The sequence below is a fragment of the Girardinichthys multiradiatus genome, chromosome 19 (genome assembly GCF_021462225.1).
Source record: "Girardinichthys multiradiatus isolate DD_20200921_A chromosome 19, DD_fGirMul_XY1, whole genome shotgun sequence".
NCBI lineage: Eukaryota > Metazoa > Chordata > Actinopteri > Cyprinodontiformes > Goodeidae > Girardinichthys > Girardinichthys multiradiatus.
This window is the reverse complement of record NC_061811.1, coordinates 32,595,636-32,739,814: the sequence shown is the minus strand read 5'-3', so window position 1 is coordinate 32,739,814 and position 144,179 is coordinate 32,595,636. Positions and strand designations below refer to the sequence as shown.

Below are 144,179 nucleotides of genomic sequence, written 5' to 3'. Positions count from 1 at the left end.
GAGTATGCGGGGTCCACCATCATATCCACAGTCTGAGTGGGTTAAGGGTTGTCATCCGTGAAGATGACATTAGGCCTGTGTTGTTCATGCACGGCCACAATGACTGGATTAATGATGTTATTCAGGTAGTTTGGGCTTCTCTCTGTACCATTCACAAAGTGTAGGGCAGTTCTGTATTCACTAGACACACCTGCCCTTACTGTAACACCACCACCACCAAAGGCTCGTCTGGTGACAACAGTGGTTGATGCAAAGCATTCTCCACATTGTTGGCAGCCATCATTTCTGCTCAACGTTAATCGACTTTCATCAGAGAACTGCACTAATGCCCACTGGTCCCTCATCCAGCATAATCGCTTCCTGGTCCAAGCAAGACGATGATGCCTGTGCCTGGTGGTGTGGTCAGGTACCCTTGCAGGTCATCTAGATTACGCTGATGTAAATGATTTTCAAAAGGTGTGACATGACACTTGGGTGCCTCTCACCTCTTAAATGTGCCTGGAGTTGAGTAACATTCATTCTCTGGTTCCACAAGACGCTGTTCACAATGAAGCAGTCATCAGTGTGGGATGTGGCCAAAGGACATCCACTTCTATGCCTTTCTGTCACTCTTCCAGTCTCTTTGTATCTCTGTTGCAACCTGCTGATGACTCTCTGTGACTCTCTAAGCTCAGTGGCCACTGCTGTCTGAGAACATCCTGCTAGAAGGCATTGAATGACGAGCTACTGTTGATCAACTGTTAAGTGTCGTCTGGATCTCATGATGTCAAAATGTGAACAGCATGATGAGGACTGTTTAAATACCAATTAAACCTGGAAAGACTCACATAAAGGAGAAACAACAAGAAGACGGTTAAAAAATGTATTAATGAAAGATTATTTCTTTGGCGCTCGGAACCCTGAGGGAGACGTAAACACTGAGGATGAAGTAGGTTTGAATAAACATCTTAGGATTATGATTAGGTATGTCTTCCCCCCCTGGGATCCGATCCTGGTGGTGTTGTAGCCCTTGGTATGGAAGGAGTTGGGAGCCCATGGTGGAGAAGGGGTGGAGGAGGGTTGAAGCACAGCAGAAGAGCGGTGTTTTCCATGCAGAGGGTCTTTAAAAGTGATGCCCTGGGAGATGATTGGATGAGGAGGAGTGTGGACCTGTTGTTGATTGGAGCAGCCAGTGAGGAGTGATTGGACGTGGCGGGGGTGGTGAGTTTTCCATGTTGAATTTTCATTTAAACTCCATTTCTGATTAAACTCAGAAATCTATATGGATTAAACACCTGTTGTTAATGTACCCATTAAGCTCCTTGTTAGAGAACAGCAATTTGTGAAAAAAGTACTGAAACATTGAACAGTTGGACATGTGCATTCAAAGGTTTAGAATTAGGTTCACCTTTAAAGGTTTAGTGCATTTTAGGTTCATCCTGAAATTTCATCCGAAAGCTGAATATCTCCAACTTTTTGTGAGTAATGTGTGTTATAAAGTTTAACTGCTGTGACACAATCATCAGTTAAAGTTGAACAGTTTTTGATAATCATAACTTTCATTTCCATGATGGGAGCTACTCCCTCACAGTCAGTTTCTGAGTGTGACCTTGATCCACACTGCTGCAGCAGGAGTTACAACTCAGCACCATTGGCCCTATTTTGGAGCCCACATTGGAATGTTTCAAAGAAACACAATGTGGGTAAGTAAACGTTTTAGGAAAATACGTTCATGGCTGAAATTGGTATGTGAGTAGTGCTTTTCAAAATATATAATCTGCAAGTGAAGTAAGGTTCAAGTATATTTATTATCCCCAACAGGCAATTGATTACACAGCCAGTAGTAAAGCACAAAGTCAGAATGTAACAACAGGACATAGGCACTGAAATCACAGAGAAAAATGCAAGCAAACCACGCACACACACTGCTACTGCTGCTTGTCGCCATAACCGGCGCCATCTGCCTTAAAGCTCATTTGAGGGCCATCTTCTGGCCTGGGATAACCAAATCAGCAGCTTAGTTCACTTAGGCTTTGGGCCGGCTTTGCCAATCTATTATAAATAATAGCAGCAGTGAAGGATTTTATCAAAGCAAGAAATGCCACTTGCCTGTATGCTCTAAATTAGGCTACAGTAAACTGCTGTCAGGCTCTGGCTTCAACAAGTAGATGCGTTTTCCCACCCTGTCCCCCTCCCTCTCCCTCTGTGTGTAGTGGGTAGACCTGAATGGCATTAATTGCCCCCTAAGATGACGGGCAGATGAAAGCGAGGTGGTGGTTTGCTGTGGGACATGGGAGCCGCTTACAAAGAGAGGCTGGCAGGTCTCACTGACTTCAAAAGCAGATAAAGAACCTTCTTACACAAAAGATTCCCTCCACTTTCATCTTTTTCACCCAGAATCTTAAGATTCTAGGTTTATTCATGCCAACCTCCTAGCCTTTTGTCAGTTTTTAACACCAGAGGATTAAAGTGCTGTTTGTCCACCCCCCCCCCCCCCCACCCCCCGACCTGCTGCCACCCTGTTGTCCCATGACATAATTGACCAGTCTTTAACAATAGCAGAGGTTCATCTTTTTTCTTTAAAAAGAAATCAAAAGAAGGAGGGCGTACTCTCCATGTTTATCAGAGAAAACAGTGACAACTTGTTTGCATAGGTAGAGTGCTGTTGACCTTTTAAGCACTTTAAAAAAATATGAGAACAAGGAGGCCTTACTTTGAGGAGCCATGGAGAAGAAAAGCACTGAGCTGCTAATAAATGTAACAATGTGACCTTGTTTTCCTCTTTCACTGTAAAGGTTGTCTTAAAGGGATAGTTCGGTATTTCTGAAGTGGGATTCCTTTAAAAGGTCAGGAGAAGGTAATAAGGCATGGACATCTATGATCACCCTGAGTGAAAATACCATTGTTTAAAGTGTTTATGCAATGAATTTTAAAAGTATTTGTTTAAAAAAATATAACTGCCTTTAAACCAAAAAGCACCAATTATTCCTACTGCTGCTACATTAACATAACATTACTATTACAGGTATAATATTACATCTACATTTATTTATATAGCTTTTGATTTTGCAAAAATGCTAATGCTAGTCGTTTGCTAGTGCTTACTGAGGCAAACAATCAGATTTAAAAAGATTAACACAAGTATAACAATCTAATTCTGACATATTTCCATACCACCAACATTAGGTTTCAACTATAAATAATGTTTGAAACCAATTATTTAAACTGTTGCTGGATCTAATTAGACTTTGTCACTGAAAATTATAGTATATTTTAGAGAGCTTCCTAGCATATGCAGATACAAGTGAAGGAGGGGCAGCATTACTGTGCACCCAGAAATTTGTCCAAGCACTCAAATCAGTCCATTTTGTACATAAGGGAAAAATGTAGCTGCCTTCATTCAGCCAGCTAACCAGCAGTGTGCAGCCCAGTGGGGGAAATGTGACACTATTTTACTTTATGCTTCAAATATCTTAGAAGATCTACAGTTAGTACAGTAACTTCGTCGATTTCTCTGGTATCTCATTAAAGGGACATCCTATACCATAGGGACATCATTTGTGGTTTTGTAATCATAACTTTTTGAAACCTTAGTATACCTGGATATTTCAGGCCCAAACCTACAGTCAATATCTTACCTTCAGTAGATAACTCTCTTGGTATAAATCCAGATTAGTTGGTTCTGGAGGATGAAGCCAGTGGCTAGTCCGAGAGGGGCTCAGACCAAGACAGACTTCTCTCAACCAGTCTCACAAACGTCGTAGTAGGTTATGCGAACGCTATTTTTTATGTACTTTTAAACTCTCATCAAGTTTATAATCCGTGTTTATAAAACTCAATGATTATTTACACAGGAGATGGATGTAGAAGGCAGTGTTGCACAAATAATCTGCCTGTGAGAAACACAATCTAAGAATATTGCATGTGTTTCCCATCAATTTACTGCCTAACAGAAAAGTAAATCATGTCGAAATCAAAATGCATGCAATCAGTGATTGCATGCATTTAAAACACTAGAATATTTGTACTGTTTACATCACTTTTGTACCGGACTGTTAATCTGATAAGAGATGCTTTGCATGTTCTGTTCTCAGGATGTGTTTCACACAAGAAGATCATTGATGGCACACCACCTCCTAGGTTCATTTTCTTTGTAACTAATTATTGACTTTTGTAAATAACTGGCTAATGCAAATGTGATGACAGGTTAAAGATTTTCAGAGGAGCTGGTGCCTGTCTCAAGCAGTCATTGGGCGAGTGGCAGGGTAAACACTGGACAGTGCAAGACAGAGACACGAGGACAAACATACATGCACACATAGTCACACCTAAGGGCAATTGAGAGAGACAAAATAACCTTGCAGTCATGTTTTTGGACTGTGTGAGGAAGCCAGAGTACCTGGGGAGAATCCACGCAGGCAGGGGAGAACATTAAAATTCCAAGCAGAAAGACCCCAGGCTGGGACTTGAACCCAGGATCTTCTTGCTGCAAGGCAACAGTGCTACCAACTGCACCAACCTGCAGCCCACTTTAAGGATTCTCTCTTTAAAAAGAGAAATAAGAGCAAAAAAATATTTGTCAAAGACATTTGTTATGTTGTAACATCCCCTTTTTCACATATATGAAGGAAATGAAAAGCAAATAATTGATGCAGCTTTTGTTTATTTATCCCCCCTCTATCAGGTCCTGCGCCTTCACCTACAACCTGGATTCCTGTCATTCTCCAGCCAAGGTATTGGTCTCCAGTCACACAGCCAAATCCTCCATCACTGGATGAATAGGACCAGTCACATTTCTGATAGCGTTTAATGAAAAATCCACCCAGGCTTTGGAAAGGAGTGAGAAGAGGAGATGGAAAAGGGCAAATGGGGGGGGGGGGCTGGTTCAGAGAGGAGTGTTCGACAAAGAGAGCCTTTCACAGGAGTGGGAAGGCTAGATTGCTCCCTTTGCTCCCCACTCCCCCCACATTCTCTCATTTAGTCTTTTTTGATTCAACATCAAAAATGTGCCAAATTACTGAACAGAAACCTCTGGGGGTTTTTATGTCCAGTTTGTGTGTGTGTGGGTGTGTGTGTGTGTGTGTGTGTGTTTGCGCCCTGTGTGGCCAAAGTGTACCACAAAGGAACAGGTGTGTAGTATTTAGAGGGGAAGGAGGCTACAAAGGTACAAGGACCCAGTTGGAGTGGAAAAATGCCTTCTCAAGTTTCTTTTTATGATGCCTCTAGTGATAGCCATTAAATAATTATAAATCAAAATAACATTTACAATTTTAACCAATAAAGCTGGTGTTATTATTAAATTTTTGTATTAAAAAAATCTAATGAAAAAAATCTAAACAATATGTACTAATTTCCTTTTCCAGTTGCTTTCAGCCACCGACTACATACATTTATAAGTCTTAAATCCTGTATCATGTTTAAAAACATGACATGTGTCCGAAAATCATTAAAGACTATTATTGTTGGATATTATCAGAGTTTGTCGCTGACTGTGTGTACAGGTCCTTCTCAAAATATTAGCATATTATGATAAAGTTAATTATTTTCCATAATGTCATGATGAAAATTTAACATTCATACATTTTAGATTCATTGAACACTAATTGAAATATTTCAGGTGTTTTATTGTCTTAATACGAATGATTGTGGCATACAGCTCATGAAAATCCAAAATTCCTATCTCACAAAATTAGCATATCATTAAAAGGGTCTCTAAACGAGCTATGAACCTAATCATCTGAATCAACGAGTTAACTCTAAACACCTGCAAAAGATTCCTGAGGCCTTTAAAACTCCCAGCCTGGTTCATCACTCAAAACCCCAATCATGGGTAAGACTGCCGACCTGACTGCTGTCCAGAAGGCCACTATTGACACCCTCAAGCAAGAGGGTAAGACACAGAAAGAAATTTCTGAACGAAGAGGCTGTTCCCAGAGTGCTGTATCAAGGCACCTCAGTGGGAAGTCTGTGGGAAGGAAAAAGTGTGGCAGAAAACGCTGCACAACGAGAAGAGGTGACCGGACCCTGAGGAAGATTGTGGAGAAGGGCGGATTCCAGACCTTGGGGGACCTGCGGAAGCAGTGGACTGAGTCTGGAGTAGAAACATCCAGAGCCACCGTGCACAGTAAATGGGCTACAGGTGCCGCATTCCCCAGGTCAAGCCACTTTTGAACCAGAAACAGCGGCAGAAGCGCCTGACCCGGGCTACATAGAAGCAGCACTGGACTGTTGCTCAGTGGTCCAAAGTACTTTTTTCGGATGAAAGCAAATTCTGCATGTCATTTGGAAATCAAGGTGCCAGAGTCTGGAGGAAGACTGGGGAGAAGGAAATGCCAAAATGCCAGAAGTCCAGTGTCAAGTACCCACAGTCAGTGATGGTCTGGGGTGCCGTGTCAGCTGCTGGTGTTGGTCCACTGTGTTTTATCAAGGGCAGGGTCAATGCAGCTAGCTATCAGGAGATTTTGGAGCACTTCATGCTTCCATCTGCTGAAAAGCTTTATGGAGATGAAGATTTCATTTTTCAGCACGACCTGGCACCTGCTCACAGTGCCAAAACCACTGGTAAATGGTTTACTGACCATGGTATCACTGTGCTCAATTGGCCTGCCAACTCTCCTGACCTGAACCCCATAGAGAATCTGTGGGATATTGTGAAGAGAACGTTGAGAGACTCAAGACCCAACACTCTGGATGAGCTAAAGGCCGCTATCGAAGCATCCTGGGCCTCCATAAGACCTCAGCAGTGCCACAGGCTGATTGCCTCCATGCCACGCCGCATTGAAGCAGTCATTTCTGCCAAAGGATTCCCGACCAAGTATTGAGTGCATAACTGTACATGATTATTTGAAGGTTGACGTTTTTTGTATTAAAACACTTTTCTTTTATTGGTCGGATGAAATATGCTAATTTTGTGAGATAGGAATTTTGGGTTTTCATGAGCTGTATGCCACAATCATCCGTATTAAGACAATAAAAGACCTGAAATATTTCAGTTAGTGTGCAATGAATCTAAAATATGCGAATGTTAAATTTTCATCATGACATTATGGAAAATAATGAACTTTATCACAATATGCTAATATTTTGAGAAGGACCTGTAGATGTGTGTGAGTGGCTGTGTGCTGAAGAACCTTTAGGTGTTTCTGACAGGTTTGAGAAAACAGCTCAGCTCCAGGGCACAGACGCACAACACTTGTCTGGGTTTAGCTTCTACAATGATGCCCATTAAAATGATAATTTCATGATTAATTTTGTTTTTATCTAATTTGTATTCAAAATGTCTAGTTTTGAATTTGTAAAACCGCAATGCCTGAATATAATTTAGGTCTTCAAATAATGCCAAAAAAATGAACCTTGCACCAGTTCAGAAGTAACAGAAATAAATATGTCTGTGCTTTGAGGTTACAAAACACACAATTGAAAGACTCTGTAACAGTAATCCCACAGTGCCCTTAGGCATAGATAATACCGGCTAACAGTGCCTTGTAGAGGGATCCACATCCCTTGAACGTTTTCACGTTTTGTTGCATTAGAACCACAAACTTTAAAAGGTTTTATAGAATTGATCAACACAACATAATGTGTAAGAGTAAAGTGGAAAATCATAAGGATTTATTTTTTTTTATTAATGGCATGTATTTGTATTGTTGCAACAGGCCATAAATTGGATTTATGTTTGGACTTTGACTGGCCTTTCTGACCCATGGAAATGTTTTGATCTAAACATTCAATTGTAGCTCTGGCTGTATGTTTAAGGTACTTGTCCTGCTGGTAGGTCCACCTCCATCCCACTGTAAAGTATTCTGCAGCCTCTACCAGGTTGTCCTCCTGAACAGCAATGTAATTAACTGCATCCATCTTTATATCAACAACATTGTCTGTCCCCGCTAAAGAAAGGCATCTCCACAGCATGATGCTGCCATCACGTTTTACAGTGTTTAGGGTGTGTTCAGCGTAGTATGCAGTGTTGGTTTTCCACCATACATAGTATTTTGCATGTAGGCATGTCATTTTTACCTCTAATGACCAGAGCCACCGTTATATGTTTCCTGTGCCCCCTTCATCACTTCTGGCAAACTTTAAACAGGACCTTTTATTTCCTTCTTTTAGCAATTTATGTGGAGTAAACAACTAAAGATTCTACAATCCGAGCAGTGAATATCTGCAGCTCCTCCAGATTTATCATAGCCCTTTTTCCTTCTTCTATGGTTAATGCTCTCCTTGCTCAGCCTCTCAGGTGAGGTGGACAGAGTTTTACAGCTGTGCTATACTAGTTTTTAATTTTTGGAATTCGGATTAAACAGTTCCCCGAGATGAGATGTTCCAAACGGGGGATTTTGTAGTATTGTAACGGCTTTAAACTTGGTCCTTGGTTTTTATGATGCTGTTTGTTCATTAATGTTATCTGACAAACCTCTGAGGCCTTCACGGAACAGTTGGATTTAAACTGAGATTAAACTACACACAGGTTGAATCTATTTAGTAATGACGTCTTGTTAAAGCAGTTGCTTGCATTGCGTTTTATATATGGGTATAATAATAACAGGGGATGAATACAATGACAATACTGGAAGAAAACCTGTTAGAGATGTGGTGAAGGTTGACCTTCCACCAGGACAATTAACATACTGTACAGCCAGACCTATAATGCAATACTTTCACACCATATTTATGTGTTAGAATGGCCCAGTCGAAGTATAGAACTAAATTAAATTGATAACCTGTGACAGGAATACAAACCTTCACCCCACTTTTCAGGGAGATTGTATATAACTGCAGATCACATTTTTCAGATTTTTTTTGAAGAAAAAACAAAAAACATATGAGGGCTGCACGGTGGTGCAGTTGGTAGCACTGTTGCCTTGCAGCAAGAAGGTCCTGGGTTCGATTCCCGACCAGGGGTCTTTCTGCATGGAGTTTGCATGTTCTCCTCGTGCATGCGTGGGTTCTCACCGGGTACTCTGGCTTCCTCCCACAGTCCAAAGACATGCCTGTTAGGTTAATTGGTCACTCTAAATTGCCCTTAGGTGTATGAATGAGTGTGTGCATGGTTGTGTGTGTGTTGCCCTGCGATGGAATGGCGACGTGTCCAGGGTGTACCCTGCCTCTCGCCCATAGACTGCTGGAGATAGGCACCAGCTCCCCTGCGACCCACTATGGAATAAGTGGTAGAAAATGACTGACTGACTGACAAAAAACATATCACTTTCCTTCTTCTTCAGGATTACACACTGCATTGTGCTGGTCTATCACATAAAATCTTAATAAAAAACAATGAAGTATGTGGCTATGACATGGCAAGATGTTGAAAAGTTCAGCAAGTATGAAGATTTTTACAATGCACTGTGTCTTTTTAGGATCACGTTCTCTAATGTAGTTATTTTGCTGTTTACGATCTACATATATGCATATCTTTCTGCATGGGGTTTGAATGTACTCCCAGTACATGTCAGTTCTCCATAGGTACTCCAGCTTCCCTCCACAGTCCAAAAACATAACTGTTAGGTTAAATGGTCCCTTTAAATTACCCTTAGGTGAGTGTGTATGTTTGTGGTTGTTTGTCCTGTGTGTCTCTGTGTTGCCCTGTGATGGACTGGCGACCTGTCCTGGATGTACCCTGCCTCTCAGCTAATGACCTTTGAGGCACCATCGCCCCCAACGACCCTGCAGGGATAAGAAGGTATAGACATCGATTCTGGATGAATGAACAATAAAAACCACATCACGAGTAAATGTGCAAGCCAAAAGGTGTGAAACAAACATGAGAAAGGTTTTTAAAGCCCATTCATGATGGAATGGCCAAACACTTCCCTCACAATGTCAGGTCTCTTCAGTGTACTTTGCAACAGCATGGTTCAGTTTGACTTAGTGTAAGCTTCCTTTTTTCTCCTTGAAGGAGGCCAGCCAGACTGGAACTCCCCATTTTGCTGCTGTAGCCTTATAAGCACCATGTTTACCTTCATTTAAATTTCAAACAGCAGCCCACACGGGGCCTATTTGCTAACAGAACAGCACAAACTGATTTAAGTCTGGGCTCAAAAATAAAATGGTAATCAGTACCCTGAGAACCCATGGCTGCTCTGTAGAGAAATATGCAATAGTAAGCTGATCAGGAATCTTCCCAGTTTTATATATATATATATTTTTTTTAAATGGATGGCTAACTGGGTGTTCTTTGGGGAGAGTGCACAGTTGAGAGGGTTTTGCTGTAAAATTGAGAAAAACACAACCCTTTTCTGACAGCTGACAGCTACTCCCATGTTAAATAGAAGGAAAAGGAATATTTGGCGGCAAAATTATATCTTTCCTCAGTGAGAATAACGATGTAGGAGAGTAAGCTGCCATTCTACAGCTGTAATTGTGTTTATTGTGTTCATTATTTCAATTCAGTTCAGTTGATTTATGTGGAGCCAATTCACAACCAATGTAATTGCAATGCAATATATGAAAGAGACAGCTAAACACAGAAGAATTGGACCAGGAGGGCTTTTTATATAAAAGAAAAACAAAGAATATGCAGAGTTTATGGCATTAATGGCTTTTGAATGGCTGCTTCCAAGAGACACAGCTAAATACAAACCACTTTCATAAAACATTTCCACCATAACCTCACAGATGCAGTGATGTCCCACCTCTGAGCTGCCTTTTGCCATTTATAAATCACAAGTGGAGGCAGTGGTATCCCACTCAGCAGTGAGCTTGATGCCGGGACAACAGGAGGTTTTGCCCAGGGTTAGCGTCGATAGTGTGCATGAAATCTAAGTTGGAAGTCTCCCCATACCATTGTTTTCAAAACAATAATGACAGATGAACTCAGTGTGGCGCCTCTGTTGTAGGCCAAACAAATGGTTTAAATTTATAGTACAGGTCCTTCTCAAAAAATTAGCATATTGTGATAAAGTTAATTATTTTCTATAATGTCATGATGAAAATTTAACATTCATATATTTTAGAGTCATTGCACACTAACTGAAATATTTCAGGTCTTTTATTGTCTTAATACGGATGATTTTGGCATACAGCTCATGAAAACCCAAAATTCCTATCTCACAAAATTAGCATATTTCATCCGACCAATAAAAGAAAAGTGTTTTTAATACAAAAAACGTCAACCTTCAAATAATCATGTACAGTTATGCACTCAATACTTGGTCGGGAATCCTTTGGCAGAAATGACTGCTTCAATGCGGCGTGGCATGGAGGCAATCAGCCTGTGGCACTGCTGAGGTCTTATGGAGGCCCAGGATGCTTCGATAGCGGCCTTTAGCTCATCCAGAGTGTTGGGTCTTGAGTCTCTCAACGTTCTCTTCACAATATCCCACAGATTCTCTATGGGGTTCAGGTCAGGAGAGTTGGCAGGCCAATTGAGCACAGTGATACCATGGTCAGTAAACCATTTACCAGTGGTTTTGGCACTGTGAGCAGGTGCCAGGTCGTGCTGAAAAATGAAATCTTCATCTCCATAAAGCTTTTCAGCAGATGGAAGCATGAAGTGCTCCAAAATCTCCTGATAGCTAGCTGCATTGACCCTGCCCTTGATAAAACACAGTGGACCAACACCAGCAGCTGACACAGGCACCCCAGACCATCACTGACTGTGGGTACTTGACACTGGACTTCTGGCATTTTGGCATTTCCTTCTCCCCAGTCTTCCTCCAGACTCTGGCACCTTGATTTCCGAATGACATGCAGAATTTGCTTTCATCCAAAAAAAGTACTTTGGACCACTGAGCAACAGTCCAGTGCTGCTTCTCTGTAGCCCAGGTCTGGTGAATGCGGCACCTGTAGCCCATTTCCTGCACACGCCTGTGCACGGTGGCTCTGGATGTTTCTACTCCAGACTCAGTCCACTGCTTCCGCAGGTCCCCCAAGGTCTGGAATCGGCCCTTCTCCACAATCTTCCTCAGGGTCCGGTCACCTCTTCTCGTTGTGCAGCGTTTTCTGCCACACTTTTTCCTTCCCACAGACTTCCCACTGAGGTGCCTTGATACAGCACTCTGGGAACAGCCTATTCGTTCAGAAATTTCTTTCTGTGTCTTACCCTCTTGCTTGAGGGTGTCAATAGTGGCCTTCTGGACAGCAGTCAGGTCGGCAGTCTTACCCATGATTGGGGTTTTGAGTGATGAACCAGGCTGGGAGTTTTAAAAGCCTCAGGAATCTTTTGCAGGTGTTTAGAGTTAACTCGTTGATTCAGATGATTAGGTTCATAGCTCGTTTAGAGACCCTTTTAATGATACTAATTTTGTGAGATAGGAATTTTGGGTTTTCATGAGCTGTATGCCAAAATCATCCGTATTAAGACAATAAAAGACCTGAAATATTTCAGTTAGTGTGCAATGAATCTAAAATATATGAATGTTAAATTTTCATCATGACATTATGGAAAATAATGAACTTTATCACAATATGCTAATTTTTTGAGAAGGACCTGTATATATTACACCTTCTTATTCTTCTCGTCAGAAATAAGGCTTGTTTACCAGCTGCAGCTGGCTGGTTGCACAAATCATATGTCATCGCTACATCGCCCTGTCAACCCACAAAGCCAACTTGCCCTTACACAAGTCAGCTAATGCTGCGCTCTGACTACCCCGTTTGGCGAGTCAAGAGTTAAAAGGTGGGTTGACGTCAACCCTCCACGACGCATCAATCCTTTTACAAAACATATGCAGAAGGCGCTTATGTTTTGTGAAAGAGGCTAAAACAGCAGAGGATCAGGAGTACATTCTATGGAAAAGGAAAACACAGAGAACATAGAACAAAAAACAAAAACGCAGAGCACACATGACAGCTCCTTCAAGGCTCCATCTAGAAAAGGGACAAAGGGACACAGCTAACTGGCCAAACTGGGCCAGATGTGCTTTCTATGAGCAAAAAAAGCAAATACAGTTTATATAGTTGAACAATATCATATTAATAACACTATATTAATGCTGATCACATGTAATTTGGTGCTCATGGGAAATCTTTTTACTATTTGTTTAGTGCACAAAAGTTGTCTTTGTTTCTCTATAGAATAACACAGATGTCCCTGTTTATGATGACTAGCTCTCTATCAATACCAAAATCCTGACATATGGCAGATCAGGTGTTATAAACAAACCATTAAACTTTAAGTACGGTATATAAGAACATCTGGCAAATGTACGTCTTGTAAAAAAATGCCTACATTTTTTATTATTTTGCTGACGATTTGCACCTTAAAAATAGACAGAAAATAACAACAACAATCCTTGTGTGCCAATAAGTCAATTTCTCATCTATCAGATTTGCCATCAAATGAGTATGTTACAAACAGAGGAGGAAATTTAAGGGTTAAATATTGGACATGGCTCAAAATCAAGCCTATGCCAGAGGATTAGTTGTGGCCTTCAGATATTACACTGTGTCAGACAAAGTAATGCTGCACTGCACACATCACAACAAGAGAGGGAGAATACCCTAAGAGAGAAAACTCAAAGACAAACCTTTAATTTAGACGCAAAGATTTACAGCACAGCAGTCATGATTTTGTTAGGCTGTTTCTTACACCTCCTTCACTTCTGCACTTGTACAATGTTGTCCTTGCTGATTGGTGCTGATGGTCGAGCTAATGTAGCTGAACAAATTAAACAACAAAGGGGATCTGGACTTTTTCAGGGGTCTCCTTAGGAGGAAGGAAATGTCCATCAGAAATCATTTTTAGTATAAATCCAAATTAATTGGTCCGGGAGGGTGAAGTTAATGGCTAGTCCAAGAGAAGCCAAGGACGAAGCAATTGTGTACTATTTTAAAAATACCTCCTCGTTCTAAAAACATCCCAGTAGATGAGGTGAACTCTATTTTAATAAATTGTAACAACTGTCATGTTTGCATTTAGCTGTTTTATATAGAGAGGCTGATGGTTATTTACACAGGAAGTGGAGGTCTGTGTGGCACCAATGATTTTCCTCTGTGAAACACGTACCGACAACAGTACATGTAAAATGCTTCCAGTTAGCGTAACTGTTTAATAGAAATGTAAGGCAGTTTTAACCACAATATTTTTGATTTTTACTCTGCTGTAGTTTATATCAAATAGTTATTGAAAGAAAAATGTTTTACATGTTCCTTTCTCAAAAGAAGTTTCACACAGGATGATTATTGGCGGCGCACCGTCTCCAATCTCAATTCCATGTAAATAACCTCCCAATCCAAACCCGACAATGGTTTAAATGAAAGGTGTACAAACTTTTTGTCATATATGCCAAAATAGAAAGATTATACTTAAAAAGAAACTAAAATTAAAAAAAATACATTGTGATTTCTTCATCACCTGCTCAATAATACATTTAGCATGTAGTATTTATAAAAAGAAAAAGTCAGATTCTTTGTAGGAAGTGATTCCTAAGTCATTCTTTTGGATTTGATTGAAAAAAAGGACCAAGTCAGTCTGTTCTCAGCAATAACTACAGGATTTGGGTCACTCCTTCTTTGAATTGCTTACTGTATTTGACCAAGTTAAAAGCACATTTGGGTGCAGCAAAATGTGCTTTTGAGTAAAAGTCACTGAGTAGATGTTGTCCTATTTTCTTTGAAATTCAAGAGAATGCAAAAAGGCTGATTATTAAAAGACAAATGGTTAGTGTTTCCAACACTTTCCATTGTAAGCAGATTTTAATTTATCGGTAATAATCTTTCCCTAATTAAAATTAAAAAGTCTCCATCCGCATAAACCACCTGTGCTGGTGAGCCTAATATGTGTCATTGCTGAAATGCAGTAGGGGGTCACTTAAAATCAGTCCAGGGTCCACAAATGGCCTCTGCACTACCCTTTGGAAACCCCTGGTGTCATTAATTAGCATTCACATAAACCGCTACGACAACTTTGAGACTGGACTTGTAGTAATAATGCAGTGCAAGTTTGTTCTGTTCATCACATTATCATTAACTGAGCTTTTCCTAATAGACTCACATCCCCACAGGATTGTAGATACCAGTTTTTACTGTTTTACAGAGCCTTCCAAAAGATGAGCTGGATTTTGTTTTTTTGGGGCGACGGGGGTGACAGAGGTGGAGGTTGGTCCTGTACCCAATGGGTTGCTGGTCCAAACCCCCACTCTGTCTGTCTCAGTTGTTGTGTCCTTGGGCAAGAAATTTCTCCCTCCATGCCTGCTGATGGTGATCAGAGGGCCTGGTGGCACCGATTGTATGGCAGCCTCACTTCTGTCAGTCTTCCCCAGGGCAGAGCAGTGTTTGTATGGGTGAATGACTGATTGTAGTGCAAAGTGCTTTGGGGTCTCCGGGGACTTAATAAAGCGCTATACAGGTTCAGGCCTGTTTAGAGGTATCAAAGTAAAGGGGCCTGAAAACAGATGATGAAATGTTGAAAATCATGCATCATTTCAAATGTTTTTGCAAAGTACTGAGAATCGAACTGCTGAACAATCTAAAGTGTAAATCCCAATAACCAATTGATAAAGCTGATCAGAGCTGATAAATTATTTGCCATCAGTTGGTTGGATTTGCATAGACTGTGGTGATAACGGGTGATGGTATCATCTGTACTTGCTTGTCTCTGAGCGTAGAGACAGATGGCGTTTTTCTGCTTGTTGCTTTTAAAAAAAAAACACTTCTTATAATCATTCCATTAATCACAATCATAAATGGCAGGTCAATGGTAGGCTCCAGGAACTGAGCAACAGTGGCAGCTGGATAGGCTAAATGTATTGAAGGAGCTGGTAGGAAGCAGCTGGTTTGTTCAGGAGAGGCCGGTGCACAACTAGGGCCTAATCTTGGTGGACGCACCTGCCAGAGCTCCTGCAATGTAATTATTGAAACAAAGCTTCTTTATAAGACAAGTGGGAGGCACCTTTTTTTTCATCAAAAAGTGGGAAAACAAGAGCATAAAATAGGTTGAGTTGGCCCTGCGTCAAAGCCACTGAGGAGCCAGGAGTCCATGTGCACGTCTGAATGATGATTAACTGTAATTACCTTAGCACTACCTGGTCTGCATGCCAGGAGGCAGCTCAAGATTAATGGAGCTCTGCTGAAAACGGAACAAAAGCTCACATTTCCGAGATAATGAATCGCTCTGGTACTACGGCGTCTTCACCATGGAGCGCCCAGGCCCCCCGAGGGAGGTTCATTACAACAGGAGGAATAGATGGATTCACTGCAGCACTCCTGAACAGGCAGAACAAGCAGGCAAGCATGAGGAAGTCTTAAATCGTCCCAGACATCCTGGTTACTACGCAGACCTCATAACCAGAAGAGAGATAAACAGCCTCCTCAGTGCTTCTTAAATAGGGAGTAAATACCACACATCAGACTATCTTGTTTGTCTTGTCTTGTTCATACAAGGTTGTTTAAACTATTAAACCATGCTCAATGCAAACTCTTCAATCTTTGATTGAATTAAAGCCTTGGACATACAGTGCCAAAAAGTATTTGCCCCCTTAAAGTTTTTTTCAGATTTTTCTGTCCCCCCCCCCACCTTCAATTTCACTCACCAGAACAAAGCCTGATTAAAAGCTGACCTGTTGAATCAATAAATCAGTTGAACAGAACCTGTCTGACAACATGAAGTAGACTACAAGATCCTAAAAAAACTACACCTCATGCCCCTAAACTCAATAAACGTTGAAAGCCATAGACATCTACAATGCCGTTTCAAGGGATTCGGGGCACAGTAATCAGCAGTGACAGTCGTTATCTCACCTTCCTATGAGTGGCCAGCTTACCAAAAGTACTATGAGGGCATAAAAAACACAAACGGTAGTTAAATATTTGCCAATAAACATTCTGAAGATCTCTTAAGCTTTTCAGACAATGTTCTCTGTGGTGATGAAACAAAAGTGGAACCTTTCGGACTTGCGCCTTGTTACATCCAGCATAAAAGTAACACAGCATTTCAGACAAAAAAGATGCCACCGACCCTCAAACATGGTGGTGGCAGTGTGACGATCTGGGACTGGTTTACTTCTTCATGGCAGGAATTTCCTTCAGGAATTCTGGTCTCTACAGACAATCCTGAAGGAGAATGTTCAGCCATAAGTTAGTGACCTAAAGCTGAAGCATTTTTGGATTACACTTCAAGATGATGATCTGAAGCACACCAGCAAGTTCTCCACTGAATGGCTAAAAAAAACTAAATTAAGGTTTTGGAGTGGTCTAGTCAAAGCCTGAACTTAAATCCAACTGAGATGCTTTAGCATGATCACAACCAGGTTGTTCATGCTAAAATAAAATCCAATGCAGTTGAACAATTTAGCAACACAGAGATGTACAAGACTCATTACCTGTTTTTGGCACAACCAAATTTAGGGTTGATTTTTTTCAACAGGCTCAGATTGGTTCAGATATCTTTATTTCCCTCAATAAAAAAATCTTTTGAAAATTGCTTTTTGTATGTTCTCAGGTTATAAACAGAAGAAATCTGCAAGAAGGCAAAAATTTTATGAATTGTGCAAAAAATACCAGTTATTTTCTATAAACGAACTGATATTCTGCATTATCTCCATTAGAGGAAACATGCTTCTATTGCACAGGATGTGAGCAGTTTGAAGCCTGGAAGCTAAAGTTTTATTTCAAGTGTCTCCTGTTGTAAATCACAATTTTGTTCGGTGTTTGCACGGGGGGTAAACTGAGGCTTTCTGAGAAATGAACGACACAAAACGACAAACAGGCACTGGCCGGTGTGTGAAAGAGGTCAGTGTGGGAAGTGGCACTGCGAAGAATGAGAGTAGGTGATAAATGGAAGTGGGCATCAATTATTGGAAGTCAGGCTCCTTGAGGCAACAATGAGAGGATTTACAGTCTGTGACATTTTTCATGCCCTTGAGCGTGCTACCTTCACATATGCGGGTCGATAACAGGATGAATTACAGTCTGACCTGAGCTTTAAATATTTACACGCAGACCGCATATTTCTCTGCCGCTCCAAGACATGTAAATACTTGCAGGAAACATACGTCAAGGCATGCCCAGCTTCACATCACACCAAGCGGTGGCTCTCTTTGAAAAACTCATTGACCGGCTTCGTTTACAGGCTGATATTCATGCTATATTGCTTTCCTCATATACAGGACATTTTTCACATTGACAAAGACCAAACTGAAGTGACAACATTCAGGATTTGTGTCTCTGCATGTCTGAGGGAGATGAAAATGATGCGAGGTTTGGCTTTTAAAACAGTCATTTATTTCGAACAACAACCGCAGCCTTTATCCTCTGAGTGAGCTTAAACACTTAAATAATTTATTCAGAGAAATGAAGGAGGAACATACAGTGACAGTATAAATAAATTTAAAAAAAGCATGAGTGTGATGTTAAGCCATTACCGAAAACCATTCTCTAGGTCAAAGTTAACCATTGTTTAGAAATGATATTTGCATCAGGATCTTAGCATCAAGGCAAGCACAGGAATAAAATACACTTTTTACAGTGTTATGCTGACTTTGATTTGCATTAAAGCAGCATGCAAAAGTATTCACACCTCTTAAACGTTTCGTTGTTGGGTTACAACCACAAACATCAATGTGTTTGATTGGGATTTTATGCAATAGACTCTGTGGGCCTTCCACCAAACCTCTGGCTAAAAATGAACTAGTTTTTGCTGGTTTTAGCTTTTCTTTTGTTTTCCATTTTATTTCCACAACAGAATGATACTAGAATTAGCAGTAATATGTTTTGCAGATCTCTTTTTCTTTTTTCTTGCAAAAGGTTTTTTTTGTATAAAAATCAGAAAATTGAAATAAAACAGATTTCTGTAGTAGATATTTATCATATGAGGCGACTGTGGCTCAGTAGGAAGAGTAGTTGTCTTGCAATCAGAAGGTTGTGGGTTCAATTCCAGCTTCCATATGTCAATGTGCCCCTGGTCAAAGCACTTAACCTCAAGTTGCCTACCGATCTGCGTATTGGTGTATGAATGTGTGAGCGTTAGTGAGTGAGATTGGGTGAATGTGGCTCTAGTGTAAAGTGCTTTGAGCGGTCTGTAAGACTGGAAAAGCGCTATATAAGTTCAGTCAATTTACATGTTTTTTCTTAATGTAATATTTGTAACTCTAAACAAGTTTCATTTAACAACTCTAATGGGGTTCTGTTACACCGCCCCTTGTCTCTGAAACCCCCCTCCAATGTTCAGAAAGCATTTCAATGATTTTGAAATCATTGAAATCATTTAAATTTGAGCTTTTGTTCCGTAATCAAATCCCCTCTGAAAACACATTTGAGTCAAGCTTTTGGTACTTGATCTGCCTTGATTCATGGTGATGCTAACCTGTTGACCCGATTTATTGTTCTTATTTTGCTGAATTGTTTTAACAATCTTTTGCTTTTTACTACTGTTTTATAGTTGTTCTTGTAGTATATTTTATGTAAGGTGACCTTGAATGGTCCCTTCCTTGAACCGCCACCTTAACGTGATGGAGGGGTTTGAGTTCTCAGGAGGAGCAGTGTGGTTTTCGTCCCGGCCGTGGAACACTGGACCAGCTCTATACCCTCTACAGGGTACTCGAGGGTTCATGGGAGTTTGCCCAACCGGTTCACATGTGTTTTGTGGACCTGGAGAAGGCATTCGACTGTGTACCTCGTGATGCCCTGTGGGGGGTGCTCCAAGAGTATGGAATCGGGGGCCCTTTATTAGGGTCCCTGTACGAGCGGAGCAGGAGTTTGGTCCGCATTGCCGGCACTAAATCGGACCTGTTCCCAGTGCATGTTGGACTCCGGCAGGGCTTCCCTTTGTCACCAGTCCTGTTCATAACGTTTATGGACAGGATTTCTAGACGCAGCCAAGGGCCGGAGGGGGTCTGGTTTGGGGACCAGTGGATTTCGTCTCTTCTTTTTGCAGATGACGTGGTCCTGCTGGCCCCCTCTAGCCAAGACCTACAGCATGCGCTGTGGCGGTTCGCAGCCGAGTGTAAAGCGGCTGGGATGAGGATCAGCTCCTCCAAGTCCGAGGCCATGGTACTCGACCGGAAAAGGGTGGCTTGTCCTCTTCAGGTTGGAGGGGAGTTCCTGCCTCAAGTGGAGGAGTTTAAGTATCTCGGGGTCTTGTTCACGAATGAGGGAAGAATGGAGCGGGAGATCGACAGACGGATCGGTGCGGCTGCCACAGTAATGGGGGCACTGTGCCGGTCCGTTGTGGTGAAGAGAGAGCTGAGCCGAAAAGCAAAGCTCTCAATTTACCGGTCGGTCTACGTTCCTACCCTCACCTATGGCCATGAACTTTGGGTCATGACCGAAAGAACGAGATCCCGGATACAAGCGGCTGAAATGAGCTTCCTCCGTAGGGTGGCCAGGCACTCCCTTAGAGATAGGGTGAGGAGCTCGGCCATCCGGGAGGGGCTCGGAGTAGAGCCGCTGCTCCTCCACATCGAGAGGAGCCAGTTGAGGTGGCTCGGGCATCTATACCGGATGCCTCCTGGACGCCTTCCTCGGGAGGTGTTCCAGGCACATCCCACCAGAAGGAGGCCCAGGGGACGGCCCAGGACACGCTGGAGGGACTATGTCTCTCGGCTGGCCTGGGAACGCCGCAGGCTCCCCCTGGAGGAACTGGAGGAGGTGTCTGGAGAGAGGGACATCTGGGCGTTTCTGCTGAGTCTGCTGCCCCCGTGATCCGGTCCCGGATAAGCGGAAGACGACGAGTACGAGTACCTTGAATGGTAAATGGTAAATGGACTGAACTTATGTAGCGCTTTTCCAGTCATATAGACCGCTGAAAGCGCTTTACACTAGCGCCACATTCACCCAATCGCACTCACTAACACTCACACATTCATACACCAATACGCAGATCGGTAGGCAACTTGAGGTTAAGTGCCTTGCCCAGGGGCACATCAACATATGGCAGGAGGAAGCTGGAATCAAACCCACAACCTTCTGATTGCAAGACGACTACTCTTCCTACTGAGCGTATTGAAAGGCGCCCAAAAATAAAATATGTTTTTATTATTATTATTTAGCTGGACTTGAAATCAGTCAAGAGCCCCGTTATGCCTCTGGAGGAGCTGCAGAGATTCTCAGCTCAGGTGGGAGAATCTGTTGACAGGACAACTACCGGTCCTGCACTCTACACCTCTGGGTGTCATTAAAGAGAGGCACAAAGTTCATAATTGTGAAGTTGAGAGAAAATGACACATTTTGTTTATTTTAGTTCATTTCAGTTTTGTTTTTGCATGTAAAACTCTGAAAATCAGCCAAGAGCCTGATTATGCAAAACCAAGGAACACAGGCTTTAATATCTACATTGTCTTTTAAATGATTCATCAAATGACCACAGCCAAGTGAGGGCTTTTCAGTGTTTTTATTGGCGTTTCTTTGTGTAGCTGTTTAACATCACATTATCAGCAAAGGTTTTGTCAAGGAGGGACAAAGAAGTTTTTCCTGCCTATTCCATAGTTATAAATACTCCACAAGCATAAATGACAGCATGGACTAAAGGCTAGACGCTAATTTATCTTCTCTATATGGCCCTGATGCAAATGAGGAAAATGAAAGGAAGCAATCAATTCCCTAATTGGGTTTTGGGCTATGGCAACTTGTTAAGGGATCTAGATTAAACGGCAGGTCAATTTCTCATTGTGACAGATACTGTATTCATTTCACAGGGGCAACAAAGGAATCTGACAAGAGTTGCAAATGGAGCGCACTGCCTTTGAAGCCATCTTCTTGATGTCAGGTATTACACTGATATGAGCCACAAAAATGTGCAACAAGATCATCTTCATGCTTTGTTTTAGGTAAAAATATTTTTAAGTATTTTTAGGAGCACAAATACCCAAAAACAGAACACCAGCCAGCCCAAAGATCTAAAACAAAACCACCCAACATATGATCAGCTCTACATTTACATGTTTTCTTAAGTCATCTAAATTTAGTCTCTTTTATGCCTTGTTTTACATATAAAGCCATTACCTGCAAGATATTTCATCCAGCTGCTGTCAATCTCTGCTATGCTGTGATTTCCTGCCTAGAAGTTGGTTCATCAAGCACCATTCTTTGGGATTGAATAAAGAAATGAATCCACTTCTGTGTTAACCAGCAGTGGATATGGAGGAGTGGAGGTTCAAATGCTATTCTGTGAACATGTGTTTAATTTAAACGTGATCAGTAGTGAGCCTTTCATCTGAAAACTGTCAGGGCTTCAAACCACTTTACTAATGCATAAAACAGAGTCCTGCTTTTTAAAATCCATCTATCAACACAAGTTTAAAGCAGATCAGATTGAGTTTGGAGTTCGGTACATTTTCTGTACAACATACAGGGGTTGGACAATAAAACTGAAACACCTGGTTTTAGACCACAATAATTTATTAGTATGGTGTAGGGCCTCCTTTTGCAGCCAATACAGCGTCAATTCGTCTTGGGAATGACATATACAAGTCCTGCACAGTGGTTAGAGGGATTTTAAGCCATTCTTCTTGCAGGATAGTGGCCAGGTCACTACATGATACTGGTGGAGGAAAACGTTTCCTGACTCGCTCCTCCAAAACACCCCAAAGTGGCTCAATAATATTTAGATCTGGTGACTGTGCAGGCCATGGGAGATGTTCAACTTCACTTTCATGTTCATCAAACCAATCTTTCACCAGTCTTGCTATGTGTATTGGTGCATTGTCATCCTGATACAAGTATTGGGCCAAGGGAATGCCATGATATGGCAGCCCAAACCATCATTGATCCACCCCCAAACTTCACTCTGGGCATGCAACAGTCTGGGTGGTACGCTTCTTTGGGGCTTCTCCACACCGTAACTCTCCTGGATGTGGGGAAAACAGTAAAGGTGGACTCATCAGAGAACAATACATGTTTCACATTGTCCACAGCCCAAGATTTGCGCTTCTTGCACCATTGAAACCGACGTTTGGCATTGGCATGAGTGACCAAAGGTTTGGCTATAGCAGCCCAGCCGTGTATATTGACCCTGTGGAGCTCCCGACGGACAGTTCTGGTGGAAACAGGAGAGTTGAGGTGCACATTTAATTCTGCCGTGATTTGGGAAGCCGTGGTTTTATGTTTTTTGGATACAATCCGGGTTAGCACCCGAACATCCCTTGCAGACAGCTTCCTCTTGCGTCCACAGTTAATCCTGTTAGATGTGGTTCATCCTTCTTGGTGGTATGCTGACATTACCCTGGATACCGTGGCTCTTGATACATCACAAAGACTTGCTGTCTTGGTCACAGATGCGCCAGCAAGACGTGCACCTCTTTTGAACTCTTGTTTGTCACCCATAATGTTGTGTGCATTTCAATATTTTGAGCAAAACTGTGCTCTTACCCTGCTAATGGAACCTTCACACTCTTCTCTTACTGGTGCAATGTGCAATCAATGAAGACTGGCTACCAGGCTGGTCCAATTTAGCCATGAAACCTCCCACACTAAAATGACAGGTGTTTCAGTTTCATTGTCCAACCCCTGTAGATTTGGTGGTTTCTCCAGCTTTCTTTTGGATTTTTTTCCCTCTTCATGTTGGCTTTATAAAAAATTGTAAAGGTAAACTGCCTTGGACTCCCAAACTGTCAGGTTGGAAATGTGTGCTGTTAGAATGGCCCTTGGCAACTGATTAAGGCAAGAGGCTTGAGGCAGAAAAAAGGTGCAGGCCCACTGGGTGTTTATTCACCAACACTGAAGACATACAGGTACAAGACCCTGTTACACAAGTCACACATGGTCACAGCTACAGCCCCCGTCAGTTTAACCGGCAGCCTTTTATAGCTCCTCCCATTAACAGACCTACCATGACAGGCGAAACAAACATGTACATTAACATACATACAACATAGCTAAAACATCACTTTATTTAACAAACATTGTTACTAAACATCTCCAAAACAAGTCTCTACCTAGGCTTAAGTCGTTAACACTAAAGACTAACATGCACACTGTTAACTCTTCCCCTTCAATTTATAATGGTCTCTTCCGGAACCTTTAAAAGGTGCTCAGGCCCCCGGGGAATCTTTTAGCCCAAACACCCTACAGAGGAAGAGACAGAGGTGAGTCATTTGTTTAACAATACACTGGAAAACAATTAATTCCAAAGATTAGTCACAATACTGGTATTTTATCCATTGGTTATGTTTGTTTACCAGGACAGGTCATCATCAGTACCAGCTGAGAAGAAGCTGCCTAAAACAGCCACAAACTAAGAATAAAATACTCCAATGTCTTTCACAGTGTAATTTGTTCTTTCAACAATATTCAAAACAGCATTTTAAGTGTTCCAGCATACGTAATGAAGCTATTCATTACATTTCCTCCCCCCTCTTTTTAATAACACAGTACCTTAACCTTCAGGAATCCTAGACAAGCAGTCAGCTACAGTGTTGGTCTTTCCCGCCTTGTAGTGGACTGTGAAGTTATACGGTTGCAGGGCGAGGTACCATCCAGCAATCCGTGCGTTTGCGTCCTTCATCCGATGCAACCACTGGAGTGCCCGGTGGTCGGTTTCCAAAAAGAAATGCCTTCCCAGCAGGTAGTACCTCAATGATTCAATGGCCCACTTCATTGCTAGACATTCTTTCTCCACCGTCGAATATCTGGTCTCACGGTCCAGAAGCTTGCGGCTCAGAAACACTAGCGGTTTCATCTCTCCATGATCCTCCTGCAATAAAACTGCCCCCAGACCCACTCCAGAAGCATCTGTTTGCAGTGTAAAGGATTTCTCAAAATCTGGGGTGTGCAAAACAGACTCTATGCAGATGGCATTTTTAAGATCCTTAAATGCTCTGTCACATTCAGCAGTCCATTGAATCTTATTTGGTGACTTGCTCTTTGTGAGGTTGTTCAGCTCTGCAAACTTAGGAATAAACTTCCTGTACCATCCTACAAGGCCCAAGAAGCTTTTCACTCTCCTCTTGGTAGTAGGTACAAGAAAAGAACGAACAGCCTCCACCTTCCCCACCTGTGGTCTAATCTTGCCAAACCCAATGACATAGCCTAAATAGGCCACCTCTTTCTGGGCAATGGCACATTTCTGGGGATTAATGGTCAGGATTAATGGTTTTCTGATGCACCCCAACACTTGTCGTAAATGGAGCATGTGATCCTTCCAGGTTTGGCTAAACACAACCACATCATCCAAGTAGGCTGCTGAAAAATCTGACACCTCTCTCAAAACATGATCCATAAGTCTTTGGAAAGAGGCAGGTGCTCCCTGAAGACCAAATGGCATCACTTTGAAGTGATACATACCAAATGGTATCCTGAATGCCGTCAGCTTGCGTGCCTCTGGTGCTAGTGCCATCTGCCAGTATCCTTTACTCAAGTCCAGTGTAGTTATATACGTGGCTCCTCCCACTCTCTCCAACAGATCATCAACTCTGGGCATAGGATATGGATCAAACAGACAAAGAATTCAGATACCGAAAGTCAATGCAAAATCTCAGTGAACCATCTTTTTATGGTACAAGAACCACTGGACTACACCATTCACTTGATATTTCAATGATACCAAGTTCCAACATAAAGTTGATCTCTTTCTTCAGTTCTGGCATCAGCCGCTCCGGAATCCGGTAGCTCCTCTGCCGCGCTGGAGCATTCTTCTTGAGGTAGATTTCATGTTGCACCAGGTCTGTAAAACCTGGAGTCTCTGTAAACAGTTCTGGATCCAACAGAGATGAAACCTCCTCTTGCTGGGATGCTAAGAGATGAGACAGATCAACCCCACTGACCTGTGGGTCATTAGAGGGCAAAAACTTCTCATCCACCTCCTCATCATTGACATCACAAACCAAGAGGTGCTGCACTGGCCTCTGGTGCATCTGGAATTCTTTCAGCAAATTCACATGAAATGTCTGATGTTTTTTCACTATCAGGCATAAACAGTTCATATGTGACCTTACCCACTTGTCGAGTCACTTCATATGGGCCATGCCACTTAGCAAGCAGCTTGTTATCTGATGTTGGTAGCAGCAATAGGACTTGTTGGCCTGGTTTCAGGACCCTTTCTCTGGATTTCTGGTCATACCATCTTTTCTGGGTCTGTTGTGCTGTTCTCATACACTCCTGTGCTATCGCTGTCATCTCCTCCAACCTCTGCCGCATCTTGACCACATATGCCACAATGTTCTCTTCTGCAGATTCAGGATTTTCCCAGTAGTCTTTTAGGAGGTCTAATGGTCCTCTTACTTGCCGTCCATACAGCAGTTCAAAAGGTGAAAATCCTGTCGAAGCCTGCGGGACCTCTCTGTAGGCAAACAGCAAATAGGGTAACCACTGGTCCCAATCTGCTCCTGTAGTGGAAACAAACTTGCGCAGCATGTTCTTTAGAGTCTGATTGTATCTCTCAACAAGCCCATCCGTCTGGGGATGATATGGGGTGGTCTTAATTCCCTTCACTCCTAACAACTTATAGACTTGTTGCAAATATTTAGACATAAAGTTTGTTCCACAATCTGTCAAACTTCTTTTGGTATTCCTACTCTTGAGAACAGTTGAATCAAACAGTTTGCAACATTTCTGGCTTTTACGCACTTCAGGGGAAAAGCTTCAGGGTACCGAGTGGCATAATCGCATATCACCAAGATGTACTTGTTACCCGTTGAGCTTCTCTCTAGGGGACCCACTACATCCATCCCTATTCTCTCAAAAGGAGTACCAATAATTGGTAGGGGCAGAAGCTGTGCATGCGGAACCTTCCTTCCTGAAGTGAGCTGACATTTAACAAAAGACTTACAGAAGTGTGATATCTGACTATACATCCCTGGCCACACAAATCTTCTGGCAATTCGACACAGTGTTTTCTGAAATCCCATATGTTCAGCCCATGGAACTGTGTGTCCCAGATCCATTACTTTCTCTCTGAACTCTTGTGACAATGCTAAGGACTCCACATCTCCCTTGCACTGATACAAAATTCCCCCTTTTACTACATAAGTAGCCTCATCAAGAAATCCTGGACTGCCCTGTGTGTTTCCTTCAACTTCTGTCACCTTCTCAAACCAACATTTCAAAGTTGGCTCCTGCTTCTGAAGTTCACCTACATTTGCTGGAAGGTTAACATCTAGAAGCTGAGATGGTATAGGAACATTATCTGTTCGCCTGGCTAAACCCCTAATCTTTACTCTCCTTCTCTCAGCCTTGGATTTAGATGGTTTAACTGGCCCCATCTCCCATACTTCCTCAAAAAATGGTAGCTCCCTCAATGCGTTTTGTACACTTTGAGCCCTTGTGGTTACCATGCTGTACCCCGTAGATGTTGCTTTAAGCTGGGACTCTATAGGTTGTGCTAACGGGGCATCCCACACTTCCGGTAGGGCCACATTTCCTGGGCTTGCTACTGACTGTTCTCCGTGAGGGTGTAGTTCCGCTTGCTGGATGAGATCTGCAATAATGGGGACATCATTACCCAGAATAACTGCATATGGCAACTTTGAGGCAAGGGCTACTGACATGAAAAATGTATGCCCTCCTGCAGTCACATATACATCAGTCATTGGATATGCATGCTTATCTCCATGTATGCAACTTATGTGAGATTTCTCCTCAGTCCACTTTCCTCTAGGTACTAAGGAAGACAGAACCACGGTCTGAAATCACCCCCGTATCTAGCAAGGCCGTCTCACGCTGACCAGTAACCAAAACTGGTACAGTATGAGCAGCATCCCGAAAAGCATGTTTCGTCGGCCTGGGAACAGTGCAAAACAGGGATGGCTTAGAATGATTAGTAAGGGGGCAAGAGTACTGAGTATGACCCTGTCCATTACATAAATAGCATGTTATATCTCGCTTAACTGAACGAAAACGGGGATTCTTAGCAGCATCAAGCTGGTACTTACTAGAGGTAATCTGCCTACTACTAGAAAATCCCCTGTTCTCTGACTGACCACAACCCCGTCCATCCCCAGAGGACTTACTTTTGTGGGCAAAGTTGATGTCCCGGGCAAAAGTACTGTGTTTTGTCCCTTGTCTCGCTGCTGTGAAGACCTCTGCGAGTTGTGCCGCATTCTCTGCTGTCTTTGGGTCATGCTCACGAAGCCACACTTCCAGCTCAGGGTTGACCATCCGCAGAAACTGTTACAGGATCATTGTCTCTGAAATTTCTTTCACGGTTGCCTTGTCTGGTTTAACCCACTTGGAAAACATGTCCTTGAGGCGCACATAAAGCTCTTGCGGAGTCTCCCGAGGAAAGATGTCCAAAGAACGGAAATGTCGACGATAGGTTTCAGCTGTAATCTCATATTTTTGCAATATGGCTGCCTTCACCTTTTCATAATCATCTGAGTCTGCAATATCCATTAAGACATAAGCACTTCGTGCCTTACCAGTCAGTAGGGGAATAAGCCGGATAGCCCATTCATCTCTTGGCTATCGACAGACTTGAGCCATTCTTTCAAAAGTAGTCAAAAAATGTTCAATATCATTATTAGGTGAAAGAGGATGCAATTTAGGTTCTCTGTGCATGCTGATCCCTCTCTGGTATGATAGGATTGGTTGGTTGGCTTGTCCCCTCACCTGGATCACTGTCAGCTTGAGGCCGCCATGCTCCAGACTCTCACTGTTCACCTCTAGGGTCTTGCTGCATTTCATGAACTTGTAGCTGTATTTGCTGAAACTGGTGCTGCACACTTTTCCATTTTTGCTCTTGACGGGAGGCATCTTTTTCCATCTGCTGATCTCTTGCTGCCTGAGACCAAATGAGTGATTTAACCAAATCTGTAAGCTCCTCAATCTTCTCCTCAGGGTTGCTAGCTGCTGGTTCTTCATGGTTTTAAATCTTATTTACTATTACAACAATCAAATTCTATTTATTAATTTAGTGCTTTTGAAAAATCTAATTATAATTTGAATGTGCTTGCTACCTAAACTTCTTTGCAAAGTATCTCTCAAAATAAAATTTTCTTTAATACCTACAAATTCTCTCCTTAAAATTGTTCTTTCTTGTTCATATTTCTGACACTTCAGTATTACATGTTCTATTGTTTCCTCCTCTCCACAATGATCACATTTTCCTGTATTATGTTTCTTTATCTTGAACAATGTAGAATTAAGTCCTGTATGTCCTATTCTTAGTCTTGTAATTAATCTTTCCACTTTTCTGCTCCTTCTTCCTGTTCTTACTTCTCCTACTATCTTGTTGATTTCCAAAAAAATGTCTGGTCTACCCTCTGAATGATTATGTTTTACCCCCCCGTCAGTTTGTTAACCGGTAGCCTTTTATAGCTCCTCCCATTAATAGACCTACCATGACAGGCGAAACAAACATGTACATTAACATACATACAACATAGCTAAAACATCACTTTATTTAACAAACATTGTTACTAAACATCTCTAAAACAAGTCTCTACCTAGGCTTAAGTCATTAACACTAAAGACTAACATGCACAGTTAACTCTTCCCCTTCAATTTATAATGGTCTCTTCCGGAACCTTTAAAAGGTGCTCAGGCCCCCGGGGAATCTTTTAGCCCAAACACCCTACAGAGGAAGAGACAGAGGTAAGTCATTTGTTTAACAATACACTGGAAAACAATTAATTCCAAAGATTAGTCACAATACTGGTATTTTATCCATTTGTTATGTTTGTTTACCAGGACAGGTCATCATCAGTACCAGCTGAGAAGAAGCTGCCTAAAATAGCCACAAACTAAGAATAAAATACTCCAATGTCTTTCACAGTGTAATTTGTTCTTTCAACAATATTCAAAACAGCATTTTAAGTGTTCCAGCATACGTAATGAAGCTATTCATTACATGTGGAAAGAGATTTCCCTCCACCACGGTAGGGTCAAAATGTCGGGTTCTGCTACACCCGGGCAGGTCAGCCATTGACGAGTCAAACTGTAAGCATGGTTTTATCTAACTATGGTAAAATACAGGTAAATGTGATGTATTTTTGTTATCTTGCAAAAATATAATGTATGCTAGATACCAATAGGTTGTTATTATAGTTGCATTTCCACTAAATATTAAAGTGACAGTCTGCCTTTTCTTGACAAAAAAAAGCCCATTTTCAACAGAAATGTACTGAATGAAAGAGCAGCTGAATATCCGAAACAGAGTAAAACGATGGATTGAGCTCTTTTGCTGCAAATATCATCTAAGCAGGAAATGAGTGAGCTCAGCGCAAGTAACAGGGGTAAGAAGGACTTTTCCTCACCATCCAGAAACAGTCACTATACACAGAAAACGTTTTTTTGCCCCAGGATGATAAGGCAATTGGAATTTTGGATTTAAGAGGATGCAACACAGTTCTTGACATGGCTAGGACAGTTAGCTCAAGTAGGGAGTAAAACCCCAGTTAAACATGGACGCATCATGTGGAGAAAAGTGAGACTTGCATAGCCACTGCATGTCTTCTTGAAATAAAGGGTGCTCCTATTACATGGCTGTTGGGAGGAATGTACAGATACTTTCCGGTAACTATATAATATAGAACCAGAGAACAAATTCTATCAATCTAAATGCTGCCAGAATTTCAGAGTTTCAAATCAGTTTAGGTAGCAAGTGGTTATTCATCGGTGGTGAATTTTTAAATTCCCTGTGACAAGTGCCAGCTTCAAAGCTCTCAATGTTTGTCCTGACTTCTCCTTACTGGATAAATGGTCATTGAAATCTTCACTTATGAGCTCAAATTCATGCTGGAGACAAATTCAAGTATTATAAATAATACACGGAGAACAACTTTTCAGGTTTTGGTGTGTTTCTCCAAAATCCTAAGGCTGGTGTTCATATAATCATTCCTTCAGAGAGGACAAGCAAACAGCAGCAGCCCTGCTGGGAAGGTTATGAAGTTCGGGAGGCCAGGCTGCAGAGTGCAGAGCATTTATTCTATAGCTTCCTAAGCGACATAAATCAGCTTCTCATATCACACAGTGACTTTATTTACCAACAGAAGAAAATATTAGAATAAAAATCAGATCAAGTATCTCTGAACTAAAAGCTGCACATTGAATTACTGCAACTGAAATGTTCTCCTGAAGGGGAGTGTGGAGGATTTGGCTGCATAGCCATATATCACAAAGCGTGGGAGAGGAGGCTGTCATGTGTACTGGTTCAGCTCTTGTTACGAGGTTCCTCTTTGCTCTCGTTGGTAGGGAAATCAGTTAAAAGCTTTCCAAACCAAAGCTTTTTAACAAGATGCACTTAATTTTCTCTGTTTGCTTTAGTTCAGAGTGTTGGGCTTTGTCCAGGGCGCAGGCATGTTGATTCCAGCCGCTTCGTGAACTCTGACCTTTCTTGCATTTTAACAGCTAGCAAACAAGGCAAAGCTGAGTTCACAAATAAGATTGAATGCGGATACATTTTGCAACTTTTTAACTGTGTCAAATCCATATGAGCTCAGATCTCAAGCAGATCGAAAGGGCTTTAACGTATACCACCATCAGCCAATTAAAGCCCAGGAAAACAGCTGCTCTGCATGAAAGGTTGAGGCCATTTTTTCCACATCCAAACTCGACGTTTTTCTTTAGACTTTACCTATCCAGCCTTTAATTTGAAAATTATTAGAACATATGACCAGCACTAAAATGTTTTACATTATCGCATATTTATGTTAGGATGGCCTAGTCAAAGTTTCAGAGCTAAACAAAATTATGAATCTGTGGCAACCAAAACATTTAGGATGTGGATTTAAAATCTGGTTAAGTTTAAGCAATTTTGCAAATGGGCAAAATGTCTTTTTCTCAAACCACAAAGGCCAGAAGACATACCTGATACCATGTAGTGGTCTAATCCCAAAATTCCAATAAAAACTGTTTTTAGGGGGGTATGAATACTTTTTGCTAGGCACTGTACAAACCCAAATTTGTTTTTAATCTTCAACAACCCTTGTTTCAATGTTCCCACAAACGCTTGTTTTTATTTAAACATTTCCATATCAAATCAGAGGCTCCACCACTCAGGGAACTTTAATGGTTGTAAAACAAACCAATGAGAGTTCCACGCATAAAGCAGAACCACTACACCAACAGCATAAATAGGAGACAGAACAATTAAACAAGTATGCAGAAAAACTTCATGAATCCCTGCCTTAAAAATTAAAGCAAATTGATCCGAACCCCCTACAAGGGTTAAAATATAACACTGCCACCTAGTGGTGGCTTAAAAATCAACCGGAGTTATCTCTACGAGTTTTAAAACAAAAACAAAACTCTTCCACAAATATTCAGACTGCCAAGTAACCATTCAAAGCTAGAGGCACATTTTCAATAGAATTATAAAAGGCACATTCATTTGACAATACAGTAAATGTTATGTTGTTATACCTGTGTTCATACGCATGCAGAGGGGATGAACCCTGTTCATAAATCCCCAAAGTGTTTCCTACTGATAAACCCTAGAATCACAAGACCCTGTGTGAAATCTCTACATGTTCCTCAAGCAGCTTTTGATTTATTTCTGATTCCCTGCATGTGACCCAAATCCCAGTCTGCTGGTGAACTTGTCTCTGTCGATATTCTTGTGCTCTGGGACGTGTCTGAAAGTGCAGTCGTCCCTTGTACAGCCAGTCGTCCGCCAGAAAAAGCACTCCTTCTTATATGTACTGTAAAACAGGATAGGTTATCTTTCTCAACCTAAACGTATCTATTCATTAATAAGTGAGGCAGTGCTTTCGTTATTAATTCAAGAAAGAGTGTAATGTTCTCACCTGAGACGTTGGAAGGGCTCAGAGTCTCCGGTGTGGCTCTTAAAAGGATATCGCACAGTTAACGGAGCCCCTTCCACCACCATTCCCTGAAAAGAGAAACCAAACCAGATTTATCCTGAAGCTCGTCTAAATATCAGAATCTCCCTAATCTCAAGACATCCAAAGTTTTCATCCAAACCTAAAATGCCCTCAAGAATCACAGACTATACTGTACCCGTCAGGACCTGAGAAAATAGCTCAAGCTCAGTCAGATTGGATGCAGCAGGTCTGAACATCACTTTTGAAGTCTTGCCTCATAACGCCAACGTTTTGCTCTGAACACCAACTAGGCCATTATGACATGGTCATGTTTTGATCTAAACCATTCCATTTTAGCTCTAACTGCAGGTTTAGTCGTCCTGCTGGAACGTAAACCTCCCCTCAGTCAGGTCTTTTCAGCCTCCAACAAGTTTTTTTCCAGGATTGGCCTTTAATTAGTACCATTCCCCTTCCCATCAACTCTGACCAGCTGGCCTATACTACTAGAGAAAAGAGTTCCCCCAGCATGATGCAATCACCACCATGTCTCACAGTCTGTATGGTGTGTTCAGGGTCATGTGCAGTCAAATGTAGCATTTTGTCCTAAATTTAATTTCTGTTTCTCCTGACCAGAGCATTTCCTTTAATGTTTGCCGTTTCTCCAAGATGGCTTGTGGCAAACTGCACACGGTATGGTGCCTAAAATGATGAAAAAAAGTTTGATGCTAATGTAGTTTTCTCTCAAGCATTCTTCACACTTTTGGTTATAAAAGTGTGCAGGTTTGAGGTCACGTTTCATGACCTTTAGGTGATAAGTCATAAGAATTGACTCATCCTGTGTTTTTCTCTAAAGAACCAAACACAACTTACCTAAAGGTCTTGTTACCCTTTGCAACACAACATAATAAAAGGGGAGAAAAAAAGCAATTTTCTAAAATCATCAGATTGAACCTAGTGGAAAAGTTCTAGGAAATCTATCAGTGATTTTTCAGATTCATTTTTTAACCACTTTCAGAATTGTTACATTTTGGTTTAAAGGAAGTTCTTCCCATGAAGGCAAGAGGCAGCTGAGGGGGCTCGGGTTTTGGAACATCAGCCCAACATTTACCATGAAAACATCTAGTAATTACGTACGTTAAAGCACTGGATGGCTCGCTCACAGTCTTCCTTGCGGGTGTAGTTCACAAACGCACACTGCAGCTCCAGCAGCATCTTGATGCTGTACACCGTCCCGACTCTGAGAGAAAGAAACGCTAACAGCGTAAGTGACACGACCTGAACAAACCCATTTCTGACCTGCAAGTTTCAAGTAGGTTTAAAAATGTCTAGGATAACAATGAAATCTTTTATCATCTATTTTAATTGGATGAACAGTAATTAAGTTTTTCTTTGTTAGATTTCAGCTCCTGGACTTTAAGATTTGATTAAAGTTAACTCAGCATTTGGTTTAGGATTATTTTACAGCAGTTATTCTGCATCCACACTTAGTGCTGAATAAGATCCTGAAGTCAGAGAAAGGAGGAGACGGCATTACTTCACCTGCTGAAGAGCTCATGGAGTTTTGCATAAGTTATAGCAGGGCCTAATATTCCAACCCAAACGGAAAACAGTTCCCTTAAAAAAAAAAAAAACTGCATTTATTTATGATCCAAATGTGAAGATCGCTGCATGTTTCTGAAACACTAAATGAAACAAACTAAAAGAAAAGGAAAAACGAAATGTGAATGAATCCCTATCACATCCAGCTTAACGTGAATGATCACTTACGGTTTCACAGAGTTTCTGGAGCGAGGAGTCGGCGAATGAGATTTCGACCTAATTTGGAACAAAGAATCGAGATCTTTGATTTGCTGCGTTCGTGGACGGGTTGTTTGTAGGACAGTCCACGCTCCATCATCATCATCATCATCATCATCTTCCTCATCGTTATCTTCCTGAGCCAGTGGTTGGTCAGCTTTGTCCCAAAGGGCGCGAGCCCCTGAAGAGAAGAACAAATTGTGTGGAGCAGCTGTGACTCCAGGAAAGCCCTGCTGCGTTTTGGAACATTTACCTCCAGGATTATTGCTGCCGTCACTCGCAAACAGAGCTTCCACGGCTTCCTCTAGTGTTGCGTGAGTTTTCAGGGCCTCGGTGCTTTGCCCCCAGGAGAAACCCATTTCCTGAGATCGGAAAGCAGAGACAGTTTCCTTAATGTGACTTGTTACAGAGCCGTGCAGAATTTTTTATAGTCATTGAGCTTATCAAATACTTTGCAAAACCACCTTCGCTGCAATGACGGCAATAAAACATTTAGCTTATGTGTCTTTTTACACATCCAGAGACTGAAACTCAAGCTTCAACAATTTCCACGTCTCAGTTGAATTCAGGTCTCAGGTTTCCAACAGAGTTTCTAGGAAAAAGTCCCTACTTTTCCACCCTCAAAGGTCTACATTTTAGCCTGTATTTTTTATAATATTCTGGCCACGTGAGTACCAACTAGTATCAACCTTAAAACTGCTTGAGTAGTATTCAGGTGATTATCTGTAGGGTGCTAAAATTGACTTCCATTTTAGTAAATGTGGCACAGGACCATTTCCCTACCTTTGCAGCATCTGAACTCATTTAGCCCCTGTATTTAAAAATCTATTATTCTTGGACGTGTCAAAAAACAAAAAGAGCATCACAGATTAAATGGAGATTCCTTGAAGTACAGTTTGTGGGCTTTGTTCAGTTAAACCTGTATTAAAGTTGGTACAATAATAACATTTAATCAGCGTTTTAAAAATCCAAATACTGATGTGTAAAATGTCAAAAACAAGGTGAAAGAAACATTTCAAATATAAATGAATCCATGTGAAAACCACTGCATTTATTAAGAACTGTTGGGCTTTTTTCTTTGCTAAAACAAGAAAAATCTATACTGAGTTTATCTTTTCCTATACTTATACGCTCTTGGGAAATAAAAGGTAATTTCATACTGTGCAGGAACCCTGAGGTCTTTGACTAGGCCATTCTTATACGTGAATATGCTTTAATCTAAACCAAGGAAAGCCCAGATCAGGTCCTGAAGATCTACTTTTTTAAGTTTTTGGATGGTGAACCTCCACCCCTAGTCTCTACTCTTTCAGCATGATGCTTCCACTATCAAATGTTTCACTAGAATTCTCTAACAAACATCCAACGTCATCACAGAAAAACAGCTGCATTCACTCGTACTCGTCGTCTTCCGCTTTATCCGGGACCGGGTCGCGGGGGCAGCAGACTCAGCAGAGACGCCCAGACGTCCCTCTCCCCAGACACCTCCTCCAGCTCCTCCGGGGGGAGCCCAAGGCGTTCCCAGGCCAGCCGAGAGACATAGTCCCTCCAGCGTGTCCTGGGACGTCCCCTGGGCCTCCTTGGAGGGGTTTGAGTGCTCAAATGATCCTAGAGGCTATGTTGTCTGGGGCTTAAATGCCCCTAATAGGGTCTCCCATGGCAAACAGGCTCTAGAGCGGTTCAAGAACCCCTCATGACGACTACAAAATCGAGGCACGTGACGTCGCCCGGTACGGCGGAGCCGGGGTCCCACCCTGCAGCCAGGCCTGGGGTCGGGACTCGTCGGAGAGCGCCTGGTGGCCGGGTCGCTCCTCGCGGGACCCGGCCGGGCCAAGCCCAAACGAGAGACGCGAGGCCATCCCCCAGTGGGCCCACCACCTGCAGGGGGAACCGTGAGGGACCGGTGCAAAGAGGATTGGGTGGCGGACGAAGGTGGAGACCTCAGCGGCCCGATCCCCGGATGCTTAGGCTGGCTCTAGGGACGTGGAATGTCACCTCGCTGGGGGGGAAGGAGCCTGAGCTTGTGCGGGAGGTCGAGAGATATCGACTAGAAATAGTCGGGCTTGCCTCCACGCACAGCGTGGGCTCTGGAACCCATCTCCTTGAGAGGGGTTGGACTCTGTTCTACTCTGGAGTGGCCCACGGGGAGAGGCGGCGGGCTGGTGTGGGTTTGCTTGTCGCCCCCCAGTTCAGCCGTCTCGTGTTGGGGTTTACCCCAGTGGATGAGAGGGTCGTATCCCTGCGCTTTCAGGTTGGGGAGACGTCTCTGACTATCATTTCAGCCTACGGGCTGAGTGGTAGTGCAGAGTACCCGGCCTTCTTGGCGTCCCTGTCGGGGGTGCTGGATAGTGCCCCTCCGGGGGACTCCATTATTCTGCTGGGGGACTTCAACGCCCATGTGGGAAACGACAGTGACACCTGGAGAGGCGTGATCGGGAGGAATGGCCTCCCCGATCTGAATCCAAGCGGTGTTTTGTTATTGGACTTCTGTGCTAGTCACGGATTGTCCATAACGAACACCATGTTCAAACATAAGGGTGTCCATCAGTGCACTTGGCACCAGGACACCCTAGGCAGGAGGTCGATGATCGACTTTGTTGTCGTATCATCAGACCTTCGGCCGCATGTTTTGGACACTCGGGTGAAGAGAGGGGCTGAGCTGTCCACTGATCATCACCTGGTGGTGAGTTGGATCCGCTGGAGGAGGAGAAAGCCGGACAGACTTGGCAGGCCCAAGCACATAGTGAGGGTCTGCTGGGAACGCCTGGCGGAGCCCTCGGCCAGGGATGTATTCAACTCCCACCTCTGGGAGAGCTTCGACCAGATTCCGGGGGATGTTGGAGACATAGAGTCAGAGTGGACCATGTTCTCCGCATCTATTGTCGATGCTGCTGCCCGTAGCTGTGGCCGTAAGGTCTGCGGTACCTGTCGCGGCGGCAATCCCAGAACCCGGTGGTGGACACCGGCAGTAAGGGATGCTGTTAAGCTGAAGAAGGAGTCCTATCGGCTGTGGTTGGCTTGTGGGACTCCTGAGGCAGCTGACGGGTACCGTGGGGTCAAGCGTGCCGTGGCCCGGAACTGTGGCAGAGTCAAAAACTCGGACCTGGGAGGAGTTCGGTGAGGCCATGGAGAAGGACTACCGGTTGGCCTCGAAGCGATTCTGGCAAACCGTCCAGCGCCTCAGGAGGGGGAAGCAGTGCTTCACCAACACCGTTTACAGTGGGGGTGGGAGGCTGCTGACCTCGACTGAGGACATTATCGGGTGGTGGAAGGAGTACTTCGAGGATCTCCTCAATCCTGCCATCACGCATTCCCTGGTGGAAACAGAGGCTGGGGACTCGGGGTTGGACTCTTTCATCACCCAGGCTGAAGTCACCGAGGTGGTTAAAAAGCTCCGTGGTGGCAGGGCTTTGGGGGTGGATGAGATTCGCCCTGAGTACCTCAAATCTCTGGATGTTGTGGGGCTGTCATGGTTGACACGCCTCTTCAACATTGCGTGGCGGTCGGGGACAGTGCCTCTGGATTGGCAGACTGGGGTGGTGGTCCCCTTACATAAGAAGGGTGACCGGAGGGTGGGTTCCAACTACAGGGGTATCACACTCCTCAGCCTCCCTGGTAAGGCCTACGCCAGGGTATTGGAGAGGAGAGTCTGGCCGATAGTCGAACCTCGGCTTCAGGAGGAGCAGTGTGGTTTTCGTCCCGGCCGTGGAACACTGGACCAGCTCTATACCCTCTACAGGGTGCTTGAAGGTTCATGGGAGATTGCCCAACCGGTCCACACGTGTTTTGTGGACCTGGAGAAAGCATTCGACTGTGTCCCTCGTGATGCCCTGTGGGGGGTGCTCCAGGAGTATGGAGTCAGGGGCTCTTTACTAGGGGCCATCCGATCTCTGTACAAGCGGAGCAGGAGTTTGGTCCGCATTGCCGGCACTAAGTCGGACCTGTTCCCGGTGCATGTTGGACTCCGGCAGGGCTGCCCTTTGTCACCGGTCCTGTTCATAACTTTTATGGACAGGATTTCTAGACGCAACCAAGGGCCGGAGGGGGTCTGGTTTGGGGACCAGAGGATTTTGTCTCTTCTTTTTGCAGATGACGTGTTCCTGCTGGCCCCCTCTAGCCAGCTGCATTCAAACAGAGAATAATTTTGCACGGTTTTCATTTTGAAACCCATGTGACCCCTTCCTTCCTCTCCACAATGTGTTGATGATGTATCAAATATAATCCTCCTGATATATATAGAAGTCTGTTTGTAATGAAACAAATTGTTTAAGAGCTCAAGTCGTATGAATACTTTTGCAAGGCACTGTACAAATAATAGAAATCAAGTGATCCACCCACTATAAGATGCAGGGTCTGCGCTCGTTTCAGCTCCTGTGCAGCTTCAACACTCGTGCTTTCCAGCGTCAGCACGTCCTTGTAGATGAGTGAGGCTTCATAGTACCTCTGAGGGAGTCACAGGCAATAGGATTTACATTTTTAACATAACGCAATCAAGTTAGAAATTAATGTCTAGTAACAGAACTTCAAAGAATTATATATTATAGAATGAAATGAGAAATGCTAGTTTCATGCAACTCTGCATTAGTGTTTAAGAGAATATTAAGGAAACGTTTATGTTGATCCATTTACATTTAAATGAACCATGATAAAAAATGATCGACAATACAACTAACGAGGAAGAAGAGCTGTCACAAAGCTGCAGTTGCACCGTTTTACCTTGAGTCCACACAAGGCTTTTCCTTTCCGGAATAAACCCTTTATCCACTTTGGCTGCATGGAGAGCGCAAGGTCAGCATCCCTCAAAGCGTTTTCATGCTGCTGAAGTCTTTCATAACACAGAGACCGATTTCCAAATAACCTGAAACATGTAGCGGGCCATTTTAAGATCATTTAATATCCTATGATCCTTTTGATTTTGTTAAAAAGGAAAAAGCCAATGTAAGTTCATGTTCGTACTTGAATTCCTTTGGGTTGTATTTAATGGCGTCTGTAAAACACGACACTGCCATCTCATACTGTCCAGACGCAGCCAAACTATTTCCCATACCTGCAACAGAGCAGAGGCCAGGTCGGAGCTTTTATTTCGCATTTTATGGGAAAATTCCAAATGAAAAGATGCAACACGGAAAACCCACTTACTGGCAAGCTCTATGCTTCTTTTAGCGAACTCTTCAGTTACCGGGTCCTGCATTTTCTTTTAAAATAGGTGCTTATTTTAGCCTTGAGCGTCATTGTGATTAATGTCAAACCCATGTCACTTTTCAAATGATACTAAACACTAATATGTCAGTATTAGAAACAAAAGTGGCTTTTACCTGTTTACTGGTTTCACGTTCACTTTTCCTCTGAGCTTCAGGCTTCTCCACAACTTGGATGTTTTCTTTCTCAGGCTGCTGAACATCAGCAGCTTTGCTTTTTTCTTTTTTCTTCTCTTTTCTAGACTTCTGGTTACACTTCTCCTCAGGGACCAATTTAGTAGATGCAGCATTTATATGTTTCAAATTCAAATCCTGTAAAGAATAACACAGTGCAGTCATATTTAACAGGATGTAAGAAGTTTATTGTTGCAAATGTTTGCCTTTAAAAAAAAAAAGCTTTACAAACCTTTTGTTGCTTATCTTCTAGAGTATTTATTGTCACAATATCTTTTTCTTTATTGTTTTCGGCGGGCTCAGCACATCCGGCTTCCTCAGGAGCTGTTTGGGATTCGCCAAATTCAGGAGGCTTGTTTTCCTCCAAATTGTCATTAATTATACAAGTTTGTTTGTGATTCTCTGAGGAGTCCACCTTGTCCTCATCACCCACCTGAAATGAAATCACAAGGATTCAGAGGCATTTTTTTTGTTTTTCCCCAGAACATGGATGTCACAGCCACCCTCCAAAAACACATCTTAGTAAAATGTATTTTTATTTTAGTAATCCAAGCCAAAAAGAGAAACTCGTTTATTAAATAGTCATTACACACAGATTCATATATTTCAAGCTTTTATTTCAGCTCATTTTAATTATAATTTTATTTCTCAGGAAATTAAATAAGATCAATAAAAACAGTTTTTCAACACAGAAATGTTTTTTATAGCCATGTCATGGCCTAAATCATCATGGAGAAAATGTCTGACTTGACAGTTCTCCAGCAAGGTAAACAATCACTGACCCACTCCATGCGGGGGGGGGGATGCTAGTGACTTCTTATTTTGTGCAAATAAAAAAAACATAATATGATCATACCGTTTCTCTGAACATTTTGAATTGAATTACTAAAATTAATGAACTTCTAAATTAGTCTTATTCAATGAGATGAACCTGTAAACAAGACTATTTGTAACTCACTGGTAAATTTTCCTTAAGAGCGTTCTCCCTTTCAAGTCGTTTCTTTGCTTTTTTACGCTGAAAACAGAGGGGTGTGTCATGAGCAACTGTTAGATGACAACACATTTAGAGCAGGTGGTCCACAGGCTTACGTTTTTTTTACGTTTATTTCTTTGAGTTCTCTCTTTACGCCGTTCTTCCTCTTCTATTAACTCTTTAGCCTCCTGGGGAAAACATTTGGAGAAGACATTACAAGCGAAAACTTTGCTATATTTAAACTTTTTAGACCCAATATAGACCTGTATTAAATCTAAAACAATTTAAGTGTTCTCTAAAGTTTAACTGTACCAAAGCCATTCATAGATCCCATTCTGTCTCCAACAGAAGAGTCGGCTAAGTATTCATTTCACTTTCAGTGAAGTGAAACTAGGCGTGTTACCTCCTCAGTGAGTTGTTTTATTTGGGGATGTGGTTCCAAAGGTCTGTTAGCAGCATAAAGTGAATGATGATAATAATCATCGTCGACATCATCATCATCATCATCATAATAATCGTCGTCATCTGAATATATGAGATCATCTTCTAAGCACTGAGAAAAGTGTAAACCTGCAAAAAGTTAAACAAAAAATTAATGATAATACTGGAAGAACAAAAAGATTTAAATAAAATCTCAGGGTCCATAATGTCTCCGTCTGCGGTTTCATAGAAATGTCCGAAAAGTTTCATTTGAATTAAATCTTTCAAATAATTATTTTTTATTTAAAGAATGTTGCAGATTTGGGGGGGAACAACTAAAATTTAGGAATAATTGGCAGTTGTGTACATAATATTACTCTTTGTGAGAGATCCTCCATTGTCATATTAAAGGTCTTCCCAGAATGTAACTGTTTGAACTGAAATCTCAGAGTTCCCTGCACATTTTTCACTTCAAAACTTGTTTAGCAGTAGTAAATTACAATCGTCAATTTTTAAATATGGAACATGAAATAGCATAGAATGTTAGGAAGGCAGGAAGAAAAGAAAGGGAGGAAGGATGGATAAAGTCTGAAAATATTCTTATTCTTCCATAATCAATCTATTATTGTTCCATACTTGGAACCTGGAATATACTTAAACCAAAATCCATACGTATTTAGACTGTTTCGGAAACCTGCTCGACACTGCAAGTCCACCAACAACACGCTCCTTTCTATGGAAGCAAATCGTTACCATATTTCAAATGAAAAAGCATTTTCAGAAATGCTTTTTCATTTTAAGAATGTGGCTGCATTGTTTGACTCATAAATGAAATTAGTTATCAATAATCCTATTTGCATTTTAATTTTCTTCTTCAAGACTGCTCATTCTTTCATTAATTAAAATGAAAAAGAAAAAGACATTTGAGATTTATTTTTTAAAATATGCCCCAGCAAATAGATACCAAAATTCAATTTGAAATGTAAAATTTGAAAATGAAAAAGCATTTCCAGAAATGCTTTTTCATTTTAAGAATGTGGCTGCGTTATTTGACCCATAAATAAAATTAGTAATCAATCATCCTATTTGCATTTTCTTCTTAATGACTGCACATTTTATGCCATAATCAAAAAGAAAACAAAGCAGACAATGCTTTTTCGTTTTCGTGGTCTGCCCGCAAAGTACTGCCCAGAACTTGAAAACGAAAAAGCATTCCGAGCGGCGGGCGCAGAAGAGTGACGTCAGCAGCCGCTCTTCCTCAGCTCCCTGCTGACCGAGCTACCCATCTTGTTCGGTAGGGGGCGCTGTGCACGTCTGCATTGCATTACATTGCAAACGTGCCGAGAAACTGATTGAATTGCAGCAGGACCGAGCTCAATTTGTGGCAGTGGCAGAACTGGTAGTTCCGGTGGCAGGCTGTGGCGGAACTGCCACAGCTTGCCGCACGGTGACACGGGATTCCGCGAGGATGCCAGAAGGTGCCAGACCGGCCGTAAAACTTGCCAATGCGGTTGCCGCTGTTTTTGTGGAAGCTGATGCTGATTATCGGCAAATGGGTTGTCATTATTGTTATAGCCTGTTACCTTTAAATAATGATTTAATTATTGATTATTATTTAATAAACAGCTTTAGACCCATAACATAAGGTGATTGTATTTACTTGACATGGAAAATAAATAGCACTATGTGTATGTGTGACGTGTTGAAAGGATGACGATTTATTGCACAAACAGCCGGTTTATTATAGAGCACGAGCGGCTATTCTGAATCGTCACTCACAGAAAAATATAAATAAATACTTAAAAACACGCTGGATGTCCCAGGCCATGAGGCTGCCACCGGAACTACCAGTTCTGCCTGCCACTGCCACAAATTGAGCTCGACCCTGCTGCAATTCAATCAATTTCTCGGCACGTTTTCAATGTAATGCAATGTTCGTGCACAGCGCCCCCTACCGAACAAGATGGGTAGCTCGGTCAGCAGGGAGCTGAGGAAGAGCGGCTGCTGACGTCACTCTTCTGCGCCCGCCGCTCGGAATGCTTTTTCGTTTTCAAGTTCTGGGCAGTATTTTGCGGGCAGACCACGAAAACGAAAAAGCATTGTCTGCTTTGTTTTCTTTTTGATTATGGCATAAAATGTGCAGGCGTGAAGAAGAAAATGCAAATGCAAATAGGATTATTGATAACTAATTTCATTTATGAGTCAAACAATGCAGCCACATTCTTAAAATGAAAAAGCATTTCTGGAAATGCTTTTTCATTTGAAATATGGTAACGATTTGCTTCCATACCTTTCACTTAGAACCACTATAAAGTTTAAAACTTGGATAAATAAGTGAAAGCAAAAGACTTATGTGAAATACTCACATCAGAAAACAACTTACTGAAAAAAGCAGGAGCAATTGCATCGAGGAAAGAGCTTCTAGCCCTGCGCTCACTCAGGAAATCCACCATCGATTCCTTAAAAAGAAGAAATGATCAGCAAATTAGAAGACATCCTCCCATTTACAGCTACACTGGTTAAAGGCTAAATAACATGACATGGTGGAAGAAAAAGAATAAATAACTTAAAACAAAATACTGGTACTTTGGAACTAAGTTTATCTGAACATGTGCTGGACCACCTGTTTAATGCACAACTATCAAGGGTTGAAGTAATGCAGCCAAATATCCTGATGCATTCAAGGCAGCTAGGGAATTGTTCAGTCTAGAACAATCCAGTTTAGGTTTGACCTAGCTCAGTGTTTTTTGTCCTGTAGATGAGCAACAGACCAGCTCTAGTTAATGGTAATGTAGTCCTACTTTGTTTACAAATCCTTTGTTTCTGATCGTTCACGCTTTCACTATTTTATCTACCAGGTACCCAAATCACTGCCACACTAAGACTTTTTATGTTTTGAGTCTTCTTCGATGCGCATGCAATTACCAAAAGCACTGAGACATCTTCATTCGGCGACTGCAGCAGGACAAGTCAAGAAACCTTAGTTTTCTTACTTCAAAATAACAGCCTCAAACGCATACAGGGAACACAATTTCCTACCCAGAGGTCATAATGACAGCTTAAATTTCCTTCCCCAGGCAAAGTTCTACGCTGATGACATGATGCTTCACAAGGAAGGCTTAATTGAGAAATATTGTGGCATTTTAATATTGCAACATCTTGCGGCATAAAACCACATGCAAGACTGGATGCTGTTTTAAGAAACAGAACATAACAGGTTTTATAACAGAATTATCCACCCACTGAGCATGGAATTACATCACTTATCTCTTCCCTGAAATATAGTTTATAGCCTTAACCAAGACGTCAAATTTGCTACAACTTTTTTTTTACCTGAACCCGTTTATTAATGTGAGTGATGCATCTCCAAACAGTGAGAAAAAAGGAATCAATGATGAAATTCTTTATGCTTCATCCTCTAGGCCGTTTTACTTATTTTGACCTGTTGTAATGTTCAAATGTGTCAGCACATTTAAAGACTAGCAGGCTTATAAAAAAAAACCAAAAAAAAACAACAGTATCAGAAAGGCTTTACTCATACTCACGTGGGTGCGCAATAGTCTCGAGTCTTCCCTGATTCTGGGCATGGGAGGCCCACCTGGCAGGTAATAAACAAACAAAAACAGGATGACGTCAAAGTTGACATAAGGTAAAACTAACACATCTGACCGACACAGAAGTTTACATATATATGTATAAAAGCTTCGACTAAAGTCAAGGCCTCATAAAATAACATTCCCAGTGAAACTAGCTGGTAAGCTAACAAAATGACTCCGTTCCAGTTCCTAGTAAATGAAACTCAGAGATAAGAAGAACCGCTGCATTCTTACTTCGAACAATTTCTTTCTGTCTTGACATGGCTTTCGTTTATTTTTAGCTCTCACGGCCCAACGTTTGTCTTCATGAAGCTGTCGTTGTTGGCAGCTTTTGTCCTGCTGAGTTCTTCTGTGGAAGTTTTGGCTCATGTACTGTCGACGAGCCTCCAGCGTCTATGGCTTTTTCTTCTTCTTCTGTTTTTATGGCGGTTGGCAAACAACTTTTAGGTGTATTACCGCCACCCTCCATAAGGATCAGAAGATGTACCTTCGTTGAATTCTTTTAAAAATTCCTGTTTCTTTAAAAGAAAATTGTATATCAACAAAAACTATATCTCCTTATGTTCTTTGAAGTAATTCAAAGAACGTCAAGTTCAGGAATAAATTATTCTTATTCTTATGAAGATTTCTGACTAATACTTCTCTCTCAATGTGAAGATTTATTACACACTAAGAAAATATGCTCTACTATTTCCATTTGTCAGCAATAATCTCAAAATCCTGTAGCGTGTTTAATTATTTTATGCGTGCTCTTTTATGCTGTATGATCAAATCTCATCCTTGACATAAGAGCCTCTTCTTTCTTTATTCAATGACACTTTCTAAATTCACCCACTTTATTTTGAATATCTCTATCCCACTGCTCTTGCCATTGTCCTAACATATAATTTAACTATACCCTTAACCTAATTTTTGCTCATTTTCACATTAAAAAAAAAAAAATTTTTGTTCAGTTTGTTGTCTTTCATTCACTTTATAAATTATTTGGTTGTATGCTTAGGCTCATTGTCCATTTGGAAAACCATTTTGTACCCAAGCTTCAACTTCCTGCCTGATGTGATGAGATGTTGCTTCAGTATTCACCTTTTGGCCTCTGGAATTTTTACCCAAGGATGGACCAGGTTTGTAGAGGTCCAAATTTCTTTTTCTGTCCTGATTTCTTTGGACTTTTCCACAAGGGAGCCTCCAATAAATTTAAATGTTATAAAATAACATATCAGAAGCATAGCGGTCTTAGTGTGTGTAAACTTCTGAATTGAAACAATGAGTTTCAATTCATGAGTTTGACATTTAACGATTGAAAAAGGGTAATCTTAACTGAGCTAAAACAGGAAAAGTTTAGTCTGATCTAATGTCTGAAAGTGAGATAAGTCATGTTTTTTATACAGTATATATAAATATCTGGTTTCAACTGTATGTACAATGACATGAAATAAAGTACTAAAAATAGAAGAAAGAGGTCATTCAAAAGGCAAATTATTAATAAATATTATCTAGAAGCGTTACACAAGAACTGGAGAAGGTGCGGTTGCCAAATTTATAAAGACAAATATTGTGTTCACAAATGAATTAAAACTGGGAATCATTCATGGATTCAGGCATTCATGTATAAAGAATTTGGCCAGTAGAATCAAAGCATTATTTCATTTTTTTTTTATTGTCCACATCCAACTTTCCCTCTTAAATGCTAAGAACAGAATAGTTTCAATTTTTCCAACACTGCAGACCTCTGCAAACAATGCTTACTGGATGACAAGGACAATATGATTTAATTTTACAATATCAGAGTCAAAAAAGGTACAAATATGACAGTCAATGTTGAATCTTCTGGGTAAGAAAAGTATTGCATGAATAAAGGTCCTTTATGATCTTAGAAGTATTTTACTTTAGCAGCAACTGGAAAGGAGGGCTAGAAAGTGTTGTGGTTGGAACATTGGTGATGAGGAGAAATTCTAGCTTTGGCTGATTTGGAGAATTTAATAGAAAAAGAATAGGAAAGGAAGAAGAATAGAGAGGAGACGGACTACCGTGCTGTCAGCTGGGAGAAAGACAGAAGACTATGCTTTTCTTTAGCGCAGTTTGTTATTATCAGCTAACAAACAGTACAAATGTCATGTTGTCTTGTTTGTTCTATCAGTTGTTTTCTAGCCAAATGTATCTGACAACATATGCAGCAGTTCACAGAGTCAAAATGACCTAGATACAGTACCTTTAATAGCATGCCAGAGTAAAATCTTTTTTTATCTATTACATTCAGTTTTTAACTTAATTAGAAAATTATCCTTATAATAATAAGCAGTTCTGCCTGTCACTGCCACAAATTGAGCTCGACCCTGCTGCAATTCAATTAATTTCTCGGCACGTTTGCAATGTAATGCAATGCAGACGTGCACAGCGCCACCTACCGAACAAGATGGGTAGCTCGGTCAGCAGGGAGCTGAGGAAGAGCGGCTGCTGACGTCACTCTTCTGCGCCCGCAGCTCGGAATGCTTTTTCGTTTTCGAGTTCTGGGCAGTACTTTGCGGGCAGACCACGAAAACGAAAAAGCAATGTCTGCTTTGTTTTCATTTTGATTATGGCATAAAATGTGCAGTCATTAAGAAGAAAATGCAAATGCAAATAGGATGATTGATTACTAATTTTATTTATGGGTCAAATAACGCAGCCGCATTCTTAAAATGAAAAAGCATTTCTGGAAATGCTTTATCATTTTCAAATTTTACATTTCAAATTGAATTTTGGTATCTATTTGCTGGGGCATATTTTAAAAAATAAATCTCAAATGTCTTTTTCTTTTTCATTTTAATTTAGTGAAGGAATGAGCAGTCGTGAAGAAGAAAATGCAAATGCAAATAGGATGATTGATTACTAATTTCATTTATGAGTCAAACAATGCAGCCACATTCTTAAAATGAAAAAGCATTTCTGGAAATGCTTTATCATTTTCAAATTTTACATTTCAAATTGAATTTTGGTATCTAGTTCTGTAAGAATGAGCAGTCTTGAAGAAGAAAATTAAATGCAAATAGGATGATTGATTACTAATTTCATTTATGAGTCAAACAATGCAGCCACATTCTTAAAATGAAAAAGCATTTCTGGAAATGCTTTATCATTTTCAAATTTTACATTTCAAATTGAATTTTGGTATCTATTTGCTGGGGTACATTTTGAAAAATAAATCTCAAATGTCTTTTTCTTTTTCATTTTAATTAAGTGAAAGAATGAGCAGTCTTGAAGAAGAAAATTAAAATGCAAATAGGATTATTGATAACTAATTTCATTTATGAGTCAAACAATGCAGCCACATTCTTAAAATGAAAAAGCATTTCTGAAAATGCTTTTTCATTTGAAATATGGTAACGATTTGCTTCCATAACAACAGAGGTGTTTATATCCACTTTATAAGTTTGAAAATATTTTAAGTTATACAATCTATGAAAAATACACAAAAATATGTACATACGGTTCAATAAATTAAGTAAATAATGTCCTATGGTATCACATTCAGAGAAAAAATTAGAAAACGCTTTAGGGATCAGGATAGGGAGTTTATTTTTAGTAGTTTTAGTAGTAGCGGTTTTGGTAAAGGGATATTGATGTAGGAAGAAGTTTGTAATGATCACAACATTATTATTACATTTTGAATATTTGTCTTTTATAGGGTAACTCAGTTCTGCACTGGTAATTAAAGGGAAATGTACCTGTTTTAGAGAGCATCCGTCATTCAAATCTTCTATTTCCGGGGTGTTTTGACTTTATTTCCTAGCAACGCTCCTAGGTAACGACGTAGAGGAAGCGCGCCCAGCACGGCGGTCATTTTTAACGACAATAACAAACAACAACATGGAGCTGCAAGAGGTAATTTATGTAACTTCTGCTTAAATCACACTATATAAAATTATTTACTGTGCCTCAATTTGTTGTGTCTTCCTTTAACCCGCAACCCGGAAGTTCCAATGGTTACATAGCTAACTGCTGCTAGGCAGTGAGCTAACTGCTAAACTAATGTTAACGTTCCCGACCTGTCTACCCAGCTCCCCCTATTTTATTATAAGCGTACTTGGACAAGACAATGCGTGTTAATTAGTATTGAGAGAAGTCTAAATAATCAACAATTCCTAAATTCAGATTTTATACTTAGTCATCCCGAGTATTTGCTTATCGCTTTTCTTTAATGATTTCAGATACAGTGGCTGCAGTCTAACGCATCTTGTAGTTGTAATTAATGCGGTTAATTCTGAAATCAAGTCGCCTAGTTTTAAATAAGCTATCCAGTGGTGATTTTTGTGTTACTTATTTTTTCATACCAAATGCACATCGACTGTCTAAAACACAGCTTGGTAACAAAGTGTAGAGTTCTACTGCAGGATTGGAAGAGGTTTATGTTTGTTTTTTAGTGGACTCAAGGAAAGCCACAGCTTAAATCTCTCTTGTGTGTATGTGGGTTGATGACATCACAGGAGGCACAAGAAGCTGAGATGATCAATCAACATATTGCTTGCACAGCTTTTGACAGACAATATAAGTTCTAAGGTGCTCCAGTTGCATTCCAGTTGGAAAGAGTTCAACCTTACTTGTTTGAGGTACTCCCGCTTCCTCCCCCAGTCTAAAAATACAACTGTTAGGTTAATTTGTTACTCCAAATTGGTCTTAGGAGTGAGTGTGTATTTGTGTGTGTGTGTGTGTGTGTGTTTGTATGGTTTGTCCTGTGTGTCTCTGTGGTACCTTGTGAGGGTCTAGTGACCAGTCCAGGGTGTACACTACCCCTGATTAAATAAGTCAGTTCTGTATTCTGCTTTTATCACCTTAAACAGTTATGTGATTTACCAGCAGAGTGGCACTGTGTGCAGTCTGAATGTAGAACTTTTCTCTTTTTGACTGCTGCCTAATGGGATTTTTTTTTTCTTACAACTTGCCCCTGGTACTCATGGGAATGATGGCGATGGTAAAGCCGTTACTAAAGGCTCATGTATGGTGCGGCTAACTGATAGGATTGGGATTATTAAAAGTCTGTCTTTTAATGATGATTGTTGGGCAATCATTTTTGTAGGAAGTAGCGGGGACTTGAAAATCATCCTAATAAAATACATCGACCATACCAGATGGTTGTTTTATACCAATTGGGTGAAATTGGGACGTTTATGTCTAATCTTATTCTCTTCATGAACAGCCTGCATTTTTTTTTGTTTTTTTTTTTCCCCATACATTTTCTGAAACCATTCAATGTTCTCCCAGAAATAGGGTTGTAACTAACGATTCTTTTAATAATCGATTTGTTGTTGCAGCCCCACACAGAAACCTTAAATATTTTCTTCTGCATACAGAAAACAAGTAAAGACCCTTGAAGGAGAAATTTGCTAAAAAAAAATAACAACAAACAAACAAGCAAATAAAGAGGAAAAACAAGAAAAAAACAAATGGACGTGTTCAAATAAAACTCATGTGTAGCCTTACGCCTTATGTGATGTCGCTAGAGGCAAGCACTTATGAAAGGGTTTCTTTGGAGGGTAGATTTTTCTTAATTAAACAGTGATTTCCCACAAAATAGTAAAACTGCCCATGACATGTTCGAGACGTGACAAACTATATCTAACGTAGGTTTTACAAATGTTCCAGAAAAATGTGGCTAGTTGCTCCTTTGTGTTCAAATCACTATGGAGCATGTGAATATGCCATTTATGCATACAAATATAAACACGTGACTAAACAGCAGCCCTGTGGTTTAAAAGGGGAGACACACAGGACAAACAACTAGACACACACTCATACTGAAGGGTAATTTAGAAAGACCAATTAACCCTACAGTCACGTTTTTGGATTGTTGGAGGAAGCCGGAGTACCCAGAGAGAACCCACGCATACATAGGGAGAACATGCAAATTCCATGCCGAAAGATCCCAGGCTGGGATTCAAACCCAGGATCTTCTTGCTGCAAGGCAACAAATTTAAAAATCACTTTGTTTTGCATCTTTCTGACACAGCTGGTCCTTTTCTTGCTGAAGTTGTTGAACTGTTTGAGCCAATAAATTCCCTCCTGTCTTTATCTACATTTGATAAAACAACCAGCAGTTTCTCTCCTTTGATATCACAGCTAAGGTGTAGCGAGATAAAACCTACTTTGCTTCATGTCTCTGTTTACAGAGGGCGGCGGCACCTTCTTTTAGGCAAGAAGATGAAGATATGAACGGCCCTGATGTACAAACAGGCACACCAGAAGCCCGAAGTCAAAGTAGTGTCGTGCAGGATCAGAGACGGCCCAAAATGGAAACAGATGGTCGGGAGCTTCAGCGGTCACAACAAGAAGCTCTACAGCTAGGTATATTTCTTAGATATAATGAAACAACATAACTGAAAAAAAGAAATGATGATTAAGACAATTGATTAGTTAGTTGGATTCCTGCCTCTTGTTCCAGTGAGTAACTTTCAGAAACTTGCATTTCATCAGAATTCCAGGACAGTAATCTGTCCCCTGTGCTGTCACTGCTGCCGCTAACTTCAGCATTGGAGCACAGCATCACCAACTATTCTTTTTTCCATCAAGGTGATCCAGAATTTGCTCCCTTAAGGTAAGAAACATGGAGGTAATCGTAACAGTTGTTCTGTAGATACACTTTTCTGCAAGAAATTGCTTGAAAGATGCAGTGCCTTGACAAAGTATTCATACCCGTTTCCACATTTTGTCACAGTAAATCTACAAAACTCAGTGCATTTTATTGGTCTTTTATGTAAAAGAAGTGGATTATTTCCCCCTTACTTTAACACCCCTAAATAAAATCCACTCCAACAAAATGCCTACCAAAGCTCAACTAAACAATAAATAGTGTCAAGGCTGTTGAAAGTAAGACCTTTTTGCATTTAGTAGAAGTAGCTGCTGGGTTTGAATGAGACCAAAGATGAATTTGCTGACCTTCATGCAAAATGCTATTTGTGGTGCAAAATGAACACCCTGGATTTAATGAGCCCACAGTGAAACATGTTGGTGGCTGCATCAGGCTATGGGAATGCTTTTCTTCAGCAGGGTTGATGGGAAGAAATGAAGCCAAATAGAGGTTAATCCTGGAATAAAACCCCATTGACGCTGCAGAAGGATTCATGCCGGGCCAGAAGTTCACCTTCCAGCACGACCCTAAACATACAACCAGAGCTCTAATGGTTTAGATAAAATTATATGTATGTTGTAGGACAGCCCAGTATAAATCTAGATCTAAATCCAATTGAGTATTTGTGGCAAGACTTGAACATTTTTATTCAAAGATGCCTTAATTAATATTAATGCCAGCTTAATACATTAAGATTAGGTGGTAGGGGTTTGTCTTGTAACCAGTGGGTTGCCGGTTTGAACCCCCACTCCGTCCATCTAAGTCGTTGTGTCCTCGGGCAAGACGCTTTCACCTGCCTTGCCTGCTGATGGTGGTCAGATGGCCTGGTGGCCCCAATTGTATGGCAGCCCCACTTCTGTCAGTCTGCTACAAGGCAGTTGTGGCTACAATGTAGCTCACCACTGTGAGTGTGTGGATGACTGATTGTAGTGTGAAGTGCTTTGGGGACTTTGGGTTCTTGGACAAGATAACAACTGAAAATTGTGGTTGTAGCATGACAAAATTTATAAAAAGACTCAAGGTGTATAAAGACTTTAACAAGGCACTGTAACACTTGTACAGTTAGTGGAAGGATGATCATTTGTATTCTTCTCCTCAGGGCATTTCCTGATGTTTCTGTGGTATCAGAGAGGTTTCACTTTCCTATCCATGACAGCACCAGCCATTCCTATGAGCAGAGCTCACTATCTCAGCACCCTTTGGCTCAGGCAACTCTCCTTTCTGAAGAAGGAGCAAACGGCAACTGCTCTCCATCTCGGCACAATTTATCAAAAGAAAAGAAAGGCAAACAAGAGGATATGGCTCACCTATTTACACGTGACGCTGCAGTTAATACACAAGGGAAACTATCAAGAGATGGTAGCAAAAAGATGGAGTTGGAAACGCTATCCAACCTGACAGAGAAGAACAAACGGGAAATTCATGAAGATGAAACTTTCTTTCTGAGTAAAGATATTCCTGCACAGCAGCTCCTGGATCTGTTACAGAAAGAGGTTGGCATGCAAAGCAGCAGTAGCAGCGCTGTTTCCTCTCAATCCCAGCCCTCTATGAAAAGTACCGGCTTTTGTCCGGATCAGCCAAGACACACAGAAAACTGCAAAGGCATCATGTTTGAAAGACAAGGTCCACCAGGCGAAGCAAGTCCTTCCCAACATCAGAAACGGCACAAAGACATCAGTACCATTACCATTGGTTCCCGCAGGACTCAACCTGATGATAGTAGCGAAGAGTTGCACAGAAAGCTGCTCTCTGAGGTACGGAGACTCAACAGCTTGGAGGTAAACAAGAAACCAAAAGGTCTGACACCAACTCCTCATACCTTCACACCATCTCACAAAAGATCACAAGGCAAGTCGAGTGGAAAGCCACTTTCAGCTGGTTCTGAATGGGTTCACAGAAAACGAGACCTATGGTCCTCACAGAACCAAAGAGGGAGTGATGGCTCCTACCTTGGTTTCCTTCCTCAGTCCCAATCCACTCCAGGGATTTTCTTTGCTCCAATGAAATTCAATGTCAAGACTAAGCTAGGACATCTTTCAGCCATAGAATCTAATAAAGAGGTCTTGTATCAGTCAAGCACGGGCGCGCATTCAGCTGATGGCCGTCTCCCAGACACTGCTAACCAGTGTGCAGAAGAGGCTCAGCAGGCCTCTGACAAAGTACGTTCTCTCCCAAGTCTCAACTATCTGCAGAAAGTAGATGCCTGGAGGACAAAACAGAGCTCAGAGAGGGCCCCGCTGTTTGAAGACCTAGCACTGGACAGACGTGGAGTTTCTCCTGAGAAGAAAGGTGATGAAGCAGGATCCAACACCCTGAATCAGGGCCTTCCCCAGCAGGCTTTACAACAGCCTTCCACCAACCAGGATGCTACCCAGATCTCCTCGTCTGCTCCATCAGGAGCTTCTTCTCCAAGAAGGGGCGAAGCTGTCGGCGGAGCTCCCAGTGCCCTGGCGAATAAGGGATCTGCTGCGCCACCTTCCGCCTCTCCCTTCGGCAGGTCACAGTCCCTCTCGTCCCTCAGCCCAGTTGTCATGTCAGCTGACAAGCTCCAGCAGACCAATGTCGGCCCAGAAAATAGGACAACTCAGATTCAGACCGATGCTCATCCTCCCCCCAGCACTGCCATCCAACCCTCACCTCTTGACAGCCTCGGCCACTTCAGCGACGTCTCTGTTGATCAAGAGCTTTCTAGTTCCCAAGATAGTTGCACAGAAATCAAAGTAGGGCCTTCTGTCGGAACGTCTTCTGTTGTCAGCCTTGAGCTTGATAATTATGCCCCCTACTGGACTTTTAAACATTCAACAACATCACAATCTCTTCCTGGGTCTAAAGAGCTCAACATTGACGAACGAATTCCGGTAAGCAGAATAGTTGAGGATTTGTTTTTACCGACTAAATATAAAATATATATCAGTTTTTTTAGATAACAGATAACCCATTTTACTATTTATGTGAACATGATTATCTGATACGTTCTGTCTCTTTTTTTCTGGCAGTTATATCTTCAAAATCTGGGTATCGACCAGACTCCGTCAAAAATCCTGACTCCGTTTGCACCTAGAGGGCCCATTAGAGAACCAGAATTCTCTCCCACTGATCTCTGTACAATCAAAGGATCTTCTGGAACCCCTTCGAAGAGCACCCAACCCTCTGAGGGTAGCAAACTTTAAAACTGACCTAGGCCTGTATTAATGGCAACTCAGTGTAAATACTTGTCAGCAAATTGAATGTTTTAGATGTTAAAACTAATAGAGTGCTGAAGTCTGGACTAATATTATAATCCAGATTTTAAATTTAAGACTTAAGAGTCTTGAACTGTTTTTAGTTCTGTAAGTATGAAAGATTATCTGTCCACCAACCAGAAGGGTTTGGTTTAAAGGCAGTTCTCCTTTATAATGTGTGCAGATGTGCATATTTATGAAATTTGATTTAGGTGTTTTCCAAGTCTGGAAATATATGAAAAAATGATATTTGGTAAAGAAATATATTGGCATCTCACACTTTAACTTCTATTCCATTGTCTAAATAAATCATCCATCCATTCATCTCTTCATTGATCAGTCCATCCAGTCCTCTTTTCATCTCTACTTCCATTTGTTTCTACATCCAACAGCAAACTTTTCATTCATCCAACCATATATCTGTCAATTCTCTATCTCTCTGTTTCTCCATCCACCCATCATTCCAACTTTCCACTTCTTCCTGGGTTTTCCAACCGTCATATTTACAGCCTGCCATAAATTCATAAAGAAACTTTGTATTTATATGTTAAAATAGTCAGATGAAAATGGCTGAGAGCTCTGTGTTGGATAATTTTTCTTTATAAAGCACATCATTAATTAATAACTAACGAAAGAACATATTTTTGTTTTATGTTCAGGTGGCAGTCCTCATAAAGGTGACTTCTCCAGGTCCAGTGTTCTGTCAGTGGACTCCAGTATATCCATCCCGTTCAGCCTGGACAGTCTAGGTCCAGCTGCATCTATGTCAGAGCAGGTCAGAGCGAGGACTTCTCTTCCATCCAATTCAGAAGCGTCTCAGAGGGAAGGCCGACCAGTATCCTGCTCCCAGCCTGATGAACGCTCCACCATCCTGCACCCTGGCCAGCAGCAGCACGATGGCAGGCAGGATTTTATCCAAATAGAAGACAGGTTTCAGCCTAACTGGGTGGCTATGAAGATCACTGGGACAGAAAGAAACTTAGTTCTGCAGAGCAGCCATAGTCTGGGTCAAGAGTCAGAAAATTCTTTTGTTAGCACGAGGGCATTGTCAGAGATCCGTAAACTACTGTCTCAAGGCGAGAATATGATATCTACAGGATCTTCCACAGCCTCATCGGGACCTAACGCAGCCAGTCATTTCTCTGATATAGACATTTTCAGGCCACCAACAACAAAGGACAGCAGGCTCCAAAGCTCCTCGTTCTCCTCCTTCAGCTCCACAGGCAGTGACCTCAAATCTCAATCCTCTTTGCCATTGGCCAGGTCCTCTTCAGAGTCCATGCTTACATCTGAGAAACCAAAGCAAAGCTCTGCAGGTCAAGAGAGTTTGACCACATCTTGGCAACCTGACAATCTATCCACACAAACTGTCAGTATTGGGCCACAAGATGGCGCTGTCAGTAACAGTGCTGGGGCGTCTCTTGTCATGTCCAAGTCAGCCCGGCGGGCAGAGCCTGAGGGATGTAGTGCAGCACCCCCAGATAAAATCCCAACGCAGCCGTCGACAGCTGCAGTCACACAGCAGCTTAACGCAACTTCTACAGACGGAAAAGGGCTGCCAGAGGAAGAAGAAAAGGCAACACCTAGGGATCCTGGCGCAGAGAGTCGATCTTCCTCTCCCATTCCAGAGGATGCGGACCAGGGAGTGATAAGCGGTGGTAGCAGTGAGAGCTCACTGGCAGTCAGAGTGGCCAAATTACTGGTAAATGAATCTCCAGCCACCGTGGCATCGAGCACACCCAGTGTCACAGATCAGGAAGAGGGCAAAGCCAGAGGTAAAAGATTCACATCCTGTCATCTTTTTTGGTTTAGATCCAAGTTTAATTAAAACTATACTAAACTATGGAGAGGCATAATCAAAGTCCCACTGTAAGGCTGCTGGCTTTGTTTGCTGTTTAAGATATTTGCATTTGGTTGAGCTATTATTCACCAAAACCTAGCGGAGCACCAAGACGTCACTTGTTGACGGAAGTTGGCCTTTTCAACCTGACTGATTGCTTACTGGTCAGAAACTCAAAAATCTTTTTTGTTTTTTCTCTAATCAGTGAGCATACCTTAAGAAGCACTACCAGGCAGCTCTGACTACAACACTCTTTGATGTGGATGTTGTTACTGATTGAAAAAAAAGTCAGACGTTTTGAGTATCCTTAAGGTGTTCAATGAAGGAGAAGGAGACTTTCAACAGATAACAGGAAGGCTGATCAGAGCACAGCCAAGTTACTGTGTTTTATTACTGATTTTACATGTTGTTCTCATATCTTATGAATAATGGTTCTTTATGAGAAAACTGGAGATTGGAAATCAGCTACAAAATTCTGATTATTACATCACCAACCAAATTAAAGTGTACAGCTGCTCTCACTCTTTGGTTGGAACTGCTTGTTCACTGGCTATTTAAGAAGCTTCAGACCTTGCTAATCCCAGATGAAAATATGTTCCAATATTTTAGAGTGGCTCAAGTCGAAAGCTTCGGGACAGCATTGTGAGCCGCTGCGGTTGAACTTGGAAGACAGAAGGCGTATTGAAGAAATCAAGCAAGAGCTCCTGTTAAACCACCCCATGAAGGTAATCCTCATTGTTACATTTTAAGAGAAGAGAACCGTACCTTTGTTGTTCTGTTGCAAAGTGCTGTAAATAGTTGTTTTTTATATTTGTCACTTTGATGTCAGCCTTCCATCTCTGGACGGTGTATGTCTCATGCTCAAGGTAACTCATGTCTTGCAAAGTGTGCCAGTATCTGAAAAAGAAACTCTTCTGGGTTTGCTGTGTAAAACGTTTTGCGGGGTTCTTTGGGTTTAATGAATGAGTTTGCAAAGCGCCTTGCAAAAATGTTCGTGTTCCTTGAACTTTGTTTTTTGATTCGGTCATATTACAACATATAACTATGCAACGTTGGTGTGCTTTATTCAGATTCTTATGTTACAGGCTAAAGCAAAGTCGGGCCTAATTGTGAAGTAAAAAGATACATGGCTTTTCCTTTTTTTCAAATTAAAAATCGTCAAAGTTTGCTGTGCATAAATATTAATCCCCCTTTTCTGTTACACCCTGAGAATACAGTTGCAACTGAAAGGCCATTGTTGAAGGAAAGCTACAAGTAGCCCAGTTTACAATTTGCCACAAGCAGAGATGGGAACATAGGGAGAAAGGTGCTTTGCTCAGATGAGACCAAAATTTACCTTTTTTTTCCATACATGCAAAAGGCTATGATGGGCTGAACACAAACACTCCATATCATTCCGATAGCACCATTCATATCATTAAACATGGTGGTGACAGCATTATGCTGTGGGGCTGTTTCACTTCAGCAGGGAAAGTGCAGGTAGTCAGGTTGACCGGAAGATAAATCAAAAAGAAGGAAACCTTTTAGGACCTGCTGAACACTTATGACGGAGACAGATGTTCACCTTCCAGCAGGACATCAACCCTAAAAATACTGCCAGAGACCAAATAGAATGGTTTAGATCATCATATGCATCTCTTAAAATGGCCCAGTCAAAGTCCAGACCTAAATCCAATTGAGAATCTGTGGCAAAGCTTGAAAATTGATGTTCACAGATGCCCCAGTGTTCAGCTGGAATTAGCTTAAGCTATTATGCAAAGAGGACTGGTTCAAAAGTTTAGTCTCTACATGTGCAAAGCTGGTAGAGATGAATGTAAAAAGACTTTCATCTGCAACTGCACTGACGGGCGGTTCTATAGGAAGTGATTTGGGGGGCTGAATACTAATTCATGCCACATATTGAGAAAAATCCTGAATCCTTTTCCTCCCACTTCACAACTATGCACTACTTTGTGTACAATTCCAATAAAATTTAATTTGTGTTAGCAATGTGACAATATGTGAAATGTTCTGGGTGTTGAATACTTTTATAAGCCACTGTAAGTCCATGTTTGCTGTGTAAAAAATGTTTGGAGATCTTGTTCTGTGCAAATTAAAAACACGTTTTGTTTGTGTTGTTCTTTCCTTCTTCCAGAGCCAGGGGAGCACAGATACAGAGAGCAGTGCAGCATCCAGTGTTAGTGTCAATAAAAAGAACACTCCCCCTAAAGAAGCTGAAGCATTTTCTACCCTCATTGATGCCAACAAGAAGCTTGGCCTCAGCATGGACCACCCAGACCCCCAAACACAGCTACAGAGCATCCTTCACCTGAATCTAGAAGCCCAAGTTTGTGAGATTGCTGCCAGAGAAGGAGTAAAACTCCCTTCAAAAAGACCTCAGACCCTCACATCCATCATCATACCCACCCACAGCCACTCTGTGACCTCCTCACCATCCATGTCACCTGCACCTCCCCTCAGCCCAGCCTCAGACCCACTTCACCTGACAGAGCTTCCTGCAGGAACAGTCAAACCCACATCAACCAATAAGTCTCTTCCAACAAATCAGGAGGAGGCGGAGAGGGTTCCTTCAGCCCAGACCACGAGAGAACCACCATCTGTGTATGATGAAAGTACCAGTAACCACATCGCAACATCTCAGAAAGCTCCAGGGAATCAGAAGAGGCAAGACACTGTGGGAGGCCAGAGTGAGGAACCTCCTTTAGATAAACAGGATGTGATTGTTAGACATATTAACACAACCTTTCGCAATCAGCATGAAGAGATATACACCCAGACCAGTTCTTTTTCGGCTGTTGGTCATGAAGCAAAACAGGCTTTCAGGACGACTCATCTCCCACACGTCCATTTCACTCTGCCCCCTAAAGCATCAGATCACACTTCTTCCTCTGCTGTCCACCATCCTGGTGCCACTCTCAGAGACCCCTCTTCAGCTGTCAGCAGTCCAGACGAAGGCGTTGGGTCATCAAGTCCAGCAGAATGGTATGACAGCAGGAAGCCGGCGCTGGATAGATCAGACGCCTCTACCGTGTTTAAAGCTCCTCAGGGAAAGGGGATCACAGCATCATCACAGTCCTTCGCACAGCGACACAGATCTGCAGCCTCACCAAGACCTTTTACTGCTGAAACACCAGGTAGGCTGATATTAAAGAGTTTTCTTTTGAGTTCGATACTTTAACAGCACTTTTTGACAGAAAAAAATGTTTGAAAAAGGGAAGGAAAATAGTTTTTCTAAAAATGTGCCATCACTCTTTTTCCTCCACCAGTTCCTGTACTGCTACCTTACAAACCTCGCGGCAGTGAGGAGCTCTTCTACGTCCCTCACACAGAAGCTGATGCCTCCTCCACAAACCAGTCTGACACCACCATGGAGAGCTCTCACACAGGTGTGTTTGTATCACATTTCATTAGAGCAGCCATATACAGTTCCTTGCAGAAATGTTCATACCCTTACAGCGATTCCCATTTTGTAACGTACAAATTCAACGTATTTCATGGGAATTTTGCATGGTAGACCAACCCAAAGTAATGCAAACGTTTGGACAGGAAGCAAAATGGTAAATGATTTTTAAGATGTTTTATGAATAAAAACTGAAAAGTGTGGCATGCATTTGAATTCAGCAGACCCAGAGTCAATAAGCCCCTCTTGCTGCAGTGGCAACTGCAAGTCTTCAGGGGTACATCTTTATCAGATTTGCACATCTATAGACTGAAGGCTTTCCTCCTTTACAAAAGAACTCAGATGGACTTCTGATGGTTTTCTTTCAACAATGACTTCACTCTGCCTCTTTTCATAAAGAACTGATTTGGGGTGTGCACAACAACCTGCTGTCCTGTCCACAGATTTGCCCCAACTGAGCTGTGGATATCTGCAGCTCCTCCAGAGTTATAGTGGACAAATAACAGAAAAATTGAGCATTTTAACAATTTGACTCCTGGAGGTAGTTGGTACCACTGGACTTTATTTAGGGGTATCAGAGTAAAGGGGGTTGAATACAAACACGCATCTCTCTTTTTAAGATTTGTTTTTGTAAAACACAAACTGTAAGTTAGCTCATAATTAGTCATTTCACAGTACGATGCATTAAAATTATGGTTTGCTTGTATCTTTGTTAGGCTCTGTAGATGATATATAGATGTATTTATTTATATGCACATTTGTTGGTTATTGTTACAACAGTCTTTGTGAAGACTGTGGGTCAGTAGGAAGAGTAGTCGTCTTACAATCAGAAGGTTGTGGGTTCGATTCCAGCTTCCTCGTGCCATATGTCGATGTGCCCCTGGGCAAGGCACTTAACCTCAAGTTGCCTACCGATCTGCATATCGGTGTATGAATGTGTGAGCGTTAGTGAGTGCGATTTTGATGAATGTGGCTCTAGCGTAAAGTGCTTTGAGCGGTCTTTATGACTGGAAAAGCGCTATATAAGTTCAGTCCATTTACCGTTTAAGACAATGTGGGTTCAGTAACCTAAACTTGAGGGGCAGCAGGAGTTTTTCAGGAAACTGAAAAGCCTTTTAAAACTCTGGAGGAGGAAGAGGAGGCTCTTCTCATGTTCTACCTCTCCGTTAAAGGAAAGCAGGTGGTCTTTTGTAACACACCAGACAGCACATCCATTATTCATTTTTAGAGGCGGAGTTAAACAAAGGCAGAGCTGCAGCGTGAGTAGAAAGATGGAGGAGGCGCAGACTGGAGCCTCCATGGGTCTGAAAATGCTGCTTTGAATGCTAGCTGACTCCAGCAGCTTTTTTTCTTTGTCTTGGTTTCATTCGAATGGGTCTTGCGGCAATGTAACCAACCATCACTAAACTCCCACCAGGCTCAGACGACGCAGTGCCTCCCAGCTTTAGCAGCGAGGTCCTCGGGGATCAAGACCCAGGATTGGGCCGTGGAGTTGCAATCAGACACAAGGAGGGCATTTACAGCAAGAGGCTGAAAACAGCTTCCTTCAGAATGCAAGATCCGGCACACACAGGTGGGCTGAATACACTGAGAACATGCGTTCACACAGGTACCGTCTCTAACATTACACAGGAGACATATTTACTGCTTTCACGGAATGAGCATCTTATTGCTGTCGCTTTTTTCACATAATGACCCAATTCCAAAAGAGTTCAGCCATCATCAGTGAGTCCATCCATCATTCATCCATTAGTCCATCCAGCCATCCATCCATTTCCCTCCTCTGTTGTTTCCAGGGCTTTGTACAAAGCTCTGCTATAAATTATAGGTGAACGTTTTTGTTCGTCTATTTAAAAATATACTTTAAAAAGTCTGGAAATTCTTGGAATCTGACTCTGGAATTTTGACATAGAACATGTGCAGGAACCCTGTAGATAATATCTTTACGTCTTTTTTCTCAACAGATGCTTCCGCAGCAGCAGAGAAAGGGTCTCCAGCTTTGAGCCAAAGTCCAAAATCATCTTCCCAGGTGTCGGATACCTTTACCAGAGTGCCGTCAATTAACAACCCCAAAGCCTCTAAGAGGGATCAAGGTACCAGCCCGATCCAGTTCCTCCATTACCAACCAACTGAACTGGCTCATGAGAAGTTTCACCCAGCACAAGAGGAGGTTAGAGAGCGAGACCTGCCTCTATCGTCCCCCCAACAGAGCAGTAACACCCTGGACCACCTGTGGCAGAAGTTCTATGACCAGTGGAGCAAGGAGGAGTCACGCCCAGCCAGTGATAAAGAGGCTTCACTGTTGGAGCGATTAGAGCGTCTATCTCATGTGATTCATCACACACAGGCCGCTCATGGATCAGATGTTCAGGAAGGGCAGGGTTACTATCTTTCTGAACAGCTTGGAAGGAGACAGAGGAGGAAGGAAAGGTGGAAGGTAGGAGGAGGCAGAGAAGCAGAACATCCAGCCCAACTGAGGCTGCAGGCTGAGGAACCTGTGTTTCCGGCAGAGAACGACAGCATTGTCTCCCACAGTTCCTCCCAGAACCACCCGTTCTCCCCAGCAGACAGAGATCAGCCAGAGAGCCTGTCAACCCTATCAGGCTCCACATCCACTGTGGACACGGCCCGACTTATCCGAGCTTTCGGTGCTGACAAAGTGAAGCACCTGAATAGCAGCTCAAGCCTCAGTAAATTGTACAGCACCATCAACAAGCAGAGGGAGGTGAGGGAACACCGGAGAAGAACAAAGGTGGACTCCTCGGTTACCCTCACACCATTAGAAACAACCGGCACAGATGGATCAGTACATATATCTCCAACTTTCTGCCGCCGTCCCTGCTCTGTGAGTTATCTGCATGCTGCAGGGTTTTACACGGTCGGCGGGGACCATGTTTATTCCACAGTATCCAAATATCAGCTCAGTGTTTCCAAACTTGTCCTCAGGTTGTTCCCGATTCTGCATCAACACCCAGCACATGCACCGCCTCACCAGACCGTGGACCTTCCAGGGCTCTAACAGCCAAGAGGGCTGTAAGAGTCGTCAACAAAAGTATCCAGGCAGGTCAGTCATGATGAGCTTTTAATTGTAAAGATTAATGTAAGAAATGCAAGCTGAGGCTTTGGAATAAATTATGTTCATCTTGGTTTTTCGACTTTCTGTACATGTGTCTTGATGTATTTAGCCAATGCTGCAACCACTGTTGTTTTATATATTTTATAAAGTATAAAATAATAACAGAATGGTTGCTAAAGTCTGTGTTTCCACCTTTACCCTCTTTTTCAGGTGAGCTGGAGATTGTTCATAACGGGACTCGACGGCACACTAGAGATGTTGGGACTACGTTTCCTTCTCCTGGAGAAGCCAGAGCTCTTGAGCAGATTTCCCCCCCCTTGTCCAGCACGGTGGGAGGAAGAGGAGGAGGGTGGAGAGTTCTTCCTAAGTCTAACAACAGCCAGAAGCAGAAAAAGAGCAAGAGGAGCCCCCCAAAGCCTTACCCTAAAGGTAGGTCCACTCATACAGCACCTTGCTAAAGGATTATGTGATGGACCAACATGAAGTGTCCTCCATTTTGAAAATCATGGATCCTTTTCCTGCTGCTTTATATTTAGGTCCAACTTTGTGTTGGTCTATCACATTAAAATACCAGTAAAACACACTGAAGTTTGTGGTTTTAACATGTCAGAATGAAAAATACATGAAGTATGAATAATTATGCGAGGCATTGTATATCTCTATGTGTAAATATAATATAATATAATGTTAATCTTTTCCCTTTGTGTGTAGTTGGAGGTTTTAAATGCTGCAATTGTTGTTTGGAGCAAAATAAAAGGTTTTTTTTGGTTGTTTTTTGAAGGTGTTTCGTGGTTCATCTCTGCTGACAACCTGAGGTCTGAGACGAGGAAGGAGAACCGGCCAGAGGAGTCAGCTCGGAGGCCGAACACCGCATGGTTTGAGCCGTACAGCAGAGTCCATCCGTGGAGAGAGCCGCTCAGACAGAGACAAGTCCACGAGGACGGAAGCAACCGACATTTTAAAACTCCACCTGAGCTGGATCCAAATCCTAAAAGCAAAATATTGCCCTCTGGCCTAGCATGGGTCTCCCTGAAAGTTAGTTTATTTTTTTGTCTTCAGAAACATGCATTCAAACACGATACAAGTAATTCCGTTTTGCAGTGTTTGACATAAGCATTGCTCCAGTGTTTACAGATTTCAAATCTCCAGAAAGGCTGACTCATTTCTTTCTAACCTATTACACCATCCCCGCAGGAGGCTCTGGAGATGCGCCGGCCAGACTTTATCTCTCGATCCAAGCAGAGGGTGAGATGTCTGGCTCTGCAGGCCGAGGAGAGGAGGCTTCAGGCCGTGTTCAGGAGAGAGAGAAACCTGCCCTTCAACCAGCTGTGGGAGCCAGAGAGGCTGCTGAAGCCTGCAGGTATGTAGCACCAAAGAGGAAAAGATTACTTCTCCATACAGTCGCTTTAAGCTGCTGAAGTTAGTGACTGTAAATTTATTCACACCCCTTTTTCTTTCCACATTTTGTCACATTACAAATTAGAACAATTATGAAGTGGAAAGAAAAGGATTCATGATTTCAAATGAAGTTTTACATTTTCTACAATTAAATAAGTGCATTTGTATTCAGTCCTGCGGAGTCAGAACTTCGAAGAACAACCTATCGCTAAAATTACAGCTGCAAGTCTTGTGTCTCTACCAGCTTTGCACATCTCCAGACTGACATTTAAGCTAATTTGTTCTTTGTAAAACAGCTCAAGCTCACATAGGTTGGATTGAGAGTGTCTGGGAATATGAAAAATCAAGCATTGCAACAAATTTTCAGTTGGATTTAGGTCCAAACTTTTGACTGGGCCCCTCTAACTCACAAACAGCATTTGATCTAAATCATTGAAGCACTGGCTGTTTAGTGTATTAGTCCTGCTATAAAGTAAAAGAGCTTTGCTGTCCCTGCTGAAGAAAGCATTCCCACAGCATGATGCTGCCACCACCATGTTTATGATGGTGCATGTTGTGTTCAGGTTGTTAGTTTTCCACCACATAGAATTTAGCTGGTAGACCAAAACATTTAAAACATTCACTCGGGCATCTTTAGCTGTGTTTCTTGCATGGCATATAGCAAACAGGAAATGAGAGTCATATATTCTTTTTTTTTTTTTTTTTTGGCACTCTTCCATAAAGGTCAGAATTGTGGAGAGCACGACAAATAGTGATCCTGTGGGCAGATTCTCCACCTGAGCTAAGGATCTCAGCACCTCCTCCAGAATCACCATGGGCCTAACATACATTAAAGTTTGAAGTATGAATCCTTTTGCAAGACACTGTAGCAGCTGATGTTTTTTTTTTTTCTTTTTTCTGGGAAGGCACTGCCCTGTTGAGGAGAGCGGTACCCAGGAAGGAAATGATCCAGAGGTCCAAACAGTAAGCATTTAATATCTGCTTTTCACATTAGAGGTTTTACTCAGTTTACAGGTCATCGCTCTTTTATGACATAAGATGAAAAGCTGTAAAAGTGTCTCACTAGTCGGCATTTTTATTTTAAAAATAAATTCAGACCCAGCACATAAACACTTTGAAACACTATCCATTGTGTGCCTATATTTACCTATAAGGCAATAATGTCAGTTCTGAATCTCAAATTGTATTTAATTTACAAAACTGTTTCCCCGCAGGATTTATGAGAATCTTCCAGAGGTGCAGCGCAGGAGAGAGGAGGAGAAAAGGAAAGCAGAGTATCAGTCCTACAGACTGAACGCCCAGCTCTACAACAAGGTACCGCGACTGATTCAGATCCGTTTGTCAGGAACAAAACCAGCAGCAAAAACCTTTGACTTGAGCTGCTGTCTGCAGCATTTCTGTGACCATTTGTTCAGCATTAATTTGATGTAAGTTTTCCTAGTGGGTGAAATGACATCTTGCTGTTCTTTGGATCTTTCAGAGAATCACAAACCTTGTCCTGGGCAGGAGGGCAGCCTGGCACTGATCAAACACAGCTCAGCCATTTTACTCTTCATTTTATACATTGTGTGAAATTTTTTATTTTGAAAATAATGTAAAACAGAAACTTGAATTTTTTTCTATTAAAGCGATTTTAATGTTTTTTGTTTTTTTTTATGTAACTTGTTTTGTGTTGGTGCTTTGAAACCATGGAGGCAACTGGCTTTGATGGATTTATTGATCAGTTATTGGTTGTGCAGCAGCAGGAAACCACACAGGGACAAGGAGAGACGAGTTGGACAAGCTGCAGATTTACTACATCACTGTGAGCACAGCTGGACAATCTCATTATTACAGACATCATATCTCTATGTTTCATCTTAACGTACTTTTTATATTAATGCAATATGCCCATCAAATCAATAAATAATACTTCAAGTTAATGACAGTCCTGTGTAAACATAAGTAGCCATTAAATAAATGAGTATAAAGGTTAGTATGGATTCAGCCTTGGCAGATGTGGTGAAAAACAACATTCTTTGGCAGACATAATCATCGTTTTGCTTTAAGAACGTTCAACTGAATTAAAAGAAATTAAGGTAGGTAACTGATGGCTGCAGGTTTAAGGCTCGGACAAAGTTCCAGTTTTTAGAATGTGAGCAAAACAGGCAATTCTGAATTTTTATTTTTCAGCACTACTGATAGTGGTGGTGTTACTCACACAAGCTGAAGCCTAACCCAACCTAAGTGCAGCCAGGTTATGTCTTGAGGAAGAGTTTCCCTCCTGATGTTGCGCTGTGTGTCCGTCGGCTTCAGCTTCTTTTGTTCATTCAGCCTCAAAGTTTTCGTTCAACATTTGAACAATTACTAAAATTCTTCATCGGTTTGTGCGTAACTTAATAATGTGCTGCATTTTGTCCTTTTGTAGGTTCTTGTGGAAGTCCAAACGCTCACACAAAAATGACTTTTTATATCCCACAACAATTTCCTTTCATACGGTCAACCGGAGCACAATGCAATGAACCCCTTAAAAAGATCACAACACAGTGGCATAGTTCCTCCTATTTTCTATGGTTTTACAGGATCCATTGTGTTTAGGAGCATAATTCACACAGGAGCAGAGAAGAGGTTGATAAATACAGTCTTTGTGAGTCTGGGCAGCATGCATCAGTTTATCCACTTTAGTTTACTGTATACAGCTTTAAGTCAAACCAGGCTGAAATCGATTTGTATTTTAATAAGAAAAGAAAAACCCAGGTACACCAATGAGAATTATGTGGCCAGTTTCTGACCCACCGATACCTATTTTTCTTTAACAACTATTCTAGTGAGCAGCCTGAACACCATTCTAAGTATTTTTCTTCTAGCTTTCCTGTTGTGAGTGATCATTAATCATTTAAATTAGAAGCTAAAGTGACATCATGCTGCTGTCATTCCCTGAAAAACAAGATTTTACTGATTCTTCTAAAATTAAGGCAAAATGATTATGGAGTTTAGCATCTTATGTTGGTGGTTAGCAAGGTCAGCGGGGCTGGTATTACTAAAACACCAGTCTCTGTGTATGTGCTACTGAATGTAGATCCTACTGTGACTGGTGTTTCCAGAGGGCTCTCAACATTTCCAAATCCAGCATAACAGCCAGGTTTAAAGGTCACAGGGATAAAACGGAGAGAGCACCCTTAACTTTTTTAACTCTATTCAGCCTTCATGTTCTTTGTTAAAAGCCTTGTTCTGTCTTAGCCTGAATGAACCTCAGACATGCCTCGATATATCCTAGAAGATATAGTTTCCTTTAAAACATGTCAGATCTTCCTCCAACTTCCTTTTTACACGCTGCACTGATACTAGAGTCTTCACTCAGGAACAAGTTCAGCACTAAAGGTTGTGGTTGTCTGTGTAACGCGACAGCACTTAGATATGGTGCCTTTACTGATCAAAAAAAGATTGGATTTTTTTTCTGTCTGTGAAAAACAATTAAAAAAATTATATATATAAATAAAGGCGTGTAAACCATTTTTAACCATAGGATAATGTGCCTTATTATGTGATGTTGTGCTGAAGATGCTAAGCTTCATGCTGTTATTGAGACTTTTCCAAAACACATTGGTTCCTTCGTTTCATTAACTATTACTATTAGAATATTTTATATGATAAAATAGCTTAAAATCTAATTCAGTCTGTGACAAAGAGTTGATGTTGCAAGTTTGCAATTTTAAAATTGCAAAGTCAACTTTTCAGCTTAACTTTCTTTATGTTATCGTCACTTCAAACTGCTGTGACCAAGACCGGCAGCACCAGAACCTGGCCTGGTATTACATAAATAAACTCAAAATGAACTGAGATTAAAAACTTGTCGCATACAACTACAGAGCTGCTAACATTTCGAACATATAGATAGCTTCCAGTTTTTAATCGTCCACGTGTTGCTTTAAATCCCTCTTGGTTTGACTGATCTGGCCTCTGGAGGTGGAGGGGAACAGATAGTGATGGTGGGGTGTGTTTATGGTACCAGGGCTTGCAGGGCAAGCAACATTTAGGTCTGCAGGAGACCGTGGACTCTCTGCAGCTGGGACTGGGACAGAACGAGGCGGTGGACCTGCTCCTGACCGCGAGGACATGGCACCATGACTCGACCCACCAGTACTGTGTCCGTGTGTTTCTCTTCGGTCGCCTGAAAACAGAAAAATCTAGAGGTAAGATCTGCACAGAGGGGTTTCTTGGCAGATTCAGTCGTACCTATAAGCTCAGGGGTTCCAAGGTAAGTTAAAAATAGAAATGTTTATTAAAAAGGGCAGCAGAGCTCTTACCTTAACAAAGGTGGTTGAAGGGAACGTTGCAAAGTCTGACGAGACTCGAGCTCCAGGCTGCAGATTGATGACATGCTCTGCTACTTCACCCTGAACAGAAGCAGAGAAGATTTGCTGATCACAACTACTGATGCATTTGAGGTTGGTACTCCAGCAGCTTTAATACTAAATACTTTTCATGCATTCCTGCATGCTTGGTTTTGAATGCTTTACCTTAAGTTTGTCCAGAGTCTCTCTCAGGGACTGAAGACGCGCTGTCTGTTCCAAGAGTTGAGCACTAGGTGTCACTGCAGGACAACACAACGTTAGCAAACCTGTTCCTATCCTTGCACACAAAGAACTGTATAAATGGACATGCAGTCAGTTTAGTAGAGCTGATGCTGAGACATGGACCTACTTAAAGTAACAGACACTGAAGGGTGGTGTTATGGGCTAAAATGCAATAACATCTTGGCGTCAAACCTTACAGTAAAAGCTGTAAGAATGTGTTGTTCCTCCAGGTAATAATGAATCAGTGTGCTTCAATACCGAATGAGTCCAGATGTTTCTGCCAAGTAACAATAACTAAACAATGTCTTGCAAAACTATCATATCCCACTGAAAAATGTGGCATGCGTGTGTATTTCACCTCTTGAGAAACTACCTAATTAGTAAAGAGAATCCCCCAGTATGTATGTTAATCTCAGTATAAATCCAGCTGTTCTGTTTCTGGCCTCAGGGGTTTGTTAGAGAACATAAATGAGCAAACGGCATCATGAAGACCAAGGAACAAAGCAGACAGGTCAGAGACATTTAAAGCAAGATTAGGTTATAAAACAATAACTCAACTACTGAACATCTCACAGAGCACTAAACAATCCATCATCTGGAAATGGAAAGAGTATACAGCAGCCCAAAACATGGCTCCCCACCTAAACTGACAGCCTGAATGCTTTTCTTCAGCAAGAAAACTGGTCAGAGTTGAAAGGAAGATCTATGGAGCTAAATGCAGGACAGTTCTGCCAGAAAACCTTTTGAAAACTGCATGACTTGAGACTGGGTTGGAGATTAACCTTCCAGCAGGACAACAACCCTAAACATGCAGCCAGAGCTGCAATGGAATGGTTCAGGTCAAAGCTTGTATCCGGGATCTCGTTCTTTCGCTCATGACCCAAAGTTCTGTCCATAGGTGAGGGTAGAAACGTAGAACGACCAGTAAATTCAGAGCTTCACCTTTGGGCTCAGCTCTCTCTTCACCAAAACGAAATGTTGCAGTGTCCGCATTACTGCGGTGTTCAGGTGTTCATTTTCCTTCCATTTCAAAATGATGGGCTGCTTGGGCTGGCCTGTCACAAAGATCTAAATAAAATTAAATGAAACTTGCAGAGGTGAGCAGAGTAGTAGCCAGAAATTGTACTCAAGTAACAGTAACACTGCTTCAATATGTTTTTGCTCAAATAAAAGTAAAAAGGTATTCCATAAAAAGGCTACTGAGTACTTGACTAACCTGGAGATTTTCCAGTGATGTCCACCACCTTGACGTTGGAACTCATCTGGAGCAAAGTCTCCAGGAGCTGGTCGGTCTTGCGGTAGAGGGCACTAGACAGCACTTCAGGACGTCCTTCCTTGGAGGGAAGTTTGGTTACGTTGAGAGGCGGCAGTGAGGCGAGCTGAGTACGCATCTTCTCAGCCTGCCAGGAGGGGCAAACGTCAGATGACAGCATGAAAATGAAAACACAATGGTGTGGATCGTTTGGATGGATCAGAAACAGTTCTCACCTTCAGCCGGTTGTTCTCGTTCTTCAGGTGTTTGATGCAGAGTCTCTGAGCTTCGATTTGCTGTGTCAGCAGAGGAGAGTCAATCACCTGAACGCCAGAACCGGAGCTGGCTCCTGCAATCATGTTGGCTGTGGATGAGAGCAGGGAACTGGGTGAAAAATTAACCCAAGCTGCGGCTTTAGTTAAGCAGAAATAGATATATACTTTATCATCATGCAAACACAAACCTTTCTTTAGTTCCAAAAACAGGGTTTTTGCTTATTTTTTTCCAAGCTCAAACTTGGAAAATACAAAGAGGACGTGGTTGCACTTTGTTCGGACCCTGTCTGGGGTAGCAACAATTTTTCTTATTGATCTAACTGGATTACCACGAGCCAGCTTTGCACACAGGTGTTGCCAAAGGTTTTGAGACTGATAGATTTGAGTTTTTTACAAACCTCATAACATCTTTTTGTCAGATATTTCTGTTTTATACTGAAGCTCATCAATAAACATTTCAAAAGTCTCAAAGGCCTTAAATCAGTTCCTCGAGCAAATGCGAAGCTTCAGTATTTACACCGTCAACTTCCTGTCCATGGCAGTGTTTTAGCTCAAATTATGAGTGACCCCAATCTCTTGGTTGGCGTCAGGTCAGTGTTGACCTTTTTTTCTGTGGACAGTTCATTTTAAAGATGTCCCAAACAGGCTAAAGACAGAGAAATAAGCTTTACCCCACTCCCGGTACTTCCTCAGTGTCTGTGTCCTTGATGGGGTTTGTTTTGGAGAGCAGTGGCTTCTTAGCCTCACTGTGTATACAGAAACACTCACACCTGCCTGCTGCCATTCTAAAGCTCTGCACTGGTAGTAACCAGATCCCTGCACTGGATCAATAGGAGATGTTTGCGGTCATTTGGTTGGATTTCTCGGGTACCCTGAAGCGTTCCCTGTCCCTGAAATTGTACAATGATACAATTCAATAGAATGAAACTGGCTGTACAGAAAGTGTAAGAAGCTTCTAGATGAGAGCTGTTCTTTTAGGCTGTTCCTTTCAAACAGCAGGTCAGATTTCAGCAAATAACAGGAAGCTGCAAGTATTACTGCAAAGCTGTTCTGTTTTATCTCCTATCTCTCATGGAGCATGTTGGGTTAGTTTGTTGGCAAGCATTTGAGAATCTCCTAGTTAAGGTATGGGCCTACTAACCATACAGAGAGATTGATGCTTGCAGTTTGAAATGCTAATTGTGCCAAGTCCTAATAAAAGATGTTTAAATCTATTTAAAATTTTAGCTACTGGTTTATGCAGAAGAAAAAACAGTGTTAGTTCTAGTTCCTAAAGAGAAATCTAAATTAAAATCTGTATCAGCTGGCCGGAGTTTGACAGAAATCGATGATCAATATCTGTCTTAAAGTCTCTGGTTGGATCCTGTCTATATTGCAGGATGTGGTTGCAAACCTACCAGGAGCAATACCATCTTTAACTGTGCAACCCTTCTGAGGCAAAGCAATGATGACAGCATGTTTATTTGGTTCTAACCAAGGTTGACATATTTAAGAATGATTTCAAGCACCTCTCCCTTATAAAACAGCCATTCAGCCCCTGTAATTCAGTCAGAATGACTGAGTGGTATCAGCTGCCATGTCATTGGTAATCCTCTGAACTAACAATCACATTCAAATGATGCTAGCAGCCTGCTTTATGGTAGGACTAAAACATAGTAGAAAAGAACTTTTTGTGATTAAGTTAATCCTCGTTAACTTTTGTTAAATTAGGAATTTATTCATGAAAAATATTATTTCTAAGAGCCCCAAAACTTTTTGGCCACATCTGTAGGTACAAATATCAATTTAACAATAATAGCACTGAATGGCACAGGGCAGATGGTGAAACAGCAATAGAAAAGCACAAAGTGTAAAGATCTGATCGTCATCTACATTAAATGTAAGATTTTATTTTACTTTTTAAATCAGGGTTGTTTTTTTATTTGGGCCCAGTGATGTAAAACATGCATATTTTATTCAACCTTGATGAAACCGAGCCCTGTTAAAGCAATGAACTGAACGTCATGCAGAATCACAACAGATACAAGAAAGCAGATACCTTTTTGTTCCTCTGAAGATTAAAGTATGTTTACAAGGACATAAGAAAAAACAAGATCAGATAGGAGAAAATTGTTAGTTTTTGTTAAAAAAATATGTTGAATAACTCAAACCTGACAGATCAGGTTTGTTAGATTGAGACAGCTGTGACAGTAACATGGACGAATATGTTTACTGTGTTTTTTGTGTTGAATGAATGGTCGTGTAACTTCCTCTCAATCACCTCCAGCTATTCCTGAGACGATCGAACCGATTCCCGACGGGCCACTGCCTCTCAGTCCGTCCACGGTCATCTTTGATTGGCTGTTGATTCTCTGCTTCAGTTCCGTCTTCTCAGACTCCAGCTGGTCGATGTCCGCCTGAAGAGCGTCCATGGTCTCCTCAAACTCCCTGCAGAGAGGAGGACATCATCACAAAGCTGTAAATCCGCTCCGCTCCACTGCCTGCCTGTCGGGTTTATTTTCAGGATGTCCAGTCTGAAATCCTTATTACTTCTCCTTCTTCTTCAGCAGGGTCTGGGCTTCGTCCAGGCGAGTCTGGATCTTCTCAACGCGTTCGTCTGCATCTTTGGACGAGCTGTCCAGCTTCTTTTCCAGCAGACTGAGACGGATGTTTGCCTCGCTCAGCTCCTCTCCCTGAAACATCACACAGTGCCGTGAATTTAAGAGTCTCTAGAGTTTTGGGTCATTATGTTGGGGTTTTGTAGAGGTTTTTTTTTTCCAGGGTGGAATTAATATTAAGTTTAATTTTGTCTGTGGATTTTCTATAAACCACACAGGGTCAAAATTCTACATACAGACTAATACTTGGTTTAATGTCATTTAGCAAGACATTTAAATGGGTTTCTTTTATGCAGACCAACTGATTTAAGCATTGTCCACACATTTTTAATGGGATAGAGGTGAAGGCTCTTGGAAGGCCAATCAGGGCGCCTAATGTTACCAGTTTTGATGTTTGAGATTAGTGTTCTGATGGAACCCCCGATTGTGTCCACGGTTTAACCATCTGACTCAAACTGGAGATTGGTTAGGATGTTCAGGAACAAGATACTAGGACATCAGTAACTACTACTAGTATCTATTTAAATCAATATGGTGACAGAGTGCCAACTAGCTAAGAAAGAAGGACTTTCTTGGTTGGTTGTCTAGACAAGCCAAATGCCTTCTCGAGAAAGGTTTAATGGTGAGACGAGACACAGATTGAGAACTTTGGCCACAACAACAAGAAGTATGTTTGGAGGAGTCAAAGTCTGGTTTTCAAAAATAACAGCACTGTAACAACAGTGGAGCATGGTGGTGGCAACATCAGGAGCTGGAATAATGAAGATGAAAGACCAACTCCAAACATTTCAACTTCAAATCAACAGCTAAACTTGAACACTGTTGGAAGTTGCAACAGGACAATGTCTCAAGCACACGCCAGAACTATTTTTAAATGCATAAAGCAGAGTAACAGTAAGGTCCTGGCCCTGACCTCAACTCTAATGTTTATAGATTATGTTAAAAAGTTCAGTCTGGGGTCGCAGCAGGTGGCATAGCGGTAGAGTGCGTGACCCATATATGGAGGTCTCAGTCCTCAATTCAAATGTCCTGGGTTCAAGTCCTGACCTAACCTGTCTGCCTAATTTGTAAAAATAACAAAAATAAAGGCAGCTAGTACCGCAAACAAGAAAGACCAGTCAAAGCCAGGGAACTGACCAGTATAAATAAACTCTGCCAGTTCTAATAAGAAATATGACTGTCATATATCCAACCAGAAGCTTGTTGGTGGAACCTGTGGTATAGGTGTAGTGTTATTGAAATATCACTGGAGGTTCAGGTTTATATTTGAGCCTGTACGAGAAAATCCATATTAAATATAAACCAGTGCACCTCATTCTTGTGTTTATTCTGATGTCAAACACATTCAAGTCGCATTTCTCTACCTTGATCTTGAGAGACTTCTTTAGCTCTTTGATAACAGTTTCTCTGTCTTCCAGCTTCAAGCCGAGACCTTCTGCGTCTGTGATTTCAGCTCGAAGAGCTCCAGCTCGCAGATCTACTGGTGGAGGGATCTGTGATATGATGGGCAGAGATGTATGAAAATAATATTCTGTATTCACCAGATAAAGACGGGTCCAAGTCACTTTGAGATGTTTTACAACAGAGTCACGTTTGCACAATAGCTTTGCACGTAGCGAATCCTTCACAGTTACCGTGCTTTGGGGCTTATCTGAGTCATATTCTCCCTCCTGCATGGCAGTTGCCATTTTATTCATGGTTGCTATGACAATGCAACAGGATTGCCGCAGACACTCGTGGGGGTTGGCACCCTGAGATCCATAGATCTGAAAAGATAAGGATTAACACCACAATCCCGTCAGTAAGGTGGAATAACACACCCTGTACAAATACAGAGAACAATTTACCTATAGAAAGAATGAAGGCATGAAGAGATTTATAACCAAACCTGTTCTAAAGATCTTTAACAATAGGGGTCTTTGTGTTTTAAGTGAACTCTGATATTGAAAAACATAGTTGGATAAAATTGATCCGCTAAGCTAGAAACATGATCCTGAGGTAGTGTTCAAAATTTGACAAGGGCCCAACATTAGGGGGCACTATAGGGTGGAGAGAGCCTGTATTTGCTGGGAGGGTGTGGTATTGGGAGGAAATTGCTAAGCCAGACTTGCCAAGTACGGTTTGGAGTCCTTTTGTAACTGCTTGTACTTCTAGGTGTAGTTTCTTTTAGATAGGTTTGCTCAATTTGGAACGGGTCCATCACCTGTTCTGCAGCCTTGAATGCTACATCCTCCAGTTTAACTGCCGCCAGCCCGTCCTGTTCCCCGAGAGGAGACATCATCTGAGCTCCAGCAGCAGCCACTTCCTGCAACACTGCCACCACCCAGGTCAGGTGTTTCCTGCAGTCGGAGAGCGTGTCACACACCTGCGTGGGCAAAATCGGTAAAAAGATCTCTGCATCTCTTTCACTGCGTGGACATAAATCCCCCCCACCCCTAAAAATAAATCATCAGTTTCAATGTATGGTTTCCATGGTTACCTGTTGTCCAAAGTTAAGTGCGGCAGGGATCCCGGGTGCATCCGTTCCTGGCATTCTGCGGCGAATCTTCTTACAGAACTGCCTGATGTCGCTGCAGGACGTCTCCAAATCCTTCAGCAGCACGGCGAGGTCAGCCTTCTCCTGACCTGTATGCAGGAACGCCCGCAGGCGGCCCACCTCCACTGCCATGCAGTCCAAGGCACTCTGGGTGAACTGCACATAAAAACAGGCCATTCGATGAACATTCAAACCTAAAGTCTAACAGACTTCAGGTGCTGGAAATTTGTAGCAATAATATGTCCGACTGAGGATGGGTGGATGTGGTTTTAGTTGTTTTTGGTGACAGATTACTTGTGTTTTTACTCACTCTGATGTGATCAGCCAGCTGCATAGTGCAGTCCTCATTCTGATCTGCCAGATGGATGCTGTACAGGTGCTAGTGTATAACAAACAATAAACATAACGTTTAATTGTTGTCAATACTGCAAAAAAGAAAAATGTGGAGAGGACACATTGTGTTATTTTATTGTGTAAAGCTAATGCTTTAATGCAGTGCACCTGATAGTATTTAATGGCCTTGGTGAGTGGCTCCACGTTGACGGTCTCGTCCAGCTGGTCTTTGTGCAGCAGGTCAATGAGGAAATCCAGAGAGCGTTCATGAACGCTCATCTCCGGGTACAGAGAGCCCACCTTCTTGTAGACCTCTACGCTGCACTGAGATAAAGCTCTGACAAACATATACACATTGACGGATGTTGCAGTGGGTGAAGAATACACTTCTTAAGGTAGGACTGACTGTGACACACGTTTTAAACTTCTAGCCGCGTTTTTGTGGTGAAACTTACTGCTCATATTTGTGGAGAGTAGCTTGCAGCAGACTGAGTGAGTAGACAAGGCCGGCTGCGAAGCTCAACTGCTCCCCGACGGCTCCCTTCAGGCCGACTCGCTCCACACAGTTTTCATTCAGGTCAAACTTCTCCTGCGCCTGCTTGCTGATCAGCTCAGCCTGAGGAGCACAAACACAGATGCAAATAGATGGTTCCAGCTCACACAGATGTGGCTCTTCTTTCTGTTTAGGGGCCTCTTCACAACGGATTAAGGATCTCCAAGACAGTTGCTGGACTGCGGCAGACAAACAATACAAGAGTTGGTTTCGAATTACTTGAGACAGTGTGGCAAATAAATTTTGCATTTAAACTGGAGCTTCCCTTGTTCTCCAGAAACCTCCCTATAGGTGCAGTTTGGAGGTGGGGGCGACTTCTCCAGCAGGGAGTCCTTTTCCTAGTTCAACTCAGACTAATCTTGATGTGCAAGGACTCTGAAAGGTGTTTGTTTCAGCTGCCTGGTGAAATACTATTGATTGCAGGCCATGCCGGGGCAAGACACCATATATAAAGTTGCCATGGTGATAAAAGCATTGCAATACATTTGCCAAGTTGGAGCACTGTGACCATGATGTGGGAAGGTTAGGGTTGTAGCTTTGGCAAGAAGTCAGTCTGACCACTCCTCTCTGATGACCAAACTACACAGGGGTTCATAGGCCACACTTTATGGATAAGCTACCACTGCCCCTACATCACATCCTGGGACCTGGTATGTTGCCACTAATATAATGAAACACCACAATCTCACAACAGAAGTTTTATGCATTCTCAAAACTGCTGGGAAACTCGCACTCCAATGTGTGATGAGGTTTGTACTATGTTCTTGATGCACCCTAGTGGATCTGTCGCAAACAGGACAATGTTAGAAAAAGAACCTTAGCGACTTACACAATCAGAAGTCTACCTTGTGAATGAGTCTCGGGATGAGCAGCAGGACCAGGATGCAGTCATGGTCTCCACCATGACGAAGGAAGGATTCAGGCATAAAGGAGGTCAGAAGAGACACATGTCTGTTGGCCTGAGCCACCTCCATTTTCCTCAGCTCCATCTCAATGGCCTGAAAAAACAACCACACTATCCATGAATTTCCGGAGTATGAAGTGGATCCACTGACAGCCTCTTGTTCAGACTGTCTAACGCTGACCTTGGCATAAGCTTTTGTCTCTGCAAACTTAATCTTGAAATCAAACATCTCTGCTGGCGCCTGCTGCTGTAGCTCTGCTGAGGCCTCCTGCTGGCTGGTCAGCTCTCTGTTCACCTCCTGCAGCAATCACGAGACGAAAACATGATTATTTACTCAGCAGAACACGTGTGGGCAAAGTGTTAGCTTAATATGCTCAACAAAATACCAGTAAAACAAGGCTAAAATGTGGAGGTGTTACCTGCAGATGAGCTGTCAGCTCTCTGTACTTCTTGATGGTCTGCTGGTAATCTGCCACAGTCTCTTGTGCCGCCTCGACTCGTTTCTCAGCCTCACGGACTCTCGATGCTCCCAGGTCCAACATTTCTCTGAGTTCTAGCTCCGTTTCTCTAGCGTTCTCCTGCAGCTCATCGTTCATCTCATTTATAGCTTCCTGCAGCACAAAGACAATTATCCGTATTGCCTACTAGAAGGTAGACATGCATCGCGAAATCGGTTGGTGACCGGATTGGCTGATTTTCAGTACGACAGGACCCGACTGCTAGCAACCTTTTTGAACAGGGGCAGTAAGGTGGTGCAGTTGGTAGCACTGTTGCCTTGCAGCAAGAAGGTTCTAGGTTTGATTCCCGTCTTGGGGTCTTTCTGCATGGAGTTTGCATGTTCAACGTTTTCATGACAACGGTGCTTCTTTGACATCTCCACTGAACAACCAGAATGCAACTTGAATACTAGGGAGACTTTGTGCATATCAGTGGCTTTGACTGACTCATTTCATATTAAAGATGAAATAAATCAGGAAACATTGCCACTTTAAATTTCACTAAAATCCATCCTATAACTTTAACACAAAAGCTTGTCTGAACAGTAAATTGTCTGTTGCTGAAAATTGCTTCCAGTTGTAGGTTTTTATTTTGGCAGCAACACATTTTTTAATTTTTCTTCCCTTCTCTGACTCTTTCTGAGTGATTTGGAAACGTGTTCTCTGAGCAACTGATGTTTTCTCACCAGGTCTGTGACCGTCTCTCTCAGCTCTCTGACTTTCTCCTCCAGGTCCAGGTTTCTCTCTGTCAGAGTCTCCACCATCTCCTCTGCCCCCAAGGCTGCATCCACCTGATAGAGAATGCATATTTGCTCCGATTAGCTGACCAATCACAAAGCACAAACCCCAGATGCCTGATGAGTTCTCTAACTTGTTCTTTCAGCTCATCGATAGTGTTTTCTGCTCCTGTCATCTCCTCTTGCAGTTTTTCCTTTTGGCCTCTCAGAGAATCAAGCTCTGTGTTTTTCTTCTCCATCTGCTTCTGCAGCTTCACATGTTCCTGCTTCTCGGATGCAGACAGGTCACGCATTCTGACCCAAAGTAGAGATACAGGACAGTATCAAAAGGGTATACAGGTTCACTAAAGGGGAAATATTTTCTGTGTGAGGCTTATTTTTTACAAAAATAAAATTCACCTGGTTGTTTTCAGTGGAGGGAGACTTACCTGACCAGAGCTTCCTTTAACCTGCTGTTCTGTTCTTCCAGCTGCTTCACATGATAACTGGAGGCAGCACCATCTGAACCTGAGGCAAACACAAAATCAAAACTAAGCTGTGGAAATGAAAAATGACTATTGCTAAAGTATTCATATTTATTTATCTAATGTTCTAACAAAGACTGAATAAAAGAAGAGAAAAATGAATCCTTGTCACAAAAGAAAAGTAAACGAAACAGATCTCGGGCCACATCATTGGTTTAAGCTTCAAGATGGGTATATTAGTCATATGATCTATACCCTTTTCCTCTATCTCATGCTTTAGGATCTCCAGATCCATGGTGAGCTCCTCCACTCTCTCCTTCAGGGAGTCCACCTCCAGCTGCAAGGACTCAGCTCGCTCCTCAGCCATCTCCTTATCCAGAGTTGCCATCTCAATGGCATCGGCCGTGTCCGACATCTCCTCCATATAGCGCTCCTTTGCCTCCATGGCTTCTTTAGCCTCCTACAAATGTAGAATAATATCAGGTAAATAATTACAAATAAAACTTATCCATAGTTTCTTCCACAGCCAACCATCTGGTTGTTCTTGATTAGGAGTTTACACTTGAATAATGTTTGCCTAACATCCAATCACCAGCATAATTCCCAGCATTCGGACCCTTTAGACCATTTTTTTGGGCGTAAATATTCAGTCAGGATCCAGCAGCAGCTGCCACTTCATCCACATGTGGCTCCTTACCCTTTTTGCCTCTTTGAGTTGTTTCTGCAGTTCTGCCTGCTGCTCCTGCATCTTGGTCTTCCACTCCTGCAGCTGCTCCAGCTGGATCTTGTGCTTCTCCAGCTCCTTGAGTTTGGCTTTGTCCTCTGTCCGTTTCATCTTCAGCGTCTCCAGCTTCTCGTCCAGGTCCTTCACCTGAGCGCGCAGAGCCTCCTCCTCCTGACATGAGGACATGATGGATTATGGACATTAACAATTGAAAGTGATCTGACGTACACCCCTTTAATCTTTGGTTAGTAATCCTTCTTTGATTGTGCCATTTTTGTTCAAATGACAGATTTGCTTAAAGCGTTCTCTCTGGAGATGAAGGCAGGCACGCATGCCTTATTGAACACGTGATGTGTGCTCACAGGATACATATTTGCACATAAGATGCAGAAACACACACCCCTGTGAAACCGTCACACCTTCGACAGCTTGTTAAAATGTTAGTGACAGAAAAACAACAGTTCAGAGTCAGGTGCACAAACAACACATCACCCTGCATCCATGCACCTGCGTTTCCATGGCGACATCCTCCTGAGGGGGTGAGACACAAATAACACAGGTCACCTATATCTTAAAGTGGGGCTTATCGTGATGCAGGGTTGTTTTAATTCTGCTACACGGGACAGTTTTTGAACCCGAAAGGCCTGTTTAAGGTCATGCTACAGCATACCAATCAAATTTCCGTCTAGATTTTAACTGAACTATTCAGAGACCTTCATTTTGTTTTGTTTTTTTGACCATTTAGATGTGGAGCTGCTGCTATGCTGTGGAAAATTGTCCTGCTGCACCCAAGCACTGATAAGCTCCCTGTGACAATATATGTGTATATATATTTTTTACAATGCAATACTAAACTGGGATGAGGAGTACAGATTGAAGGGCCATGTACGCTGCCACGTCAGCCACTTCATGCTGAGAGGAGTGAACCTTCATCTGCAGACAGAGCCTCGGGTTTCCAGAGCATTACATCAAGTCACATTATTATGGAATCACTGCTATGACTTTGAAGCACTTACAGGCGGCCTCTAAAGTGTGTTTAAATGGCAGGTTTTTGTGGCATCAAAAAATGAGACCCTACAAAAACATCTTCAAACATTTCTCCACCTTTCAGGTGGCCTCCACTATGGTTGCTCTGTCCTGCGGCTGAACTCCTTAATCCAGATGTACGGAGAATACCGCAGATTCTGGTCACGTATGGAACACAAGCCGTACACACGTGGACAAAATTGTTGGTACCCCTCGGTTAATAAAAGAAAAACCCACAGTGGTCACAGAAATAACTTTAATTTGACAAAGGCGATAATGAATGAAAATTCTATGAAAATGAACAAATGAAAGTCAGACATTGCTTTTCAAACATGCTTCAACAGAATTATTTAAAAAAATAAACTCATGAAACAGGCCTGGACAAAAATGATGGTACCCCTGAAAACAATGTGACCAAAGGAACATGTTAAAACAAGTTGTGTCCATTAATTAGCATCACAGGTGTCTACATTCTTGTAATCAGTCAGTGAGCCTATATATAGGACTACAGGTAGTCATTGTGCTGTTTGGTGACATGGTGTGTGCCACACTCAACATGGACCAGAGGAAGCGAAGGAAAGAGTTGTCTCAGGAGATTAGAAAGAAACTTATAGACAAGCATGTTAAAGGTAAAGGTTATAAGACCATCTCCAAGCAGCTTCATGATCCTGTGACTACAGTTGCACATATTATTCAGAAATTTAAGATCCACAAAACTGTAGCCAACCTCCCTGGACGTGGCCGCAGGGGGAAACATCAGTGTCAAGAAACATCAGTGTCAAGAAACATCAGTGTTGGATCGCACCATCCAACGTTGTTTGAGGCAAAGTGGACTTAATGGGAGACGATCAAGGAGACCATTGTTGAAAACAAATCATAAAAAAGCCAGACTGGAATTTGCCAAGCTACATGTTGACAAGCCACCAAGCTTCTGGGATAATGTCCTTTGGACAGATGAGACAAAAATTTTACTTTTTGGCAACGCACATCAGCTCTATGTTTGCAGATGGAAAAATGAAACATATGAAGGAAAGAAAACTGTCCCTACTGTGAAACATGGAGGAGGCTCTGTTATGTTCTGGGGCTGCTTTGCTGCATCTGGCACAGGGTGTCTTGAATCTGTGCAGGTATAATGAAATCTCAAGACTATCAAGAGATTCTAGAGAGAAATGTGCTGCCCAGTGTCAGAAAGCTTGGTCTCAGTCGCAGGTCACGGGTCTTACAACAAGATAATGACCTAAAACACACAACTAAAACAAACCCAAGAGGAATGGCTAAGAGGAAAACATTGGACTATTCTGAAGTGGCCTTCTATGAGCCCTGACCTAAATCCTATTGAGCATCTGTGGAAGGAGCTGAAACATGCCGTCTGGAAAAGGCATCCTTCAAACCTGAGACAACTGGAGCAGTTTGCTCATGAGGAGTGGGCCAGAATACCTGCTGAGCAGTGCAGAAGTCTCATTGACAGTTATAGGAATTGTTTGATTGCAGTGATTGCCTCACTTATTGCCAAGTTGTATGTACGAACCTGGCAATAAAGCTGATTCTGATTCTGAAAAGGTTGTGCAACAAAATATTAAGTTAAGGGTACCATCATTTTTGTCCAGGCCTGTTTCATGAGTTTATTTTTTTAAATAATTGTGTTGAAGCATGTTTGAAAAGCAATGTCTGACTTTTATTTGTTCATTTTCATAGAATTTTTATTCATTATGACCTTTGTCAGATTCAAGTTATTTCTGTGACCATTGTAGGTTTTTCTTTCATTAACTGAGGGGTACCAACAATTTTGTCCACATGTGTACTTGCCAGAAATTCCTACAACTTCTTTGGTGTTTCAGGTGGACTGCGAGAGGTTCATCTGATTCACTATGATGGATGCTAACTTAATACCTAAGAATGTTAAATGTGGAAAATGAATCAAAAAGTGCATGAAACAAAGTATTGGTTTATTTTTCAGTTGATTAAAAAAAGCTATATGCCGCAATAATGATGGAAAATGTTTGGAAATGATCCATTATGGTCTCATTATTTTAAAACACAAAAACCTGTTAATTTGAAGGTCGTGTACACACTTTAAATATGTGCTGTGTGTAAATATCATAGCAGTGGTACATAGCCTACTGTATGTGTGAAGCCAAAGAATCTTATGACATGCCTAAAACATTTGTGGCAGCCTGGCTTTGCGTGGTGTGATGAAAATCAATTTCAGTGTCCAGGGTTGAAAACTAAGCATTTAATCATTTTACAAATAGATAATCTGATACACCACCTTCCTACAGAATACAACACGATGTCACCTTGTATTGGAAAGAGTTTTTAGGAATTTTCTTTATTATAAGAATGAAAAACAAATTCATGTAGGAATCTCCAAAAACACTGTGCTAGCAACATGTTTCCCCAGTACTGAGTGTCTTCTAATCCTAGCAGCTCTCTGGTGTCTGCTGAAGCAGTTATCACAGTGTCTGATTTAGCCATTCTGTATAGGATGACAACAACACAAACTGACATCTGAGCTGAAAAAAAAACATGCAAGTTAAAGGACCAAAGGCGGAAACATGTCACATGTGATTGTACTCGTCTTTTTCTCTCTCTCAGCAGGGAGCTTTTTCACATTAACTTTCTGATCTCTGCGTGTTGTGCTACTTTATAACAAAACAGAAGCTGAGTCCCCCCTAATATTTCATAAAATGTATGTAATCATTAGTAACATGAAAGACTGTCGTCCTCGTGACACCCAGTAAATATATGTACTCAAATTTTCCTCATAATTATGCTCCTGCAATGAACAGTTAATTTATTTTAAGGCTTTTCACACCTTTTCCAAGGGTGCCTAAAAATATAAAGGATATTGTCTTTGATTCTGACCTTGCTGGGAACAGGGGGTGGAGGGTTTCCGGGAGAATGGAGGGTAGGGATGACAGGAGCTGCCAGGGGGGTCTGCGCCGGCGTGCTGGGCTCGCTGCTGCTCATCTCACCAGCGGACGCTGATGCTGACCCGGACGCAGCCCCCCTCCCTCCGCCACCCGCAGGTCGGCTGGGCTGCTGCAGAAACAGAGATCAAATGTGATAAATAAAATACCAATGACTTTGAAATAAACATCGATAAATCTACCACAAAGGATTCTAGTGTCGCATGGTATGATCGATATGGAGGTCTCAGAAAGCTGACTGCATCTGTCATCCTCGTTTCGATCATTTATGTTAGTTTTAAGGAAGTTTTAGTTTTTTTTGGTCTATTTCAAACGTATCTATATAACTGTGGAGAATATTACTGCATCTACTTTATTTTCAATGCTTACTAGTACAAAAGTATGATCATAATCAGGAAATAAATGCCCCAGACACTAAACCCTAAAACTGACTGCACAGCCGCCGCTCTATAAAAACCATATCAGGAGCATCTGCATGTTTACTAATTCTACTGCGATGAACAGAGATGCACCAAGGAATTGGCCTTTGATCGGAATCAACTGATTTTCAGCTTGACCAGCCCTGACCAGTTACTGGCTGGTCAGAAACTCAAAACTCCAACCTTTTTCCGATCAATGAACACATGCTGTACACTATCAGGACACGGTAAAAACACTCTTCAGTGTGGATGTTGACTCAAAGGTGGCTATTTTCAGTATCAGTGAGATATTAAAAATGAAGTCAGAGGAAGCAGAGAGATGTAAGAAGCTATTTGAAAGGAAACTGTATTATATATGACATTTCTGCAGCTCATCCAGGCTGCAAGAGAATGAGAGACAGCAAGACTTACAGCAGATAACAGAAAGGCTCAAACGCCATTTTATCCTTTTGAGCTTTCGATCTCATACTTTCATCTGTTGGCAACCTCGTGGAAAACTCAGAACTAAGGTAGGATCTATATTTTTAAGGGAACAGACTTTTAATAATGCTAGCAGTGCTAACCATGCTAATTGCGTAAATATACGGTGCTAATTTCAGTTTAAAATGTGAATAAATGATAATTCAAGGCAGAAAGGCTAGAAACTAATTTTGGAATGTGGTTCTTATCATATTATCGTACTTAAAAGAATTTGGAATTAGCTCAACTTTGTTGGCAGGTCTATGCTAAACAAAAACCGGAAATTGAATTTGGCCACAAAATCCTGATCAGTGCATTTCTGTTGCTGCTTGGAGGCTCTATGTCTACCTACTAAATTTGTGACTAATCTGATGCCTCAAATATAAATCTGCAACTTTAAAAATCAAGATTTGAAAGTGCTGTCTTTGCTCTGTAAACGATTATACTGTGTAATGATTATTTAGTGAAATAAGGTCAAATTTGAAATAATCCCCTTTTATTTGATTTTGTAAAATGAGTTAAAAATAATGTCCATAAAATCACACAGTGCTGCATGATGTAAAACCAACAGTCAAACAAATAAATGATGTTGACTCAAAGGAGCTGGAAGCTCCGATGGTGCTGAAGGCTGGTCTCACCTTGGGCCTTCTGGCCGTGGTCTGAGGAGCAGGAAGAGGAGAAAATAAAGGGGGAGAGGAAGCAGGAGAAGGTCGAAGGGCACGAGGAGAGGGATAGGAAGAAGGGAGGAAACAAACAGCCAGGGTTAGAGATTCAAGACAAAATTCATCATAATTGGGAAATCACAGGAAAAAGGATGAATGAAACTAAAGGGACTGATTTACAGTGCAACACTTGCTACTTCTCTAACACCACAAGCTCCTCCCACCCCTCTTATCAACCATTTTTCTAATGACTGCTCTCTTAGCTGGTCTGTAGTACCTCATCTCTTCCACCCACATAACCAAAACCTCAGGAGCAACAACGCACTGTGACTGGTACCAACGACATCAATGCCCACTTTGTGTCTCTATCCATCTCATCTGAGCTTGGATCTATTGTGCTGCATTCACAATGCAGACGTGCTGAGACAATAGCCTGTTATTCTGATACATCACTTGTCGAGAAGGAGACACCGCACACGACGGGCTGCAGGAGAAGGCAGAGAAATCTGAAGAGTCCACACAGCAGACCTGAGTCTCAGTTTTCAACCAAAAACACTTCCTAACACTAAAAATGTTGATTAGTGATTCTTAAAAAGTGGACAGAAATACATTATTTCAATATATTCCCAGCTGACATTTTTTGACTGATCAAAGGTTAAAAAAAAAAAATAAATAACAGCCAAAACATAGAAAATTTTCTCTTAAATTTGTTTAATCTATTGTTTATGTTTTTGAGAAAGTATCTGGGCTACTATAGTGCAGAAATATCCCCACACATCTCTTACTGATGAAATTGCCATCACTTTTGTGATCAAGTATCATATTAACTGTATAATGATAATTGCAAGTAGCCCCTGCACTTTTAATTTCTACCTTCCACCTTTTTTAATTTCTTTCTCACTTTGGCAATCTTTTGGATTAGAACAGGATTATTCAGAGGAATTTAGCCTGAGTAATCTTAGCAGCTGTACCCTGGTCTTATAAATCCGCTAAGATTGAGCAACTAGGTTATCAAAACAAGCTGTGTTGAAATCACAGAACTATGATTATTATTGTTGTTATTATTATTATTAGATCATGTGTAGGCACAAGCCCCTTAACATTGCTCAAAATAATTAGGAACTAATTTTAGGAACTTTGAAAACACATCAGATCTCAATTTGTAAAGAAAATTATGCTTGATATCTCTACTAATATGGAATGGCTAATGTGTTGGGAACAAAAGGATGCCACATAATGTGATGAAAATTAAAATGATAAACCCACAGAGGGCTTAATTCAAAATCGATAAAAAAGTTAAACTGGAAAAACTGATGCAGCAGGCTAGTACAATTTGTTGAAATGTTATTGCAGCAACTCAAAATGGTCCTCAGTACATCGAGGTGTTCTCCTTATGAGATGATGGATGGTGTCCTTGGGTATCTCCTCTCAGATCCTGACCAGGACATCACTGAGCTCCTGGATAGTCTGAGGTTAAACCCGGTGCCACCAGATAGACCTAAACACGATGTCCCAGAGATGTTCTATTGGATTTAGGTCAGGGGAGCATGGAGGCCAGTCAATGGTATCAATACCTTCATCCCCCAGGACCTGCCTGCCTTCTCTTGCCACAGGAGGCCGGGCATTGTCATGCACCTGGAGATACCCAGGACCCACTGCACCAGCGAAGGGTCTAACAATGGCTCTAAGGATTTCGTCCTGATACCTAATGGCAGTGAGGGTGCCATTGTTTATCCTGTACAGGTCTGTGTCCCTTCATGGAACCCAGACCAACACTGACCCACTTCCAAACCGATCAAGCTGAACAATGTTGGCTGCAGCTTCTTCAGACCATTCCATGTATGCCACATGAGCTCAGAGTGAACTTGCTCTCATCTGTGAAAAGAACATGGTGCCAATGCTGAACCTGTTAATTCTGATGTTCTCTGGCAGATTCCAGGAGAGCTCCACTTTAGTGCACCTGTTGTTAATTTCATTAACAACAACATAGCTGCCACTGATTAACAACCCCCTCTACTATTGAACTGACCAGATCAATATTCCAGAGGTTTAACCAACTGGATATTATATTGATTAAAAATGCTCCTTTAATTTTATTGAGCAGTGCATATACAAGGGTTGGACAATGAAACTGAAACACCTGTCATTTTAGTGTGGGAGGTTTCATGGCTAAATTGGACCAGTCTGGTAGCCAGTCTTCATTGATTGCACATTAAGAGCAGAGTGTGAAGGTTCAATTAGCAGGGTAAGAGCACAGTTTTACTCAAAATATTGAAATGCACACAACATTATGGGTGACATACCAGAGTTCAAAAGAAGACAAATTGTTGGTGCACGTCTTGCTGGCGCATCTGTGACCAAGACAGCAAGTAAATGGTAAATGGACTGAACTTATGTAGCGCTTTTCCAGTCATACAGACCGCTCAAAGCACTTTACACTAGAGCCACATTCACCCAATCACACTCACTAACGCTCACACATTCATACACCGATACACACATCGGTAGGCAACTTGAGGTTAAGTGCCTTGCCCAGGGGCACATCAACATATGGCAGGAGGAAGCTGGAATCAAACCCACAACCTTCTGATTGCAAGACGACTACTCTTCCTACTGAGCCACAGTCGCCAAGTCTTTGTGATGTATCAAGAGCCACGGTATCCAGGGTGATGTCAGCATACCACCAAGAAGGACGAACCACATCCAACAGGATTAACTGTGGACGCAAGAGGAAGCTGTCTGAAAGGGATGTTCGGGTGCTAACCCGGATTGTATCCAAAAAACATAAAACCACGGCTTCCCAAATCACGGCAGAATTAAATGTGCACCTGAACTCTCCTGTTTCCACCAGAACTGTCCGTCGGGAGCTCCACAGGGTCAATATACACGGCCGGGCTGCTATAGCCAAACCTTTGGTCACTCATGCCAATGCCAAACGTCGGTTTCAATGGTGCAAGGAGCGCAAATCTTGGGCTGTGGACAATGTGAAACATGTATTGTTCTCTGATGAGTCCACCTTTACTGTTTTCCCCACATCCAGGAGAGTTATGGTGTGGAGAAGCCCCAAAGAAGCGTACCACCCAGACTGTTGCATGCCCAGAATGAAGCATGGGGGTGGATCAATGATGGTTTGGGCTGCCATATCATGGCATTCCCTTGGCCCAATACTTGTGCTAGATGGACGCGTCACTGCCAAGGACTACCAAACCATTCTTGAGGACCATGTGCATCCAATGGTTCAAACATTGTATCCTGAAGGCGGTGCCGTGTATCAGGATGACAATGCACCAATACACACAGCAAGACTGGTGAAAGATTGGTTTGATGAACATGAAAGTGAAGTTGAACATCTCCCATGGCCTGCACAGTCACCAGATCTAAATATTATTGAGCCACTTTGGGGTGTTTTGGAGGAGCGAGTCAGGAAACGTTTTCCTCCACCAGCATCACGTAGTGACCTGGCCACTATCCTGCAAGAAGAATGGCTTAAAATCCCTCTGACCACTGTGCAGGACTTGTATATGTCATTCTCAAGACGAATTGGCCGCAAAAGGAGGCCCTACACCATACTAATAAATTATTGTGGTCTAAAACCAGGTGTTTCAGTTTCATTGTCCAACCCCTGTAGATACCATACCATAGTCATAGGAATGTTTCAAAAAGATACTGTTTGAAAACGGGTAAAACTTTCCATCAAAATGTTCCTACAGTAAAGTCCTTTCAATGAGATAGCAGAGAAAGTGTCAGAGTGAGCGGTGTTTTCTCCTGCAGCACCAAGTAACACAGCAGTTCTCCTTCCCCGCCTGTTGCTGCAGCTGCAACTTGCTGGTGTTCTCTTTTATCTTAATTACGAGACAGATACACTGGGCTGTTCGGAAATATTTCGAAGAATGCTGAATATGTGCAATATCATTGCGACTGCAATGTTCTGATGGACTTTGCTGCAAAGCAGCGACCGCCACCATGTTTGACCATCCGTGTGAGGTTCTATTCCTGAAATGCTGGGTACATTTTATGCAAGACCTAACAGAATATTCACCTTTCAAACATGTTTGCTCATCAGTCCACAGACTATATTTCCAAAAATCATTAAGATTTTTGTTGGGCAATGATGAGGTGGGTTATATTTGGTCAGCTGTGGTTTTAGCCCTGGAATTCTCCCATAGATGCAATTTGACCTGTTTTGTTTTTACTGTTGATCCATGAACACTTTTACCTCCAGATGAGACGATGTGTGTCATTTTGGTAAGCTGACTTCTTCTAGGAAGTTACACAATTGTTCCATGTTCTCTCCATTTGTGGAAATTTCACTGTGGTTTGCTGGAGTCCCAAAGCCTTCGAAAGGCTTTTAAAATGCTTACCCAATGGATAAATGTCAAGGACTTTGTTTCTCACCTGTTCTTACTTTAGATCAGAGCATGATATGTTGCTTTTGAGATCTTTTAGCCTACTTCATGTTGTCAGACAGGTACTACATGTATTTTTTACTTGATTCCTTAGGTCTTGCAGTAATCAGGTCTGAGTGTGGCTATGAAACTGAACCAAAAAATGTGGTTAATCACTGTTAAGTCATAATTTAACATGAGTAGAATGATATTTATTATTTAGTGCATAGGACATAAGTTGGTTTGTGAGGCCTTTTTTTCATCAACAAATGAAATCATTTAAAAACTGCCCTTCAAATGAACTTAGGTTTTGTTTGAGTTAAAAATAAAATTGGCTTCTTAATCTGAAACATTTAGATGAAACAAAAAAGCAGAAACAGAAGGGTGCAAATACTTTTTACAGTACTGTAAGTCTAAAATAATTATTGCAATGTATGTATTTCCTCCTTTATATTAATGAAAGCACATGCACAGACATGCATGTTTCAACAAGTTCCTGCACTTTTACCTTCTACCTTTCCCTTTCTGCTTTTTTTTGCCTTCTGCACACCAACCCCTAACTCTGTTTAGCTTTAGGCATCATTATCACTTTGGCTCTTCATCGTTCCTTATTGGATTAGAGTAGGATCATTCAGATGAACTGAGCCTGAGTAACGTAAACAGCTGCAGCCAATACCCAATGAGAGCTGACCATCTAAAGCCACCATTGTTGGGGTACTAAATTATCAATGACAGAAATATTACATATATCATGTTGTGTGCAAAGCAAAGTTGATGCATAACATGGACAAAAAAAGTTTTCATTGCAGGCAAAATATAATACAATACAACTTTAAAGCTGCAGATACATGCTTGAACACAAAACAATTCTGCCAAAATGACCCTGAACGTGGGAAAAGAATGTACTAAACAATACAAACACTGCAGGAAGACTTTCCAATATTATAGAGAGGGAGATTTAAAAAAAAGAAGAAAACTTCTTAGCATGACCTTCATAAAACAAAAGGATGATGCTGCAACAACAGCAAATTCCCAACAGATAAAGAGGATTATAGGAAGTTCTGTACCTTCCGGGTTGCAGGAGTCTGTCTCATCATATTTGTAGTAGAAGAAAACACACAAACACACACACACGCACAAGAGACAGTCACCAAGAAACACACACAGAGGAAGGAGATAAAACGAGTAAAGATCCACAGTAAAATAGTTCAGGACAGGCTGAAGCAGAACAATCAGACAGGCAGCGGTTCAGGCTGGAAAGCTGCAGTGGTGCAAACGGCCGCGACGATTTATTCCCAGGCTCCCCCTCCCTCCCTCTGTCCATCCCTTCCTCGCACTGTCGTCCTCCTTTATGTCCTCTTTCTCAGTTTCTCTCATAATCCGTTTGCCAGAGCCCTCGGTCAATGCCTTCTCCGTGCTTTCAGATCTGATCAGGACTCTAACAACCTGCGGCCACGAGCTTCAGACCTGCTGCTGTCGCCTGCTACACAAGAGACACTTCTGCTCCCTTAACCTGCCCCGTCTCCTCTCCCTCCCCTTCCCCTGATTGTGATTTGTCAGCTCGGATTGATGCCGCGCTCCTGCATTACATCACTGTGTGCCCTCCCTGCTGCTCACCCACTCAACACCACCTCGACCAGAGACAGACAGACAACGAGGGAGGGAGGGATGGGTGAGGCAGTAACAGAGAGACAGAGGAAGAAACAAGAGGGTGTGTGACAGAAGAGGGCGGCGCTGTAAATGGAAGTGTTGGGGAAAAATGAGCAGCAATGCTGATGCAAATCTCTCGTCACCTAGCAACAATAGTAGGCCCTCCAATGGGATTATTAAAATGAGGTCCTCAAACACCACAGGGCGCGTTTGGGGAACCTGATCTGTTTCATGAAATATTTATTAAAAAGGTAGTCCTGATTATTATTCAAAAGCTATTTTTATTAGATGAATTTGAACAGTTCTGGACATATAAAAAAAGCCTACAAAAAAGACACATCAACCTGTTGCTGGTAACAGAGAGCTTTGTCAGGTGGTAAAAAAGAATCCTCTCCACCTAAGGGCGTTCACTTTCCACACTAACTGGGTGCTGCAATGTAAAAGCTTGAAAGTGAAAGCAATCTTTTCATTCCCATCTGCCTCTCTGTGCTGACAGGATTTTCATCTAACCTTTAAAAATAAAAATCTTCCTTTATTTTACCTTCAGACACAGCTCAGTGACATTTAGCTTGTTACAAGCAGTTGGTTTCCACACAGTGTCGTCAATCTTTACCATGAAAAAAAAGCTAAATGTTTGCAACATTAATGTAATTGAAGTACTGAGTTGTTTGTTTGTAGAAGTATTGATACCCTTTGAATTTTGTCCATTTCTTGCCAGTAAAATTAGTGACAAATAGTATTTTATAATGATTTTGCATGACTGATCAAAGTTGGTCCATTGTCCTGAAGTCGAGTAAAACAGATTATTTCATTTTATTTTTTACAAATAAGCTGTATAAAATGTTGTGCGTAGTTGTATTCAGGATTTAAGTCTGGACTTTGACTGGGCCATTCAATCACATGAATATACTTTGATCTAGACTTGGACAATATGTTGAGTTGCTGTGTTCGTCACAGCATCAGTATGTGCCATATTGCAACTGCAAAGGACTGCTTGGACATAATATATATATATAATATAGTGTCATGCAGTCATGCTCTGCATAGTCATATTTGGACAGCTGTATGGAATCCAACTGGCCACAATGATGTCAATTTTTGTGGCAGCGTTGTATAGTATTGAATTTATGACATCATGCAGCACTAGTTGGATCTAAACCATTACATTGTAGCTTTAGCAGCATGTTCCGGTTCTTTGCCAAGCACCAGAACCTCTGCCTCCGTCTCAAGCCTTTTCCAGCCTATAACAGGTTTTCTTCCAGTATTGCCCTGTATTTAGCACCTCTCATCTGCATATGAACTCTGACCAGCTGCCCTGTCTCAGTTGAGGTTAAGCAGCCTCACAGCATAATGCCACCACTACTATGTTTCATGAGGGGGGTATTTAAAGTGATGTGAAGTGTTAGTGTTTTGCATGAAGGTGAAAGGATTGAATTTTTGTCTCATCTGTCTACAGCTCCTCATGTTTGCTCTGTGTCCTACAAGGCTGGTGGCAAACTGTGAATGGGATTTCTGATAGTTTTCTTTCAACAACCTTTCAACACACCACTCTTCCAAAAAGGCAGAACTTGTGGAGTCCACGACAAATCCTTGTCCTGTCAACAGATTTTCCCACCTGAGCTGTGGATCGCTGCACTTCCTCCAAAGTTACCCTAGGCCTCTCTGCTGATTCTCTGACTAATGCTCTCCCTCTCTGACCTGTAAGTTTAGGTGGGTTGCCTTTTCGTGGTTAGTTTGCAGTTGTGCCATGCTCTGTCCATTTTAGGAGGATGGCTTGAATAGAACTCTGTTAAATGTGTAACAGCTTAAAATAACATAACCCTCCTTTAAACCTTTCCCTGACCTCTATGAGGTTCCTTGGTCTTCATGATGCTGTTTGTTCGCTAGTTTTCTCTAACAAATATCTGAGGCTCAGTGGAGTTAAATCACACACATGTGGACTCTCTTTGCTTTGCTTAGATGACTTCTGCAATAAATTGCTTGCAATGAATTTTACTTAAGGGTATCAGAGTAAACGGGGCTGAATAAAATGCACACGCTTTTCAGACTTTTTTTGTCTTACTTTTTATTTGTGTTGATACTGTGTTATGTGGTTGTAATGTGACAAAATGTGAAAAGGGCATGTGACCAATTACTGTTAGCCCTACTTTTGCTCCAGAACATACAGAGATTGTAGCAAAATTGGTTTGCAGTGTAGAGTCAACTGGTCTAATTGGTCATTTGAATCCTCTAACAGCCAAAAGCTATTTGAGTAACTATCGTGTTATCTCCCTCAGCCTCACTAATCTCCTTCTCTGCTCCACCAGCTCAGCAGACAGTTAGAGAGCTGTAAGAGGATTATTTCAGGCCTGATACTCTGATTAGTTGCAAGCTTGGAACCAAAAACGTTGTGATATCACAGACAAAAATATGATAGATAAGAAGTGGTGTAAAAAAAAAACTCTTGTTATGTGTATCATAACAGAGTAGTTGAGGGAAATCTGCTCAGATTAATTATTTAAGATCTTTCTCTGTAAGCCATTTGCTTTCTCTCCACTGTGCAACTCAAGGGATGCTCCCAGAGTAATGGATCGAGAGGCTGGGAGACAGAAAGGAAAGATCAGAGGAGATGCAGATGTATCAGATGTTCCAGTTTTCAGAGCAAAGAAAAGATTCATTGCCCTGAGGTCATTTGGTACAAGACAAAAAGGGGATAAAATTACCACCATGAAAGCATTAACTCCACATAGCCAAACACACTTCAGCTTGTATGGGGTGGGTATCTCAAGTCTCTTTCCCTCAAGTGTAAAGAGGATGCACACAACGAGCACTTCTCTGTATGTTCAGAAATGTCAGTTTTCTTCATATTCAGTGACTGGATCTTTGAGGTTCAGTGTTCAAAGTTGTCCCTCTGATTTTAAAATTCAGTCTCCTGGCGAGGAGATGCGGTGCTGGAAATGATGAGACCACCGAGCTGACAGGAAATCTATGCTCTGCAGGTCTCTGCAGGCGAGAGGGCGTCTCATTTCACCTCGGTCACACTCTGACATTTTCAGTTCAGCAAGACAGAGGAATGTCTGCATGTATGAGTCAGAGGTCGACGACTGTTAAAGAGCCACAATGGATCTCATGGTGAGTCCAAAAATCATTCATTTAATCAGATTTTAAAACATCTAAAGTAATGTAAACATGTCATGCACATTAAAGTTTGTATCCTTCACACAGCACAATTAAGAAGGCTTCTGATTGATGATACACTTATCCTGCTGCAGGATAAGCTCCAGCTCCTTCTGCTATTGCTTGTTGCAGGACAATATGTTCACATATGCTGCTAAAGTCTCGAATTCTGAAGGCAAAAAGAGTTCCAACCCATTACTAGGTAGCTTTATCTTATAAAGTGACCTTGTGAGAGTACATCACCTTTTAAAAGTATTCATACCCGCTTGAACTTCTCCATACGGTGTGTTGACATGTTCCAAACACAAACCTCCGTGTATTTTAGTAGAATTGTATTTAATAGGCCAACAGTAGTAGACAAAGTAGCTCTTAAATAAGTTATTAATAACTTAACATGGTTTTTAAAATTTTTTACAAAAGGAAACTTTGAGAAGGGTGCCATGCATTTGCTTCAGCCCTCTTAACTGTGACACTCATAAATGAAATCCAGAGCATGCCATCCCCATAGTATAACATAGTGGTGGTAGCATCATGCTGTGGGGATGCTTTTCTTTAGCAGGGACAGAACAAAGCTGGTTGAGGCTGCAAAAGACGTGGAAGCAGAGCGGAGGTTCATGTTCCATTAGGACAATGACCCTAAGAAGGTTCATGTGCAACAATGGCCCAGTCAAAGTCCAGACTTGAGTCCAATTGGAAATCTGTGCCAAGAGTTCAAAATTAATGGTGGTGGTTGTAATGTGACAAAATGTGAAAGAGGGTATGCATATTGTATTCAGAACTTATTTTAAGATTTTTTTAATAGATTTATTAGCATTCGCAAAAGCTGAGCTTAACGAAATCTTTCATTCAGCTCTGAGAAAGGATCATTTAAAAGAATACATCTTTTTAGATCTGGTGGTCAATTTGAATAATTTGAGGACAATCTCTCAGCAACAAATCAATGATTTTCAAGAAAGACATGTAGAGTTCCTTATCAAAGATGAGACAATCTTTGCGAACGACACAAATACAATGGTAAGACTGCAAAGAAGTCTTTTATGAGTAAAAGCAAATGGCTGCCAGCTGGAGGTAGCAACAACCCAGACCTTTGGATCTGTCCAGTCCATTGACTTAAACCTGGAAACAAAGTGGCATCAGTGGGAGTATTAAATGGCCGTGTCATGATGATGTATAGCAGTTTGTTTTTGTCATAAGAACCAAAAACTTGAAATTTAAAAAAATGGGCATTTTACCTATTTAAAATGAAATATATACCACAAAGTCTGAAAAATATTAAAACAGAAAATATAACACCTGGCCTACACTCTATAAAGACGAAGTGGGCCTTTTCCTTTGTTTAATCACACTTAAATATGCACAGAAAGCAGAAAGACAGAGCGGAGAGACAGACCAAACATGTCGCACAGAGCTGAATGAATGCACAAAGACTAGAGCAGAGAGTCGATTGAGGTGGCATAAATTCAGGAGATGATGGCGAATTCAGACATCAGCCTTCACTCATACAAACGCAGAGCCCCTCACTACAAACACCAGGGATGGCAGTGTGGTGAGCTGCAAGGAATCATGGGTATATGACAAGGGCACTCCTGTTTGCCATGCAGCGACAAGGCCATTCAGAGCCACAGCTACCACTGACTGCAGTCATTATTATCATAACACTGCAACAGAACCGACTTTAGGGAAACATGCAGCACCTTTTTGGGCTTCAGTCCTCGCTGCGTGATCCAAGGAGGGACGGGAGGGAAAGGAGGGGGCAAGGTTAAAGGTCAAGAGAAAGAAAATGGCATGCAGGGGATGACGGGAATGGAATTGATTTTGGTAACCTTCGGAGGAACGCAGTCAGACATTCTAGTGATTTCAAACCAGGTCTTGGTTTTACTTATTTATTTTCTTATGAGCTGCACTTTGAGTCCTACAAAAATGTTAATACTCCTTAAACTTCACCATATTTCATCATAATCACAAATTTTAATGTGTTTTATTTGGGATTTTATGTGATAGACCAACATAGTGTAGTGTATTAAAGTGAAGTAGAAGGACAATACTTTCAAAATATTATACAATTAAAAACTGTAAAAAGTGTGACACTCATTGTATTCAGTGCCCCCTGGGTCAGTACTTTGTGGAACCACCTTTGGGTGCTCCTAGTTGTAGCTTTTTATTTGTAAAACCTATGTATACCTTTCTGTCCCCTTCACAATCATGTGCTACATTGTGTTGGTCTATCATTTAAAATCCTGATAAAAGACATTGCAGTTTGAGGTTTTAAAATGACAAAATGTGAAAAAGTGTAAATATTAATGCAAGGCAAGGTAAAATAAAAACAACAAGATTTTGCTGTAATATTATTTCAGCTGCTACTTAAAGATTAGATCAGACCTCTGAGAAAATGTGTGAAAGTTTGACCTCTTTTCAGGAAACCTCTACGTGTTTCATGAGTAAGCTCAATGTCTGCAAGACTAAGGTAAACAGTAAAACATTTTGTGTTAAAAAATGCCACATGAACTCTTAGAAATAGTCATAAAGTAAAAACTACAAATCAGTATTCCATTCAGAATCAGCTGTGGTTTCATTAGAAGTAAATACCGCCCTCTGCTGGACAACACATTAGCTTCTGGATTCAAGAAGCTAAATTGCAATGCTGGTTTCAAATATTTTCAACAATGCACAAGTTTTGAGCCAAAATGCTCGTTCTCTGCCTTCTCTTTCTGTGAAGCAACGTTGAACAGGTTAAAGTGCCGGCAGCAGAATTAATCAGATCAGTGCAGAAGCATGCTGGAAATGCATTTCTTTTTACCTTGCCACAGTATACAAGGTTAATTTTTGTGTGTTTTCTTCTAAGTTTCCATACACACGTGTGTCTGCAAGCTACTGTGTTTCCAGGTGTATGCTGCAAGATCTTCTACTGGAGAAACGCCATCTGACCTACCAGTTTGGCAGACTTGGATGTCTCCAGGATCTCTGCAGAGATAAAACAAAGAAATAAAGAAATCCAGAATTATTCAAGTATCGTTACCACCCAACTATGCTTTACAAGTTATAAAGTTCCCAAACAGATCCTGTTATAAACACAACAAAGTCAATATAATGTGTTATCTTAGGAAACAGATGGTGACCTTTTAATACTGCACTGTCAGCTGTGAAATGCTCCATGATGTCTACTGACCAATGCACCTCTGTCAAACTTCCCTAACTATATTTACTTTCTCCCTTCCACCACTGCCAGATCATTTCTGATAGATGATTAAATGTATTTCTTTTGAAATCTGACATATTTGACCAATTTAAATACACATAATAAGAACAACTTTATCAGAACCTGCTCATCGTTTCCAGGCCGAGTTCGGATTTGAAAGTGCGGACTGATGCAACAGCTGCACTAGCAGATGAACCAGTCTAAGACTAAAAGTCATAAATACATTTTACCACATAATATATTTATTAATGCTTCTTAACATCCTGTTGCAGCACTCGTGATAATGTTAAATTGATGGAAGATGGACATTGTAACTGGGTTGCCTACATGCTTTTTGCAAAAAGTTCAGTTTTGATCTCATTTGACAACATCACCCTCTTCAACATTTTTGATTTGCTCATTCTCACTCTTAATTAGAAGACAGCAGAAGTTCAGCACCATCCATATTGACCAGATGCAGAAGTTACAAGACTGTTTTTCAGACAGAAAGACGAGTTAAGACAATCAATATGTAATTTTTTTTTATTTAAATCCAACTGGGAAATAGCTGTGAATGAATTTCTTTTGTCATCAAGATTTGTCAAATAGCTCCAGAACAGCACTCCAGAAAGATGAGTATTGTTTCATTTTTGTCTTCCATGTTCAACTCTAAAAGCAAATTCCACACTTCCTTCCCACATCTTCCGAGACTGTAGGAACCCTGTGAATGTGTTCAACTTGTTTTGCATGTGAGAACTCTTACCTCGTTTAGGTACCTTGCCAGTGGTTGGCTCAGGTGTCTCCGGAGATGTGTCTGCTCCATCGTCAACCAGCTGGATCTGAGACAGAGGTGCGTAGAGCAAAATGTTTAGCTCAATTCTTAATTACTGCAGGAATTTAGGATGGGTTCCAAAGAGCATTTGGCACATTTTGGATTCAGAAAATTATAAATATCTTATTTCAGTTTGAGGAGTCAATGCAGTTTCAACTCATGATGAAAACAATCCTACAGTATATCTGCTGTCTGCTCCACTGTTTTGTTGGAAGGAATTATTGAAAGTAATTTCAAAGACCACAAATCATCTTATAAAAATAAGTACCTGACTTACATGGGCTTCCACACCTATTGGTAAAGATAACTTTAATATTTTAAAAGCCTTCAAATAAATTGATCTTTAATTATAATAGCATAGTTCTCCACTGAACAAAATCCACAGAGGCACAATTATTGGTAGCCCGGCTGTTATTACTTGTACAACCCAACATTTGTCTTCTCTTAGAACATTTCAGAAGAATGCAGCATACAGAGAGAAGGGTGTTTGAACCTTTGCATGGTCTCTTTAGATCTTCCAATGTCCTGGGTCCTCTCTGATGCTCTCCGCTCTTCAGCTTTTCTATAGGATTTAGATCTGCGGACTGTGATGGCCATGGATGGAGGTTGATTATGTGTCTGCTGAAACCCTAACAGGGTTGACCTGGTCATACGTTTTGGATCATTATCCTGTTAAAAGACCCAATGATGACCCATTTTCAGTTTTCTAAAAATATTTCAAAGAGTTCATGAAGCAATGCACTCCAAAGTTCCCATGACCTTTGAAAGAGTAACAGGCCCACAGCCTCACAGATCTCCCACCACACCTAACAAGGGGGGATATGTGCTTCTCCACATATTTTCCTTTTGTGTCACACAAAATCCACTTGGTGAGTTTGTTGCTGAAAGCTCAGTCTTGTTCTTGTCTATCCAAACCACGCAGTTCCGGCCAAAGTCGCATCTTTATTTTTGTGATTGTAGGACAAAAAAAGTGTATTTTCTGGCATGACATCCGTCTGGCCTCTGTATGGCAACTTAATATTTTTATAGAGACTGGGTGATCACAAGATGCTCTGACGATTTTTACCTCCCGATCACTGTATGTGGTGGCTAGATAAACGTCCTTGACCAGCGTTGTTTATTACAGTTCCAGTTGCTATTTTTTGTAGACCTTCGCTGGCTTATTAAGGCCAACACATATCTGCCTTACTTGGATGGCACCTTTTCCATTTTAAGAAATGAAGAGAAATAGGCCTCTGTGCCACATTCTATTTAACCCACAGGGAAACAGAAAGTCATGGACTAAAAATCAATTGATACATTTAAAAAAGCTAAAGAGACATTTAAAATATAGGAATTATTAGGGGTTCCATTAAGTGTGGCTCCAGCGATTTTGTAAAAACTAAATTATGCAGGCTTTTTTTGCTCATTTAATGTATTTGAATGAAAGGCTGAGTTGTAGGTTTGCAACATTCAATGTGAGATTTTAATACGCTAATCTATTTATTTTAATGATTTTTTTAATCAATCTTTACCAAAGGTGACAATAAATGTCAAGTGTGTTGTATATGTCTAGAAATATTAAACAGTTCTGAAAAGCATAAATCACAAAGGTCGGCCTTTTCACAGCAGCCTCACGTTACCATTAACATGTGATGAAGAAAAGCCACACGCTTTGCTTAAGATAAAGAAAACGTGCTTCCAGATTCCCTAAGTTGGAGAACACAGAATCCAGTCCATCTAGAGATGGATAAGAACATAAAGTTTTCACACTCTGTCTGGGATTGAAGGGTTAGTTAGCAATCTCAATGCTGGGATCTATAAGATATACAGGTCCTTCTTAAAATATTAGCATATTGTGATAAAGTTCATTATTTTCCATAATGTAATGATGAAAATTTAACATTCATATATTTTAGATTCATTGCACACTAACTGAAATATTTCAGGTCTTTTATTGTCTTAATACGGATGATTTTGGCATACAGCTCATGAAAACCCAAAATTCCTATCTCACAAAATTAGCATATTTCATCCGACCAATAAAAGAAAAGTGTTTTTAATACAAAAAACGTCAACCTTCAAATAATCATGTACAGTTATGCACTCAATACTTGGTCGGGAATCCTTTGGCAGAAATGACTGCTTCAATGCGGCGTGGCATGGAGGCAATCAGCCTGTGGCACTGCTGAGGTCTTATGGAGGCCCAGGATGCTTCGATAGCGGCCTTTAGCTCATCCAGAGTGTTGGGTCTTGAGTCTCTCAACGTTCTCTTCACAATATCCCACAGATTCTCTATGGGGTTCAGGTCAGGAGAGTTGGCGGGCCAATTGAGCACAGTGATACCATGGTCAGTAAACCATTTACCAGTGGTTTTGGCACTGTGAGCAGGTGCCAGGTCGTGCTGAAAAATGAAATCTTCATCTCCATAAAGCTTTTCAGCAGATGGAAGCATGAAGTGCTCCAAAATCTCCTGATAGCTAGCTGCATTGACCCTGCCCTTGATAAAACATAGTGGACCAACACCAGCAGCTGACACGGCACCCCAGACCATCACTGACTGTGGGTACTTGACACTGGACTTCTGGCATTTAGGCATTTCCTTCTCCCCAGTCTTCCTCCAGACTCTGGCACCTTGATTTCCGAATGACATGCAGAATTTGCTTTCATCCGAAAAAAGTACTTTGGACCACTGAGCAACAGTCCAGTGCTGCTTCTCTGTAGCCCAGGTCAGGCGCTTCTGCCGCTGTTTCAGGTTCAAAAGTGGCTTGACCTGGGGAATGCGGCAGCTGTAGCCCATTTCCTGCACACGCCTGTGCACGGTGGCTCTGGATGTTTCTACTCCAGACTCAGTCCACTGCTTCCGCAGGTCCCCCAAGGTCTGGAATCGGCCCTTCTCCACAATCTTCCTCAGGGTCCGGTCACCTCTTCTCGTTGTGCAGCGTTTTCTGCCACACTTTTTCCTTCCCACAGACTTCCCACTGAGGTGCCTTGATACAGCACTCTGGGAACAGCCTATTCGTTCAGAAATTTCTTTCTGTGTCTTACCCTCTTGCTTGAGGGTGTCAATAGTGGCCTTCTGGACAGCAGTCAGGTCGGCAGTCTTACCCATGATTGGGGTTTTGAGTGATGAACCAGGCTGGGAGTTTTAAAGGCCTCAGGAATCTTTTGCAGGTGTTTAGAGTTAACTCGTTGATTCAGATGATTAGGTTCATAGCTCGTTTAGAGACCCTTTTTATCATTAATTTACTCAGGTTGTCGAAATATAACCAAATCAGAAGATGACACAGATTCGATGCACAGAATTAGATTGAAATGAGGTTTTATTGTTCCAACTTAGGTAGACCTTGATTAGAGTTGTTAGAAGCCAGAGGATGAGGAAGCCCCAAGGATCCGAGCAGAGAAAGAGTGTTCTGGCGGTGGAAATATTTACAGTGCAGATTTCCTGAAGAAGAGTTCCATATGGCGACAGGCAGGCAGACAGACAGATGGGCAGATCGACAGGAAGGCAGGACAACAAGCGATCAGGCAGGCTGACAGAAGTCCACATAACAGAGACTATGTTCCAGCAACAGACTGTGTCAGCAGCTGTCTTAAAAAGCCATGAGCTCATTAGCTGGATGAGTTGCAGCTGAGAACAATGAAGTACCAGAACCAGCCAGCAGAGATCTCACAGTACCCTCCCCTCAACGATTGCCTCCAGGCAATCCCGAACGTTTCTCCGGATGACGTCTGTAAAAAGATGTAATTAGAGCAGGGTCCAGGATAAGAGAACGAGGTACCCAGGTTCTTTCTTCAGGTCCATATCCAGCCCAATCCACAAGGTACTGAAAACCACGCCCCCTACGTCGAACATCCAGGATACGATTGACCGTGTAAGCTGGATGGTCATCAATGAGACGAACAGGGGGAGGGAGCTTGGTGGGTGGATTCAGGGGACTTTCCGAGACTGGCTTGATCTGTGAAACATGAAAGGTAGGATGAATGTGCATAGAAGCTGGCAACTTGAGTCTCACCACAGAAGGGTTGATGATCCTTTCTATGACAAAAGGACCGATGAAACGGGGGGCCAACTTTCGAGTAGTATCCTTTAATTTAATATTCTTGGTGGAGAGCCAGACCTTCTGATCAATGCAGTAGACCGGTGCAGTGGAACGGTGACGGTCAGCAAACCTTTTATTCTGTTCCAAAGTGCGTAGAAGTGTCCTCCTGGTCTGACGCCAGATCTTACGACACCTGGAAATATAATGCTGAACAGAGGGGACAACAGTGTCAGATTCAATACTGGGGAATAATGGAGGTAGATAGCCCAGAGAAATCTCAAAGGGAGATAAACCAGTAGCAGAGGAAGTATGAATATTATGGGCATATTCTATCCAAGTGAGATGTCTACACCAGGAAGAAGGGTTGTCATTAATCACACATCTCAATGCTACTTCCAGTTCCTGATTGCATCTCTCAGTCTGCCCATTAGACTGAGGGTGGTAACCAGATGAAAGGCTTACAGTAGCACCAATAGCCCTACAGAACTCCTTCCAGACTTGTGAAATGAACTGCGGGCCTCGGTCAGAGACAATATCCAAGGGCATGCCATGAATACGGAAGACATGAAGAACCAGAAGTTGAGCAGTCTCCAATGCAGACGGAAGCTTAGTTAAGGGAATAAAATGAACAGTCTTAGAGAATCTATCAACAACGGTAAAGATGACTGTGTTTCCGTCAGATGGCGGGAGACCAGTGACGAAGTCAATAGAGATGTGGGACCATGGGCGACTGGGGGTAGACAGGTTGAAGAAGACCGGCAGGAGGTTGATTTGAGTTCTTGTTACGGGCACATGTGGAACAAGCTGCGACAAACTCTCTAATGTCGGGATTCATAGTGGGCCACCAGAAATACCTCTTGGTAAAAGTGATCATACGATTAATCCCCGGATGACAGGTAAGTTTATTATTATGAACCCAATCCAGAACTTTATTGATGACGGAGTTCGGAACGAACAGTTTGCCTACAGGACCAGTACCTGGGTCTGGTTCAGATTGTTGTGCCTCCCTGATGTCCTTTTCAATGGCCCAGGTGAGGGCGCCCACAATGCAGGATTCCGGTAAGATGGAAGCTTCAGTCTTGGATTGTTCAGAATGAGAAAATTGGCGAGAGAGAGCGTCGGGCTTGATGTTCTTGGAGCCGGGTCTGTAAGAGATAGAAAAATTAAAACGAGCAAAAAACAGGGACCAACGGGCTTGTCTGGAGTTAAGTCTCTTGGAATTTTGGATGTAAGAGAGGTTTTTATGGTCAGTCCAAATGAGAAAAGGGACTTCCGCCCCCTCTAACCAATGCCGCCACTCCTCAAGCGCCAACTTGATAGCCAGAAGCTCTCGATTTCCCACATCGTAATTCTGCTCTGCTGACGACAAACGACGAGAAAAATAAGCACAAGGATGCACCTTGTTGTCTATAGGAGAACGTTGAGACAAGATGGCCCCTACTCCAATGTCAGAAGCATCAACCTCCACAACGAATTGCACACTAGGATCAGGATGAGTCAGAATGGGTGCAGAAGAAAATAAAGTTTTCAATTTGCAAAAAGCTTTCTCTGCCTCAGGGGACCAATGGAATGTCTTCAGAGAGGAGGTAAGTTGAGTGAGAGGCACAGTGACCTGACTGTAGTTCTTTATGAACCTTCTATAAAAATTTGCAAAACCTAAGAACCTTTGGAGTTGCCTGCGATCCGTTGGAGTAGGCCACTCTGCCACTGCCTTGGTCTTCTCAGGATCTGTTCTGTACCTGCCTGCTTCAAAAATAAAACCCAAGAAGGTCACAGAAGAAACACCGAATTCACATTTTTCGGCTTTTACAAAGAGTTGGTTTTCATAAAGCCTCTGGAGTATGGTCCTGACATGCTGGTGATGCTGATCAATGTTCTGAGAGAAAATCAAAATATCATCCAGATAAACAAACACAAAGAGGTTGAGGAAATCACGGAGAACATCATTTATAAGAGCCTGAAAAACAGCGGGTGCGTTAGTCAATCCAAAAGGCATCACCAAATATTCAAAATGTCCCAGGGGAGTCTTGAAAGCTGTCTTCCACTCGTCACCCTCTCGGATCTGAACCAGATGATACGCATTGCGCAGGTCGAGCTTGGTAAAAATCTTGGCAGTGTGTAATTGGTCATGTATAGAATCAATGAGTGGTAAGGGGTACTTATTTTTGATCGTGATTTGATTCAACCCCCTATAATCAATGCAGGGTCTTAACGTGCCATCTTTCTTCCCCACAAAGAAGAAGCCGGCGCCAACGGGGGAGGTAGATGGCCGAATGATCCCGGATGCTAAGGAATCCTCAATGTACTCCTTCATGACTCTTCTCTCCGGTCCAGAGAGATTGTATAGTCTGCTGGATGGTAACGGAGCACCTGGAAGGAGATCAATAACACAGTCATAGGGGCGATGCACGGGTAAAGAAAGAGCCCCCTGTTTACTAAAAACAGATGCAAGATTGTGGTATTCAGGAGGAATCTTAGACAGATCAACAGGCTCAGGTGGTTCAATTTGTTTGCTAGAGTGAGAGACAGCAGTCTTTAGACAATTCTGGAGACAGTAATCACTCCACTTCTCTACTCTGCCCTCCACCCAATTAATTGCGGGATTATGTCTCTGCAACCACGGAAATCCTAGAACCAATTGTGGGGAGATAGAGGAGACAACAAAGAACTCACCCCATTCATGGTGGTTACCTGAGGTAATGATGTGAAGGTGGGGCACTTTAAACTTCACCTGAGATATGGTTTGACCAGTGATGCCCGAAACAGAAAGGGGGTGGTTGAGAGACTGAGAAGGTATCTTAAGTTTGTCAACTAGATCCAAGGAAATAAGATTCTGTTCCACACCAGAATCAATAAAAGCATCCACTGGACACTTTTCTTGGCCAATAATAATAGTGACTGGAAAACACAGACGAGATATAGGGGAAAAATGGGACATGCTCATCAAAGTCCCCTGACCTATTGACGAGCCCCCTCTTTTCCCTTCTTAGGGCATCTTGCAACATAATGTCCACCTTGTCCACAATACAAACAAAGACCAGCCCCAAAACGACGTTGTCGCTCTTCAGGAGAGAGACGAGTGTGACCAACCTGCATAGGCTCAGGTTCCACAGATCCCTCCGAAGAGGAAGTGGGTGTATCAAGGTAAGCGGTCCGAGGTGCCATAAAGTGCTGCCACTCTGACTTATGATTCCTCTCTGCTTGTCTCTCTCTTAGGCGGTTGTCAATACGGATTGACAGTTTGATTAAATCATCCAGTCTCACAGGTTGATCTCTTAAAACCAATTGGTCCTTTATCTGATCTGTAAGGGAATTCACAAAAATACCCTTGAGTGCCGCTTCATCCCAACCCACCTCCTGTGCTGCCACCCGGAAGTCGATGGCGAACTCCGCCAATGCCCTCTTTCCCTGTTTGAGGGTAAGTAACTTCTTAGCAGCTGTCTCCTGTTGGAGTGGTTGATCAAAGACTTCCTTGAAGTGGCTGAAAAAAACAGCATAACTCAGAGACTCAATAGGGTTAGTTGTGAGAAAAGCGTGCGCCCAGCGTAAAGCAGATCCTTTTAGGGAGGTAACAATAAAAGTGATCTTGGAAGCAGCAGTCGGAAACAGAGAGGGGGAACGACTAAAAGCCAACTCACATTGGAGAGAAAACCCACCAAAATTATTAGGGTTGCCATCAAAAAGTTCAGACGGACGGAAATCAGGTTCTCGGATTCCGGACGAGTGGGTTGTGGGTGGCTGAGGATTCTCAGAACGAACTGGAGGATTGGAAAGAGCGGGTGAGAGTTTGGTTAATATTTAACTTAAGGCATGTACCATACCACCAAGTTCCGTGAGATGGGCATCTGTCGTCCTTTGTTGTTGTAGCAACTGTTGAAGCATGGTCTCAGTGGATTGGAGGCGTTCCCTCCAGGAGGTCTGTTCATCTTCATCTGATTTGTTTTTCGACATGTCTGCTGGCTGGAACATACTATCATTAATTTACTCAGGTTGTCGAAATATAACCAAATCAGAAGATGACACAGATTCGATGCACAGAATTAGATTGAAATGAGGTTTTATTGTTCCAACTTAGGTAGACCTTGATTAGAGTTGTTAGAAGCCAGAGGATGAGGAAGCCCCAAGGATCCGAGCAGAGAGAGAGTGTTCTGGCGGTGGAAATATTTACAGTGCAGATTTCCTGAAGAAGAGTTCCATATGGCGACAGGCAGGCAGACAGACAGATGGGCAGATCGACAGGAAGGCAGGACAACAAGCGATCAGGCAGGCTGACAGAAGTCCACATAACAGAGACTATGTTCCAGCAACAGACTGTGTCAGCAGCTGTCTTAAAAAGCCATGAGCTCATTAGCTGGATGAGTTGCAGCTGAGAACAATGAAGTGCCAGAACCAGCCAGCAGAGATCTCACACTTTTAATAATATGCTAATTTTGTGAGATAGGAATTTTGGGTTTTCATGAGCTGCATGCCAAAATCATCCGTATTAAGATAATAAAAGACCTGAAATATTTCAGTTAGTGTGCAATGAATCTAAAATATATGAGTGTTAAATTTTTATCATTACATTATGGAAAATAATGAACTTTATCACAATATGCTAATATTTTGAGAAGGACCTGTAACTCTTAGATGGTAGTTTGGTCAAAACCTAAATCAATATACTTAAATACACCATAAGCTTTGCTTTTGCTTCATAAAAAGTCTCCTTACTGCCTATTCTACTCACTTAGTTATGTGTGTCTTTCACCGTTTTTGCATCAATACATTTAAAAACCACAATCAAGACTAAAAATGGGCAAAATGGCACGTCACCTGTCTGTTCTCAGACACTGTCTAATGTGTTGAGGGTGGAAAACATTTTTTGCTAAGCATGCCAACAATGTTACAAACTTGTGTTCAAGGGTAAGAAAAAGCCCTGCGAGAGTCAAACAACTCAGCTGTTGACTCTTTCATCCTAACCATCTATGAGGCAGCTCAGCCTTTGGTGACTCTGAAGTTACATTTATATGACCTTGTATTGGGTAGAGGCTGTCTGCTCACTTTGCTTATATTTCAAGTATTTGTGTTTTCAAATGCTTTCACTAAAGCCAACATGGTGCTTTAGATAAAACATTTTCCTCATGCCTGATTATTATGACTTTCACTTTGAAACGATAAAAAAGAAGTGTAGATACACTCCTCGTCAGCATGAATGTTGTATTAATTCAGGACTTTTAATAATGCATTTTAACTTGTTGATAATCATACAACTAACTTCTCAAATGTAAAGGGATAAAAAGTGGGATGGGGCCAAACTAAGAGAGATTCAATGATCCTGATATGGAAGGCTTTAAACAGAGTAGCTGAAGTATCTAGATGTCTTAGGGCTTCTTCTATAATAATGTGGGCCCTTCTCAGGTCTGCTGTAGTGTAGAAAGCCCTCGACTAACTGGTCCAGTTACATTCCGATGCTCAGCTATAGTCATTGATGTAGATGATGGCCGAAAGAACAAGATACAGATACAAGAGGCCTAAATAAGCTTTCCACATTGGGTGGCTGGACTCCGCCTAAAGGGCAGGACACAGTCGCACGTTCTTGACTCCGCAAACATCCACCGGACATGTCCGCGCAAAGTGCGGTGCCACATAATAAACTGCTCGGCGGTAAAAAGTCTCCACATCAAGCTGTTTTATATGTGACACACTGCTCCGAGCAGCTGGTTGCGAGTACGCGCAGCGTCACGGCCACTCTCTGGCCCTGTGACGGTACACGCAAGCGCAAGCAGAGGAGGGGTGTGAGAAGCACGTACACAGGCTTGATTGACACTGCTAAGATATTAGCAATGTCCCCACCAGAACCGTGAGATGTTTCCCCAAAACCCTGGATTACCAGTGAACTGAATGACCTGCATAACAAAGAAATAAATAGCCTTCAGTGAGGGAGACAGGGAGTTATTGAGGAGTACACAGAAGCAGGTCAAGATAAGAGACAGCAAGGAGCTGTACAAGAAGAAGCTGGAGAGCAAGCTCCAGCAAAACAAAGTCAGAGATGTGTGGTCAGACGTGAAGAAGATCACAGGCTTCAAGCAGAAGGAAGATCGGACCAATGGATGTCTGGACAGAGGCAACAAACTAAACACATACTTCAGTGTGTTTGTTCAGTTTAGAAACAAGCTCAGCATCCTCCTCTCCTGATCACAGCCAAACATACATCCCACCCTCCTTTGACCCACAGGACCAACAGCTGTCCTGTAACACCTTTAAATGTCTTATCTTCCACCTCAGCCATAGACCCTTCTGTTTCTACATTCAATTCAATTCAGTTTATTTATATAGCGCCAATTCACAACACATGTTGTCTCAAGGCACTTCACAACAGTCAGGTACATACATTCCTATTAATCCTAATCATTGAACAGTGCAGTCGGAGTTAGCTTTTTATCCAAATTGGATAAAAAGTTTTTCTATCTAAGGAAACCCAGCAGATTGCATTCAGTCAGTGACTTGCAGCATTCCCTCCTCCCAGATGAGCATGTAGAGACAGTGGACAGTCACTGGCGTTGACTTTGCAGCAATCCCTCATACTGAGCATGCATGTAGTGACAGTGGAGAGGAAAAACTCCCTTTTAACAGGAAGAAACCTCCAGCAGAACCAGGGTCAGTATGAGCAGCCATATGCCACGACCGACTGGGGGTTTTAGAGAACAAAGCAGAGACACAAAAAGAACACAGAAGCACTGATCCAGGAGTACTTTCTATGGGAAGGAAAAATAAATGTTAATGGATGTAGCTCCTTTAGTCGTTTCACCTAGAAAGAAAGAACAGATAAACTCTGAGCCAGTTTTCAAGGTTAGAGTCTGAAAGAGAGCACATAGAGTTAGTTACAGTTAAGCTCAGTCAATTTCCATGTCTAGGAGAGAGAAAGGGTTAAACACTAAAAGACAGGGCTATGTGGATCATCGGTAGAGGGTGAGCATTAAGTTGTTGCCAGTAGAAGCTCGGACGATTCCCCTCTCCAGAAAGGTGTCACAGGTAGACACAGAGCCAGGCCAGGTGTAGTTTCTAGGAAAAGAATAGAGAGAACAAGGTTAAAAGCTGAAATAACAGCAAATAATGCAAAATTGGAGAGTAGTGTGAGAATGTAGCGAAGAGGGTGAAAGTGGTTTTTATGTCCTCCAGCAGCCTAAGCCTATAGCAGCATAACTACAGAGATAGTTTCGGTTCAGATTATTTAGTTAAACGCCGCTTATTTACAACAATGTCGTCTCAAGGCACCCCACAAAGGGTCCCACTGATGGTCATTGATATACTAAAAACCACAAGGATTGGGATACCTCTCTCTGTGAGACTGATCACAACCATCGGAAAAGAGAAGGGGTCATACAGGTAGCAGAAATGGAGGTGTGTTTGCACCTCAACCATAACTGAGCCGGTTTAGGCTAAACCTGACTCCCCCCTTACTCCCCCTTCCTCCCTCCCTGATAACCTAAGCCACTCTAACTATAAGCTTTATGAAAAAGGAAAGTTTTAAGCCTAGCCTTAAAAGTAGACAGGGTGTCTGCCTCATGGACTAAAACTGGGAGCTGGTTCCACAGGAGAGGAGCCTGATAACTAAAGGATCTGCCTCCCATTCTGGGAACCATCAGTAAACCTGCAGTATGAGAACAAAGTGCTCTGTTAGGAACATATGGAACAATCAGATCTCTGATGTATGATGGAGCTAGATCATTAAGGGCTTTATATGTGAGGAAGAGAATTTTAAATTCTATTCTGGATTTAACAGGGAGCCAATGAAGGGAAGCTAAAATAGGAGAAATATGATCTCTCTTTTTAATTTTCATCAGAACTCTTGCTGCAGCATTTTGAATCAGCTGAAGGCTTTTAACTTCATTTTGTGGACATCCTGATAGTAAAGAATTACAATAGTACAGCCTTGAAGTAACAAATGCATGGACTAGTTTTTCAGCGTCACTCCTGGACAGGATATTTCTAATTTTGGCAATGTTCCAGAGGTGAAAGAAGGAAATCCTAGAAACCTGTTTAATATAGGATTTAAATGACATGTCCTGGTCAAAAGTAACACCAAGGTTTTTTACTTTATTACTGGAGGTCAATTTAATGCCATCCAGGTTAAGTGATTGACTAAGCAGTTTCTTTTTTAAAGACTCCGGTCCAAAGACGACAACTTCTGTCTTGTCTGAATTTAGAAGCAAAAAATTTAAAGTCATCCAAGGTTTTATGTCTTCAAGACATGCTTGTAGTCTATCTAACTGGTTGGGCTCATCAGGATTTATGGATAAGTAAAGCTGAGTATCATCAGCGTAACAGTGAAAATTTATCCCATGCTGCCTGATAATTTGACCTATTGGAAGCATAGATATAGTAAAGAGAATTGGCCCAAGTACTGAACCCTGTGGTACTCCACAATTAACCCTGGAGTTTAAAGATGATTTATCATTTACATGAACAAACTGGAATCTGTCAGACAGATAAGATTTAAACCAGCCCAGCGCTGTTCCCCTGATCCCTACAGCATATTCCAGCCTTTTTAAGAGAATATTATGGTTGATTGTATCTAATGCAGCACTGAGATCTAACAGAACCAGAACAGACACAAGTCCATTATCTGAGGCCATAAGAATATCATTAGTGACTTTCAGCAGAGCTGTTTCAGTGCTATGATGAGCTCTGAAACCTGACTGAAACTCTTCAAACAGGTCATTGCTGTGTAAATGCTCACACATTTGATTAGCAACAATTTTCTCAAGAATTTTAGATAAGAATGGAAGATTGGTGTAATTTTTCAAGTCATCTCGATCAAGCGAAGGTTTCTTAAGTAAAGGTTTAATTACAGCTAACTTAAAAGCCTGTGGTACATATCCATTTACTAAGGATAGATTAATCATATCTAAAATGGGGCTGGTAATCAGAGGGAACACTTCCTTAAATAATTTGGTTGGGATTGGGTCTAACATACAAGTTGAAGGTTTAGATGAAGCTAATATTTCTGATAACTCAGGAAGCTCCACAGGATCAAAGCAGTCCAAACACAAATCAGGTTCTACAGTTATTTCCAATGTTGTCTCACTTGCTGAGGATGAAGTAATCATCTTCGGGAGTATGTCAAAGATTTTATTTTTAATAGAATCCATTTTATTTAAGAAGAATCCCATAAAGTCATGACTGCTAAGAGCTAAGGGAATGGATGGTTCAACAGAGCTATGACTGTGTATACGTTTAGCAACTGTACTAAAGAGAAACCAAGGCTTATTCTTGTTCTCTTCTATTAATGATGAGAAATAAGCTGTTCTAGCTTGGCGAAGTGTCTTTTTATACAACAGTAGGCTATTTTTCCAGATTAAGTAGGAATCCTCTAGGTGTGTAGAGCGCCATTTTCTCTCCAATTTTCTAACATTGTGCTTTAAAGTACGCAGCTCTGAATTAAACCAAGGAGCTAGCGTCCTATGAATAATTACCTTCTTTTTCAAGGGGGCTGCATTGTCTAATGCATCACGCAATGATGAAGAAACACTATGAACAAAAGAATCAATTTGTGAAGGGGCAGAAACAGAATTATTGCCCTCCATTGTGCTTTTCAGTGATAATGAGGAAATTAAAAGTGGAACAGATTCTTTAAAGGTTGTTACAGCATCGCCTGATAATGATCTACTATAATGAAATTTTCTTTCAGGTGTGGAGTACTCGGTTAAATTAAACTCAAAGGTTATTAAGAAATGGTCAGACAGGACAGGGTTATGAGAAAATATTGTTATGTCTTTACACTCAATGCCATATGTCAGCACAAGGTCCAGAGAATGAAGACAAAGGTGGGTAGTTTTGTTAATGTTTTGAGCAAAGCCAATTGAGTCTAAGATAGCATTCTACATGTTTGTCTTCAATCAAATTAGAAGATGCTGATGCTCCCTTTGCTTCCCCCTTCCACCTGTGTGTCTCAAGAAGTCAAGTGAAGATACAACTGGAGAGACTGAATCAGAATAAGGCTGCAGGTCCAGATCATGTCAGCCCTAGAGTCCTGAAGGCCTGTGCAAAGCAGCTCTGTGGGATTCTGCAGCACCTCTTCAATCCTGGCCCAGATGAAGGTTCCAGTGTTGTGAAAGACCTCCTGCCTTCTTCCGGCAACAAAGAAAACTCACCCATCAGTCCTTAATGACTATAGACCTGTTGCCCTGACATCCCACATCATGAAGGTCCTAGAGACTCCTGTTGGCCCACCTGAATAAGCAAACAGTAAACCATCAGGACCCCCTTCAGTTTGCTTATCGCTGTGGAGTTGGAGTTGAAGATGCCATCATACACCTGCTTCAACAAACCCACTGTCATCTGGACAAAGCCAGCAGTACTGTGAGGATCATGTTCTTTGATTTCTCCAGTGCATTAAATACAATCCAACCTGATTTGCTTTGTCAGAAACTCCAGAAGACTCAGGTGGAGGCCTCAACAATCTCCTGGATCAAAGACTACCTGACAAACAGACTACAGTTTGTGAGACCGAAGGGTTATGAGTCTAACCAGGTAGTCAGCAGCACAGGAGCACCACAGGGGACTGTACTCTCACCATTCCTCTTCACTCTGTACACCTCAGACTTCTATACTCGGATGATTCTGCAGTCGTGGGGTGGATCAGAGATGGACAAGAAGATGAGTAGAGGGTGATGATGGACCGCTTTGTGGCATGGTGTGGAAACAATCATCTCATCTTGAATGTGAATAAAACAAAGGAGATGATAGTAGATTTTAAGAGAAACAGGAATAAATCAAAAACTATTTCTGATAAAGAAGCTGATAAAGAAAGCTGGTTCTGTTCTGGGGACTCCTCTAGAACCTCTGGAGATCATTGTGGAAAGAAGGATTCTTCATAAAATGAAGAACATTATGGAGAACCCTGAGCATCCTCTTTATGAGACTGTCCTACAACAACAGAGTGTCTTCAGTCAGAGGCTTCTTCAGATCTGCTGTAAGACGGAGCACTACAGGAGATCCTTCCAGCCCACAGCCATCAGCATCTACGACGGCTCTTTGAGGAAACCTTCATAATATGAGCTACAACAACATTTAATTTCCCTTTGGGATTAATAAAGTATTTTTTAATTGAATTGAATTGAATTCCTCCTGGCTTTGATTGGTTGTTTCTGACCAGGAGAGGTGCATTTCTGCAAACAGTCAGTAGGACTGCTGGGAGGAGCTTGATGTTTTTCATAAATAATCTGTCAATTCAATTCAAAAATACTTTATTAATCCCAAAGGGAAATTAAATGTTATTATAGCTCATATTATGTAGGTTTCTTCAAAGAGCCGTTGTAGATGCTGATGGCTGTGGGCAGGAAGGATCTCCTGTAGCGCTCCGTCTTACAGCAGATCTGAAGAAGCCTCTGACTGAAGACACTCTGTTGCTGTAGGACAGTCTCATGAAGAGGATGCTCAGGGTTCTCCATAATGTTCTTCATTTTATGAAGAATACTTCTTTCCACAATGATCTCCAGAGGTTCCAGAGGAGTCCCCAGAACAGAGCCAGCCTTTTTAATCAGCTTGTGGAGCTTTTTTAAGTCCCTGGTTCTGATGCTGCTTCCCCAGGAGATGATGGTAGAAGAGATCACACTTTTCACAACAGACTTATAGAAGATATGCAGCATCTTGCTGCAAACACCAAAGGACCTAAGCTTCCTCAAGAAGTACAGTCTGCTCTGTCTCATATTCTACTGTCAGGACATGGTGACAGTTTTAACAAACATGTAATAAATTTATTTTTACAAAAGTTTCATACTGCAGCTTTAATGTGTGGACATCATAAAAGGCAAGACACAACTGTTCTGTTTTAGGAGAGAAACTAGAACTGTCCTTTGACTGAAAAAAACAAACCTAGCATGTTGCAGCAATGAAAAATACAGGCTTTCTGCAGAGGGAAATATTAACACCCACAGTAACAGCCTGTGGCAAAAAACTAAAAAACTAAACATAAACCTTCAAAACACGACGATAGAAGCTGTAGGTGGAAACAATATTGCTTGGGGTTATAGCAGAATTCCTGTGACACATATCCACACCTATTAACTATTTAAAAGATGCTCCAGAAAGAGTATTTCTGCATCACCTGTGACTGCCTAACAAAAATGCCACGATTCTCTTCGCAGGTGAAGTATCGCTTGCCCTGCACCGTGCCGTCATTCTTGCCCTTGGGTTCGTCCAGGATGACGCCCACCCACTTTCCAGAGGCGAAGAGCGTGGTTCCGATGTAGGCCACCGTACCGCGCTGCCCCTTGCCAATTACCTCCACCAGGGAGCCCACTTTGACGGGCCGCCCACCTCCATCTGAGCTCATCCTGCTGCTGCCACTGCTGGTGGTCTGGGTGGGACACAGTACAAAAGAACATGATTAGACAATCTAAACACAATAAACAAGGTCGTTTATGCTCTAACAAGTTTACAAGATGTTGCATTTCAGTGCTTTTTTCCTGATTTTTCAGGCTTCTGCTCTCATTGGGTGGAGAATATAAGTCTTTTACCTTCCAGTTCACAGCCTTGATTATGCATAAGTGTAAAAGATATAATGAAAGCTGTAGAGAAGAGAAGTCTGACAGGAAGTGTTTTTGCTTTGATTTTTAGAATGCTAAAAATAGATGATGTGCTGCAGGCACACAGGAGATAAAAGCTGGGCTATAAGGTAAAACTGCAGCTATTAAAAATAAAACTAGAAGAAAACAGTTCTACAGTTAATTAAAATCCAAAATAAAGGACTGTTCTGTTTAAAATGTCACACAAATCCAAAATTAACAAGCTTTAAACTTCTGACTGTGAGTTAGAGGAAAACAACTGCCAACAAGACAATTTTATGGCTCTCTAAAGCTAGAGATATATAAACAACAGGGTGCATTCACAGGCAAAGTAATAATCAGATAATCCTATTATTAAATCAGTGTGTTAATTAACTACTTAAGAGTACATATGAGGAAAAATGCTTGCAGGTGTATAGGTTTTCTTTAGGTATTCACCTTTCTTCTACAGTTTATGAGCACCATTCATTGCATTTTCCTTTTTGATGAGACTTTTCAAATGTTCCTCATTTGGCAAAGGTGTTTTTAAAACTGTGCTTATAGGTACCTACCTAACTCTTATGTCAGCAATAATTGAGCCACATCAAATACTGTCATACAGCAACATTAAAGGAGCTGCAGGAATTTCTGGCAGCTTACGATTTTTTTGTACATGTGACAAAAATGTCTTGTATTCTTCGTATGTCTGGGCTATGGGGCGGGGTCCCAAGACTCAAGGCTTTTCTTATGAAGAAGAACATCCAAGCAAAATGTTGCAATAAGACATTCGAAGTCTCCTAAAAGCATGTGGGATATTCCAAAAGGTATGTCTGGCTTAAAAACAATAATGCAGATTAGTGGTGCACCGATTGCAGTTATCTGGGCAATCACCGATCTTTAAAAAGGCTGGCTTGCCGATTCCAATTTTGGCTGATACTGATTTTTTTTAAATAACTGACACTGTCAGGTGTTATAAGGTCACAGTACACCTTCAATGTTCCAAACTTGTTTTATTCAAAAACATTGAACAATACCCGTGAAACACTACAAACGTGTTTTAACTGCACGTGAGGCAGCGCTCTCAAATATAAATAAAACGTTTAGAGCATTGCTGGTTCTTTAGTCTTTCATTTTTCACATTTTAAAGAGAAATAGAACAAAACTTGCACAACAAGTTAGACAAGATTGGTGGATAAAATTGCCAGATAAGATCAGTTTCACATGTAAGTATTGGCCAATCACCGATCTCCCAAAATTAAGGAAATCGGGTTCAATTGATCTGGTGGCCGATCGATCGGTGCACCCTACAGCACATATGACAACAAGAGCACCATACCGACAAAGAAACATAGTGTTGGCAGCATCGTGCTGTGGGGCTGTTTTTTTATAACTGTCTCAGGTACAAATACTTGTCAATATTGGCCAAAATATATAAGGCTTCAGCTAGAAAGCTAAGATGAACTTTATTTCACATAGACCCAAAGTATACAATTAAGAAAATTGGTTTTGCCAGACGAAGAATAACGTTTTAAAAACCTGTGGAGTGGTCTGAGATGTCCTCACAGTCTGACAGACTCTATTGAACTTCCTTTGGTGGAAATGCAGGATTTTTGAGATGAATTAAATTGAATTTTTGAATGTCTTTACAAAAAAAGAGTGAGCAAAGACAACCGAGTGAAGATGTGCCATCCTGATCAGCTCCAACCTAAATGTCAGAGTGCTACAATAAAATACACCTATTTATTAAGATATCTTTAGTTATTCATTGTACAGTGACTGGTTATGTTTTAAATGTGTAAACATATTTCAAATTAATCAGTGTACAAACATAGGTACCTATAAACCTCTGAAATCTACCTTCCTAAATCAGGGCTAAGAGTTTATATAGGACCACCAGTATATGTAGGATCTGAGAGGGGAGACAGAAATGCATTCAGACATTTGGGTGAAAAACAAAAAATCGAACAGCAGCCTTGTCCTGATCCTGCACATTTTAATGCTGATGCTTATGGACTACAACTCCTTCTGACTGATCTCATAACGCCATTGCTGAGACCTCCTAATGCAGAGCTGATGTGTGGAGAGGAAAATACACAGTGAAACATTCCCAAATTTGCTAGGTTAAAAGCTGTTATTTCAGCTTCTAACCTTGTTCTCTCTTTTCTCTTCCTAGAAGCTACACCTGGACTGGCTCTGTGTCTACCTGTGACACCTTTCTGGAGAGGGGAATCGTCCGAGCTTCTGCTGGCAACAACTTAATGCTCACCCTCTACCGATGATCCACATAGCCTTGTCTTTTAGTGTTTAACCCTTTCTCTCTCCTAGACATGGCAATTGACTGAGCTTTACTGTAACTAATTATATGTGCTCTCTTTCAGACTCTAACCTTGAAAATTGGCTCAGAGTTTATCTGTTCTTTCTTTCTAGGTGAAACGACTAAAGGAGCTACATCCATTAACATTTATTTTTCCTTCCCATAGAAAGTACTCCTGGATCAGTGCTTCTGTGTTCTTTTTGTGTCTCTGCTTTGTTCTCTCAAACCCCCAGTCGGTCGTGGCAGATGGCCGCTCACACTGAGCCTGGTTCTGCTGGAGGTTTCTTCCTGTTAAAAGGGAGTTTTTCCTCTCCACTGTCACTACATGCATGCTCAGTATGAGGGATTGCTGCAAAGTCAACCCCAGTGACTGTCCACTGTCTCTACATGCTCATCCAGGAGGAGGGAATGCTGCAAGTCACTGACTGGATGCAATCTGCTGGGTTTCCTTAGACAGAAAAACTTTTTATCCAATTTGAATAAAAAGCTAACTCCGACTGCACCGTTCAATTGTTAGGATTAATAGGAATGTATGTACCTGACTTTTGTGAAGTGCCTTGAGACAACATTTGTTGTGAATTGGCGCTATATAAATAAAACTGAATTGAAATTGAATTAATAATACCACATAACCCGACTGACAGTGTGATGTCCTTGAACTGATGGTGAGTCAGCAGAACAGCACACAGAGAATGTTTTAATACTCTCTGAAAGAACTTGAAGGGACTCTCCTTGAGCTTACAGTTAACACACTGTCTGTGTAGCCGTTTAATGCACAGGTTAAAGCAGCTGAAAACCTACATATAAAGCGACTCAATATCAACAGCAGCAGCATACAGGTTAGTCAACAAGGAACAGTCTGATCTGTCAAATCCATGTCAGGGATTCTAGGCTTAAACCCTCCTGAAACTCCTGTTAGTAGCTAATCACATGTTATAAATACAGACCTTGAATCAAATTACTCAGCGTACCAGTTAAATATTCTAGAAACATTTGCTTTTTTTAAGAAGAAGATATTATAATGTATATGTTTCTATGGGCTTCTCGTATTTATCCAATCAGGTGACGCTTTTGCAAACAGGACAGAGCAAAGGTTTTACAGACTTGTTCTTAAAAATCAAACTGTCATTCTGAGTTAGCAGCAGCAGGAGCAGCAGCATGCTCACCTAATGTCAATCATCTGGCAGTTAAAAGGGAAAATAAAAATGAAAGCCTAGCATTCCACTGCTATAAATGTGTGTGCAAACATATACGGCACTTTACAAAAGTATTCACACCCCCTTAAACCCCTACAAATTGCAAGGTGTGTTTTTTGTTGTTTTTTTACAAAGATGCATATAATCGTGAAATGAGAGGGAAGTGATGCATAGGTTTTCAATTTGATTTTTTTTTTTAAATGAAGCTAAAAATAATCGTGGTGTGCATTTGCATTCTACCCCCCATACTTTAATACCCCTAAATAATATACACTGCAACCACCTGCCATCAAGAGTCACCTCGTAATTGAATATTGTCGATTTGTGTGTGATTTAATTCCAATATAAATACAGATGTTCTATGATGGCCACAGAGGTTTGCTAAGAGAACATTAATGATCAAACACTACCGTGAAGAGCAACAAACACAGCAGACAGGTCAGGACTAAAGTTAGCACTCCTCAATCCATCATCCAAAAACTAACAAACAAAGCACAACTGCAAATCTACAAACACATGGTCATCCACCTAAACAAATCAATATTCAGACATTCAGCCAAGAGACTTTTGATAACTTTGGAGGAGCTGCAGAAATCCACAGATCAAGTGGGAGAATCTGTTGACAAGAAAACTGCTAGTTGTGCATGCCATGAATCTGGCGCATGATATGTGCGGCAGAAAGATAACACTGCATATCACCCTGAACACACCACCCCTACGGTGAAACGTGATGGTGGCAGCATCATGCTGTGCGGATACGTTTGTTCCGTAAGAACAGGGAAGCTGGTTAGAATGTATGAGAAAGTGGATGGAGCTAAATACATTGCACTACTGGAAGAAAACCTGTTGGAGGCTGCAGAACTTGTTGCAACATCAATAATGTCCAGTTTACACTCTTTACTTCTCCCTGACCAATGCCTACGACTATGCTTCTTTTCTGACTGTGTGTGTATTAAAACACATTCAGGTTAAACTGCAAACTGCAACATCCTGTCTACATTATGAGATTAAACCTGAGCAAAGTATACATTAGAAATAGGTCTTGTAAAATCCCTCTAAGTACAACTATAAATAGGAAGGGGTGGGAAAAGCATTTACCAATGTATTTTAACCCATTAAAAGTGGAAAAAGTGGCCAGTTCAAAAAGAGTGAAGCAATTACTCAAGTTTGTTTTATGCATTCCAGGTAGAGCTGTAAAATACATCGAATCGGAACAATAGCATAATATCACAATTCGATGTATAGTATCAGTGGCCAAAGTACTAAAGCCCAGAAAGATTGGCGGGGACATCGCAACGAAGAAAAAAAGCAGGAAAAGAGTCAGAAAATGCGAGTTAATCAGAGTTGATGTTCTCATCGCAATATTCAGCAACAGAGTCACAATTACACGTCTTCCTGATACTACACGGCCCTAATCTCAGACGTGCACTGTATCAACTGCTTACATAAAGGCAAACATTATTAAACCATAAGCCAGTTAATAATTTGAAGCCAGCATTCAATCGCATATTTTAACTGGTTACGTCCCATAGACCAGTTTCTACATCACAGTTGAGAACTTAAAGAGATCAGACAACCCCTTCAGTTTATTTAAAGGTGTATACAAAACACTTTGTGGATGTTTGAAGAGTGTTTATTTAAGTCAACAGCCTGTAAATAATTCTTCCATTGTTTCGTCACGGTTCCAACCTGATGGAGGCAGAGGACCTCAGGAGGCCCAGTTGAATTATTTAGCGCCGCTCTACTTTTACAAGACATGTAACCTCCCACTGAATGCAAGTCTAAAACAAAACTATATTCCACTCACTGTGCAGATTGTCAGCCATAATGTTCTGCAGTTTCCATCTCATTATTATGCCATATAGAATTATTTCCTTCTACATATTTTAACAATTTATTTATTTCAAAAAAGCTACATTTAAAACAAAGAGATGGAATATCTACTCCTTCTAATCTGAAGGTTTAAAAATAGCTTTAAAGCCTGAATTTTTATCTGAAGCACTGATGTCATCTCTCCCGGTGACAAGGAAGCAGCCTGCCTCAGAGATGGATGACAGATAGGAAGTCTTCGGGGGATCTTGGATTGTGTTTCTAATCAAAAGTCTTTGAGGCAATATATATGCCAGTCATATACTGACAGAGGCAACAGTGTTGAACCCGGAGGGGCGTCTGAGCCAAACAAAGAGGCGGCAATTCAGGCTGGAGAGCGCACAGCTGAAATGGATTAGAAGCCCATCTACTGAAAGCAGTAAACATCCAGCAGGAGATGAAACAGTGAAACAAACCAGGCAGGCAACTTCAGCATAGAGTCTGGGCTTTCAGTTAGCCAAACACTCACCCTGGTGTATGTGCTCCTTCTAGTCTGTGACATGTTTCCTGGTCGCCGTATCCCCAAAACTGCCTGCCTTAACTGAACCAGTGTGGTATTAGATTAAGGAGAGCATCGGCTAGACAGAGGGAGGGGGGTACAAGTAGTGGGGAGAGGAGGGGGATTCAGAGATGCTGCTGGAGCATCTTCCTCTTCCTTTCTGTCTTCTCGCAGAATCCCACCTTCCCTCACCACATCTCCACACCACAAACTCAAGCTCTCAAATCCCCCTGGTTCTTCTCTCCTCATGGATGACAAGGTCTCCAGGAGCTTATGGTTTGAGCAGGAAGTTGATGAATGGATTAAACGCCACGCCAGAGCAAAGAAACGGGGCAAAAAAAAACACCCCTAAAACCAGCCACGCTTGATTCAGCTGTAAGTGCATCAGCTGAGCGGCTGCACTGCACTGTGTCTGCACTGGCTTCTGCGGGAGGGAGGGTGGTTTAGGCCCCGACAGAGAGGCTGGGTCCTAAAGCCTGCAAATACAGCGCCTTTGCAAAAGTCTTCATATCCCCAAGCTTAAGACCACAAACTTCAACGTTTATCATTTGGATGTCATGTGACAAACCAACACAGAGTAGTGCATAATTCCCAGGTGGAAAGAAAAGGATACATGTTTTTAATTATTTGTTTTTGCAAACAACATTTTAGATTCAGCCCCCTTTAGTCTGACAACCCTAAATAAAAGCTAGCAGAGAGTGCACCGGGGTGTAATGCAACCCCAGCATAATTAAACCCCACAGACTTAGATTTCTGCCCATTCTCCTTTGATAAATATAGCTCAAGATTAGTTGGGTTGGATGGAGATTGTCTGTGAACATCTACTTTCAAATCTAGGACACTGCCTGTGTCCAAACCAGCAGTGCTGTGAAACGCCGCAAACTGACGTGGTGTGTTCACACCACAGGGCATTCCTTCCTGCCAAAGACGATTTTACAGGGGCCAGTAAATGGAAGGCAAAACTGAGACAGACAGAGGGAAACTTGGATGAATAACATTAAGGACTGGACAGGTTTCAGCTTCCAAAGAAGATCGCTGACTGTACAAACATTGATCATGACACTCCTTGGATCCTTGGGTCATGGCATCAATAATGACGACCTTCCCATCAACTTCAACCATAGCTTCCCTGTACCTGCTGAAGAAACACATCCCCACAGCATGATGCCGCCAACACTGTGCTTCTAAGTCAGCATGGTGTGTTCAGGGTGATGAACATATCTAGCTTCGCACCACATGTAGCATTTTGCATGCAAGCTAAAAAAGACCAGGATGCAAAACATTGTCTATTTCTATTTGCAAACACCATGTATTTACTACTTTTAATGGAGCGCCACGGGTTGAAACCTGACAAAATGTGAAACCTTTCACAGGGTAAGAATAAGTTTGCTCAGCACTGTATGCCTACCATGGGCTTCCTAAACTACACAGTTTAAAGTCCCTCACATGTCTTAAAATGGGAAGATGCAAGCCATTTTCGTCATGAAAACAGACCAATAAAGCATACCCTATTGAGATATTTACCAGAGTTATGAGTGTTCAACAAAAAACAACCATTTAGGAGTCTTTAATGCAGGAGAAAAGCACATCATATCTCTGTGTTCCCTGCACTACAGTCTTCAGCAAACCACAGTTAAAACTCACCTTTCTTTCTTTGTTAGGTAAAGCAGCAATAGAAAATGAACAGAAAACATAAAAAAGAAACATCTCAAACACTGGCAGCTTGTGCTTGGTAAACCAATGAAATTAGATCTAATTCTATTTCAGTGTGGTTACACACTAAACTGCCAGGTGATGCTCTGTATTTCTGCACACTGCAAGCAAAACCAAGCAGGTTTCATTCAGGCCACGTCTGATGATACTGTGGTCCATCAAAGAGCAAGGATTAACTCTCTTCTATAGGCGAACCAAAAGGCTGGAGCTTTTTTAACTCCTACCCTCTATTTGCTTTGTTGTCGTCGTTTTGCAGGAGAAGCAAATGTAGTAAAAGCTGAACACCAACTGGCCATTGAGAACCACAAGAAAAATGTGCCTACTGACTAAAACGGGCTTAGTGTTGGAATTTATGTTAAGTAGAAAAAACAGCCAAACATGCAAAATGCTGCCAAAAGTATCAAGCGTGAGAAATTTGTGCAGACTTCATGGCGTTCAGGGACACGAAACATACCTCTGCAGTCTCTTTGCACCCTTTTATGCAAATTACAAAAGGAAGAACCAAATCAAGGGGGATGCTCCGATTCTGCAGGAAGTAGGGAGGAAGAAGCATCCTCATCTCTCACAAAGGGAGGACAGAGAAGACCAGCAGACAGCTTAAATCAAAGATCTGCCTCCTTATGGGAGATGAGGAAGAGAAAAAGGGGATCGACATTTCTGCAAAATCCCCCGTCTCACAGCTACAACCCCGATGAGATCGGTAAAATGGTGAGGCAGCAGGGACAGAGGTGATTTTAAGGTGAAACATTATGACCACGCTGTGTCTCAGTCTGTCTGCTGGTCAGGGAGGGACAAATCAGCGTCGAAAGCCAAGGTAATATGATAAAACTATTACAATGAATCTTATTTGGAACTGCGTAGCAGAAGTTTTTGTATGTATGAAACAATGTTTTACAAAAAAAGGAACAGGAGCAGTAGATTTAAACAGACAGCTGCCTGTTTTCATACCAAAGTTTATTGCATGTTTATTGATCTATGTCTGCTACAAAACAAATATATATATATATATATATATATATATATATATATATATATACTGAATGATGTTGTTTTTAGCTTCAGAAGGCACAAGTAACATTTGTGTCCTTTCTAGTAATTTGAAACAGCGCCTTGCAAAGGTACCCTCCATATCCTTTTTATGGTTATGTCAGGATCCAAGCAATCATTTCAATTTACTGATAAACTGATGTGGAAAAGATATGATGACTATCTGTGAACCATGTCTCTACCAGCTTTGCATGTAGAGACTAAAAGTTTTACTCTTTCTTCTTTGTAAAATATCTCAAGCTTAGTCAGCTTTTATGGACAGCATCTTTAAAACATCAATTATCGATTCTTGCTAAAGATTCTCAATTGGATTTAGATTTGGACTTTGACTGGGCCATTCTATCAAGTGACTATGTTTGATCTAAACTAGGGTTACAGTATCGATGTGTAACATACACCTGTTGCAAAAGACTGTTTGGAATGTAATATTTGTTAGCTGTTATAATCTAAATGTATGCTTTGCCTGCCAATATTAATTTCAGTCTGTTTTTATGGTAATAGATTCCCACAGATCACCATAACCAAAATGTGAAAGGTCACAGACAGTGTTGGAAGCAAGAAGTGAGGAGAATATGGATTTAGCTCAATATTGTAAAAACAATTTTGCCTTTGCATGATTTCCTAACACATTGTAGCTCACGCTGTATGTTTTGGGTCATCATGCGGCTGAAAGATGAACCTCCTCACCAATCTCAAGTGTTTTGCAGCCTCTAACCAGTTATATAATAAACTTGCATTTAGCTCCATCCCTCTTATCATTCATCTCTGACCAGCTTCTCTGTCACTGCTGAAGAAAAGCATCCCCGTGGCATGATGCTGCCACCACCATGTTTTGTGTTACCATGCCATGTTAGCATTTCGACACCAATTTGCTTGTAGGCCAGGAATATTAGTCTTATCTGACCAGATCTGTTGGAAATACTTTAGTGCCATTTGACACAGAGTACAGTGCATACACCGTAATATTAAAAAAAAAACTTTTAGTAGCCACAAAATCAGATGTCAGTCAGTCAGTCATTTTCTACCGCTTATTCTAATCAGATGTCTATATCTTTAATTATGTGGCTTAACTAAAGCTGTAACTTGATGCCATCTAGTGTGCTTGAGTGAACACTGACAGCTACCGCGCTACAAAAACACGAAAACATCATCGTGGAGTACAATCAATAATCGCTGTTTTTCCTGATTAAATCACAGCATGGGTGTGGCTGCCCATTGGCGACATATTCAACGCCAACCCTACTGAAGCAGGAAACTCGCGGGAACAATCGGGATAACATTATTCATCGAATAAATGACATTAAAGGGCAATTACGCTGAATTACCATGCTAGACATCATATATCCCTGTTATAGACGTTTTGTAATCGTAAACGATGGCTTATTGAATTATCCCAGTGTCTTTTTATCTTTTAAAATAAGACGCTATAATGAGAATAATGTATGTCTGCAAATTAAAATAGGCATAAAACCGTTTAGTTTTAACAGCGTTCATCGCTGCTGTCACTGCTGAGACACTCCCTGGGCAGCTGCTAGCAGTAGAAGCCGCTAGCCTGCACCGGCTGTCTCGGTAAAACATTAAACCAATTTAACTCAACTTATAACATTTATTAGAACCAGTTATAAATGACAGTTGTGTTTATATATTTTACACGTAAGTGTCGACACTCAATGACAGCGGGATCTTACCCGCTCGTGTCAAAAATCCGGCTTCGTTTCGGCTCCGCGTCCCTGAAGAGCTACATCCATCTATGGTTGTCTGACCGGACGGATCCGTCCTGCGGTGTCCGGGTTGCTGCCTGACTCAGCCGGCCTCCCCGCAACCGCGGAGCCCGGTGACATGTTCGACACACCGAGGAGCTAACAGCAAGTTAAAAATAGATTCTAGCAAGATATAAACAAACACAATGTGTGTTAATACAACAAATGTTATTTTTTTTTACATACTATCACAGATGGAGCGCAACGAAAAAGCCCCCTTCCACTTTTTGTCACTCTGAAATCTTCCAGATAATCAAAAACAAAATTGTAATATCAGGCAAAAACAGTAAATACAAAATTTAGTTTTCACATTATTTCTTTTCTCAAGGGAAACCTGGCCCTGTGTCAAATAGTAATTTCCCGCTAAACCTTGTAACAGGTTGGACCACCCTTCAAGATTTTTCTATATCTGGTAGTGAGTCTTTTACAAATTTAGCCACGCTGGAAGGCTTTCGTTTATAAACACAATTTTAAGGTCATTCTAGAGCATCTCAGCCTAATTTAAGTCCGGACTTTGTCTAGGCCATTTCAAAAGATTTATTTTGAAAACTGGCTCAGAGTTTATTTGTTCTTTCTTTCTAGGTGAAACGACTAAAGGAGTTACATCCATTAACATTTACTTTTCCTTCCCATAGAAAGTACTTCTGGATCAGTGCTTCTGTATTCTCTTTGTGTCTCTGCTCTGTTCTCTCAAACCCCCAGTCGGTCGTGGCAGATGGCCGCTCACACTGAGCCTGGTTCTGCTGGAGGTTTCTTCCTGTTAAAAGGGAGTTTTTCCTCTCCACTGTCGCTACATGCATGCTCAGTATGAGGGATTGCTGCAAAGTCAACACCAGTGACTGTCCACTGTCTCTACATGCTCATCCAGGAGGAGGGAATGCTGCAAGTCACTGACTGGATGCAATCTGCTGGGTTTCCTTAGATAGAAAAACTTTTTATCCAATTTGAATAAAAAGCTAACTCCGACTGCACTGTTCAATTGTTAGGATTACTTGGAGTGTATGTACCTGACTGTTGTGAAGTGCCTTGAGACAACATGTGTTGTGAATTGGCGCTATATAAATAAAACTGAATTGAATTGAATTTTGCTTTTATAACCAAATGAAACATAGGCTTATGGGTGTGTTTTATGTTATTTTCCAGTAACATAACCTAAATGTGTCTGAGTTTATGGTCATGAACTAATGGTCAAGTCTTTCAGGTCATGGAATCAGCAAACAGCCTCAGATCGTCACACCACCAAGTTTGACTGTTGCTATGATGTTCTTTTTCTGAAATGCTGTTAGTTTATACCGGCTTTAACAGGATGCACGCCTTCCAAAACATCCCACTTTTATCTGAATATTATAAGAATATTTCCCCAAAGCCTTGAGGAGCATTCAAATTTACTCAAAGATGAGTTGGCCTTTGTGCTCAGCAGTGGTTTTCGCCTTGAAATCCTCCAACTGATGCCATTTTTGCCCAGCTCTTTCTGCTGCAGTTATTCCTGTGGGGAACTGAACTCAAGTTTTCAACGGCCATGATGAATAGCAGTTAATACATGATTTAATAGAGGGCAAAAGATCTGGGCTACCTGAAATGAAACAATTACCTCTTCTGTTTTTGTAAAGTTGTGTGCATCAGTTGGATATTTTGATCCAGTATTCTGTGCTTTAAAACATCGGCAACATGTTCCCTGTGGGAGGTTGTGTGGCATAGTGTGTGTGAAACTGCTACACATGCACGTGTTTCTTCTGTAAAAATCCCTCAATTTCAATACAGCCATTTTGGATTTTAAGAATGGGTTTTGTGAGACTTCAGAATCCTGACGGAGCTTTATGGGAATTTTCCCTATTAGGAACTAAATTTCAACTTTTATTTAAAAAACACATAAAACTCTATCATTCAACCATACACACAGTGCCAAGGGATGTTAATCGAACTAAATAAAATAAAGCGAAAACGTCTGCCAGTTTAGTGGTTTTTCATTTGAACATCTGATTTCTTGGGATAAATCTGATATTTTTAAGCCTTAAATTAGTCAAATCAACAGAAAGCTCCCTAGAAGTCAGAAATCCATGTAGGAAAGTGACGTTTCTCATCCATTCCGACCTCAAAATGTAATATGGCCACCTTGTGTATAAAATTAAATGATACTCACTGTCAAAAACTGTTTGTTTGCACTGCAAGTCAGTGATTTGATGCCATCTGCTGGGTTTCCTTAGAACACTTTTTAAACCATTTGAATAATGAACTGAACTTTACTGCACTGTTTGATATCTAATTCACTTGGAATCTGTCTGTATGATTGGTTTGAACAAACTTCTATTGATAGTGTCTTGAGATGACATTTGTTATGAATTGGAGCTATATAAATAAAACTAAATTACATTGAATATTTCTGGTTATGTATTGTAAAGCACCTTCATACCTACAGTTCATCTCTGAAAACATACTTCAAATGATGTAAATTAAGCAAATGAAGTAAATTTCTAAAAAATAAAAAGGCAGAAGTAGGGTTCATTTCAAAATCCATACAACTCATTTGATTTAAAATTACCTTTAATAATCACCCAAGCATTCATTCATTTGATACCCCATTAATGGCAGCATGCACAGATAACCAACACGCTGTTCCTTATTTCTAAAACTGTTGTGAGTTACAGTAACATGACTGCAGGCAGTCCTGGGGTAGGACATCTGCTGATTAGTGAAATATACCGGATCATGGGAACAAAACCAACCTCTTTAATTTACACGAGGAATAAAGTACATAAGATGTTTAACACATGGGTACACCAAGGTTTAATGAATGATTAATGAGAGCAGAGCCTACTTTGGCTGAAATGGTTTAGAAAAATTAAGTATTTAGGGGAATAAATAAAAAAATACTTTTCATTAAAGTCAGTCAACATACAACCTTTAACCACCTCTTATATGTTTTATTTACTACAATAGTGTTATAACAAAATGTTCCAATAAAGATCAATATTGATTTACTGATCTCTGTCCCATGGCAGCACAGCTATGTTGGAAAGCATGAGAATAACTGAATGGTGCCGTCAGCCTAAAATGTTATACATTTAGGTCCAGTTTAGGTTCAGTCTCTTTCTTTATTCTGCTGTAAATCCAGTCTGTACTCAAACAGCGTAAAGTTCAGGATTTTAGCTGCTAACTCAGGAACAACAAACTCTCTTGTCTTTGTGTAACCCATGTGTTCATACAGTTTCTGAGCATCAGTCTGCACCACAGAGGTGTACAGGATGACGGCAGGAAAACCTCTCTCTCGAGTGAAATCTGCTACTATCCGACACAGAGCCTTGGCGATGCCCATCCCCCGGTGACTGCGGCGCACAGACATGCGCTTCAGCTCCATAAACTCAGGTGCACTCTCAGCGGGAAGACACCCCACTGTCCCAACCACCCGACCTTCACTTTCCGCCACCCAGAAACACGAATCCTTCTGCTGCAGGTAGGTCTCACTGATGTTGTTGAGGTCCTTACTGAGGGAGGTCTCTATGTATTTGTTGAACATGTAGATGACCATCTGCCGGAAGCCGGCCAGGAGGAGGGTGACAGCCAAGACGGGCAGCAGGAAGGACTTGGAGCTGGTAATGAGAGCGCAGAAGGTGCACATGAGCAGCATCTGTGTCAGCGGCTGTTTCAGAATGTGAGTAAAGGATGAAGGCACATGTTCACTCATCCCCAAGGTGAAGATCTCCTTGACGATCTCAGCGTCTTCATCCCGGTACTTTCTAATCTGAATGTTTGCCATGGCACAGCTGGTTGATAAAATATAAAGGAAAAAGATTGTGAGATACTATTACACTGCAACCTAAAATAAAAATATGTTGTAAGGACAATGTCTACATTCTTTCAATGCCAGGTTCAGAAGTTTGGGTCACATACAGTATCGTGCAAAATATTAGTGAAGTTTTACAAATTTTGTCAGCAATCACAAACTACAATGTATCCATGAGGAGATTTCCAACCAACATGAAGCAGTATACAGGTCCTTCTCAAAATATTAGCATATTGTTATAAAGTTCATTATTTTCCATAATGTCATGATGAAAATTTAACATTCATATATTTTAGATTCATTGCACACTAACTGAAATATTTCAGGTCTTTTATTGTCTTAATACGGATGATTTTGGCATACAGCTCATGAAAACCCAAAATTCCTATCTCACAAAATTAGCATATTTCATCCGACCAATAAAAGAAAAGTGTTTTTAATACAAAAAACGTCAACCTTCAAATAATCATGTACAGTTATGCACTCAATACTTGGTCGGGAATCCTTTGGCAGAAATGACTGCTTCAATGCGGCGTGGCATGGAGGCAATCAGCCTGTGGCACTGCTGAGGTCTTATGGAGGCCCAGGATGCTTCGATAGCGGCCTTTAGCTCATCCAGAGTGCTGGGTCTTGAGTCTCTCAACGTTCTCTTCACAATATCCCACAGATTCTCTATGGGGTTCAGGTCAGGAGAGTTGGCAGGCCAATTGAGAACAGTGATACCATGGTCAGTAAACCATTTACCAGTGGTTTTGGCACTGTGAGCAGGTGCCAGGTCGTGCTGAAAAATGAAATCTTCATCTCCATAAAGCTTTTCAGCAGATGGAAGCATGAAGTGCTCCAAAATCTCCTGATAGCTAGCTGCATTGACCCTGCCCTTGATAAAACACAGTGGACCAACACCAGCAGCTGACACGGCACCCCAGACCATCACTGACTGTGGGTACTTGACACTGGACTTCTGGCATTTTGGCATTTCCTTCTCCCCAGTCTTCCTCCAGACTCTGGCACCTTGATTTCCGAATGACATGCAGAATTTGCTTTCATCCGAAAAAAGTACTTTGGACCACTGAGCAACAGTCCAGTGCTGCTTCTCTGTAGCCCAGGTCAGGCGCTTCTGCCGCTGTTTCTGGTTCAAAAGTGGCTTGACCTGGGGAATGCGTCACCTGTAGCCCATTTCCTGCACACGCCTGTGCACGGTGGCTCTGGATGTTTCTACTCCAGACTCAGTCCACTGCTTCCGCAGGTCCCCCAAGGTCTGGAATCGGCCCTTCTCCACAATCTTCCTCAGGGTCCGGTCACCTCTTCTCGTTGTGCAGCGTTTTCTGCCACACTTTTTCCTTCCCACAGACTTCCCACTGAGGTGCCTTGATACAGCACTCTGGGAACAGCTTATTTGTTCAGAAATGTCTTTCTGTGTCTTACCCTCTTGCTTGAGGGTGTCAATAGTGGCCTTCTGGACAGCAGGTCGGCAGTCTTACCCATGATTGGGGTTTTGAGTGATGAACCAGGCTGGGAGTTTTAAAGGCCTCAGGAATCTTTTGCAGGTGTTTAGAGTTAACTCGTTGATTCAGATGATTAGGAATTTTGGGTTTTCATGAGCTGTATGCCAAAATCATCCGTATTAAGACAATGAAAGACCTGAAATATTTCAGTTAGTGTGCAATGAATCTAAAATATATGAATGTTAAATTTTCATCATGACATTATGGAAAATAATGAACTTTATCACCTTTATCACAATATGCTAATATTTTGAGAAGGACCTGTAAAACTGTGAGCTGGAAGGAACATGGTAAAAGTTTTCTAAATTATTTACAAATAAAACTCTGAAAGTGTGGTGTGCATTTGTATTCAGTCCCTTTTACCATGAAACCCCTAAATAAAATCTTGTCAACCAATTACCTGCCACAAATCCTCTCAGTCAGTTCAGGTATAGACTTTGACTGAGTCATTGGGGCCTGCCACAGCAATGCATGGGGCATTGAATGTAATGCGTTCATTTGCAGGTCATTTAACCTGCAAATGAACGGGAGGCACCTATTACTCTACACCTCTAAACTGGACTCTTTATTTTATATATATATATATTATTATTATTCTTCCGTCTCCTTTAATGCGGCCTGAACCGTAGCGCACACCCCCACAATATATATATATATATCAAAACGTCTGGCTTGGTCTCAGGATGTGTGCCATTACTTTTATTGGCGTTTCGAGTTACCATGGCGACATAATTAACGAAAACCTCCCCCCCAAAAATCCCAGTAGAAATGAATGGAGTCAGGGGCGGAAGGAATCCTCAAAATTCACTGTTTTTGAGGCTCTGCTGTATTGCCATACTTTCACCTAGAAACACAGTTTAGCTTTCAGTTTTTAGAGAAATCTCTTCAGAAGTGAAAACGGTTTGTTGATAACTACTACGGTTTCTCTAAAATTAGACTTCAAGCGCCACAAAGTTTGCGAGAAAATCCCACTCCTACAGTGGAGATGGCAGTTAGTGTAGAAACCGGGGCTATTTTCAGGAAAATCGTTTTTTAACTCGCCCTCACGGCCACAGATTTCGCTCTAAAGTCACCATTTTCGGTCAGTTTGTAGGGCCGGGCCTCTGCTTTCACACAATATCTTTAAAATTGTTCTAGGTCTCACGGTTTTCTGTCAAACCCCCCTCAATTGCCAAGAGTCAGAAGAATTCTGTAGGCCTTCTCCAATGTATTTTCAATGCGAGTTTGACCAGTAGTCCATGAGTGAAACCATTTCTTTTCATCGTCCTATTTTATACTGTGAATGACATAGAGCTATGAAAATCTCCATGATTGGGGACGGGGGATGGCTGTCACCAACAGTTCAAAACTTTTTCAAATACCATGTACGGTTTCCGAGATATTAGACTTTGTTCGGGAGCATGTTCAGGCATTTTTGTCTTTTTCTCCATTTTTCCCCTCACTTTTCACCTAGTGTTGTGTCTTTATTATTATATTTTCAACAAAAAAGGATGGATATTATCGTTTCCCTGTCCGTTCTGATAAAACCGGTCCAAAAATGACGTCGATAGCCCTTACGGTTTCCAAGTTATGGGCGGTAGTTCGGGAGCATGCGCCTCCATGTTAAAAGTCTAGGCGAGGGGGAGACGATAGTGAGGTGCTGCATTAGAAATGCTGCAGGTGTCAAGTTACACTGACGCTCTTTGCTGATTGGCTGATTCATTCCTCACTGTTCTATTTATAGCTCTGTGTATCTCCTACTGTCTATGTCTGGATGTGATTCTATCTTTCTTTCTGCCTCTCTTCTCTCTGTCTCAGACAGACAGACAGACACACACACACACAAATACATGGATTACTATCTTTTTGAGGACTTTGCATTGACTTCCATTGATTTTCATTCATTTCTATGGTTTAAACCTGACCCGACCCCCAAACCCTTTGACCATCTTCATAGGAGGCAACTACATGGCGGCCATTTTGTATGGGGTACTTAAACAGCATGTACTACTGTTCCAACACCCAGACAACAGTGATTAACCCTAAAGGTCAATTTCTTTCATCAACCTTCCATGGTTATTAATGATTTTTTAAAGGTGATAATGGCATACAAAATGATTTTAGAATACCAAGCAGGTTCTATATAACTAATGGAAGTACGCAACACACCTGAAGGGACAACCATGCCGGATTTTCAAAATAAGACAAAAAATGCTCTACAAAATAAAAGCCTTTACATTTTAAACAATAGATCATAGCAGGACTAGGCTTTACACTAATGTTGGAGCTTACCCAGTGTAGGAAATGAGACTATGTTGGCCCTTTTAAAATAAGGCTTACTGAAAATTTCAAAATAAAAACCACAGTCATCCACAGTTACTATTAAGTTTTTTAAGCTGATAATAGCATACATAATGAATTTAGAATAGCAACCAGGTTCTATATAACTAGTGGAACTACACCAGCCCTGAAAGGACAACTATACTAAACTTTCAAAATAACACCTATACATACCCTACAAAATAAACGTCTTTATATTTCACACAGCGATAATTGCAGCATTGGTCTTAACACTACTGCTGGGACTCAGTGATGGAAATTGGTTGACTTTATCCTTTCAAAATAAAATGCACTGATCTGTACAAAATAAAAGCCTCAACTGCTATGGCACTTGGGGCCTGCCATAGCAGAGGAGTGAATGGGCTTGATTCAATGCTTCCAATGCTATTGCAAAGAGTCACCTAATATTATCCACGTCTAAACTGGATTGTTTATTGTGTATATTTATTGGGACCTGTCATGGCAATGCAAGGAGGCATAAGCTTAACTCGGCCACAGTTTGGCTCTGGTCCGAGAAGCACACACCAAGAGGCAGGCCCCGTCTAAATTTCTTCAAACATTTTCTAGTTCTAACATATGACTGTGCTTTGATTTAAACCATTCTATTGTAGCTCTGGCTGTATGATAGGGTCGTTGTACTGCTGGAAGGTGAACACCCCCAGCATGATGCTGCCACAACCACCGGTCACCGTGGAGAAGGCGTGTTCAAGGTGATGTAGAGCGTCACGTTTCACACAGCTCTCATCTGGACTGAGCATCTTACACTGCATGTTTGTCCCCTACACGGATTCCGTCACACCTCAAATGGGACTAATCATGGCTTTCTTCCACCAAAGGCTTCATTCTTGCCATTTTTCCATAAAAGTGTGATATGTGCAGTGTGCAACTAATGATTTTCCTTTCAATACAGCCCCTCACCCGATCAGTGAATCTCTGCAGCTCCTCCTGAGTTACCATGGGTCTCTTGGCTTCTTCTCTGATTAACGCTGTCCATGCCCAGCCCTTTAGTTTAGGTGGATTTGTAGTTTTGCCATACTCCTATCCCTGACCCCCTTAGCTTAATGAACTCCATTCGTTAATTAGCTGACTTCTGAAGTGAATTGATGGAACTAGATTTTATTTGGTGGCATCAAAGTAAAGAGGACTGAATACAAATGCCACACTTTGCAGATTTGTTAAAAATACAAACATGAACGTTTGTAGCTGTAGCGTGGCAAAATATGAATAGGTTTAACATGATTCTGTAATTTCTAAGCAACACCCTGAAATCAATTGCCACAGTGACCAGAATGCATATGTGTCGCTCTTGTGCCAGAGTATATCTGATTCTAGAGACCAGTTTGGGTAGATGATAAACCAGTTTCACCTTTAACCAGTGACTCCTAATAAACTCGGTGACTGAAGGGCATATGACTGGAATGCTTCAAATGGCAGCAATGGTTGGTGAGGCTAACCTTGCAGGTAATTTAACCTGCAAATGAACGGGTCAGCGTTGACCCTGCAAAAAAATAAAACTCGCTTTTTCGAACGTTTAATCTGATCAGAACAGCTTCGACAGCTCCGTTCTAAAATGACAACAGACTAGCTAAGAGCTGCTAACATTACTCTTAGCCTCACACTGCTAGGGAGAACTTGACACAGCGGTTGTTTGGGATTCTGCAGCGGAAATAAAAAAAAGACAAAGTAACACAACGTTCTTACCTTATATTAATACCTGAGACAGAAAAACAGAAACCCTATCTTCCTGTGAAAATCTCCCTAAGGCATCTGCATCATAACTACTTCCTTTTCTTCCAACGCCAATTTAGTTCAATAATGGTGCATTCATAGGTACGCGGAATAACGATGGCATAAACGTGTTTATATATATTTGGCCTTTTATTCACCTGTAAATGTTCTAATGTTGCCTATCGACTTCTTTTAAAGCATCATGATGTTCCAACAGAAGGAAAACAATTCAGAGAGTGTTTTCGCTCGGCTGTGTTTGTAGATATTGCGGTATATGAGAGGCGTTTTGAACGCAGCACGTGGAACTTCCACACGTGATTTTTGACGCCGCATTCTCGGATAAACCTCTGATGTTCAGATGGGTCAAGTTATTTCGCTCGGATGAATCCCACACATTTTGACCCAGAAAGTTCGCTGGAGACCTCTAAAAACAAGGAGGTTCTAAATATATTAGATTCGACAACTGTAAATGACACAATAAAATGTGCTTAAATCGCACCGAACACTAGGCTGGTGGATTATTGAAGGCCAGAATCTCCGATAGTTTTTTTTGTCATTGAACACACTTGATTTAAATTAATATGTTTTTTGCAGGTTTCTGTCGGACTTGTTATCAGGTTAACTCAACCATTTGAGTCATGCGTGTTGGAGCTGATCCACACATTCAGTTCATTGCAGGGGAATTCATACCCCTTGGACTTTTTCCAACAACTTCAGCTGAAAGGAAACGCTTTACAAATGAAGGAATTAAGTCTGTATGGATAAAAAAACAAATACTTTTTTGTATTATATAACTTAAATAATCAGCACAATTACATCTTCAAGTAAAAAAGCATCTGTTTCAATAAAACCGAAAAGAACGAATTAAAATCAAAGATATGAATAACTGAGAATAACACTATGAATATGTAGTATCCCAAGCTTTGCATCTCATCCGAAAATGGAAAGAGTATGGCACAACTGCAAACCTTCCAAGATGGCTGACCACATGAAATGACAACTTGAGGTAGGAAAACATTAATCAGAGAGCCAGCCATGAAGACCATGGTAACTCTGGGGGAGCTGCAAAGATCCACCGCTCAGGTGGGAATATCTTTCAACTATAAGAGTCTTTGTGGAAGAGTGTCAAGAAGAAATCTACTGCAGGCAGAAAGCTGCAAGAAGTCCAGTTTGTAGTTTGCCACAAGCCAGGTAGGGGACACATTGGAGAAGGTGCTCTGGTCAGATGACACCAAAACTAAACTTTTTAACCAACATCCAAAAAACTAAGAGTAGCAGAAAATTAACATTGCACATCATTCAGAACACATCAACCCCAAAGTGAAACATGGTGGTGGCAACATCATGCTGTGGGGATGCTTTTCTTCAGAAGGGACAGAAAAGCAGTTCGAAAATAGATAAAGCTAAATACAGTGCAATCCTGGAAGAAAACCTAGAGCCAGAGCAACAAGGAAATGGTTAAGATTCATTGTATTCTGGCATATTCATGTGCTAGGAAGGCAACTGTCCAATTACGGGCCTGTGAAAGAATTTTGAAATTGCTATACACATACATAGTGAGCTTGAGCTATTTTTGCAAAGAGAAATGGACAAAATCTCAGTATTTTTCTGTGCAAAGCTGTTGGATATATACCCCAAAATATCATGTATTCTTTCCACAACTATGCACTACTTTGGTCTATTGCGTGACATCCCTATAAAACACACTGGCGCCCCCCAGGGGTGTGTTCTCTCCCTAATCCTCTTCTCCCTCTACACAAATGACTGTACCTCAGCGGACCCGTCTGTTAAACTCCTCAAGTTTGCAAATGACACCACTATTATTAGACTGATCCAGGACAGTGATGACTCTGTATACAGACAGGAGGAGAATCGGTTGGTACACTGGTGTGGTCAGAACCACCTAGAACTGTTCGAAAGAAGGCCCAGCAGAGACTGTACTTCCTGAGGCAACTCAAGAAGTTCAACCTTCCACAGGAGCTGCTGGTCATCTTCTACACTGCCATAATTTAATCTGTCCTGTCTTTGTCCATCTTAGTGTGGTTTGGACCCACATAACAGGACAGGTCCAGACTGCAACGAACAATCAGGTCTGCAGAGAGAATCATCAGGGATGACCTTCCTTTCTATCCAGGACTTATACAGGTCTAGGTTCAGGAAAAGGGCCGCTAAAATCTCTGCAGACCCCCCACACCCTGCACACAAACTGTTTAGGCTTTTACCTTCAGGTTGGCACTACAGAGGGCAGTCTGCTAAAACCAGCCATCTTCCCCCAGACTGTTTCTTTGATGAACACTTGACAGAGTTCCAGAACACTATGCATACTTGGACTTATCTCACATTATATGCTATTGTAGAGTCACTTGTGTACATGCACTACCGGTCAAAGGTTTTAGATTCACTTTCTCACTTAATGGTTTTCTTTATTTTGATGACTATTTACATTGTAGATTCTAACCAAAGACAACCAAACTGGGAATGAACACATATTGAATTACATAGTAAACAAAAAGTGTGAAATAATTCTAAATATTTTTATATTGTAGATTCTTAGAAATAGCCACCCTTTGCTTTGATAACTGCTTTGCTCTCTTACCATTCTCCTCCTGAGCTTCATGAGGTGGTCGCCTGAAATGGTTTTCCAAAGAGTCTTGAAAGAACTCAGAGGTTCCATGTGTTCACTCTCTGTTTTGACGTCTTCAGTGAAAATCTACGTACGATGTAGTCATAAACATAAAGAAAACCATTAAATGAGAAAGGCGTTCTAATACTTTTGATCGGTAGTGTATGTGTATTTTAAATATATTTTATTTCAATTTATATTGAAAACAATAAAAATTAAATATTCACTGAGAACAAAGTGTACCGGAGTCAAATTCCTTGTTTGTGTGCACAAACCTGGCAAAAACAAAGCGGATTCTGAAAACAACGAAGCTTGTGGTTGCAATGTGACATGAAACAGTTCAACTGTACATGTGTGTTTTCAACTTATGCATGCTCTTTCAACTGACTTAATTTTCCTCCTGTCCAAGATCTAAAACGAGTTAAAACAGGACAAATGGAAAAGACAAAAACCTTCAAAGTTTATTGTTTGAGATTTTTAGATGGATGAAAAACAGTAGAAAACGTGCTACATGCCTGACCTATGCAGAGAAAGTAACAACGGTAGGCGAAAAAAGATCAAATAAACTAAGTACAAATATGATAAGTTAGTTTTAAAGAGTCTGTTGGTTTCACTAGCTTTATTTCTCTTCCTCTAAATTAAGTCTGTACTCAATCAGAGTGAAGTTGATAATTTTGGCAAAAAACTCAGGTAAAAGAAACTGCCTTATCTTCTTGTAACCCATGTGTTCATACAGTTTCTGAGCATCAGTTGCGACCATAGAGGTGTAGAGGGTGACAGCAGGATAACCTCTGTCCAGAGTAAAATCCGCTACTGTCCGACAGAGAGCTTTAGCGATGCCCATCCCCCGGTGACTGCGACAAACAGACATACGTTTCAGCTCCAAAAACTCAGGTGCATCCTCAGCGGGGAGACATGCTACTGTCCCGACCACCTGGCCGTCACTTTCAGCCACCCAGAAACATGAATCTTCACGATTCAGGTAAGTCTCGCCAATGTTGTTGAGGTCATTCTTCAAGGAGGCCTCTATGTGTTTGTTGAATATGTAGGCAATCATTTGCCGGACTCCGGCCAGGAGGAGGGTGACTGCCAGGACGGGCAGCAGGAAGGACTTGGAGCTGGCCATCAATGAGCAGAACGTGCACATGAGCAGCATCTGGGTCAGGGGCTGTTTCATGACGTGCATGAAGGACGAAGGTAGATGCTCATTCATCCCTGAGGTGAAGAGCTCCTTTACAGCCTCAGAGTCCTCATCTCGGTACTTTCTGATCTGAATGTTGGCCATGGCTCAGCTGGTCGATAAAACAGAAAGGCAAAATGTTAAAAGTGGTAAACTAGATTAATTAGAATTATTCCAGCCCAGAAGTACAACAGAACGCTAGCTTAAAATAATCAACTTCAGTATTTATAAAAAAAATTCAAAAAGCTTTTATTATATTTTAAGTTATAACTTAACCAATTTTATCAGACAGGTGGATGCCAGGCTCACATGTGAAAATGCTAAATGGCTCAGAACTAGGCATAGATTGGTTACTGGTAGTAAGGATTTTGTCAAAACCAGTAAAGATTGGGAGTGACTAGAGTTCTCTCTGGCTGAATGGAATAGAGTAAAACTGTGTGTTCTTTTTGTGTGTTACTGGGGTCAGCAGACTGAAACAAGGCTGCTCCACTGTTTCCTCACTAACAAGACAAAGACATTTGAATGTTTATAAATATTTCCAGTTGCAAAAACCTTGGACAATCATGGTATGGAAAGAAAATAAAACGGGAGAACCCCCCATCACTGTGCACCTGACTATAATCCATTAAAACAACTGGATTGTTTTTCAGTTTCTGTTAACAGGTGTACATGAAAGTGTTTTAAGTGTGACCTTTGTGCCCAACACACTAGTAGAAACAGTAAGAACAGTGTATGTTCTTTGAAACTTAACATGCGCATGGATACAAACAAAAATGAACATTTTAAAGGAGAACCAGTTATATTCAAGAGTCCGATATGATCTTCTGTGGGTTTTAAACTGGTCAGCTTCCGTTATGCTGTGCTTGCACGCATTCATTTCTAATGATTGTAGTCATACCGCGCATGTGCCAGGACTTCTCCATACAGGAAGATTCTGGTTTATCTGTGTACACAACAATGGAGACTGGAAGGTTTTTAAAACCCTTACACACTGGAACCTGTTTTTCAATCGTGCTGTTAATGGACATGAACAGTAAAAATGCAACAAAACTGTTCTGTTTAAGGCCCCATGCACACTACAGCAGTTAAGATAATGCTGTTTTACAACTACAGTTGGGAAGCTCCGAGTGACATGTCTGAAAGGCTGGCTACCAGAGCTGATTGCCTAACTAATCAACCAGCTAATACTAGCTTATAGATGGGATACTCTGTAAAAAGCATCCCTATAAAAGTAAAAATATTCTGTACAGTGAGTACTTGATAACTACAACTAAACCTAGCAGGTGGTTATTGAATTGGTGTTGTTTTGGTTGTTCAAATTCCACAAAATAAATGTTATGAATACCATTAATATACCTGGAATTAATAACTGTTGCGTTTGTGCTAAAAAGAAAATAAATAACATTCATATGTTTGTGCAAATATCATGATGCTAGGAAACCATGACTGTTTTACTGAAGGTTTCCATACCATGAGAATCTACCACATGCATACAAAGAACATCTTATTTAAGTAAAAAACAAAACAAAAAAAACAGTAAAATAAGTCCCTAATCAACAAATAGTGGTGGTGTGGTTTTACTTAACACAGCAAAGATCATGTTTAAAATTTAATAAAGAAGAAAATAAAAGCCATTAAAATACAACATTTCAATGTTGAAAGATGGTCCTTTCTAAAAGGTTGTAATAGATATACTTTGATGATTCTTCAGCTGATGTATGTCAGAACAATGTTACAGACAGGCATGGGTCGGTATGAGATTCTAACCATATAATGACCTTTAGCCAAAACATTATGGTACTAACACAAAAATGTATACGAGAACAAAAATGTATAACGGGGTCTAATTACTTTTATTTAAAACAAAAGCAGCAATAATTCCTATGCTGCTAAAATGGTATTACTTATACATAACAACTATTACAGTAATAATGCTATCTATATTTTTTTTCTTTAAATGTCTTTAGTCAAAATATAGACTACATAGTAGTATTTTTCCATTAAATCTGCATTTTGTGCACAACATGGAACATTTTTGGCTTTCTGCTTTTATAGAGTAACATACGAGGTCTTGCAAGGTGATATTAGCTGGCTAATTAGTTGGCCCCCCGGCTCGGCACATTGCTTACTGCAGCTGAATGGTTAATTAACTGGCTGCTTATTGTTGTTGTCAACTGCAGTTTGGAAATGTTCCTTAAATAGTGATGGATGGTACTGTTTTAGTTTTGCAACCAGAAACATTTCCAAGCAGCAAATCTGTCTTTCTTGAAAGCGAAGGGAACCTGCAGTAACCTTGTTTTAGCCAGCTGACTAGCAGTGCACAGAAACAGGTGGGGGAGAGGCAGAGCTTCAGTAAAGGGCACTAGTGCCAGAAAATATCTTTAAAAAAAAGAAGGAAAACCTGATTTGTGTAGGGCAACAATAACCTGACAGACCAAAAGAACCTGCCTGAAAATATGCTTACTGTAAACACACTTCTCATGAAAGTTTGCCTGTCTCTCAAGGTAACAGAAAAACCCCTAAAATGTTTTTTTTTTTTTTTAAACCACTTTTAAACTCTGAAATTTTGAAAATAAAAGTCACTAAAAAGCAATGAATGCATTTTGTGGAAAAAAAATTTTTTAAATTTTTTGCTGTTGAGAGATTAGTTATTTTGTTTTAGCAGGGAATAAATTTAGTAGAAACTTTAAGTTTATACAGTGTTTAACAACAATTCATACATACTTAACGTGCTGGTAAGTAATTGTGGTTGATAGAAATAGGATTTATTTTTTGAAATGAGGTACAGTATCACCATAAATATTATACATACTTGTAAATTTACTTTAGTCGTTTTACGGCGCCAGAAATTACCCTAAAACGACACTTTGAGCTATGCTAAATTAAAATTAACATATAAACTTAAATCGCCCTTTAGCCATAATGACCTCCAGTTACAGCCCTATAACTACTAGTCAAAACAAGGAACATTCACTTTCCACATAATTACATGTAATCCTCTAACATCAAACCTAAACAGTCAGATGATGCATACAGTTAGCTCACATTAGCTAACATCAACGCTAACATCACAAAGCTACAGCTACGCAATCAGATTCTGAGGCCAAATAAAACCATTATAGTAAAATAACACCATTTACTTTGTGGTGATACCCAAATCTGGTATTTGAATCTCCTGCAGCCTGCCTTCGTCTAACTGCTCCTTTACATGGACATGCTTCTTCTTATTTTGCAATTTAGCTGGCGGTGTGACGCTGCTTAATGTGTATTTACCGCCACCCACCGGACTGGAGTGTGGACGTTGAGGATATACCTGGCTAGATGTGTAGTTTTTAGTTTAGTTTAGTTGAGTTTAGTTTAAGATAGATAGATAGATAGATAGATAGATAGATAGATAGATAGATAGATAGATAGATAGATAGATAGATAGATAGATAGATAGATAGATAGATAGATAGATAGATAGATAGATAGATAGATAGATAGATAGATAGATAGATAGATAGATAGATAGATAGATAGATAGATAGATAGATAGATAGATAGATAGATAGATAGATAGATAGATAGATAGATAGATAGATAGATAGATAGATAGATAGATAGATAGATAGATAGATGCCTAATGAACTTCCCGGATCCTATGTTAACAGAGAAGCCATATTGTGAGTGGCAGTTTTGTTGAAAAAAAAAAAAAAAATACCTGTAAAAGCTAGGTTTGCTCCAGGGGTTAGGTCAAGCTGTGTAAAATTAGCACATGTTGTGAATATAAACAGTTCTTCAAACATAATTGAATGTAAACCACTTATTTATAGTTCTTGGTGTTTGGGTATAGTTTGATCTATTTTATTTAGTTTGGTTGGTAGTGTTTGTTTGTTTGCATGTAGGTTGACACACTGACTTATATTTTGCTCGACCACTGGTGGCGGTGTGGAGGGGAAATTTCTATATGTGCAGACCTGAGAAGGCAGAAGCATTGGGTTAGGGAAGGTCATACGGTTTTTACCGCTCTCTTGGTCATGCTGGTTAGGCTCTACTTTACCCCACACTTACCACAATCTGCTATCAATCTTACCTACTATCCCAGACCGCCACTTTGGATGCTGGATTATCGTTAATTTAAAAGTTGTTCAATAAATAGGAGGACCCCCAACTTATTTCCCAGTCTGGACATTGTGTAAGTGCGTTAGAATCTGGATCCTCCCGAACCCAGAAGCGAATAAAGAGCAGAAATCTGATGGTCGCTACATGATATGTGGAAACTCCATTATAAAAAACGATACGCACTTGCAGCATTTGTGTAACAGATTTGCAACACTTAGTATTTTTGCACATTTAAAGCATAGATTTATAGATGTATAGATTTATTTTTTAATTTATGTCAACTGCAAAGAAATCAAATAAATAAGAGACTACAAAGGATGTTGAGGAATAGGGTTCATGGCTTGATAGAACTGTATGAAGCAGAGATAAAAATCCATTTTTATTAAAGATTATGTAACACACATGAAGGAAATGGAAACCCTTTCACAAATGAAGAGTAAAAATAATTTATTGTTTTTCTAAGATAAATGTCACTGATTTTAAAGATTTTATAAAAGTGGAGTAAACGTTTCACTAAATTGATAGTCCACTTGGTTTAGTTCATACAAAACTTTCCCTTTACATTCACTTTCAGCCCAACCTGTGTGAGCAGAAACAAAGGCAACGTGTGAGTGTTTCTTTTCCCTTCTATCCCAAGTTTATGTTCCCTGCAAACATAGTGATCATCAGAATGATGGTGAAGCCGGACAGCAGCCCGCCGTTCTGGATCAGAAAGAAGATGATCTTGCTTGAAATTTCCCGTTGTTCCCTTGCTATACTATCCATTTCTGGGAACTGAAATGGAGAAAAACAAGCATTACTATTAACAGTTAATGAAACGTTTCTTAGAATGGACTGATAGCACAGCAGTCATCTTTGTGTGTTAAATATAGAAACCGACTTGTTAGGAGTCAAAAACAGGTCAAAGTTTCAGCCATATCAGGGAGCAAAGGTTTTCTCAGGACTGCAGATTTATTATCTTTCCCACAGGATATATCAATCTTTATGGTTCAGAAACCAAACCAGATACTTCTCATCTTGCAGAACTGTAAATTTTTTTAATGTGAACCACTCTGAGGAGAGAGACATGTTTTCTACTTTTTTATGCAACTTGTCACAAGAAATCAAACATTTTGCTTTTACCTGAATTATAGGTCTGAAATGTTACCACGTGGGGGCAGCACTACAAGCTTTAAAAACAGCAAAGCACCTTATACACAATAGGTTCTGATTAACTTCAGGAATCTATTTCAAATGACTGCCAAGACTTGGGTTAACAAAGAGCTTTCACAGTCAAAACAGCTGGCAAAATGATGCTTAAGAAAGAAATAAGTTAAAACAATTAGCTTAGATGACTAACTTTAACTGTCTTAAATAGGAATCAGTCAGTTTAAGTGTCAGACAATGTAAAACAGAACATGGAGGAATTTTGTCTATTCCTATGTTCAGACATGAGCAGAAGACAAACTCACCATGTCTGCTAGTGCAATATACAGGAACATTCCTCCTGCGATGGCAAAGATAGCATTCGGGGCAAAGTTGCTTCCAAGCAGGATACCAAACACAAGGCCGATATAACAGGACATTGATGACAGCAGGTTGAAGAAAATGGCCTGAGGGATGCTCATTCCAGCATTCAGCAGGATAACAA

The 144,179-nt window shown here is 41.4% G+C and overlaps 6 protein-coding genes across 16 annotated transcripts in view; 1 reads left to right on the top strand and 5 right to left on the bottom strand.

Annotated features, from left to right (window-relative positions):
• Positions 1–31,765: 31,765 nt before the first annotated feature.
• On the bottom strand, positions 31,766–48,531 carry si:dkey-33c12.4 (uncharacterized protein LOC560112 homolog). Of its 3 annotated transcripts, XM_047344749.1 has the most exons (19): positions 48,409–48,531; positions 44,939–45,222; positions 44,654–44,706; positions 43,492–43,567; positions 41,092–41,258; positions 40,805–40,876; positions 40,674–40,730; positions 39,948–40,148; positions 39,659–39,853; positions 39,483–39,537; positions 39,300–39,390; positions 39,060–39,201; positions 38,682–38,786; positions 34,600–34,708; positions 34,317–34,527; positions 34,089–34,163; positions 33,684–33,786; positions 32,532–32,617; positions 31,766–32,426 (listed from the first exon to the last, which is right to left on the bottom strand). In XM_047344749.1, the coding sequence occupies exons 2-19, from the start codon at positions 44,964–44,966 to the stop codon at positions 32,276–32,278; spliced, it is 1,977 nt and encodes a 658-aa protein (XP_047200705.1). In that variant the 5' UTR covers positions 44,967–45,222; positions 48,409–48,531; the 3' UTR covers positions 31,766–32,275. The 3 variants fall into 3 exon arrangements, with proteins under 3 accessions (XP_047200705.1, XP_047200707.1, XP_047200706.1); XM_047344751.1 differs by lacking the exon at positions 34,089–34,163; XM_047344750.1 differs by lacking the exon at positions 44,939–45,222 and having other exon boundaries at positions 48,409–48,516.
• alms1 (ALMS1 centrosome and basal body associated protein) lies at positions 48,449–65,881 on the top strand. Its single transcript, XM_047344739.1, has 18 exons — positions 48,449–48,565; positions 50,848–51,022; positions 51,152–51,272; positions 52,405–54,163; positions 54,302–54,461; positions 55,186–56,301; positions 56,976–57,091; positions 58,501–59,500; positions 59,633–59,752; positions 61,184–61,339; positions 61,731–62,572; positions 62,713–62,830; positions 63,053–63,271; positions 63,624–63,877; positions 64,037–64,202; positions 65,146–65,203; positions 65,455–65,554; positions 65,721–65,881. The coding sequence occupies exons 1-18, from the start codon at positions 48,551–48,553 to the stop codon at positions 65,763–65,765; spliced, it is 6,540 nt and encodes a 2,179-aa protein (XP_047200695.1). The 5' UTR covers positions 48,449–48,550; the 3' UTR covers positions 65,766–65,881.
• Positions 65,882–66,008: 127 nt separating this feature from the next.
• On the bottom strand, positions 66,009–125,959 carry dctn1b (dynactin 1b). 8 transcript variants are annotated; one of them, XM_047344747.1, is made up of 31 exons: positions 125,238–125,959; positions 114,473–114,724; positions 98,294–98,369; positions 97,285–97,316; positions 96,050–96,070; positions 90,617–90,634; positions 85,141–85,161; positions 83,560–83,736; positions 79,642–79,839; positions 79,200–79,404; positions 78,909–78,987; positions 78,615–78,774; positions 78,430–78,534; positions 77,666–77,857; positions 77,428–77,544; positions 77,188–77,340; positions 76,245–76,405; positions 75,958–76,126; positions 75,767–75,835; positions 75,400–75,612; positions 75,124–75,285; positions 74,555–74,686; positions 74,285–74,413; positions 72,853–72,995; positions 72,584–72,750; positions 72,362–72,373; positions 70,285–70,412; positions 70,013–70,196; positions 68,740–68,813; positions 68,527–68,616; positions 66,009–68,390 (listed from the first exon to the last, which is right to left on the bottom strand). In XM_047344747.1, exons 2-31 carry the CDS (start codon positions 114,698–114,700, stop codon positions 68,253–68,255), a joined length of 3,753 nt encoding a protein of 1,250 aa, XP_047200703.1. In that variant the 5' UTR covers positions 114,701–114,724; positions 125,238–125,959; the 3' UTR covers positions 66,009–68,252. The 8 variants fall into 8 exon arrangements, with proteins under 8 accessions (XP_047200703.1, XP_047200697.1, XP_047200698.1 ...); XM_047344741.1 differs by lacking the exon at positions 125,238–125,959 and adding an exon at positions 120,760–121,137; XM_047344742.1 differs by lacking the exons at positions 72,362–72,373; positions 125,238–125,959 and adding an exon at positions 120,760–121,138.
• Positions 125,960–127,832: 1,873 nt separating this feature from the next.
• nat8 (N-acetyltransferase 8) lies at positions 127,833–134,762 on the bottom strand. 2 transcript variants are annotated; one of them, XM_047344752.1, is made up of 2 exons: positions 134,616–134,762; positions 127,833–129,070 (listed from the first exon to the last, which is right to left on the bottom strand). In XM_047344752.1, exon 2 carries the CDS (start codon positions 129,061–129,063, stop codon positions 128,389–128,391), a length of 675 nt encoding a protein of 224 aa, XP_047200708.1. In that variant the 5' UTR covers positions 129,064–129,070; positions 134,616–134,762; the 3' UTR covers positions 127,833–128,388. The 2 variants fall into 2 exon arrangements, with proteins under 2 accessions (XP_047200708.1, XP_047200709.1); XM_047344753.1 differs by lacking the exon at positions 134,616–134,762 and adding an exon at positions 133,833–134,539.
• Positions 134,763–137,705: 2,943 nt separating this feature from the next.
• On the bottom strand, positions 137,706–141,720 carry LOC124855633 (probable N-acetyltransferase camello). Its single transcript, XM_047345620.1, has 2 exons — positions 141,586–141,720; positions 137,706–138,557 (listed from the first exon to the last, which is right to left on the bottom strand). The coding sequence occupies exon 2, from the start codon at positions 138,548–138,550 to the stop codon at positions 137,885–137,887; it is 666 nt and encodes a 221-aa protein (XP_047201576.1). The 5' UTR covers positions 138,551–138,557; positions 141,586–141,720; the 3' UTR covers positions 137,706–137,884.
• A 1,195-nt stretch (positions 141,721–142,915) lies between these two features.
• The window catches only part of slc39a8 (solute carrier family 39 member 8), a 15,435-nt gene continuing 14,171 nt past the window's right edge, over positions 142,916–144,179 (bottom strand). The window contains exons 7-8 of the mRNA XM_047345057.1: positions 144,001–144,179; positions 142,916–143,323 (exon numbers count right to left, since the gene is read on the bottom strand). The exon at positions 144,001–144,179 is cut by the window's right edge and continues 6 nt beyond it. Coding sequence (XP_047201013.1) covers positions 143,177–143,323; positions 144,001–144,179 — 326 coding nt within the window. The 3' untranslated portion in view covers positions 142,916–143,176. The remainder of the gene's footprint in view (positions 143,324–144,000) is intronic.

Bases quoted from the DNA above. Each gene is read 5' to 3' on its own strand.
- dctn1b (XM_047344741.1), bottom strand. From the start codon at position 120,792: ATGTCACAGACTAGAAGGAGCACATACACCAGG. The intron at 79,405-79,641 runs GTAAGGAGCCAC...CTACATTTGTAG, and splicing joins AACTCAAAGAGGCAAAAAGG to GAGGCTAAAGAAGCCATGGA. The intron at 72,751-72,852 runs GTAATAAGGATT...TCCTCTCTGCAG, and splicing joins CTGCTGAAGAAGAAGGAGAA to GGAGTTTGAGGAGACCATGG.
- alms1 (XM_047344739.1), top strand. The intron at 59,753-61,183 runs GTGTGTTTGTAT...AACTCCCACCAG, and splicing joins CATGGAGAGCTCTCACACAG to GCTCAGACGACGCAGTGCCT. The intron at 62,573-62,712 runs GTACATATATCT...ACTTGTCCTCAG, and splicing joins CAACCGGCACAGATGGATCA to GTTGTTCCCGATTCTGCATC.
- si:dkey-33c12.4 (XM_047344749.1), bottom strand. From the start codon at position 44,966: ATGTCAAGACAGAAAGAAATTGTTCGAA. The intron at 44,707-44,938 runs GTAAGAATGCAG...ATTACCTGCCAG, and splicing joins ACAGAAAGAAATTGTTCGAA to GTGGGCCTCCCATGCCCAGA. The intron at 39,391-39,482 runs GTAAGTGGGTTT...GCTCTGTTGCAG, and splicing joins AAGAAGCATAGAGCTTGCCA to GTATGGGAAATAGTTTGGCT.
- LOC124855633 (XM_047345620.1), bottom strand. From the start codon at position 138,550: ATGGCCAACATTCAGATCAGAAAGTACCGAGATGAGGACTCTGAGGCT.
- nat8 (XM_047344752.1), bottom strand. From the start codon at position 129,063: ATGGCAAACATTCAGATTAGAAAGTACCGGGATGAAGACGCTGAGATC.